The 144,179-nt window shown below is 42.4% G+C and overlaps 1 pseudogene; it reads left to right on the forward strand.

The window, feature by feature from the left end:
- The first annotated feature begins 52,446 nt into the window (after positions 1–52,446).
- On the forward strand, positions 52,447–99,202 carry LOC125156213 (3-hydroxyacyl-CoA dehydrogenase type-2-like; annotated as a pseudogene).
- Positions 99,203–144,179: the final 44,977 nt, after the last annotated feature.

A 144,179-nucleotide genomic window follows, 5' to 3' on the forward strand; every position in this document is an offset into this window, starting at 1 on the left:
ACCTGGCAAGCTAACAGTCTTTTATGCTGATCATATGATCCACAATACTGTGAACACAGCTGATTGACCCAAGAATAGGCATTTGACCCATGAACTATAACGCATGAACATACAGTCGTCTATAGAGGCTTCTGGCTTCTACATTCTCTTGGTACAAAGCACTTGCCCAAAAGGGATAATGACGATTTATTGAACCCATCAGAAAGTCTTTCTAAAGGAAGCCTGGATGTGAAATACATCAAAGAAAGAACAACTGGTCATGAGATCTGAAGCCAAAGTACAGACTAGACAGGAAGCAAAAGGTATTGGGCCACAAAGCTGGAATCTATAAGGGAGGAGAAGATAAATATAAGAGGCTCAGGAGAAGCGAGAAGTACATCTGTAATACCAGGAGCATACACAGAGAGAAAGCATTGCAGTTGAGCCGCCAAAATGCCAGAGTAGGGGCTTGAACCAGGAGCCCCTGAACTCCAGATTTCGTGCTCCTGTCTTCCACACTAGGAGCCACAGATCATTGTGTTTCCTGGACCAGTCAAGTCACAGAAATGAGGGGTAGGGGCCTGCGGAGGCCAGGGTCAAAGTAGAGAGTACGTAGCCCTTCCAAAAGGGGCAGCTGCTAATACACTTTAGACAAATGGTATTATGTGGAAACATGAGCCAAAGATGTCAGGTCTTCTGACTTTTCAAGAGAAGACAGAAATCCAGATATCCTTGGGAATATTCCAGTGCTTCAGTGTTGAAAACTAATTCAAATTGTTAAGGACTGTTCAGACAAACACACACACACACACACACACACACACACACACACAACACATACATACACACACACCCTGTTAGGTTAGATTTAGTCTATAGGCTTCCAATTTGAGAATACTGCCTTATACTGACAATTGTAAAGGATGGGAGATTTTTAGTGCAATGTCCAGACCCTCTTCTCTAAGCAATGGGGACAGGAAAGGAGAAATAAGCACTATCATATCATCCCAATGAGAAAGTATCCCAGAAATTGCCATTTAAAGGCAATTTATAAAAACAGAATTCAGATGGAATCCCTCATTAAATAATCCAAACCATTTTATAAATCCAAAGGAAAAGTAGATGTATGTTTCTGGCCAAGGTAGAGTAATAGGAACCAGATTTACCCTCCCACCTGAAACACCTAAAAAAACCAACATACATATGAAACAGCATTTTTTGAGCCACTGAACATAAGGTGATGAAAGACAGTGATCTGTGAGAGAATGCAAGTTAATGAGGCAGCCCTACAAGTGCCCTAAGCTCAATGCCTGGCGTTTCCAGCCACGGCACAGGGAGTGGAAACCCCATGGAGCCTGGTGGTCTCACTGAATCAAGACAGTGGAAATGTGGGAAAACCAAAAGGGCAGGAGTTTGGCAAACAGAGGACAGGAGGAGAGAGAGACTCATGGACAGAGAGTCCCAGTGATCTGCAGGCTCCCCGAATCTTCAGCTGGGTACTTACTAATCAGCACATGGGTGTGAGGAGAGGAATCATTCCCCAGAGCCGACATGGAGCCAGGAACAATTCTTTGTCCCAAAAGCCGGAGTGGAAAATCTCATATTTCATGGAGTATTGGGTAAAATATTTGGAATAGCTTTGCCTCAGTAATGGCGAAAAACTGCCCTAGATAAAATGGTCTTGTATGTTGCACAACGAAACTCAAAAGCAAAACCCAAAAAGATCACATAATTTGTTACTTTCTGACAAATGTGTACACCTGTGAAAGCATCGCCACAATCAAGATCAGAGCCATGACCATCACCCCCGGAAAGTTCCCACATGCTGTTTCACAAAACCTCTGTCCCCACCCACCTCTGCACTCTCTAAGCCCCCTGCCCCAACCCCCAGGCACACACGGATGTGATTCCTCCTCATTATAGTTTGGTACACACTTCTCCGAACTTTGTAGACACAGACTCAACACTATGTAACCTGCTTCTTTGGCTCAGCATAGTGATTTTGGGATCTACTTATGTTACTGCATATGCCGACTGTTCATTGGTATTCCACTAGAAAGCGAAGGTCAGAGAGAGGCAGAGAGGCTATGCGAGCACGCAGAGGTGTAAGAGCAGTGACTCATTCAAAGCGAATGAACATCTTACTTCCTCAAAGCTGGAAGTGAGAGTGGGTGATGTTCAGAAAGTCAGGAAGCCGTGAGGTCAAAGGGCACAAGACCAGAGCTGCTCTCCAAGGAGCTAGGAGGGAAGAGTGCGGATCAAAAAGCATTTATACATAATTCCAATTCCGTGGTGGGGCTGATCCAGAGACAGGGTGCTTTGTTACTCAGTCTGGGACCCAGCTGCAAGAAAATTCCACCTCCCATCTCTGACTGTTACTTAATAACAACTATAGAGATGAGATAAAAAACGATTCTGAGGTTGCGCAGAGCTGGAGAGCGAAGTGTTTTAGCAGTGAGTATTAGAGGCGTGAGACACATGACAGCTTGCCATGATGCACACTGGCCATTCCTGCTTTAAAGCATCCTCCAGTTAGAGGCCTGAAAAACCCTCCGTACAGTTCCTTGCCATTCCAAATCCATTATTTCCCCTTTTCAAGACAGGATCTTTCTTTGACGGTCTTCTCAATGTCTACCATTTTAGGAGACACATCTCGCTCTACCTAGGAGTAAGGCAATGAGGTGCTCAGGTTTGTCTCTACCAGATGCTTCCTTTGTGCTCTTTCACCTAGTTGTCCTCAGTTCCCTCACCTATTCCATGAAATGATGCACTGAATGTTTCTGCCCTTCCAAAATTCATTCCTTGAAGCCATACCCCCCCCCCCACTGTGATGGTATTTGGAGGTGGGATCCTTGGGAGGGAATTGGGCTTAGATGAGGTCATGAGGGTGGGGCCCTCATAATGGGATGAGTGTCCTCAAAAGAAAAGGAAGACACATCCTAGTGCTCTCTCCTGCTCACTCTCATCTCCCACGTGGCACTGGTTTCTCTCTCTCTCTCTCTCTCTCTCTCTCTCTCTCTCTCTCTCTCTAACCATGTGAGGGAACAGGAAGAATGCAACAATTAGCAACCCAGAAAAGGGAATCATAGGTACCATTTCTGCCAGCACCTTGATCATGGACTTCCCAGGCTTCTGAACTGTGAGAACTAAGTATTCATTGTGGAGGCCCCACCCCACCCCGTGTGTGGTGTTTTGTTACAGCAGTCTGAGCTAAGACACATGGGTATGTTAACCCAGGAGGTCTGAACATGGTAACAAATAAATACAACTATTATTATCCCAGCACGTTTCCCTATAGCAGACTTCCTATAAATCTGAGAACATAATAAAATTTTTTTAATTCAGGAATTCAATGAATTCACATTTCTAAATGACGAGTTATTTTCCATATTCACTTACTCCTCATATGTATGGATTCTGTTCGGTACAAAGTCATTAAGCACTTTGCAAGGAGAAGAAAAAATTGCTTTTGACCTTTGGGGAATGCAATTTAGGGTTTATTGTTTGGAAAGCCCCAGGTAAATAATGATTATATAGCAATAAATTGTGTAATTGCATTTAATCTGTGCCTGGAGGCTAGCAAGCACTACAAATCAGTACCTTCCGAATAGAAGACTCTGGTTCTGGGAGGCAGCAGGAACCAGCTAGTATAAGGACACCTGTCAGTGCAGCAAGCATGGTCTCCAGAATTCGAGATAGTGCGGAGACACTATGGAGGTTTGCTCCAATTTCAATCACTGCCATTCAAGTGATAAGGAAGATAAGGATGAATTATTAGAAGTAGGGAAAACGGGTCCTAGGATAGACGATCTTAGGATTCTGAATGCTGCTGTTTGGCTAAGAGAAGGCTAAGAGCGGGCTTCTCAAATGTGTCCCCATATCCAGCCATCAGAATGGGTTAGAAAAAGCCACAGAGTAAGAGGAATGCAGTTATCATTAGTGGAGGATCTATTCTGACCCAGGGGCAGGTATGAGCCTGAATGAGGGATTGCCCTTTTCTGGGTTGGGGACAGGAATACACAGTGACAAAGATGTGAGCACCAGAGTCAGACTACCCACCTTTTCATCCCAGCCCTGGCACATCCTTCCTCCCAGACCTTGAGATCACCAACTCTGAGTCTGTTTGTAATAGGGGGCCAGGCACATTACCCTCCTATAGGGTTCTGTGAAATTCATGAAACAGTCCAAGAAAGCCCTATGTGGACAATAATAACAATACAACCCCATTTATATCAGAAATGACGTCTTCAACATAAATGTGGTCAGAAAATGGAAACATAATCTCTCCCCTTAACAATAATTTTTATGAAAACCTCCATGAAAATCTTTTCGAACCGACCATATGCTTCCCTGCATACTGAAACAGGGTAAGAAAAAAAAAACATACTTGAAATAACATGAGGCTTTGACCTGGCTCTACTACTCAGTAGCTGGGAAACCCGTCAGCAAGTCACAGGATGTGTGCGCACAGCAATTTGCTGTAATTTTAAAATGCACATGTCACCAAGCTGGTGGACAAAATATATGTGATAAGTGCTGTACAAACTCACTCACCAAAAATGAATTTTTGTTTGGTTTTCTTGAGGTTTCAAGACCATTATTGTGGACACAGATTATTCCGCCATAACATGATGAAAGTTGAGCCCATGGGGGCAAATGGAAAAAAGCACCAGTCACAGAACTGCCATCCTCTTGGGGACCAGATGTCCATTGCAACTAACACAGGGTTCTCCCTAAGCTCATTGCCCAGGAAATGTTTGTTAAAATTTGAAATATTAGATAAATTAATCATGCATTCTAATAATAGTGACTGTAGCCTCTTATAAAGAAAATGATGTGCTAGTAATGAAAAATATAAGTCACACCAAATATGCATAGAGAAATGCCTTAGATCGGGCTACTATAAAAATACCACAAACTGGGTGGGTTAAACAACAGAACCTTATTTGTTACAGCTCTGAAGTCTCAAAGTCTGAGCTCAGGGTGCCGGCATGGTCAGGCTGTAAAGATCGTTCTTCTCCTCTGGTTCACAGAGTGCTGTCTTCTTTTTTGTGTCCTCACATGGTAGAGAGAGAGAAAGGGCTGACTCTCTTCCTTGTCTTATATGAACCCTAATCCCATTATAGGGACGCCACGCATGACCTAATCACCTCACACAAAGGCCCCACCTCCAAAGACATTGGGAGTTAGGATCTCAACATATGAATGGGGGGGAGGGGTGGAGACATGCTCAGTGATAGGAAGAAATGAGTAAGAAAAAAATTACCCAACATCGCACCACCTAGAAATAAGCATTGCCAACACCTGATGGAAATCAATCCAGGCCTCAACCTACTACACATTATTAGAAAGGGATTTTAAAAAAAAGAGATAGATAGCCCATGGATACACAGATACATTGATAGAATGCTTAAAAAAAAACAGGCTCATAAGTGCTATTTTGAATAAAAGTGTTGTTTAATTTCATCTGAATTTAATTAAAAAAAAAAAAAACCTAAGAAACTACAGAAGTAAATTCCTAAACTAAATATTTCTTACCTGAAAGGTTTGTTAATTCATGAGAGATTCCTCTAAAGCTAAAGAAATAAAAGATTACAAAATATACTTTAAGAAGCCCTTTGAAATCCAACATTCAACATTATGCTGTACCACGGTTTCACTGAGGATTAGCACAATTACTTTGTTTCATACCTCCTACCCCCCTTCCTTCCCACATTTTAGTAACTACCTTACTATTTTTAACTCGTCAGAGTTTGGAGAATTTGCATTTTATCCTAAAACCATTATCTGATTTTACTTGTATGTTATAATGCATATACAAACAGCATCTGTTGAGCACCTACTATGTTCCAGGTGCTGTTCAAGGTGCTATGTACATAGTGGTAAACAAAACCGAGTCCCTGCTCTCATGGAGCTCAGCGCAAGAGATAGATAATAAACAACATTGTGTGTCTATCCACATGCACACATAGAGGAAATATGTGGGTTGTGACAAATGTTATGAATGAAAAGAAAGTGGGTGAAGGAGGCGGAGAGGAGAGTGTCAGAGTGGAGCATGATATTTTACACAGAGTGGTCTAGCGATTTTAAGAACTTTCTAGAAAGCAGGAACAGTAAGTGCATAACCAGCTTTTTATAGGGGTTTCTTGGTTCCTGGAATCTTTGGTTTGGTTTGATTTTCAAGAAGAAACTAACCCCTGATGGAGTCTTTTCCAGAAGTACTCAAATGCCTGAGGAAGTCGGCCTCTTGCCTCATTACTTAGAAGACAGACCAGCTGATGATGATTCTTTTCCTCAGAACTTGATCGACCCTGCCCCGCTCACCATCTTCTGGCATTGCCTGCTGCTGTGGTAACATCACCTCAGAGGACAAAAATCCCCTGAAGATAGAAGGATTAGTAAAACTCTCACGCCATCCCAGGTAAAAGGGAGTGTAGGTGGGAACAGGCGATGGCAGTGGGAAGGGGACTACATCTCTATGGCTTTGTCAACCTGCTGGCATTGGACCAGGAGCATGTGGAGTCGGATCCCAACTTTGGAATCTCAGAAACTTAGGTTCCAACCCCATATCTGCCCCCTGCTACCTTGAGATAGTCACTTTCCCTTTCTGAGTCTCACTTTGCTGATCTGTGCAATGGAAATAATAATAGTTACCTTGGCAAGGTCTCTGTAAGGACGAGGGGCGATGTACGTGAAGTCCCTGGGTAAGTGCCAAGTTACAGTCCCTCAGTACATAATAAATAACGAAAGCGACTGTTTCTATTGTGCAAACTTGGCTACCCCACCAAGTTGTGAGAGCCAAATAATGTATACAAACACAATAAGGAGATACACTCATAACATGCACAACCTGTATCTATTATCTACCTATAAGTGCGTGTATATATTAGAAAAATATACATACAAGGTAACATATGCGTACGAAAAGAAAGCCATCAGCATACTTAGATTCCTGACCAAAGCTGCATGAATGCTATATACTGCCTACGGAAGACATATATATTACAGAGACTGTCTCTGCAAATGTCAATTTAACCCAAATTAAAGTTCTATCAAGGAGCTTAAATATTAATTGACTTTTATTTATGAAAAACTGCTTGCAAAGCAGTAACTCCAAAAAAGGTGAGCTCCTTCCTGAAATCTAATGTGCAATAGATGAATTCACACAGCTGGCTGAAGGGAAGGGCCCAACTCAACGGATGAAAATAGCACTTAGCCAACCTGGTGATCCATCAAAATCTGGTCCTACCAGCAACACGGCCATTGCTCTCCTATCAAGGTCATTATGGTTGTTTCGTCCTGGACTGTTTTTTATCTTACCTTCTCTGTATTAATAAACCAAGTATTATTTAGTTTAATACTAAGTATTAACACTAAGTAATATTTAGTTTAGTATTATTAAACTAAATAATACTTGGTTTATTAATACTGGGACCAAGCAGGGCAAATGAATAGAATCTGATACGTTTACATCAAACTGACAAGTCCTTGGTCCCCAATATCTATCTCATCTATTTTCATTTCCTTCGCCTTCTAGCTTTTTGGGCTCCTTTGTTTTTTTTTTTTTTTTAATTGGTGAGAAGATTCTAGGCTCCTCAGAGCACACTTGAGTCTTCAATGATGTCAGAATGGCAAGCTGAGGAAAAAGTACCCTCAATGGAATTAAAATGTTGGTTGAGTGGTTTGTAACCACGTGGGATGCTTGGAAAACTTCAGCTCTACAACATTTACCAGTTTGGTTCACCTTTTAACACACTGATAAAACTGTTCCATCAGGAAAATTCCAGGCTTTCGGAGGACCTGGATCTTCAAGTCCAGGGTGACAAGAGCATACAACTAGAAATCTGATAGGCCGAGTGCGTTATGTGAGATGGGGGAGGGGGAGAGAGACTAATGTCTCCCCAGAGCAGGAGACGTAGGCACACACACACTTTTGAGCTGGAAGAACCACGGGGACCATCTAGACCAAGCTGAGCAGTGGCCCTCGAACTTGAGAATACCCCAGGATCCCTTGAAAGGCTTGTTGAACACAGGCTGCTCGGCCCCACCTCAGAGGTTCTGATTCAGGAAATCTGGGGGAGGGGTATGAGATGCTGCACTTCTAACAAATCCTCAAGGTAACGCCCATACAGCCGGCAGGGGACCACCACGTGAGAACCTCTGCGAGAGGGCAGTGGCTGTCGATCTTTGCTACATAGTAAAATCACCTACAGAGATTTTCAAAGTTCCAATACCCAAGTTACATCTCATGCCAATTAAATCAGAATCCCTGTGGGTAGGACACAGTCAGTGTTCAGTCGTTTTTCAAGGCTTCCCAGATGATTGCAACATGCTGCCAATTTTAACAAACCAATTAATTTATGTTTCAGGTGGAAAACCAAGACTCCCTTGTTGGTTGGCAAGACGAACTCTAGAGCCCGAGTCTTGTCACCCACTGAGGGCTCTTCCTCCCTCCCGACTCACAGAAACAGTGGAAGTACAGAGCGGACTGCGTAAGGCAACGGGTTTTAACGAGAATCCCCTGTGTTACTACACCCGTTAACATGCATCACAATATACACGTATTAGTTCTCAACTGCTGCATAAAAAGTACTCCAAATCTTAGTGGCTAAAAACAACAGTTATTACTTCACACAGTTTTTGTGGGTCAGAAATCATGACCAGGCTGCAGGCATGAATTCTCCTCTGGACGTGCATGTGAGGGGACAGAGGGATCCGGGGAGAAAGAAGGGGGTCAACAATACAAAATGGAAAACCAGGAATAATGTTTATCATCCAAATTTCCTTGGGTATAAAGGAAAAGGTCTGAAAAGCATAAGGAAAGTGCGGGAAGGAGGCACATGAGCTTTACTGAAAACAGAAGAAGCTAACAGATTATCTGATGAACAAGAGGGTAGGGCGCCTGGGTGGCTCAGTCGGCTGAGTGTCCGACTTCGGCTCAGGTCGTGACCTCATGGTCCATGGGTTCGAGCCCCACATTGGGCTCTGTGCTCTCAGTTCAGAGCCTGGAGCCTGCTTCAGATTCTGTGTCTCCCTCTCTCTCTGCCCCTCCCCCACTTACGCTCTGTCTCTATCAAAAAGTGAATAAGCATTAAAAAAAAATTTAGATAAACAAGAGGGTAACTGTGCTCCCCTTATTAAAGAGATCAGGAAAAACATGCAAATATATAATTTCATCCAGATGTCTAGACTGGACATTGAATAAATTGAATAAATATAAATCAAACCTTAAATCTTGAAGAAATCTATATTCCACCTGAAGATTTTATTTTTTATTTATTTTTAGTTTTTTTAATGTTTATTCATTCTTGGGAGAGAGAGAGAGAGAGAGCGTGCGCGCTAGTGGGGGAGGGGCAGAGAGAGAGGGAGACACAGAATCTGAAGCAGGCTCCAGGCCCTGAGCTGTCAGCACAGAGCCCGATGCGAGGCTTGAACTCGTGAACCACAAGATCATGACCTGAGCCAAAGTCGGACGCTTAACGGACTGAGCCACCCAGGCACCCCAACCTGAAGATTCTAAATAATACTCTAAACAGGAACAAAGAGACTATTTTCACACTAGGTCTGTATCAGATTCACAGCTAGAACTCTGGTCTCCTGGTCCTCAGCACAATACATTCCTTCCATAACCCCACCCACATCCCAACAAGACACACTCAGCCCTAGAGTAGGTCACCAGCGTCCCAGCCCGTGGGCTGCATCTGTTTCAACAGTCTCGCGGGAGGACGACCACTTGCAAAGGTGAGACACAAGTTGGTAGGTGAGGGTGTGCTGCGGTGGCCTCTTCCACTCCTATTTCCCCACCCGGGGAAAAGGGAAGTTTGTAACTGACATAAAGAACAGCATCAGAAGGTGCCCAGCTCAATTTCACTTTATTTCTCATCTCAACAAGCACTAACTAAGGGTCAGGTATGTGCCAAGCACAGCACGAGGCACAGAGGATGCAAGTCCAGGTAAGACACACACCGCCGGCTCTCGAGAAGCTCCCGGACCAACAGGCAAGAGAGCTAAGTCAGTCACTACGATACAGCACAGACAGATGCCTTATTGGGAACAGGGATGGGGGTTATTTAAATCATACTGGGGATACAGAAGGCTTCCTAGCAAAAGACGTTCTTGAGATGAATTTAAAAGAATAAAATATATTTGGATAAAAGTATAGCCTTCAATAGAAGTAACTTTATGTGCAAAGGAGTGAAGACTTAACAGAGCATATGTGCTCAAGAATAGAAAAGAAATTCTGTGTGGTTAAACTGATGAATTTTTGGAGGGAAGGGGCAAAGACTAATGGCAAAAAAAAAAAAAAAAAAAAAAAACTATACTAGTTTCTTATTGTTGCTGTAACAAATTGCCACAAATGCAGTGGCTTCAAATGACACAAATTTGTTCTGTGACAGTTCCGGAGGTCAGAAGTCCAAAATGAGTCCTACAGGACTGAAATCATGGTGTGGGCAGAGCCGGTTCCTTCTCGAGTCTCCAGGGGGAAATCTGTTTCTTATCTCTTCCGGCTTCTCAGGCTGCCAGCATGCCTTGGCCACATGATTCCCCTCTGCTCTATCATCACGCTGCCTTCTCTTATGCATGCAAATCTCCCTCTGCCTGTCTTGTTTTTTGTGGGTTTTTAACATTTTTTTTTTATCTTAGAGAAATTGAGAGAGAGTGCAAGTGGGGGAGAGGAGCGAGGGAGAAAGAGAGAGAATCTTAAGCAGGCTCCCTGCTCAGCACGGAGCCCAACATGGGGCTAGATCCCACGACCCTGGGATTATGATCTGAGTCAAAATCAAGAGTCAGATGCTCAGCCAACGGAGCCATCCAGACACTCCTCTAGGGTAGAGGTACCTGTGATGACACTTAGGTCCCACTAGGATAAACCAAGATAATTTCCATCTCAAGATCCTTAACTTTATCACATTCACAAAGTTCATTTTGCCATTTAAGGTAACATCCACAGTCTCCAGGGATTAGAATACAGATACTTGGGGGACATTATTTCACCTAGCACAAGAACACTGTGAACTAAAATGAGGTTTGTTCACCTTAAAATCCACAGAAAGCCATGGTAAGGTTTTAAGCAAGACAGTGATGAAGCGGATTTGGAGAAGCTCACCCTAGCAGCCGCCTTGTGGAAGATGAATCAGAGGGGTGAGAAGAGAGAGAAGCAGCCAAGTTTTCAATAATCTTAGTAAAAAGTGACGAGGACTTAAACTAAGGAGGGTTTTGGAAACAGACAGAAGGGATTGCTGTGACAGATTTCACATCTAAATTAGGAAAACCTGAAGACTGTCAGAATCTGGAGAGTAAAAGGGAAGGAGACAGTGAGAAGATGAGCTGATTTCTGGCTGGGGTGACTGGTTAGTTTCGATGACATCAATCTCTTGTGCATAGGTCAGCAGGTTTGTGGCTAGGAACTGGAACACTGGAGGAGGAAAGGGAGAGGCTGGGAATGAGTTCTCATATGGACCAGTTGGCTTTGAGATGCCTAGAGGATATCTCATGAAGATAACCAGGTTTCCTATAGGGAGTTGATGATGTCATTCTTAATCTTAGCAAGGAGGTCCGTCCAGAGAACTCCATCAGAGTGACATCTGTATATGACTGAGCACCAAACCACATAATAGATTAATATGATCATTCCAAAGGATATACAGGGGAGAATAGGAGCAGGCTGCAAAGAAGCCCTTGGAAACCCCAAGATGGAAAGTCAAAGGATCCCAGAGGATGCTGGGGAGAACAGGCCAATAAGGGCGTGGGAAAACCAAAAGAAAACAGGCTTCAGAAGATGCACGGTGCGAGGAGTTAGTAAATTGCTGATCGGCTGCATTGTGACTTGGACAACATCCTGGAAGGGTTTTTTGGGTAGGTATCAAAATGATTCATGTATAGTGCTAAGTTAGCACACGTTTAGGCCTGTTAAAAACAAAAAGCAGGAGAATACATGTGAGTGTGTGTGTGCACATGCGTGTACTATGTGTAAGCATGCATGTTTGTCTATGCTGCCAAAACCACTCACAAAACTGGTAACAAAACTAGCTGCCTCCAGGAATGGGAAGTAAATGACCAGAGGAAAGGGGGTGAGAAGGAGAATTTGTATTGTCCTCCCTTGTAGCACTTTTAAATTTCTAAGTGAACTTATTACCTATTTGTAAATAAATTAATTCAATTTAATTAAGAATAACATACCTACAGGGCACCTGGGTGGTTCAGTCAGTTAAGTGTCTGACTTCAGCTCAGGTCATGATCTCACGGTCCATGAGTTCGAGCCCCACATCAGGCTCTGTGCTGACAGCTTGGAGTCTGGAGCCTGCTTCAGATTCTGTGACTCCCTCTCTCTCTGGCCCTCCCCCATTCTGTCTGTCTGTCTGTCTCTCTCTCTCTCAAGAATAAACATAAAAATTTTTTTAAAAAGGAAATAACATAGCTATCAGTCTTTCCACATGCTACAGAAATAGAAGGCAGGATAAGAACTGAAAGAATCAATTGTTTAAAGGGGGCGATACTCAGGTCACTGGTGTCCCTAGAAGATTTCAGTGATATTGACTGGTGTCCCTAGAAGATTTCAGTGATATTGTAGGGACAGAAGCCAAATTATTGGTAAGTCCGTAGAAGGACGTTTTTAAAAAATCAAGACCTAGGGGAGCCTGGGTGGTTCAGTCAGTTAAGTGACTGACTCTTGACTTTAGCTCAGGTCATAATCTCACGGTCATGGGATCAAGCCCCGCAGAAGATCAAGGGGCTGGGTTAAGCTCCTGCTTGAGATTCAATCTCTCTCTCTCTCTCTCTCTGCTCCTCCCTCACATGTGCTCTCTAAATAAACAAACAAACATTTGAAAAAATGAATACCTAAATATGGACTGGCTTCTCAAGAAAACTGGCTAACAAGTAAAAGTGAGAACATAATAATTTTTGTTTGATTGCTTGTTTGTTAATATGTTCATGTTTCTATTCTGAAAGGAAAGAGAGGGCATCATAAAATACAAACGAAAAAAGGGATATAAGGCTGGAGTATAAGATTCCTAAGGAAGCAGAACAGCATGAGATCCTAAACACATTTTAACGGGAATACATGGATCAGAGGGAATTTCATCACACCTTCTGAGGTAGGGAAGTGAAGAGAGTACGGATGTACACAAAGATAAGGGTCTTTGGCCTTAATTTTCATCTCAGCAAAAGCGAGCACACAGCCACCTGCTATAAGTGAGAAGGGTGGGGGAAGCTGGAAGTTGAAGCAAAGAAGTAAACCTTTCAAATAGCTCTGAAAGGAATGAAAGAGCATATGAAGCATGGAGAAATGCAGAAAATTGCTGACAGCCCCAAAAGCCAACTGAGACACTGAATTTGTAATGATCACAAATACCCATGGGAGCCCAACTGCTCTATCAGAACTCGGCCCTCTAGATACCGAAATGAGAAACAGAGAGGTCTCACCGGGACAAGGTTGGGTTTTACAAAACAGACAAGGAGCAATTAATGGCTACATATGAAAACATGAGTGAAACGCTAGGCCACAGCAACACAACTGAGCCAAGCGGATACCAAGGGATGTGAAGCAAGAAGCAGGGTGAGGACTGGAAGAAGGCAGAAGAGCCAGGGTGAGGAGGTCTAGATGGCAGAGGGAGGGCAAGGGAGAGTAAAAGAACTACAACAGAGGATGCAGAATGGGATTTGGAGCATAAGATTTATAGAAAGAGCCTTTGATCAGATCGACCACCAAGGGAGAAGGTGGATAAGGGGGAAAGGATCACTGGAGATGAAGTCAAAACATTGCTTGGTGCTTCCTTGATGCTGGGCTCCATGCCTGTTACTGCTGGGTCTCTCCTAGGAGGAAGAGTGGGCCACTACCTGGAAGACTTGATGGGAATTGCTAACTTTAAATGTTTGCCAAAAGTACAGGTAAAGTAAAGTGAAAAATACCATCTAATGGAGCTTCCAATGTCTAGTTTTTTGGTACCCTGATATCTCAGCCCTTCCAACTTGTAAACTTTAGAACAGAGAAACTGTATGCCCTGGGAATGGGCTAAAGATACACTTTACCCTGAGCTGACCCTCCGCAATTATCTATATTTGGTTACTGCTGAAATGAACTGGTGTCACATCAGCACTAAATTAGGAATGTTTTTCATGTTTCTTAATGTCAACGACCTTATAAAATAAGTGTAAACATCTACAGAAGAGGAGAGAACACTAGTAAATAATTTTCCATTAGACCATTGTGCTTGTCAAGGGCTCCCAAGGGTTGTTTATGAAAAGTGGGAGAAGCCCTATGATTTTGGCAGAAAAGAAATGCCTCCACTTTCTCCAACTAGAACTATGAAATCTGTCAGACCTCGGGTAGTCAAGAAATGAGAAAAGTAGTGCTGACTCATTCAACCACTCAAAAATTTTATGACCTGCTTTCTTTGTGCTGTTAAAAAATTGGGTGAGCTTAGGGGTGTCTGGTGGGTCAGTCAGTTAAGCATCCAACTCTTGATTTTGGCTCATGTCATGATCTCATGGTTGGTAAGATCGAGCCCTACATTGGGCTCTGCACTGACAGATAATAAACAAATAAGCACTTGAAAAAACAGTTGGGTGATCTTAGACAAGTTATTTGAATTCACTGAACCCAGGAACCCTCACCTGTTAGGTGGGTCTATGAAACCTGACTTACTTTCACAGAAAATAAAAGGGTAATAAAACTCCAAAATATCATTTCCCCTCGACAAAAGTCTACACCTGTAGTCTAGAAGTCCAAGCTGTCAGACAAAGGTAGACTGTGATAAGATATATATATATATTATATTATATTATTTATATTTTATTTTATATAATTAATTTATATAATTATTTAATTATATAATTATAATTATATAACAATTTATATAACTAATTTCATATAATTATAATATATATTTATATAAATACATAGTATAGACATGTAATATCTATCTAGATAATACAGTCTATTGGTATTGTCATTTTACTACTTTGGATGAAGTGTGAAAATATTTCTTCCCTTTTGTTCCTTGGATATTCTATACCTTAGATATTTACACATGCATTTTATCATTTTATATATATATATATATGTATACATATTTTATATATGAATATATAACTGTTTATGTATGTCTTTTAATATTACAAAAATATACCTGTATATATATATATATATATATATATATATATATATATAAGATACATAGGAATTTTTGAGGGAAATCAAAATATTCATTGACCCAAATAAAAATTAAAATACTACATATCAAAATCTGTGCTATATAGCTAAAGTAGTGCTGGGAGAGAAATGTATAGCACTAAATGCATATATGTATGCAAAGTCTCACATCAGTGATCTCAGCTCCTCCCTCAAGAACCTAAAAAATGAAGAATGTAAACCTGAAGTGAGAGGGAAGGAAATAAAAAACAGAAACCAATTAAACTAAAAACAACAGAGAAAAATTAATCAACAAAGAGCTTGTTCTTTGAAAGATTAATAATGTTGCCAAACCTCTAGCAAAACAGACACAGGTTAAGAGAGAAGACACAAATGACTGATATCAGGAATAAAACAGGGATACTACTACAGACCCTGCAGGCATGAAAACTATAAAAAAGTATTAAGAACATCCCTACACACATAAATCTGATAACTTAGATGAAATAGACCATTTCCTTGAAAAACACAACCACAACAATGTACTCAATGTGAAATACTTGAATAGCCTCGTATTCCTTGTATTAAAGGAAATTAAGTTTGTAATTTAAAAATTCCATAAAAGTAATCTCTAGGCCCAGATGGTGTCACTGGAGAATTCTACCACATATTTAAAAAATTAATAATAATTCTACACAATCTCTTCCAGAAAATAGAAGAGGAAGGAATACTTCCCTTTCATTTTATTAAGCCCTGATATCATAAATAGATTAAAAAAAAAAAAAAAGATACAGTTCCAAACCTTAAATAAGACCACTGGGGTGCCTGAGTGGCTCAGTCAGTTAAGTGTCTGATTCTTGATCTCAGCTCATGTCTTGATTTCAGGGTCATGAGTTCAAGGCCTTCACTGGGCTCTGTGTTAGGCTCCACACTGGGCATTAAGCCTACTTAAAAAAAAACAAACAAACTACAGACCACTAACCTTCGTGAAAGTAAATGCAAAATCCTTAACAAAATACTAACAAATGGAAATCAGCAACATACAGAAAGCATTATACATATTAAGGAGCGGTTTTTTCCAGGGATGCAAGACTAGTTCAATATTTGAAAATCAATATATATAATACCTTTTACTAACAGACTAAAGAAGAAAAATCACATTATCATGTTAATTCACGCAAGCAAAGTATTTGACAGAATTCAACGCTCACTCACAATTTCAAAAAAAAACCACAAACTTACAGCTAACACTATACTTAATAATGAAAGACTGAGTCTTTTCCCTTAAAATTCGGGGGGAAATTGGGACAAGGATGTCCATTCTTACATTCTTATTCAACATGAAACTGGAAGTTTTAGCCAGTGCAACAGGGCAAGAAAAGGGAAAAACAGGCATACATATCAGAAAGGGAAAAAAGAGAGTGATTCCTATTTGAAAGTGACATGAGGAGCCCCTGGGTGGCTCAGTCGGTTAAGCATCCAACTTTGGCTCAGGTCATGATCTCATGGCTCATGGATTCAAGCCTCCCGTCGGGCTCTGTGCTGACAGCTTAGAGCCTGGAGCCTGCTTTGGATTCTGTGTCTCCATCTCTCTCTGCCTCTCTCTCTTTCTCTCTGTCTCTCAAAAATAAATAAATGTTAAAAATTAAAAAAAAAAAAGAAAGAAAGAAAAGAAAGTGACATGATAGTCTACATATCTGTGCTGACAGCTCAGAGCTTGCTTGGGATTCTCTACCTCTCTCCCTCTCTGCTCCTCCCCGACTCACACTCTCCCTCTCAAAATAAATAATCTTTTCTTAATGTTTATTTATTTTTGAGAGAGAGAGACAGACTTAGCATGAGCAGGGGAGGGGGAGACAGACAGGGAGACACAGAAGCCAAAGCAGGCTCCAGCCTCTGAGCTGTCAGCACAGGGCTCCACACAGGGTAGCCCAAAACTATCCAAAATGATCTTGACAAGAAGAATGAAATGGGAGATCTCACTCTTTCTGATGTTAAGGTTTACTGTATAGCCACAGTAATCACAACAGTATAGTACTTACAGAAGGTCAGACACACAGATCAACGTAAAGAACAGAGAACCCTAAAACAGACCCACAAAAATATACCAATGTTGACATCTAGACGCTTGTCTTCAAGTGACCTAGAGGCCACTGGATTCTGTGCTACACCTGTGAGTTGACTGACTGAGCTTCTGAGCCTTCAGAAGAAGAAGAAAGTTGAAGTGGAAAGTCTCAGGGTGCTTCCTGATGGTCTGCCAGAGCCTCAGCTGAAGTCACAGCAGGCTGAAGGCCTGGAGGCGAGGGCACCAACAGCATCTGCCACGTAAGCCTAATTCTGGAGTAGAGGGTTGGCAAGAACACTTGGCCACGGGAACAAGACAACACACAAGCTTTCGTTATTATTTAAAGAATATCCTTTTCCCTACTTATTTTTAGCTTTTTTTTTAATATTTATTTATTTTTGAGAGACAGAGTGAGACAAAGTGAGAGTGGGGGAGGGGCAGAGAGAGAGGGAGACACAGGATTGGAAACAGGCTCCAGGCTCTGAGCTGTCAGCACAGAGCCCGATGTGGGGCTTGAACCCACAGACCGTGAGATCATGACCTGAGCCGAAGTCAGACGCCCAACCGACTGAGCCACCCAGGCACCCCCCCTTATTTTTAGCTTTTGCCAATTGTTTCAGGACTTGAGAACCAAAGGCATGTTGCTGTAGCTCCCCTTCAATACACCTAAACCTAATTCAAGTGCAACCTACAATCCTAACCCGCAACCTCACCTTAAACCTCACACACGCTGTCTCCCTCACTCACTGTAACCTTCTCCTAACCCAAACACAAACCGAAGCTCTAACCCTAACCCCAACCCTTGCATTGACTCTACTGCCTGCTTTTTCTCTCACTACCCTTGCTTCATCGAATGTTGCATTAGATACTGGATATGGTAAATGGCATGTTCTAGACACTCAGCTTTCTGTGATTTTTGTTCCGGCAAGCAGTAAGTAGGCTGAATTCAAATTCCAAACTGTCTTCTCTTACAGGTTACAGAAGCTGGAATCTCTGCTCAGGGCTTTCAACTTCCAGTTCAGCCTTTTCACCAAGCCTGCTAGAGTCTCCTCCCCTCAAACACATGTAGTTCAGCAATCTGCCAAGGATTGGGGAACATTTTATGCACTGACTTTGGGGCTCACTCGCTCTGGGGCTCCCTCCCTTTCCAGGACTTCTTTCTCACCTTTCTGACTCTTCTTCCATCCCTGAACTCTTTCCCCTTTCCTCTGAAGTTTTTGCCTCTGATTACTCTCCAGTGCCATCAAATAATAGTTTGGCATATGCATATTTTTGCATAGTCTATCATTGCTATCTGCGGGGCATTTAGTCCAACCAAGTGACTTCATCATCACCAGCAGCTGGAAGTCCCCAGAATCAAGTTTACCTGATCACAGGGAACTCTCATTGAGCCAAAGTTTTGGGGGAGGGTGCAAAAATACATCATGATAGGTGTCAGAGGAGTCTAAGCAATTGACTGCACCTTCCTGACCCCTGCAGCCCAGGATCATAGCTACCTTTTTCTCTTGATGGTGGACTGCTACTCCACACATTCAACCTTATGTCTTAGTGCAACAGGTAACAGCCAGTTCATGATAAGCAGCTCCTATCTGGTGCATTGGTCAAATGTTTAGTCTCTATCAGGATTCAGTATCAACTGAAGGAGTTTTCTCAAAAGGAGAATAGTTATTAGTAAATATGAGCACAGTGTTGTGTTACTCCAACGCCCTTGGCAGATGTGCCTCTGTGATTCTTCTTTGGGGGGCTTCCAGAGGCTCCACATAGCATCCTATTTGTCAAAAACACCGTGGGTACAATTGGACCTTACTGAGGTACCAATCAGATTAAGCTACTCCTTTCCCGGGGAGAGGTGAGTAAAGGATGGAGAGAATCCAGGGGTGGTATGTTAGTGACACTCCCTATATATGATAGGAAATCATTACAAATGGGAATAGTTATCTCCCTGAGCCCCAACATAAAGCCTGACATAGAGCCGACACCCAATCCGTGCTAGAACACGAGTATATAAATGAATAAACCACTATTATCACTATATCAAATTTGTATTGATCCTTTACAAATATTACATAATAAGTCACATACTCAATTCTCATGCATTTTAGGCAATATAGAATTCTGGCCAACAAAGACCTGTAAAAGTGTCAGCATTCACTGTTACTGGGCATTTGTAAAATGCCAAAGGTGTACTTACTTATTATTCATTCAATATAGGTTGTGTGTCAGGCACCATGTTAAGTGCTAAGAAGGTATATATGAATAAATGAATGAATAACATTGTTCTTGACCTCATGAACCTGACAGTCTAGTAGACAATATGTCATGGCCCATTTGGCCAAAAGTCAAAAGAACTAAGCTCCAAGCCCAGCCTGCCTCTCCACAGGTCTCTCCTTGACCCAGGAGGGCATTTCTTCATCCTGAATATCTCGACTTATTGACCTTGTCGCCATCCCACAATGTAGTCTGGAATCCTGAAGAAAGCAGACAGGTGATGAACACTGCATGATCAAAAGAAATGTATTTTCATATAACTCTCAGAGCCATAAATAATGTGAATGCAAGAACAGCAAGAATCATAGGAGAACAGAGCATGGAAAATATGATTTAGCCACATTATCCACTGGTTCTGAGACACTTTTATTCTGGGACCCCTGATAATAAATGAACAAAAGAAAAGGTTGGTTAGACAATGTCCAGTTTCGAGTTAAATGCAGATAAATCCTGGTACCCTAAGTATGTTGTGCCCCTGTTTATGCTTGGAAAAGAGACAAAGGACAGAAGGAAGCAGAGCAGAGAGAGTGAAACGGATCATGATTCAATTGATGCAGCAGATTTTATCACTTCTTTTTCTCCCCGACTGATTTGTTTTTCCTTAGGTTGCAAGCTTGGCAATTGCTCTTGGGAGGCACAATGAGATCTCCCGGCCAATTCAGCATCCTGGATTTGGCCTCATCTGTGTGTAACAAAGTCTCTGTCTAATGAAGATCATCATGGATCAGTGGATTCACATTATTCATCCGTCCATTCCAAAACATGCCCACTCCCACCTCACACTTAGATGGCTTTGTTGATTTATAGTAACTGGGACATTTCAAAACAAAAGCCGACTGGCATTGTAGTCCCATTTAAAAAATTCTGAATGCTAATTACATATTTAAATACCTAAAAAAAAAAAAAAGCAAATACACACACACATACACACACACACAGACACACACTCAAAAGAAAAAAAAAAGCAAAAGCAAACAGTCTCACACCTGGAAATAATTCAATTTCCCTATCTGTGTAAAACCTTCCAACTTTTCCTTTGTATATTCTTATTTTGTTTTGATTCTTATTTTGCACAGTTATAACATTCTATACATACTTTTGTGCCCTTTCCTTTAACCTATTTTTACAATGGAGAACTTTCCAAATTATTTATAAGTCCTTCCTCATTTTTAAGGACTGCAGAGGTCCACATCAACCGAGTGTTCTGCTGTTTATAGCCATTCATTAAATTCATTAGATATCATTTAAGCTGTGATTTCATCCTTGTTCATAAACTATCCCTCTGCATGTGTTTATGGAAGGATATTACCTATTACCAGGGTAGTTATATGTCGACTACTTGTCTACTGACTCTGCATTATGAGTCTTGAGGGCAGGCACCGTGTCTGTCCACCTCTGTTCCTCCAGAGCCTGACTTATAGTAAGTAAGGAATAAATGCTTGTGGAAAGAATAACCAGCCAGTCAATCATTCAGGTACCCATACAGTATCCTAAAAGAACTGAGTATGATTATAAAAAGGAGTACTCATGTTAAGGTCGTAGAACATAACATGTCAATGCTTACCAAGGACACAAAATTTCTCATGGGGCCTCCTCAGCAGTGAATGAGCTGACCCATAAAAACATCTTATCTCCTTCAGCAATGTGATAATGTCTGTTTCTAAGTAGGTGGCCTATTATAGGAATTGCTTTTCTGAGTACAGCTCAGTCAGATACAGTTGAGGTTCCTATTCTTAGCTCTGACTCAAGTTCCTTTCCAGCAAAGGGGACTCACTAAAATGCTCTCCCTGAGTTTACATGTGGGTTCCGAGAGATCTGTTTCTACACCTGTCTCCCTGCCTCCCTACTTGAATGCCCCACCCTCACTGTGAGCTTTTGGAAGGCAGTTCCCTGCCCAACTTAGTTTCCCCGATATGTAGCACCGTGCCTGGAACAGAACACATGGAGTTCAAATTTGAACTCAACCTATACGATTCCAAACCCTCAGATCTTTCATTCATTCAACAAATATATTTATTGAGATTCTGCTATTATGTGGCTACCTGCTAGGGACACAGGGGTGAACAAGACGGAAGAAGCCATCAGGTGGCAGCCATCACAATGCCTAGGGTATTAACAAAATCTTGGCTTAAGTGAAGATATGGCATCAAGTGGCCCAAAGATAATGCTGGAACAACAATGGAACTTAGACTCCATTGGGCTGGAAAATAATAGAGCCTGACTCCTCAACAAACTGTCTAGAATAAACAGCTTCTTTAAAGGACTTGCCACTTTGGTGGCAGTGAGAACAAAGGTGCCATCCCTTGCCCTTACCTGGAGCTTTTGGAGCTGCAGCATCGACGGACCAGGAATCAATAGTTGTGACTGTGACACACTCTGTGAGACCCTGGCAAGGTGAGGCCTGGCTCTCTGATTAATTGGAGGCCGTCCCCTCAGGTTTGCAGTGTCATCCTTCAGTCTGACGCCCCACGCAAACCACACACATTTGAATAAATGGCTCGAATTCCCTGTGACACAGAGAATCCCCCAGAAACGTGGAAAAGGGTCAATCTGTGTGACCCAGGAAGGGAAAATTCTCTGAGTGAAAGGCCATACTGGCGATGAGGCTGGGTTTAATCAGTCGTGTGGGAAGAAATAGAAATGATTAACGCTGGGCGGGCTCCCGGGCACCAGTTCCTCCTGGGACTACCCCTCCCTCCCCATCTGCTCAGTCCTCCACGTTTGGTGCTTATCCTGTGTTCTCAGTGTCCTTTACAGCTAAGAGCCAATAATATCGGGGGGAAGGGGGGGGGTGCTCTGAAAGTCTCTGTTCCAACCCAGACGTTAGTCCACATGTGTCATATTACTTGACCAAAAACTGATTAAAATGCCAATGTCTTCATTTTCTAGGGCCATAACAAAACACCAGAAACTGGGAGTCTTAAACAGAAATTCACTGTGTCACAAATGAGGCTAGAAGTCTGATATCAAGGTATTAGAGGAGAATTGATTCCTTCTGAGGGCCACGGGGAAGAATCTCTTCCATTCTTCTCTCCCAGCTTCAGGGGCACCTCAGGCATCCCTTAGCCTGTAGACGGCATTAGCCCTGTGTCTCCACATCCTCTTCCCTTTCCGCGTGTCTATCTCCTAATTTTCCCTTTTTATAAGGATGTGGATCATACTGGATTAGAGCCTACCCTCATGATATCATTTTAAGTTGGTCAGCCCTGAAAAGACCCTATTTCAAATGAGGTGAGGTCACATTCTGAGGTATCAACGGTTAGGGCTTCGCCTATCTTTCTGAGGAGACACAACCCGCCACAGCCAACTTCATAGCATTGTTACAAGAATCAAATGTTCTCAAGTGTATAAAATAGCATGTGCCTAGGAGGTGCTCAAAGAAAGCTACTGCCTACCCTTGCTTTTTTGTTTCAGCTTTAATTTTCAGCCTTACCACAAAACTTTTTTTTTTCCTCTCACTATCAGTAAGCTTTCCCCATAATATATTGTTTGTTCAACACTTTCTTCAACCCAGCCTTTGCAAGAATATCAGGGTCTGACTTCCCTGGGAACTTACCAGATGCTCAATAACCACAGTCTGGGGAAAGAGTTTCACTTTTTTATTTAAGTATGCTCTGACTTAGATTTTTTAAGAATATGATTGTCAATGGAATGAATGAGAATATTAAAACATATTGTTAAATAAGAATGAATTTGAAATATATTTAAAATTGAATCTTTGGATTTTGAAATCTAGAACACTCTGGTGTTTATGTGTCCATGTTAAAAGGTAGACACATTCCTCTCATGATTTTGAGGGAATGAAATAATTCACGGAGGAGGTTTGCCACCTAGTAGACACTCAGTAAGAAGGACTTACGTTCATTATGCCTGCTGTTAAATCCCAGGCCTCGCCCTCTACATCTCTGTCAGATGGTTCGGCCTGCACTACAGTGTGAAAGGTCTAAGGCTGAGAGAGCAAAGGTACCACGGGAACCCTGAGGAGGGAGAGACCCCTGTGTCTGGGATCATTTCCGGGGGCTGAATGAAGACCTCATCATCCCAACATGAGGAGGGAGCGAGCTGCAGGTCAGCCTTTGTAATAGCACGGACCAGGTCGGAGAGACTGGGGCAGGCCTGCGCGTTCGGAGACTGCCGGCCAGCTCACCTCTGCTGGAACACAAAGTCCCTGTCCCCAAGTGCGGAAGATCGGTGGGGGAGCTGGTGGGGCCGGTCACGGAAGGCCCGTTGTCGGGTACGAGAAGACATGTATAAGTAGGATTCTAAAGATCTTCAAAGAATCAAAAGTAGGGAGTAGCTTCACTCATGATTCACTCAAACAAGTGAGGTGGGTCTCTACTTGAACTAAGGGTTGCATTAGCTTCTGGGTGATAAAAGATGAAAAATTCAGAGCCCCTATTCTGGACAGGTTAAGAACTACGCTTCTGGGATGGGCTCCCCACTTACTTCAAGTGAAATCTTCCTAATGCTCTAAGCTTCAGGTTTTTCCTTCGTAAAGGAGTGTTTAGCCAATTGCTTAAGTTCTTTCTTGGGAGAGTTTCACAAATTCTGGAGAATAAATGCAAAGCCTGCTTTACACTGGAGGTTTGATTAAACGGTGCTTAAAAGTAAGGGCTGCAAAGTCAGACTTTCATTCAAAGTCAGACTTTCCCACTAATCATTTACCGGTGATTATCTTTCATCAAATTACTTAGTATCCTCATCTATAAAGCAAGACTATCAATACCTACCTCGAGGGGATGGTGTATAAGTATTCAATATGAAAATAATGTGAACTGCCTCGAGCAAAGCCTAGCATATTTAAGCACTCAATACATAAATGGCATAAAATACCAAAATCACCTTCAGAGAGTATTAACTTGTTTTCCTCAAAGGGTACCTTTGGCATATCTGGCTATACATAAAGAAATAGCTTGTAATTATTTATAAATGTCTAATTACTCAACAAACACACTGCAAATATCCCACAGTTGGGAGTTGGGTTTGCTCAATGTATGCTTAAATTAATATTTTAATATAATTTAATGTAAATGGTAATCTAATAAATATTAATCCAAGCCAAACATTAACTAATATATGCAACCTGACTTGCCAGGAAGAAGCGAGGACTTGTGATTGCTTAGTACATATGAAATATTTATGTATCATGTGCTACCTGGAGAATTTAAGCATTCTGTGCTTCTGGGCTGTCCTTTCAACTAAAGATGTGCTAATAACATCATATGCTGAAGGGACTAGGGAGGAGACAGGCAGAATATTCTACCTAGAACCCCTGCCACCTGGTCTCAGATTCCCCTTCAGCCAGTGTGAGACCTGACTTCACATCACATCTGCAACTGCTCCTCGATATCTGTTCCAGTCCCTAGGCTGTCTTGTTACACAAAAGAAAATAGCCAGGCCTTTTTAATAATCTTAACATACCAAGGAAAAGACAAAGACTCTTGTACCTACTGTTAATAAAGTTACTTTACAAGATGATTCCATGCATATCTACTTCTAGAATAGGTTTGCCTACAGCAAAAACTCATTAGCCGATATTTACACCTTTAGGCAAGGCACGACACCAAAAGTATGAAATAGAAATCATCCAATCATTCAGTCAAACTGGTACCGTGCCAGTAACGTGCAAGGCAGTGGAAATGCAGGGCAGGGAAAGTCTTTGCTGATATGCAGAGTGTAAGTATAAATGATACAACTGAAAAACTATAAAGTTCATGTACTGTGAACATGCTGGGTATTAAAACCTAGTCCAGTGGTGGCTGTGGGACCCCAGAGCACCCCCTGGCCACTGCCCCCATATTAGTGTGAGATCCTTCAATGGCTGGACTCTTCCAGTTGGAGGAACACGGGGCTCATGTTGCCTCACCACTGGGCTTTTTATTCAGCTGAATGAAGTGAGAGTTGAATTGCAAGAAAAAGAAAAGGGATTTGTTTGTAGGTTGTAAGGGGAAGGAAAGAGTACTTGCCAGGAAGACACTGGAAAAGAGAAGAGCGACTTCTCAGGTAGGTATTTTTGACAAGATTTTGCTACATGCGGTGATGAAACCCAAAGATTCTGCAGTACAATTTAATGATGTTTCTTTTTGTAGCCATTAGTGCTACTGAGATAGAGTCCTTTCCTTTTTCCGGCACACACGGAGGACTGAACTTCATCCTGACCTCCTCGTGCTTGGCTAAGACTATATATGTTCATTTCCTAGAGGTGCTATAACAAAGTATCACATACTGGGTGCTAAAAACAGCGGAAATGTATTGTCTCACAGTTCTGAAAAACAGAAGTCCAAAAAAAAAAAAAAAAAAAAAATCAAGCTGCCAGCAGGACCATGCTAAAGAAACCTGGAGGGGAGAATCCTTTCTTGCCCTTCCAAGCTTCTGGAAGTCTGAATGACATTGGAATGTCTTTGGAATGCAAGGAATCCTTGGTACTCCTTGGCTTGCAGCTGCAGCACCAGGCTGCCACCACCACATGGCATTCTTCCCTCCTGGGTCTGCCTGCTTTCTCCTCTTGTTATAAGAACACCATTCATAGTGGATTAGGACCCACCTTAAGTGAGTATGACCTCATCCTACTTGATTACATCTACAAAGACCCTATTTCCCAATAAGATCATATTCACAGGCTTCAGGGATTAGGACTTCCATACATCTTTTGGGGGAAGGCAGCCCAACCCTTAACAGCTCCCAAGAATGTTTTTTGCCAATACATGGGAGCAGAAGTAACATTTGTCTTTTCTAGGCTGCAGTACTTAATCAATGGGTGCGAGACCTGGTACGGGACTCTTGATCTCACGGTTTCCTTCCAATTTGCTAGGGGATGTTTACTTCATTAGCCTAGGTTCCTGAGTGAGAACAAGCAAGGAGCTGATCCCTAATAGACATGTCATGTAAGAAATGCACACTTTTATTGTCTTAGCTACTGCAATCTGGAGGTTGCTTGTTACTATGGCATAATTTGTCTGCCCTGACTGATACACTTCTAGGTGTAGGAGACGTGGCTGCAGGAGGAAGTGAAGTGAAACAAAACCTGCCCAAAGGGCTCGGAGACATCCAGGCTAATAAAAGGCACTAAAATCTGAACCGGGGAAATCTAAGCAGCAAAGTCCCTGGAGAAATTTCAAGTCAGACACCTGAGCAGAACGCATAAAAGAGTCCCTTCAGAATAAGGTTTTGCTTCTGTTTTGTTTTATTGTTAATGAAAAGAGCATTCTGTATTGGGTTTATGCAGTAAGCTGGGCTCATCTAATCCTGCCCACAGCACCACAAAGCAAGTGCATTCTTTCGGGCACAACTCTCCCCACTCGTTCCTGATAGACAGCGTCTGTATCCGAGGAATTTATCCAGAGCCGGCCATGTAATTCAAGTGAGGAAGACACTGAAAGACCTGAGAACAGGACAAGAAGGAACACAGTAGAGCACAGAAAAAGGAGAGCAGCCCCAGCAGAGATGGCACAGGTGAGTCTGGGACATCGTCCAGAAGGAACCAGATCTGTGCAGAAGCTTTCCTGTAAAAAAGGTTTTCACACATGGTGGCTAGAGAAGTTTCAAAGGCATTCAGGGAGGAAGTGACAGCAGAGGCAAAAACAAGGTAGTGAGAAAACACAGGGACAACTATTCCATGGTCAAAGAATACCTGGATGCTGTTAGCTATTGCTTTAAAGCTTTTATCAGACACTGGGACACGGAAAGCTCGATCGGCAATGGAGAGACAACTTAGGTTTTGTGACAGTTAAGACACTGGTGGATAGACATGTGGGAGACAGACCAGGATGGGTAGCAGAGTCAGAGCTAATCATGAACACATAAAGGAATTCTGAGAGAGGAGTGACCCTGGAAGGGCAGGACTTCAGAAAGTCCGTGAAGTACAAGAACTGACCAGTATAGTGTGCTCTCAGACTACCCTGTGGTAGGCACTGACTGTGGTAGGCAGCCTCTAAGATGGCCTTCAATGAGCCCCACCTGCTGGAACTTGCGTCTTTGTTCTCCCCCTGGAGAGGCACTGGATTTAAGGACTCACTTCCAACAAACAGAATGCAGCAAAGATGATGTCACTTCTGAGATTAGGTTACAAAAAACAACCGTAACTTCCAATCTGTCTGTCTGTCTTGCTCTTCCCTTCTCCCTCTGCCTCTCCCTCTCAAGCAGGCACCAATGCACCCTTGACATTGTTCTTGGTCTCACTCACTCTCGGATCTCACAGCCCTGGGGGAAACCACCTCCTGTCAGGAGGGCACCCTGGGAAGAGGCCCACATGACAAGAGACGGGGGCCTGCTAACACCCACATGAGTTAGTTTAGAGTGAATTCCCCACTGCCCCAGTCAAGCCTTCAGATGAGACTGTAGCCTGGTCAACAGCAAGGCTGCAACCCACCAGAGATCTTAAACCAGAGACCCCAGCTAAGTTGTACCCAGATTCCTCACCCACAGAAAGGGTGATATAGTTAATGCTTGTTGTTTTAAGCTGCTAAATCTGGGGGTAATTTGTCATGCAACCGTATATAAGTAATATACCTGCTATTCCATATTAGCCAGGCAGCCTTGATCAAATTACTTAACCCTTCTGGGCCTCAGGTTAATCATCCGTAAAATGGCCTTAGTGATAATATCTAACTCATAAGGTTATTGCGAGCCATAAATGAGATAATACATTTAAACTACTAGAACAACATGAGAACACAGTAAGTTCTCAATAACCACCAGCTGTTGTTTTTATTATAATTCTTTTGGCAGTCATTAGCATGTCGTAGATAAAGTCACAACTGAGAGGGGAGCCCACTCAGGTGCTGAAGCTCCATGTGGAAAAAGAAATCTAATTCAGAACACCTCATGCGATACAGGAAATTGGCTGGTTAACAGAACTGAGCTGAGGTCCAGAGGTGGGGGCTTGAGCAAAGTTATCAAGATCTGTGAGTCCTCTTCTCTGCAACTTCCCAGGTTTCCCTGTCTCATCTCTCAGCTTATTCCTTAGGCTGGCCCCCAACATTAGGGCCAAACAGCCACAGCAATATTAGGCCTCAGGCACTTATAACAAATCCAAGAGAAGAGAGAATTTTTCTTCACCCCATCAGTGAATCCAGGATTTCACATGGAGTGGACCGACTTGAGTTATATGACCATGCGTGGCCTATTAATTTGACCATAGGAAAGCCCATCCCTTCCTGAGTTACACACCCTTCCTTCACCCAATCACAGTGTGGAGATGTCAAGGGTATAGCATTAGCCCAAAAGGGATCATTGTTGGAGGTGTAAATGTGGCCAATCTCTACACCACACAGTTACTGCTAATGGAGGAAAGACAGAACAGGGTACTGGGGAGGCAAGGCTAACGTAGACTATAAGAGGCTATTGCTGTAGTGCAGATGAGAGCTCAGAAGACTAACACTTGGGCAGTCAGCAGCAATGGGGACAAAAGAATCAATATGGGTACGTGTGAGAATGGCAAAGTTTATAGAAACACCACAGGATTTGATACCTGATGGGTGGGGTGGATGATGAAGAAGGGGGAATTAAAGAGTTTCAAGACTAGGCCAACAAGAATGACGCTTACAGAACTAACCCTCAGAAGGACACACCGACTGATAACAGATTAAGTGTCTATTAAGAATCTAAGTGCCAGGTCATCACTTCCCATCCCCCTGCTACCCTGATTTCTGTAAATTATTAGATCCTGACAAGCTTTTCCCAATCTCAGAATTTTATGATTCATGTTCCCTCTGTCTTACATGTTTTTTCATGGTTCTGTGAAATGCTGATTCTTTCCCTGATCGTTCTATCTAGAAGAGTATCGCCCCCAAATCATCCATAACAACACCCTATGTGTGAGGAAACAATATCATAAAAGATTGATCTTTATCTGCTCCCCATGTTAAGGGAGAATATTTTTATGTCTTTTCCTTACATGTAGGACACTCCTATAAAATAGCAGGAGTACAAAACTTTTTGAATTAATAAATGAATGAGTAAACTTTATAAATAGGGATCAACAATCAACAAGATAAACCCTGGCCCCTACCTTTATGGAACTTACATTATAGAAGGAAGCAAAATGAACCATAAGGACCAGAAGATGTAAATTTCAAAGCCAGCTCCATAGTGAATTCAGTACCATTCAAAATACTTCCGTGCAGCAAATTCCCACCAACCCTTCCCATGTCAAATAAATAAAAAGGCAAAGTGTAAAAATAGATCTTCTAGTACCTGAAACCACAATCCTGAACAATCCACAGCCTCCTATACTTTCACTTCCTTTGACAGCACTTTCTCTTCAACTTCTGTTTTGTTTCCTTCTGAATTTTGATGCTATTTCGATACCAAGTACTGTCTCCATTTGACAGAGAAGGACAATCCAAGCTGTAGAGGGGAAAGAGGACTTTGCAAAAGATGTGTAATAGCAATGTTCTCATGCTCAATTCTGGATGGAGAACAGATTCCTGTGCATATTGGCAGAAAATATCTTTTATTGTATCTAGTGCTCAGCTTTATCTAAGGCAGGATTTACAAATAGTGGTCTGTGAATGGCTTCCATACGATAATGACATACAGCAAAAAGTGAGGACAAGTCTAGGTGGGAATCAAGGGACCTGCACAGTCCCACGAAAAGTCATCTTCTGAAAGAGGCATGAAGTGTTCACATGTGGCAGAAATGGAAACAGATGTTCAGAGAGGTTAAACCATTGCTCACTTTTATGCAGGTAGTAAGTGCTAGAATCAGATTCCTAATACTAGTCTTTCTGACTCTGAAGTCCACGTTTCTCCGTGAAACCTTGCAGTCGGGGAAGAACATACATGATCATTCACTTCTCCGTTCACAATCAATCTGAAACTGACGTGACAAATTCTACCAACCTCGGGTAATGGAATTATGGGTGCTCGATTCCTCACCAGACAGATCAGCAGGAAGTCACTTCCCTTGGGACTCTCTTCTTCCATGAAATTCTACCAAAATACAAGGCATACATTGTCCAAAAGGGTAGTTCCTTCAAAATTAGTTCTAGAAATGTGCTATACAGGGTAGTGCCCTGTATCTTGCCCTGAAAAATTTGTTAAGAGAGTAGATCTAATGTTGAGTGTTCTTACCACAGCGAAAAAGGGACACAGGAAACTTCTGGAGGTAACAGATAGGATGATGGTTACACATGGGTGCATACACATATGTCTAAACTCAAATTTTACACTTTAAAATATGTGCAGTGCATACCGATTACACTTCAATAAAGCTGTTAAATATAAATTACATCAGAGTAGGCCAGGTACCAAATTCCAACCTGCAGCTACTCGCAAGACCTCTTATCATCATAAGTTGTTAGAATAGAATACTGGTCTCCACAGCAATACTCCCTCACTAGCCGAGTTCCTTACGCAGAGCAGTACTATTCTTCAAAGGAAAATGATCTCACTCCCTCAGGGGCAACACTAGCCAAAGGGATTCCAGGCTGAGACCAGGGTCCAGTTCCATCACCACGTCAGCTGCTCCTCCGGGCACCGCACAGTCTCGAGGTGGCTGAATCTGGAAGAGATTCTGACATCACTCACAGTGTGAGGCATCCAGCCCATCTCCAACGTGATTCAGATCCAGGCCATCCGCTGACCTCCTCCCATCCTTAAGGAGATTTTTAATTTGGTGAGTATCATTGACTTGCCCTGCAACTAGATATTCCAGATCCGCCGGCTTCATTCCAGTAATTCTCTCTTAACTAGAATCTCAGGGAGAAGGGATAGTTTGTTGTCCCTTCACTTTTAAAAAGCCATAGGATCCTCACGCAAGTCTATTCCCCTCCCTCTCCACAGAGATCAACTTTGCACACCATTGATCTAGTCAATGGCACTCTTAATAAAGTTATACATCTCTGCTACACATGATCTCAACACAGTGGTCTTCTCTCACTATATATTTGCATAATTAAGTGGCCCACTCAAATGGGCCTTCACAAGAGAGGTTCCTTCGATTAAGGTTTTAAGATAAACAGATACACACTTTCGACTTTGGCACAGATCAATAAACATTTAAATAATATTTATGGAGCATTTGGTTAGTATCAGACTTCAAATACCATGTCCTGGTCTCTGCCTTTCAGAGCTCAGAAAGTAGGTAAATAACCGTAGACCCTCATTGTAAGAAAACGTAGTAAATGCTACAAAAGAAGAGCACACACAGTGCCACAGGCACCCCAGAAAGAAATGATTTTCCTATGGAGAAGGTGGGGTAGAGGCAATAGACGGGAGAAGCAACGCTTAAACCAAAAGTTGAAGATATTTGATCACACAGAGAAAACAGGACAAGTTATTTGCAAAGGCAGGTCAAGTTCATGTCCAATTTTGATGGTCTCCTGGATGTATCAACGTAGCTAGCCTACAACCCTCAGTTATTTGGTAAAACATTAATCTAGGTGTTGCTGTGGAAGTATTTTGTAGATGTGACTAAGTCCATAAGCAGCTAACTTTCAGGGAGGGAAATCTTCCTAGATAACGTGGGTGGGCTTGACTTAATTGGCTGAATGAAAAGCAGTGCTGAGGCTTCCCTGAGAGGAGGAAAACTGCCACTTATGGACAGAAGCTTCAGTTTGTGTCCAGCATTTCCAGTCTGCCCTTCCTGATGGCCTGCCCTATGGATTTTGTACTAGCCTAGCCAGCGCCTACACTCACATAAGCCAATTCATGGCATTACACCTCTTAGTATTTATTTCCTACTAGTTCTGGCTGAACTTAAACTAATTTAAATTTTGGTACCGGGAAGTGGAGTGTTTCTGGAACAAATACTTACAAGCATGAAAATGGCTTTGGAATTGGGCAATGGGCAGAAGCTGGAACAATTTGGGGGAGCATTACAGAAAAAGCCTCCATTGTCTTGAGCGGAGTGTTACTAGAAATATGGATGTTCGGGGTGCCTGGGTGGCTCAGTCGGTTAAGCGTCCGACTTCAGCTCAGGTCATGATCTCACAGTTCATGGGTTCAAGCCCCGTGTTGAGCTCTGTGTCGAGCCTGGAACCTGCTTTGGATTCTGTGTCTCCCTTTCTCCCTGCCCCACCCCAACTCACACTCTGTCTCTGTCTTTCTCAAGAATAAACATTTAAAAAAAAAAAAAGAAATATGGATGTTAAACCCTGCTACTGAGAACTCAAAAGGAAATGAACAGCATGGTAGAAAAACATAAATTGCTAAAGTACTCAGAAAGCTACCAAGTATACAAGTAAATAAGGCTTTGCAAAGCAGGGCAGAGTTTTGCCCATATCAAATGTCTTAGTCAGTTTGGGCTGCTGTTTTTAAAATACCATAGACTGGGAGGGGGGCCGCGGGGGAGGGAGGGCTTGCAACAGAAATTTATTCTTCACAGTTCTGAAGACTACAAGTCCACGGTGCCAGCCCATTTGGTTCGTGGTGATGGACCTCTTCCTGATTTGCAGGCAGATGCCTTTTTGCTACCTCCTCACTCTGTGAAAAATGAGGTCATCTCCCTTTTGTTTCTTATAAGGGCACTAATCCCATTCATTAGGGCTCTACTCTCATGACCTAATTATCTCCCAAAGCCCCCATCTCCATATACCATCACGTCTGGGGATTAGACTTCAACATATGTATCTTGAAGGAACACAAACATTCAGTCCATAACACCAAGATACTGAGGTGTCCAAAACTGGAGCTCAGTAACTACTTTGAAGGACAGCCCTCGTGAATATCCCAGCTTTCAGTCTGTAATCCCCAGGGGGCTATACCCAGAAGTGGGGGCAAATACAATTTCAGATATAGCCGTATGAATATGGCAACCAAGAATGAAATGAGACCCATTCATGAATGATGATCACTCACTGCTACCCTGGATGCCTATTAGAGAACAGGATAAACCATTCTCTGAGGAAGAGAGCATTTTCAAGAGCCTCTACAACTTTTCACAGACAATGCCAGAACTTCAATATAAAAATAACAAACACAACAAAAACAAGATGAATATAAAAAAATACAGAAATAGGTCCATCAATGACCATTTTTGAATGCTGTATAACAAACCATCACACATCCTGAGCGTCCAAACAACACTCATTTATTATCAAACAGTTTCTAAAAGTCTAGTCCATGAACAGCATCGCTGGGTTCTCCGCTCAGGGGCTCATAAGGTCAAAGACAGTGAGGCCGCATCCTTATCTGGTGCTAAGGATCCTCTTCCAAGCTCAGTCAGATTGCTGGAAGAATTGAAGACTCCACCTCTTAGAAGCCACCCTCAGGTCCTTGCCACGTGACCATCTCACGAATTGGCAGCTTATGTCTTCAAAGCCAGCGAAAGAGTCTCTTTTCAGTGTGCTGTGAAGAAGTCTTATTACAGAAATGACTCTCTTACCCTGTGTGTTATAGAGTGTAACCTACCTAATCAGGGAGTGATATCCCACCAAATTTATAGGCGCCACCCACCCTCGAGATGGAGGGGATTAGAGGGCGCCTGGTGACTTGGTTAAGCATCCAACTTCGGCTCAGGTCATGATCTCACAGTTCATGGGTTCGAGCCCTGCATCAGGCTCTGTGCTGACAGCGTGGAGCCTGGAGCCTGCTTCAGATTCTGTGTCTCCCTCTCTCTCTGTCTCTCTCAAAAACGAACATTAAAAAAAAATTTTTTTTAACTTCTAAAAAGTTCAAATGGAAATATTAAAACTGAAAAATACAATAACTGAACTTACAAACTCAGTAAGTAGGCTTAGGAGCAAGTGAGGTGTAGGATTAGAAGACAGGATTAGCCAAATGGAAGATACATCAACAGAAAATACACTGGCTGAAGCAAGGAGAGTAAAAACGATGGAAAATACATACAGAGTTAAGATAAGATAGATCTATCGATCAATCAACAGGCCATATATCTACATATATTTTATGTATTTCTATGTAAGTGATATATATGAACAAGGTATAAAGTTCTAAAATACACGTAATTGAAGTCCCAGAAGATGAAAGACACAGAAAAATTATTTAAATAGAAAAAAAAATAGGTGACAATTTTCCAGAACAAACAAGGATTAAGCAACACAAGGAGGATACATACAAAGGAAATCACACCTACGAATATCACAAACAACTGAAAACAACACAAACAATAAAAAATTAGAACAGAGGGAAAAAACATGTTAACTTCAACTGAAAAACAATAATACTTAAGGGTGACTTCTCAACACAAACAAGAGACGCCAGAAAACAATGGAAAAATGTCTGTAAAGAAATGGAAAACAAGTAATTGACAGAAATGTAGGACTCTAGACTCAGAGAAAATAATCCTCAAAGTAAAGGTAACATAAAGACATTTCCAAACAAGCAAAAATAGATAATTCATATCCAGCAGATCTGTTTAAAAAGAAAACTTAAGAGAAATGTTCAGGCAGAAAGAAAAAGATCTGAGATGCAAACACAGAAGTGGAGGCAGAACAGGATGAGTAACAAATGGTAAATATGTTGGTAAGACTAAATGAATACAGACTATACAAAAAAAATTAAAATGTTATAGACTTAAAATATATGTAAAATTACAATGAATATAAGCCACCAAAAAAAAAAAAAAAGGCAACAGAGAACAAAATAACTTACAGTGTTCAAAGCACCAGAGTCACTGGGAGATGGTAAAAATATTAATTTATTATCTTGCAATCTTTAGGATAACTACTTGAAATATAACTAAAATTCTAATAAAGAGGGGGAAGCAGAATTGAGAGGAGAAATGGGATTTAGAAATATTGGCATAATCCTGGGGCGCCCAGATGGCTCAGTCAGTTAAGCGAATCTGACTCTTGGTTTCGGCTCAGGTCATGATCTCACGGTTCAGTTGGTGGGTTCGAGCCCTGCATCCAGCCTGTGCTGACAGTGCAGACAGAGCCTGCTTGACACGCTCTTGCTCTCTCTCTCTCTGCCCCTCCCCTGCTCATGCTCTCTCTCAAAATAAATAAACTCTAAAAAAAAAAATTAAACATAAAATGAGTGGATCGAATGGAAAATAAGATTTAAAAGCACAAACACATCAGTAATTGCATTTAATGCTAATGGACTAAATTCTTTAATTGAAAGATCCACGCTGTCTGCCTAGGAAAAAAAAACACCTATATGTTGTTTACGTGTGATATACCTGAAATACAAGGACACAGAAATACTAAAGCTCAAAGGATTTAAAAAGATGAACCATGCAAAAACTCACCAAAGAACCTGGTGTAGGTATATTAATATCAACCGATATAGAATCTAAGTAAGCTAAGGAACGCTACTAGAGGTAAAGAGACGTGTTTTATGATACAAAGCCAATTTGCCAGATGTGTAATAATTCCAAATTTACATGCCTAATAACATAACATCAACTGTATAAACTTCACAGGAAAAGGACAAACAGAAACATAATCATAACGGGAGATGAATGTGCCATATAACACCTCTCCAAGCTCTTCCCTGACTGTAACTTCCCCTGTTTCTCTAGGCAGACGTAACTGCAGGACTCACTGTTTCCCAGCTATACGTACTGGTTTGTAACCTTTCTCGGCTTTTAAATGCCATGACTTCTTCTCCTTGTAAGCCTATCCCTATCCTACAGTTCAAGTATCACCTCCTCCATGAAGCCTTTCCAGAGTCCCCTAAATAAGAATATGTAATTCTTCCCGAACTCAGATATATGTTCAAGGCCCGTGGCATTTTCTACCTTAAATTGTAGTTATTTTTGCACATTTCTTAATGTCTTTTATTAAGGTAGGGTTTCCACAGGCTTCAACTTTGCATGGACTACGCCTGACAGAACAGGCACATGGTCCAAATCTTAACGGGGGCTCAATCGGTATCTGTTAAATAAATGAATGCTACATTTTCCCACTCACCTCTCTCCTAAAAGTGTCAGCCAACTCCAAAATATGGGGGAGAGAGAAAAATTTTAATCTGTTTTTGGAGACAATGAAGCTCATTTCAGACGAGAGTTCCTCAAGCCAGAAGCATTCGGAACTTGTGCAGTTGACTATACCCTTTAAAGGGGGCTCCCTGGAGGCTGTGACAGAATCGCAGACACACAAAACCCTGCCTTGCCAAGCTCATCTTCTCTGGCTAAAGCAGACATTACTGCCTGGAGCTGATGACTTTTACCATCTTACTGTACATCCAAATGTTTAATAATTAGTTATTGGGTTTCTGTTTCTCACACCCTTGATTTTCCACCTTTTCTCTAATAAGATGGCGAGGCCAGGTGACTAGCAAGCAACCTGGCACTTCCAAAAGAGCTGCTTGCCTTTGATGAGATGCGCTAATGTCTCAAATTCTCCGCTTCATCATTTGTAACAGGGAAATAATAACACTGTTTCTTGCGGGAGGTCATTATAAGAATCAGATGAGAAAATACAGGCAAGGCCACCCAGCAACACCTGTAAAGAAAGTTTAGCCCCTTCCCCACCTCTGAGGAGGCCGTTTCCCTTGTTCAGAAAACATGCTGGAGGGAGAGGGGAGATCACAAACTCACACCCACTTCTCCCTGGCAAAGAAGAGAGATGCACCCTGGCTGGCTGGCATTCCCAGAAGCCTGGCAGCCAGTCTGAGGATTCCTTGTGCACTGGATGAAACTGGATTTCCAGTAAACCACTCCACGCCAGGGTATCGCCCAGCCAGAGGGGCTGCCTCCCATCCAAAACTGGGCGGAGTCTGCCATCTAGAGGACACCCACGGACAGGCAGGCCCCAAAGCTCACTTCAGCGCCTAGGAGAGCTGAAGCTTGGTTTCTTCACTGACAAACATTGACTGAGGCTCTGCTGTAAACCACAGGTTGCAACACAGGGTACGACACAGCCCCTGCCCTCAGAGAGCCCACGATCTAGTGGGGAGTTCACATTCTAGAAGGATCTCAGCGTCAAAGTGAGACCTGGTTCCTGGCAGGAGGAAGGGTCCCTTCTAACAACACAGGATGGATTTACTCCCTGGTAAGTCGCACAGCCGGTAAGTATACGGGCTGAGTTGAGCCCTGCACAGATGATTTGGGTTCCAAATTCTGGGCCCTCAACCACAACTGCATTGGGCATCAGAAGGCCCCATCCCTCATTTTACAGCCAAGGAAACCCAGGCCACACAGCTGGAAAGTAGCAGAGCTGAACTGCGAAGCCACTCTTGCAACGTCTGTGCTCCTTCTAGGACACCAAGAGATTGACCTATGCCTAAAGCAGCCAGACACTAGGGCGGTGTAGACAGAGGGCTGTGTATGGAGTTTTCCAGAGTGAACGTTCTTCAAGGGCAGGTATGCAGAAGCCAGTTGTTTTTACATCTTGTTGAGGCCCTCACTTCCAAGGATGGAATAAATGAGGAACCTTGGCCTCTGGCCTAGATTCACATATCTCTTCTCACCCTATAAATCTGGTCCATTTGGAGAAAGCCTCCTTGACTTTCAAGGGCGTTCCTTCAGTTGCCGGGAATGTCTCTACATTTGGAATTGTGCTTATAGTCCAGGAATCCCTTCGCTTATGAAAGGTGGCAATGAGGCTCCATACAAGTCAGGACATTTAAACTGGAAAGGAAATCTCTTTTCCAGAAGCTAGAATGTGCTCCAGGATACTAAATATTTCACCAACATTATATCCTTTTCAGACCCATATTATAGCTCTTCATTGCGTTTGCAGCCAGTTTGGGCTCATCCACATGGCCATTAAATAAACATGCGTTCTGCACCTACTACGAGCCAAGTACTAGGCTAAGCAAAGCACGGAGGGTTCAGTGATGAACACAGCAGCCACAGAAACTGCCCTTACAGAGCTTGCGTGTCATTAGCCGGATCATCAGGTCATGTTTAGGATGGATACATGAAAAGGAAAACGATGGCTTCTCTGAATAAATGCCAAGGACTCATTGACTACAGAATGAAATCGGATTTGTGATAAGCTTTTCTGCTCTCTCCTTACATACCCACGGCTCTCTAAGCACACCTTTCTCGGGCCTCTGCTCAACATCCTGGATGTCATTATTTTTCATTTGTGCTTTGGCTTTTGTTACAGTTTATACTTGTCTGCATCTCCCACAAGACTCTTGGCTTCTTGAGGTCAGCAGAAATTTCTACCAAAAGTAGATGCTGGCTGACATTTTTGAACGAATAAAGAATCAAAATGACTCAATCAGTCCGTCAATTTTCACATTACTGATAAAACCACACCCTTAAAGTTTTTAATTTGAAATGCCTGAGACTACAGACACAGTTACTGATGATCGGCAAAAACTTTAGACTTACACATTTTTCTATACAAGTAGATCACTGCAAGCCACTCACTATTACCCAAGCAATCTGTCAGACATAATGCTGGATATGGACGAGCATTTATATAATGAGCCATAAGATGCTTGAGGATTCTCAGAGAGGATCATGCCTAACACTAGCAGGAATAGAGTAATGAAAATAGGAATAAATGAGGTTCATCTTTGCTGAAGCCAGATTAACCTGAAATCCCACCATAATTACTGGAAAGAGCTACCTCAGTGGGGCCCTCTGTCCCTCGAATGGAGACAGGTGAGAGGAATGTCACAAGACTGTGTCACAAATGAATAGACACTTGCCAGAATACACTCAGTTTCTGTAAACATAAACATAAAATACTGAGAAATAGTTTTTAGTAATCCCCAACTTGGTGTTTGCTGAAGCCATGGCATGTCCTAGTGGCATCATACCCTTCCAACCCTTCACTCACTCTTTAAGACCTGGGTCAGATCACACTTTGACCTGACAGCGCTCCCCGATCTTTAGACAGTCAGCCCCCGAAGTGCATTACATACACCTCTAGTCACAAGTTTTTAATAAGAAACGCCAGTTAGTGCAAGAGAAGCTACAATTTCATGAGCATCGATCCATGCACCCAAAATTGAGCTAGGCCCTCTCTCATAGAATGATCTCATAAACATAAAAATAGGACACAGCAAGCATTATTGACTCCATCTTATACATAAGAAAAATTTTGTTGAGGGAGGCTAGGTCACTTGCCTGGGAGTGCCCAGATAATGCAAAATAGAACTGGGACCTTAATCCAGGTCCCATCCTGCAAAAGCCCACCTTCCTGCCCTTGTGCCAATGTTTCTCAAAATGCTGTGTATGAACTACACATATCATTTGTTTTATCTTTATTTTATTTTTATGTTTTATCTCCCATTAACGGCAAGTAATACTGGCTTTCAAATTATGGTAAGTATGTAAAGTTTCCTATTTAAGGAGATTATTTTTTTGGATCAGAGATTTAAAGAAATCTGTATGTGACAGTACAGCTGGTGTGAGGACAGACACAACACCATAAGCATGGCACACAACTAACATCCGGGGAACTGTTTACTCTCTACATGATTCCCGGCTTCCCCCATTGGTCATTACTTCTTGGTCTCTTTAACTCTGGACTAGAGTCTCTCAACTCTGAGTGCACAATAGAACCACCTAATATTGATGCCTAAGTCCCTTTCTAACCCAATGAAATAAGAGTCTCTGGGAGTGAAGCCTAAACATTTTTTTTTTCAAAGCTTCCCAGATACTTCTAGTGGCAATCGGGGTTAAAAAGCCTAGGCCACACCCAGGGCACAACACACTGCCTGAAATGCAGCAGGAGATCCACAATGATTGTTCAGTGAAGGAATTATGTTGTCCTGGACTCCGCCAAGCCTAGGGCCCCTGAAATGTACTGCTGGGACCATATTTCAGATCATACACTCCAGCACGTTCATTGAGCACATAGTGTGATGCTGGGAAAAAAAAAAAAGGCCTCTGTATGGACAGTCAATCTGTTCTGGAGTGAGACTCTATTATGACCAAACCAACATTAGATAATTCCCAAAATCTCATGCCCATCAGTGTGCTGACTTTGTGTTTCTTTTTACTGAAGGATATGAGGCAATTTAACCCAACTATGAGCAGAAGGCAGCCATGTTATGAATGAACAAGCTGGAGACATGAAAGCTGGTCCCAGAGGAACTACTCCCTCATCATGTACCTTGTGCTCTCGTACCCCCTCAGTGCGTCTACCCATCATCACAGGTGGCGCTGATAATTAACGTCCAACTCTCACATAAGGATCAGTCTGGTGGAATGAAAAGGGATGGATTTTAGGAAGAGACCAACCCCCAATTAAATCACCTATCCATCACCTACTTTCCAAGAACACTTGCTTCTTCATATGAAGATGAAAATGGTAATATTTATCTTGTGGGATCAGGGTCACTACATGGAAACCCCCTCAAGAGTGCCTGGCAGAGAGTAGGTACTCCAGAAAGATGGAAATATAACGTTTCCATGGCTGGAGGAAGGAAGGAATGAGGAGCTACAGAAGGCTATACAAGATTATTATGATTATCAGAGGTATATGTTCCCCCCTGTATAAGCAAACACAGCATTTTCCCCACCCTTGAAGAGAAAAATTAGCTTTTGTGCCTTTCCAAAATAAAGACGGACTCAACAAGAAGATTCTTCATGGCTTAGAAATGCATGTCCCTTTACTGGGTCAACATATAGCTTTAGATAACAAATGACCTTTTACAATAATTCTATCATTATTTTAACATTAGTCGGAAAGGTTATAGATGCTGAAAATTAAAGCAATGTGGTTTTGTTTGCATTTGAAAAACAAAGGCTGAGAAAGAACTATTTTGTAGGGTGAAATCTTGGCTTTAAAATATGCCCTGAAGGACTAACTAAAAATGGCTCCATGGACCCTCATTACACTAAATACTCAAAGTATCTCTAACAGGGAAGCATCCTTTCCAAGTCCTTCAAATAGCCAGAGTTAAACCTCAGGACTATTTCCTCATTATCCACACAAAAAGGAAATTCTCTCTTCTATTTATTGAGCAAATACTTACTGAGATCCTGCTGGGTGCAATGTACCATTTCCGTCAACAATGTTTTAATACTCACCATATGGAAGTAACTATCCCAAGAATCTCCTCCTCTAATCCTCTTAGTTTAACCACGTGCCAATCTATTTATATCAAGATACAACATCATTGTCACCACGACCACCACAAGCATTTACTATCCAAAGTCAGCTAAGTGCTTTATAGGCACTATCTCAAATCCTGATGCTCTCATCAACCATAACAATTACATACTCTTGATACCCAATTTATAGAGGAAGAAGCCAAAACTTAGAAAGAAGAACCCTGATCAAGGTCACATAGCAAGTAAGTGACAGAGGTAGCACTAGAAATCCTGTCTAGTTTTGCCTGAAACCAAAGCCTGCACTCAGGGACCACAGCAGTCAATTCTGGGGTTAAGCCAAACATAGCACACACAGTGGCAGAGCAATGGCCAACCAAGGGTTTATTGACTGATTTTATTTGGACATTTGGCTCATTAATTTGGCCTATTTAGCAGAGACAGATCTTTCCATGAAGGTCCTTCCCTTTTCCCATCTCAAATACCACAATTTATAGGGACTGTCAATGGAAGGTTCCCTAAAGATCATCTAATCTGAGTCCTCATCTCAGCATGAGATCCAGACAGGGGAACTGATTTGCTTAAGGTCACATAGGAAGTCATCAATACAACTGTGACCAGGAGTCTGGACTCCTGATTCCCACTTTAGTACTTTTTCTAAGGCATTTCATTCTATACCAACAATGCTGTTTCTATCCTACACCGGATGCGTAGAGTCAGCTTAGCTGCTCTGGTTATAATAAATAATGTAAAATAAAAATATTAAAAATTTACATGATTGGCCCTGGATGAACTCACGTGGAAAAAAAGAGTGAAAAAGACATTTCTAGGAAACATCTAGAACAAAGGCAGAACCATGAAAGAAATACAGCTTAATGTGTTCAAAAAAGGAAATCCATCTGGTATACATAGCAAGGGAAGTAAAAAGACAGAATAAATTATTCCTTCCCTCAAACTTCTTGTAGGGCTTTGGAAATACAATGGTGACCATGATATGGTCCAATCTTGAGTAAATTTATAACCTAGTTGCTTCAACAAGAAAACAGGGAATTATAGTGGTGTATGATAAGTGCCATGATAGGAGTAAGGCCAAGGTACCGCAGAGGCATAGAGGAGGAGCTCATAATCCATACTTAGGAAGGTTTCTTGGAAGAAGTGGAAGCTAAGCAGGGTCCTGAAGATGAATAAGGCCAGTGGAAGACAGCTCAATAGAACCATTCAAGACAGAAAAATCAAATTAAAGACATAGCAATTAAAGAGAACACGACTTGTCTTGAGTACAGTCCAGAGTTCAATACAGTAAATCCCAAAGAATGAAGAGGTGACTGTAAACAGTAATGCTGAGTGAAAGACACGGACCAGGTTGTTCTGGATGTTATAGATTGCGCCGATTACTTGAGGCATTATCTTCAGGGAGAAACGACTACTGATAATGTTTAAGTAACTGAATAGCATGATAAAACGCATGCTTTGCACAGATCCACAGGACTGCTGGCTGGAGGCTGGAATGGAAAAGGACTAGACGATCAGCAGGGAAGCCACTCAGCTAGCTATGACAATGTTCTAAAAAGTAAATGACAAGGGCATGAACTAGGAGTTTGGAAGAAGCGGACGAAGTCAAGCAATATGAATAAAGTGCAATCAGCATGTCTTGGGAATTGTTAGATATTGAGAGGGAAAAGTCAGGAAGAACTCTCCACTTTCCCACTAGCACCATCGGTGGCATAATGCAGTGCTCGCCAAGATAGTACCTTCTCAGTACACAGTATATGTTCCTGGGAGTGTAAGGGCCTGAAGCTTATAAGAGGTGTCTTTGTTGCCCGGCTTGAATGATCTCTAAAGGAAAATAATGTCTTTGACAATTTCACTGCACATGATATCTGAGCCTAACTGAAGGACTCAACTGAATAGCTAAAAATAGGTAGTTACACTAGTAATTTTAGAGGGGGGTGGGGGTGGGAACAGATCTAGCCAAGTTTGTATTTTGTCACATGATTTGACCTCCAGACCCAAATACAAATCAAGACAGATTCAAATGCTGTTTGATCTTAATCGAGAATGGGAAGAGCAGAGAAAGTGGAAAAGTAAAGCATTAGCAGTATTTCAGCAGGAATCATTAGATACTTGGACACCTTACACAAAACACAATCCTGATGAGTGAATCATGAATTAATAAATCCGGAGAGCAAGGACTTCCCCTGCCACAATGTCAAATCAGTTTAAACTTCATGCAGAACGTGTCTGGCTACAAGAGCTCTGGCTTTTGCCAAACCTCATAGAATGTGTTGGAGCCATTTAACAGACCTCTGCATTCCTATAGGTCTTCCTACCCTAAGCTCTGTCCCCTCTAATGTTGTGTTTCTCTAGGGATGATAGGTCTTGGGGTCTTGGGTTCGATTCAATGTATGCCAGGACTTGGAGACATTTTAAACAAATTAGAATCTATGTGTTGTTTTCAATTAAAGGCTGTGTGAGGCGAACGAATACCAGCTCAGCCACCAAAACTCTGGGTCTGGGGCAGCTTCTTCAGCCTCCTTGACAGGCCGAGTGTATTGCGGTGAGCCTGGCTCCTGTCAAAAGCAATGGGAGAGACAGCAAGGGACACTGGGAAAACTGGGCTTGGCACCAACCTGAGCCACTGAATATTTAAACGCATGGCGTGTGACGTGTGGTTTGAACATCATGGTCTGGGAGGCGATGAGAATTCTGGGTAGGATTTGGGTAATTGTAAGAAATGACTGAAAAGATCAACCTCAAGCCAAAAACGAGTAATGGGAGAAATACTGAGGATCAGGTAGGAGGTAGGAATGAGTAAAGAATACACAAGTCCTGTGTACACTTTTACTCTATTTTTGAAAAATCCCCTGGGGCGCCTGGGTGGCTCAGTCGGTTAAGCGGCCGACTTCGGCTCAGGTCATGATCTCACAGTTTGTGGGTTCGAGCCCCGCGTCGGGCTCTGTGCTGACAGCTCGGAGCCCGGAGCCTGTTTCAGATTCTGTGTCTCCCTCTCTCTGACCCTCCCCTGTTCATGCTCTGTCTCTCCCTGTCTCAAAAATAAATAAAACGTTAAAAAATTTAAAAAAAAAAGAAAAAAGAAAAAAGAAAAATCCCCTCACTAGTGGCTTGCTCACCAAATTCATTCATTCATTCAATGAATATTTACCGAGACTGAACTCTGTGCATGTTTGGAAGTACTATACGGTCTATAAAAGACTTTGATATGAAGAGAAGATTGGGTGAAGACAGTGCACCAAAAACTCTAATACTGGCGAAAAGTCATAAATTTCCTAAAAACATTTATTCTGAAGGTCATTAGTGAGTAAAGATCACAGGGTTGGGAAGGTCTAGTAGATCTGACTTGGGTCTTAGCTCTGCTATTTACATATGTGACCTGAGATGTTATTACAAAGGCTGGCATTCAGTTCCTGGCACACTGTGGATAACCAGTAGTTGATGAACAAATGGAGTAGGAGTCTCCTGTGGGCCACACAATGTGCCGGTGGTACAAGCATTCCCTCATGAGTTGCAAGCACCCTGTGAGGTAGGTACTACTGCTGTCTCTATCTTATAAATTAAAAAAACAAACAAACAAACTGGGGTTAAAAGAGTTTGTAGAACTTGCATAGGGTCACACAGTTAGTGAGTAGGGAGGCTAGAACTAAAACCCAATCTGTCTAATACTAAAAACAGGATGTCAAATCTCTGCCTTAGAAAAAATTATTCCTACGTGGGATATGGGTAGACAAAATAATCCTAGGGGGAATTAATTTTGATGAAATGGAGGAAAATCAAGATGATACTGGTGGGAGAAAGGGAAGCTTTCCGTGTTGGAGTGAAAGAGAAGAGGGGACTTTGGCCAGGGTGTGAGGTGGGACCTGCTCAGGAAGCAGTAAGTATGCCTTGAACCAAACAAAGAATGATGTACAGGCATTAGCAAGTTGGGTCAGAAGGCCCCAGTTACCAGCTGCTGTTGTGTTTGATATCTGCCTACCGAGAGAGAACACAGATAACCATATGAAGGCTAACTGAAGCTACTGGATGAACGTGCTGTCTTTCTGGGATGTATAGCTATAATATGGAAGAAAGTTGGCCAAGGACATTCTAGTAACACGGGGATCAGCAAACTATGACCAGTGGACCAAATCTGGCTTGCTACCTCTTTTTATAAATGAAATTTTATCAAAACATAAGTATGTTCATTCATTTACATATTGTCTATGGCTGCTTTCATACAACAAAGGAAGAATTAAGTAGAAGTGATAGAGCTCCCATGGCCTGAAAAGCCTAAACTACTACCCAACCCTTCACAGAAGAGCTCTGCTAACCCCGGCACTAAGGTTATGTGACACAACAAACATGACTGAGCAAGTATCTGGTAATATGGTAAAGTTGGTAGGTAATTAAGTTTTGCCTGATTCACCATCCAGCCTGCCAGCCTCTACCCAACTGGGCTGATTCACACAAAGTGGCCAGTTGTGAGGACCCTCGAAGGTGGCTTTATGAAGAAGAGAAAGGAAGTCATTACCATTTAGCAGGACTATACGTCAGGACTGAACAAGGAGCTCTCATGCCTGTTCTCACACTGAATCCTCCCCACAGCTCAGGAAACATAGTGTTCCTATTTTATAGAAGTTTCACAGCAAGGAAGCAATATAGGCAGAATGTCTAGATCCTATCATAATATAAGTCCAATTAAGCTCAGGTAAAAGTATTAAAGAATTTCCAGACCCAGATGATACTCTCCCCTCTTCTTCTAATTGAAGGCTAGGACCTTGCAGGGAAAGGAGTATTTGGAAGTATGTACCTGCCATCAAAATGATATTGACAATCGGGCTGTGACGTGTTAGCATGTCAGAATAGTGGGTTCCCTGGAAGGCAAAGTCACCATCTCACGAGTACCAGGGACCACAGCTTCATGGGCAACAAGAAAGACTGATGAAGACTTCCAATCAAAATTCCAAAGGAAGAGAGAAAAATGACACAATACAACTGAAACCTGGATATCATGGAGGGACTAGGGAAAAAGAAACAAAACAAAGGAGGGCGGGGAGTTCAGCAGTGTTGCCCAGAGGAAACAAGAAGGGCAACACTACAAACAATCCTAAAGACTCCAACTGTCCCCACACGAACCAAAATACTGGATGGAAGTGTAAAACTGGATTAAATCCAACAATTTGGTTCAGGTGTGCTACTCTGTGAGCTGTGGGCAGAGAAAAAAACCCCGTGACACAGATGTTTCCGTAGGTAAGAGCCGTGACTCAGAGCCAGTCTTGCACTCGTATCCATCTACTATTCCTAGCTGGGTAATTTGGGCAAGTGACTTAACTTCTCTGAGCTTCAGTTGCCTCAAATGTCAAAAAAAGGTGTCTCATTGAGCCTCTGTGGTGATTAATTTTTCAGAGTCCAAAGTTCTCCGTACCTAATAAAATGCTCAATAAATGTTAGACATATTATACAATTGAGAACATTACAAAGTGTAATGGAAACAGGTCAGGGACAGCTCCTGGGAAGAGGCAGATGTTTTAGCTCTGTCTCCAAGGAGTATACAAGTGTATGAGATGAATGTTCCCCTGGATGGGTAGAGTATAAAAGTGGTGGAAGGGACCAGAGGCAAGGGTGGGAAGGCTGGCTGGTGTCTTTTCCTCCAGTGCTGCCCGGCACCATTCATTCTCCATTCTATCCTAACCACAACCCCAATCCTGCAGCTATCTGCTTCAACCCTTGACGACTGGATTTGGACCCAGGGTGACATTCCAAACTCCTTAGCACACAACATACAATTAATGTGCTCATTCAATGTGCATTTATTTAGCACCTACTGTATGTCACGAACTGTTCTTTTGAGGCATAATACATGGGCCTTAATTATGAGAAATTCACAGACCAGTGGGAAAAAAGATGCATGTCAACACGCTGAGTACAATGTAATCAGAGTATGACGAGTGTGTGCCCACAACACTGTGGTGGGGGAAAGGACTCACCTCCTTTAGCTTGGCGATGTCAGGGAAAGCAGTTGAGATAGGATTGAGGGGACTTTGGGCAACTAAGTAGGAAACCAGGAAAAAAAAATCTAGAGGGCAGGGAACAGTATGCAGAAAAGCACGGAGGCAAAACAAACTGGCATTTCTATGGTATCCTTAAGAATGCAACACTGCTGGGGCACCTGGGTGGCTCAGCTGGTTGAACGTCCAACTCTTGATTTCGGCTCAGGTCATGATCTCACAGTTCATGAGTTCGAGCCCCACGTTGGGCTCTGTGCTGACAGTGGGGAGCCTGCTTGGGATTCCCCGTCTCCCTCTCTCTCTGCCCCTCCCCCACTTGTGCTGTCTCTGTGTCTCTCAAAATAAATACATAAACTTCTGGGGGAAAAAAGAGAGCAATATTGCTGGAGTTCAGAGAGGAGCAAGTGTAGAACTGCAGGAGATGAGGGGAATGAGTAGGCAGATGAGATCAGTGATCATGGGCGTCATGCTAAGGAGCCCGCACCTGACCCCGGGAGCAACAGTGGAAGCGTGGTCAGTGCCACACAAGACAGACTGCACGGGGACCAGAGGAGACGATAAGAAGCCGCTGAGGGCCTCCTGCAATAACCTAGGCTCTACAGGACGAACGAATGAACAAACCGATAGAGGAATGGCCATAGAGATGAGTGGCTCCAGTAACTTCCGCTGGTGTTTCCACTCACATGAGAAAGGGAAGTGGCTTTCATTCCTTTTCAACTGCTGTGCCCTCCCCCACCCCCACATTCATGAATGGTTTCTCTTTTGCACGCATGTGTGTCTCTTCCTCAAATACTGGGATCTCAGCTACAGCCTGCACCTCTTGTATTGTGCTGGTTATATTTAAACACTTCACACTAGTGAGCCAAGTACCCAGACCAATTAAATCAGAATCCCCAGGAGCCCCAGGCAGGGACTAGAAATAAACAGTCAAGGTACAGTCTGAACCAAAATAGCCATCAATTAGAGCTACTCTGAGATTGTTCTGACTGCAGAAGAGGAAAATTAAGGATGCTGAGCCCAGGCAAAGACCTGAAAGGTGGGCACAAAACGGCCAGCCTCTTCAGAGGCTAACACTGCTCCAGATATGTCACAGGAATTCAGAGGCCAATGCTAGTCTCTTTTGACTCCCTGATTACTAGTGTGGATACACCAATTATGTGCATGCCATGGGGACAGTAGATACAAAGAGGGATAAGACACAATCCAAACCCTCGAGAAGCCCCCAGCTCAGAGGAGCGAGGTGGCAGACTGCCTGAACACCCTGAATCGTAAAAACTGCTAAGACATGATGAATGTCTTACCTGCTTCAGTCCTACCAGCAAGGACAGAAAGCCTTGACGTAGGAAGGAATAGTCAAGCAGGATCTAGAAGGCTAAGACTTTCTAAAAATGGAAGAAACAGTTTACATAAAGGCAGAGATGTGAGAGAGTGAGGAAGGCTCACAAAACATGAAAAAGAACTTGGCCAAATCTGAGCACTTGAAGCTGAAAGCCGGTTCCAGGTCCCTTTGTCTCTGCCTCTTGCACTGAGGGCAAAGGCCTCCGGAGGCAGCTTTCTAACCTTGACATCAGAAAGACAAGGAGACAAACACTGTCTTCAGGCAGAAGAGAGCTACAAGTGGGGTCACAGTTAATCAGCATAGCAGAAAACCTATGATCCAGCCATTGTTAAAAAATGAAAGAAATTCGACATGGTCCATCTATAGGGAACTTCCTCAAATGCATGTCTGAGGTTATGAATTTCGTCCATGGCATATAAACTCCAGGGAAAGCTGAATTCCTTTCCCAAGCCTGCCAGTTACCTAGCCATGTGACCCCAGGCAAGAAACTCCCTGAGCCTCAGTTTCCCGATCCATAAAAGGGGACGAGTATGTGTGTGATAACTCCCACTCTACGGTGTCATTGCAAGAAGTGGCTGGGACTATGTGAGGTGACCTGGCACAGAGCCTGACACCCTGCAGACAACGAGCAAATGTCAGCTCCCTTACACCCCACCCCAACCCCTTGAGTCCTGGATTGAGTTCAACGCACACAGCTCACATACGCAATACGGTCCTGGTTAAAACACCTATCCCCTTCACTTAGCCCACTAGGTCTACCAAAAGACGGCAAGAGGAGGGCAACGACAGCATTTAGTCTGAGCCAAATACTTTGCTTCTATTTCCTCATTTAATTTTCACAACAACCCAGTGGGGTAGTTGGAGGCTATGCACCCCCAGTCTTACAGTTGAGAAATTCTGAGGCTCAGAGAGCTGAGGTGAGATCCCAGGCCACCCGGCCACTTAACCGGCAGAGCCAACGACGGACTCCAGATCTAACCAGGGTTGTGTCCACTCAGACGCCCCAAAGACGGCCATCCGGAAACAACCCCGCGGCAACCTCAGGTGTCTTTGCTCGGCAAACCATGCCCGGATGGAGTAGGACAGCTTTCACACGCCCAAGAGCAGACTCGCCGCTGACCCTGCCATCAGATGATCGGTCCATACAGCTCGCTCTGTTCAAGGCGGTACTTCTGGCAAGTTGTGGTCAACGATAAATTACAAGAATAATTCTCATAATGTGGAAACAATGTAGGAGAAAGTTCCCGGGACACTAACTGGTAGGCTTTCTTAATTCTTTAATAGGAAAAAAGGAAAATGGATTCAATGAGTGGGATTTGGAACGATTAAAAGTGAGCAAAATGTCCTCTGTTTCTCAGTTTCGGCCTTTTTTTTTTTTTTTTTTTTTTTTTGCCACTCTGGGGAGGTTTTGTGCCTTTTTTTAAACTTCCAGATTTCATACTTTCTGTTCAGTTTTTGCAACTTCCCAAGAGCATGGTTTAAAAAAAAATAGAAAAAAATAGAACCTCAGCCCTTCTGTATCACTTTCAAGAAGGTACCTCTTGCAGAAAAAATTCAGGACATAAAAAGCCCTCACAGGCTTGCTTCAGCTCTTCAAGATCATTCTTTTTTTTTTCTTTTTTCTTTTTTTTTTTTTTTTCTGGTAGTGAGTAGTCAGTCTTCGGATGATCGGTGTTGCATATCTTTGGGAAAAATTCATGCCAGGCTAGTCACATCATAACGGCTGCTATCATCAGCTTGCAATGGTTTCCAATTACTCCCCAGCAAAGAAACCACACAGACACAAGCACACAGGTCTTCTCTAATTTTGACATTGGAAATATCTATTTGAAAAATTTTTAGAATTAAAAAAGAACACAAATAATCACAAAACAGCACCGTATCACCAAAAATCTAAAATAGAATCCAGACCATGCAGCATGCACTGCTCATGACCGCCCTCCTCTCCACCTCTCAGCACACACAGAAATAAACTCCGGGTGTCTGCATGCACACTGTTCACAGTGGTCTATCTGCTGGAAACATCTGGCAGCTTTGGCCACTCAATGTAAACCTCCCAAGCAGGACTAGAGTGTAACCATTTAACTGAAAAAAAAAAAAAAAGGAGGAGGAGGAGGAGGAGGAGGAGGAGAAGAAAATGTGCGCTCTCCCAGCTTTGTCACTGACTAGTTGAGAAACCTTATAAATCCACCAGACTATTTCTTTAGTTTTCATTTCAAACCCTGTCTAACATGCATTATTACATATTGTCCTATCTTCTAGAGCAAAGGAGGCTAAATATTATCTTTTCTGGAAAATGCAAAGTCCCCGTCCTATTCAATTCAACAAACATTTCTGAGGGCTGACTGAGCACGAGGCACTAGGTTACAGAAGCAAAGACATCACCCTTTATTGCACAGTTCTGTGGCACTAAGGTGGTACTTCCTAACCAATGTGCTGAGGCACACCAGACAGCTGTGCCGAGAGTTTAATCCCCTTGATACGTGGCAAGGCTGGACAGGGTTGAGCTGGCTACAAGCCAAGGACGGTCAGCCCTGCAGTGAGCAATCTTCTCTCTTTATCCCAGTGTGAACAGACGTCATCTTTTCTGTGAAAAAGGTAAGGCAGAATGTGACTAAGACTACTGATATCCCTGGGGTTATTCGCTCCAACCCTTCTGAAATCATAAATCTACTTTTCATAGTTTTCTTCTTCTGTTTCCTTCCAGCTAATGGCTACATCTTGTGGTCTTAAGTGTGCCTCCCTTCTTGGTGCCTGTTTCTAGTCTTCTTTTAGCCAAAAAAGCAAAACAAAACAAACAAAAACAAAAAAACAAAGCAATTATGCAAAAAAAAGTCACATTATATTAAACAGACACTTCCCAAGTACCTACGATGTGTTAGGGACTTCGGACTCTTACAGAGAAAACGCAGCACAGACACATTTCACCTTTCAATGGGGTCACAACCTAAAATTTTAAATAAAATTAGTGTCACTGGGCCATAGGTGAATAACTAGCCCCGATCTGAGAGCTAATTGTTTCAGACTGCTACAAAATACCTCATGGGTTTTATAACAAAGCCCAATGAGGAGACTCAAAATTTGAGCTGAGGGGGTAAGCTTCATTTATGCACACATTAGCAGGCCATGGGAGTAGAGAGCACGTAAACTCTGAAACAAATGAATATTCATTCAGTCTTGGCTCCATCTATTACTGGCTGAAGATCTGATATTTCAAGTTGCTTAATCTCTCTGTCTCAAGTTTCTGTCTTAGACAATGTGAAAATAACACCTATATTCAAGGTTATTATAACACGTAGAGCTGATACATACAGCTTGGTCCTAACTCCAAGTTAGTATTTGATAGATGGTAGTTTCTCTTTTTAAGTTCTACACCCTGTATTTGGAAATTGACCTGGTGACAAGTGCATTTCTACCAAGAACGATTCCTTATATCTGAAACACTCTCAAAACTGCATGACTCAAAACTGTACTACGTTGCTTACTGCCTCAGTATAGTGAACACACATGTATCATCTTTTGTTACTCAAGCTTAATTTTTTTAAAGTTTACTTATTTACTTTGAGAGAGGGAAAGAGAGCATGCAAGCTTGGGGAGGGGCAGAGAAAGGGAGAGAGAATCCCAACCAGGCTCCACACTGCCAGCGCGGAGCCCAATGCAGGGCTCAAACGCACAAACTGTGAGATCATGACCTGAGCCGAGATATAGACTCGGACATTTAACTGACTAAGCCACCCAGGCACCCCTGTTACACAAGCTTTAAAATCATTGTTTTGCATGCTTTGTGCATAAGAGGTCTTCAAAGTTTGCTAAGGGCATAAAGACATGATTGAACACAGTTTATTTTTTTTTAATGTTTATTTATTTTTAAGAGACAGAGAGAATGAGTGGGGGAGAGACAGGGAGAGAATCAAGCACTGTCAGCACAGAGCTTGATGCAGGGCTCCAACTCACAAACCGTGAGATCACGACCTGAGCAGAAGTCGGATGCTTAACCGACTGAGCTACCCAGGTGCCCCTTGAACACAGTTTTTGACAGAGGTAGGAGAGCTTATGCTAAGTCAGCCCTGGCCAGCTTCCCTTCTGATCACTTCCTTCAGATAACCCTGTTGGCTTATGAATGGCCTCTGGTTCCCAAAAATGGAACCAATCATGTGACAGTGTGATACAGGGAAAGAAATTAAAAAAAAAAAAAACATGCTTCCAATCCTGCATGTGACATTAAACAATGTCTCATAGAACTCTGATTTCTTTTTTTCATCTATAGGGATAATAATAAAGTTACCATGAGAAGCCAGTGAGGAAAGATCTATAACATACATGTAACTGATTAATTCAATTAGTGTCAGTTTCCTGATCCATGCTTTTTATTTGTGATAATCTTAAGCCAATAATTTCACCTCTCTGAACCTAAGTGTCCCCGCCAATATAGTAGGGATAATAACATCTGTCTACCTAGAGGATTTGGTAAGGAGGGAACAAGAGAGTGTTTGGGGAGTATCTAGCATAGGGTCTGTAGCATGGGATATACTTAAATATCGCTACTTTCCCTTCACCCTACAGAATTATTTTCATAAATTCTGCTTCACTGGAAATTCTGATCACTGAGGGGTGTGTGTGTGTGTGTGTGAGAGAGAGAGAGAGAGAGAATTTCATTTGCCAAAAAGCCACTATATATTTAAAAACCATAAGAAAAGCCCATTGTAATCTAAATGCCCACTAGAACTACTTCCCATGTCAGAAGGTTTGTAGCCCACATGGCCATGCTCATTTGGAGGGGCTGGATATCCAGGCTGGAGCTCGGACTCTGCAGAATGCTAAGCTCTCGGAGTCACCCAGTGGGAAAGAGACTACGCGACCCTGAGTCATGCGGGAGATGTGCACATTCTGACCAGCAGAAATAGCAGCATCAGATAATGCCCAAAGGCTTTCGGTACAATGGAGTTCATTATCATTCATGTGAATGAAGTGGGAAAGGTACTGTCATCTCTTCCTGCGGTTTACTTAGTTTCCATTGACAAAAACATAAGAACACTTTTGTTCGCTAACACACTGCCCTTTGCCAGCCAGCAAGGGCCCAGCCGTGTGAAGTTGCACTTCATGTTTCAATGGAGCAAATCTCCCCCAATGAGAGAAAAGGTTACTTCCCCCATCATGCTCCCCTGACCACTACCTCTGCCAGATCCTGTCATGTGCTAGAGGGAGAAGACAAAGCAAAAACAGGGCAGCCAGCAGAAAAACCACTTCTCACTCTTGCCCAGCTTCTAAATCCAGAATGTGAAACCAGAGGCCAGTGGTGCTATCTGGCTCCGTGGTCAAGCTCCTACCCCTGGGTATGATTCATGGACAGAGTTGGTGTGGGTGTCTTGCACATGGTTACAAAGCATCACGTTGGAGGTGGCAGTGATGTCTCAGGAGCATGATCTCAAAGCCTATTCTGCAAGCACTCTTTCTTCAGACAAAAGGAACAATAAAATTATAGCTTTCCTTACAATGCCATTCTGAGTTTACTCTCTGACACCTCCATTGAATGTGAACCTCCATTTTAAACAACCTCCTCCACAAAAGCAAACTGAGGTCCACTGAGGTCAGTGATCTACCTGAAGTCACCCAGTCAATAAGGGCCAGAGCCAGAATGACAAGCAAGAGGAGGAAGCCACATATCTAGAAACATAGACATAAAGATGGCTGCGGCATGTTGGAGCATGAAGGGCCTGGTTGCTCTAATAACCAGAGGAGCCTCTGGTCTAGGTCTGGCCACAGCGGAGAGACTGACAGGACAAGGGACCACTGCTGTGCTTCTGGACCTGCCCAACGCTAATGGGGATGCCCAAGCCAAGAAGTTAGGGAAGAGCTGTGCCTTTGCCCCAGCTGACGTGACCTCGGAGAAGGACGTGAGAGCAGCTCTGACTGTAGCAAAAGAAAAGTTTGGCCATGTGGATGCGGCAGTCAAATGTGTAGGCATTGCGGTGGCCATCAAGACATACAACCTAAAGAACAATCAGGTCCACACCCTGGAGGACTCCCAGTGAGTTCTCAGTGGGAATCTCATGGGCACCTTCAATGTGATGCACCTGAGGTCTGGTGAGATGGGCCTGGATGAACCAGACCAGGGAGGCCAACACGGTGTCATCATCAACACTGCCGGCATGGTTGCCTTTGAGGGCCAGGCTGAACGAGCTGCTTCCTCTGCTTCCACAGGGGGCATAGTGGGCATGATGCTGCTCACTGCTCAGTGTCCAGCTCCCATGGGCATCCGAGTGGTGACCACTGCTCCCGGCCTACTTGGCACTCTGCTGCCGACCAGCCTCCCAGAAAAACTATGCAACTTCTTGGCCAGCCAAGCGCCCCTCCCCAGCAGACTGGGTGGTCTCGCCGAGTATGCTCATCTGGTATAAGCTGTCCTGGAGAACCCATTCATCAGTGGAGAGGTCATCCCGCTGGGTGGGGCCATCTGCATGCAGCCTCGAGGGGAGAGGGCAGAGAAAACACGTGCTCTTCTGCCCCTCCTTCCCCTGTTCTGCAGGTTGGGAGGAAGCACAGTAGCCATTTGGTAACTCTGCCCAGCAGTCACCCCCTGTGCCTAATAAAGTCTCTATTTCTCACCAAAAAAAAAATTAAAACGAAAACAACAACAACAACAAGAAACACTGATGAACTGAAATGCATAAGGAGTATCGAGCCCAAAGGCTGGCTTAGAGTAGCCATCCAAAAATTATTTCCTTTGCTCCTACAAAAAAGGTAAACATTCTGGGTGATTGGTGGCTCTCCCATATGCGGACCCCCCTTATCAGCAGGAATCATTATCCCCACAGAAGATTATGACGACCACCACAATAGTGCTTGACACTATTTAATGGCCACTGTCTGAACAGATATCATTCTCAAAGCTTTAAATACAATCCCAACTGACCAAAGAAGGGAACTATCACAAAAAGGAACATCTCTCCAGAAAACACAATGAATGCGTTCTCCCAGGCCGGGGCCAAATCCCATGTGTTAAGTAAGGGTCGTAAGGGTTGTAAGAGTCAGATGACCACACAATTAATCACCCAAAGCACGACACACTTCAGAAAGAAAGGACATGCTATGGATAATTACTCGGGGATAATGTGCAGACACCAGGGCTTACTGTCCTGAACAAACTAGAACATTCAATCACCCCAGTTTAGCAACTCAAGTTCCAAGGCCTAAGAAGCCAATTCACTATTTTTCAGGGAGTAACCATGGGTGAAGAGAAAGACAGATATCTTTGGTAGGATACTTTGTGATTTGGGGCCTTTGAATAGAGGCTCATGGCACACGTGCTAAAGGGGATAATGGAACTGAAACTTCCAAGCCTACAGAGACACCTTTCCCCTGGATCACTTCCACTGTGGCTGGTAAGTCTCCTCCACCTTGGGATCTTTGAACAGGCCATCTCCCATTCCTAAAATGCTCTCTGCACCACTCACAAAACTTTTCATCTGGTTAATTTCTAATACCACTCAATCATCAGCTTAACGCCTTACTATTTTTCAGAGAATGGTTTACCTGACCACCTCTACACAAAATCTAAACGGAATCTGTCAATGTACCTGTTACTTTCTCTTTCATAGCCCTTAAAAAATTCCCTGTTAATATGTTTCTTTGAATGACTTTTTAAATGTTATCTTCCTGTAGAATATGTCTCATGAAAGAAGTAAAGCAGAGACTATATATCTCTTCTGCTCATTGTTGTAGTCCTAGGTGCATGATGCAGTGTCTGTTAGACAGTATTGTTAATTGAACAAATTAATCCATTGATAAAGAAAGAAGGTGAATTAGATAAACACCCATGTTCCACTTAATCCTCACAGAAGCTTTGGGAAATACATATAATTTCCAAATTACAGATAGGAAAACCGAGACTCTTCAAATTATTCAGCCTGTTTAAGGCAATCCAGCGACCAGATTATCTGAGTCAACTCTCCAGACACTCATTTTTACCCATGTGAAAATTCCTAGAATACTGAATTAGTAATAAGAAAGTAGCTTGTGACAGAGTTAGCCATAACAATGAATGGTATCTGTAGTTCCGAATGTTTTGTCCTAACTAAAGAATTCATTCTGCCCCTACCACGATGAAACCCATGTCCCTGGAGCCTGTGGAATGTCTCTGCCAACTCTCTTCTGGGTTCCTCTCTCCTAGATGGGATTACATGAACCTTGCTAATTTCTGAGGACTTTGTTCCTTTTCCCTGGGGTACGTGCAGACTCTGTCCTTCTATTGTCATGCCAGCAGAAAAGATAAATTAGTTAAATTGCCTAAGATCATGCAACCACTAAGCAGCAAAGCTGGTTTAAGCTTAGGTCTGCCTGACTCCCAGGCTCTTAACCCCATGTTAGAATACTAAAGTCACAGCTTTTCATAATTATGTTCCAGTCCTGACCACAAGGTCTGGTCATTTTCAATTACACTTCAGTGATTCCCAAGTTACCTCAATGCTGAAGTCTCCCCTTTACCTAAAAAGTTTTCCTTCTACATACAAAGAAAGATCATCCAGAAAAAAATGTCCCTTGGAATTATTCCCCACATCATGTTCATCAAAAGAAATTTGGACCCAGAGACCTCACTGTGAGGCTATCAGTCCCTTTTTCGTTGGTTGCTCTCATTCATTATAACATGAGGGTAGCGTCCACCCAAAAAGGAGGCCTTTCTCTGACCCCATGTCCCAATCTTAGGGGCATGTAACCCCACAGACATAAATAGCAATCTTTAAGAAGAGACCTTTATTTCATTGAAAGCCCAGGAAAAGAATGCCTATTTCCTGCTTCCTATCATACAGGCCTCTGGGCACTTTGACTGAATTTCCTCTTGCTTCCTTTGTACAAGCTTACTTTCCACTGGTTAGTTCCCAGATGTACTCCTTGGTGGGAGGTGGGCGTAGAAGGTTACCACCTGCTCCTGGGGCTGCCAGGCCAGAAGAGCCTTCCCAGTGGGTGTGTCTCAGAGGAAGGAAGGGCAGATGTGTGACCTGAAATGAACTGTGTTTGGGGCAAAAGCCTCAGGTGTCTCTGGCACCTGCCACTTGCATGTTAGTACCTATTAGCTGCTGTTCCCCGATGAACAGATGCCACGGGAAAACTTTGTAAATTGCTCAATATTAGTAGATCAGTTACCTTAGAAGATGTCTTGTAACTTACCTTTGCTGGTTCAAGGGGGCCAAGACCCTGAGATACTACAGAAGTTTAAAATATTACATGAGCTAAATATAAACGTGTGTGTGTGTGTGTGTGTGTGTATACACGTTTCCAAAAGCTAAATGTGTTTTTATTTCTCCCTGATGCATTTTTATTTTGCAAATGTTTTTCCAATGGTTATGTGTTACTTTCATGATTATACTGGTTTACAATTAATCAAAATAATATTATTTTTTTATTCATGGTAAGACTTGATAAGCTAATTAAAATGTCAAGTTCAATAATAATTTGAGGAGGTAAATGAGAATGGAACGCTGGTAGAAGAAGACACATAAATTCATTCCCTAACACAAATCACATGATGACACTTCACATCATTTTACACAACTACTGTGCAAAACCACAATAGTTTCTCATGGAGCTTAGAATTCTAAATGCTCATCACAGCCCAACGTGATCTGGCCCTCCCAGCATCTTTGATCATACCTTCTGCCACTCACCTCCTTACTCACTGCAATTGGATTCTTGAACATGACAGCCTGTCCCTGTCTAAGGACATTTACACAAGCTGTTCCTTTTGCCTGGAACTCTGCCCTCCTGCCTGCACATGACATCTCCTTGAATGGATACACAAGTCTCAGTTCAAATGCCACTTCTTCAGCAAGACCTTTCCTGATTACCCACTCCAAATTAGCAGCCTCGCATGCTCCCCACAGTCACCAACTGGAACAACGCCTATCTCGTTCTCTTGATGATATTTATTACCATCTGAAATTACCATGCTCACTTATGTGTTCCAAACTGCTATACATTTTAATATCAGAGATGATCATGGCTCTCCTATACATATAAAATGAACATGTATCAGAGATCCTCTTTAACTCAAAAACTCATGAGGTAACCGGTGAAATGTTACAACCAGTGCAACAGAGAAGTCCGAGTGCCACACATGGATATTCATCTAAAGAATGTTAAAATCAATTTATAAAGTGACGTCAAACTGGCAAAAATGTTCCACATTGACAGGTGATAATCGAATGCATTCCATCAGACACAGTTTGCATATTTATGGACGAAAATTCACTGCCTTACTAACAGTTTTCTACAACTTCTCTCTCTACACAGCTGTAAAATGGCCTTTCGTTGAAGAGACACAAAGACTCCTCCCCCACCTACAGTATCAAATAATCTCCAGAGACTCCACATTCACTGACAGGATATTCAGTGACCTCTTTTACTCGTTTCGAAGTCATCCACAGTTTTTCCCTATGTTATCTATTACTACCTGAAATTATTTTGTTCCTTTGTTTGTTCCTTTTTCTAATCTCCTTGCCCTGGAATCTAAGTTTCGTGAGCACAGAAACTGCCTGCCTTATTCATCAAGTTTTCCCCAGAGCCCAGAACTATAGCTGATTTATACTGTGTGTTCAGAGATATTTGTTTAATAAATAGGTGACCAATAACTACTTGAAAAACAAGAGTCACACTCACAAGTTTGAAAAATGCAAATTAAAATAAGATAATCACTTCTTCCCTTTCGTATTTGCAAGGGACAGTAAAAGGCCCCATCAAGTTCTGCCGAGCCTATGAAAAGAAGGCATCATGGACCGTCAGAAGCCAGTACCAGCACCAATCCTTCTACGATATGAACTGCATTTCCTAGAATCTCCTTACTAGGCAGTTCGGAGTTAGAGTTTGCCGAAGGGAAGAACTCATGGGGAATGTGGAAGGCAGAAGTGAAGCAGAAGCCAGGGACCCTAGTGGCCAGAGGCAGTGACGTTTTACACCCGCCCATAAGTTCCCGCTCTGCAATCATGGTGGCAATCATGGTGACCTGTGGTGTAGACTCTCCGACATCTCCATGGGCTCTGACTTCTCTACCCAGCCTGGGATGATGTGGTTAGTGATGGATTTTCCCAACTTCCAGCACAGCCCTCCAGACCCTCAACTTCTCCACCCTTCCCACACTCATGCAGGCCTAATTCCTATATTAAACTCTATTCCCTAAAAAACTCGTAGGGAGTGGTTTCATTTTCCTGGCCAAACCCAGACTAATACAGGAGGGATTTCACGCACAGCTTGTCTCTTTCATTCAGCAAAGCACGTATGCCTTACGTGGTTAGCGGTCTTGGAGAACAATTCAGTAATAGGCAAAAAGTTCACAACCTTTGACCCAGTTACTTCACTCCTAAGAATTAATCTATTCTGAGGAAGTAATCATTAAACGAGATAAAGATCTAGGCGTATATAATAGGTTGTTAGTGGGAGCAAATTAATACCTTTTTCCCAAATAAGTGAAAACCAAAAAGTCCAACGGGGAAGTAGTTTAAAACTTAAGGTGTATTCATAAAGTATTTTGTACCTTATACGAGTCATGGTTTTTCTTTAATTGCTTTACGATACAGTAAAATTACCACAACTAAAGTTAAATGAAAATACAATCTATCAAATAATGTATGAAGTATCTCAATTTGCTAAAATAAAAATAAAGTGAATACCACACTCTGGGGCACGTTATCTTTGTGACTTGGGGCAGATAGGTTAACTTTTTGAATTCCAGTTTCCATATCTGTCAAGTGGAGATCGTAACACTTGCCGTGACTTTCCTAAAGAGTCAGATAATACAGGTTTTTTATCTGAAGCACCAGACCAACGTAAGGGGCCATACATACTTGCACCCTCACTGCACAGCAGGAGGAGCACAGCATAGTGGTTAGCACCAAGCCAGCTGGGAGCTGGGAGCCAGCTGCCAGGGTTCAAATCCTGGCTTTGCCACTTAGTAACAGTGTCATATTAAGAAAGTCACTTTGGGGGCGCCTGGGTGGCTCCGTTGGTTAAGCATTCAACTCTTGGTTTCGGCTCAGGTCATGATCTCACGGTTGGTGGGCTCAAGCCCCGCATTAGACTCTGTGCTGACAGCACGGAGCCTACTTGGGATTCTTTCTCCCTCTCTCTCTGTCCCTCCCTTGCTCGCTCACTCTCTCTCTCTCTCAAAAATAAACATTAAAAAAATTTTTTAAAAAGAAAAGAAAGTCACTTTGTCTCTTCACCTCAGTATTTCCATCTGAAAAATAGACTTAAAACTAGTATTTTTTCATATTGTTATTATGAAAACTAAATTAGATAGTTTAGGCAAAATTTAGGACAACACTTAGGACATGGCAGAAGTTAAACAGATGGTATATCTTCCTCTAGGATTGATTAACTTTTCCAGCATCACCTAGTTAACACTGATACTGTAGAAATGAGCATATAAATCGCAGTATTAACACCTGCACTTTACATACCCTGTCTCCCCAGATATTCACAACAACACTATGAAGTAGGCATTGTCACCCCAATCCTACAATCAGGGCATCTGGAGCTCACTGAAGTTGTGACTTGTCCAAGGGCACACAGCTGGAGAATATAAAAGTAAGAGCTTCATCCCACTACAGGCTAACTCCAGCCTCCTAGGACTCTTCCCTTTGGGCCATAAATCATAGCAACTTTTAATTTCAGGTTTCTGGTAACATTGTGATTCACTGCATTATTCTTAATGTCCCATATTGTGGGACCTTTTTTCCCTTCGACATCAAGAATTAGTTCTTGGGGCACCTGGGTGGCTTAGTTAGATAAGCACCAACTCTTGATTTCAGCTCACATCATGATTTCGCGGTTCGTGAGTTCGAGCTCCACGTCGGGCTCTGCGCTGCCAGTGCAGGGCCTGCTTGGTATTTTCTCTCTCTCCCTCTCTCTCTCTCACCTTCCCTTGCCCATGCTCTCTCTCTCAAAGTAAATAAATAAACTTAAAAAAAAGAATCAGTTCTTAAGCATTATCACTGTCCCACAGTACCTAATACAGTGCCTGGCTAGCACTAGGCTCTGATACATCAGTGTCAAATGAATGAAGAAATGCATGTATGCCAAGTCACTGGGGGAAAGACAATAATTTTCTCCTACCTATTAAGGCTTTTTTTTTTAAATAGTAAGAATAAATGCTGAGATAACTAGCCATGCAAATAGTAACCACTCAGCTCCCAGCAAACTACTGTAATCTCCCTGACTAGTCCCCCATCACTTCAGTCAATAGTGCAACCCTATGGCACATTAAGCTCAGAATTTGATCCCAAAGAAACATAATCAGTAGGCACATAGGCAATGGTTCTGATTAAATACAGCCTGCTGGAATTAAAACACCATAGGCTGTTTGCAAAACTCCGTGGCTTTAATTAGATGAACCCCATTTTAATAGCAAAGATACAACAATGTGTTCTTCAGGCCCGGTGGAATGACAAACGTAATTAGTCTAGGATACAGTGCAGCTGATCTGCATCCAGTTGTGGAAATTACAAGATGATCAATTAAAGCTGCCCAACCTAATTCCTCAAAGTCTCATTGGGTGGACTGAGGTAGGCACTTCCTGTGTCAGCCTTCAGGGAGCAATTGATCTCGCCAACATTCCCACAGGAAGGGAACCAACATTTGTTAGCCACTGATTATGCGCTGGGCTCTGAACTTTGGCATTTGCATAGACCATCTCTGTCAATCCTCCCAGTGACCACGATTTTACAAATGTGCAAACTGAGGCTCAGAGAGGTCACGTAAATTATTCTGACATGTATCTGGTATGTGGCAGAGCATGGATTCAAACCTGGAGTTGCCTGGTTTCAAAGATGTTGGTGTTGGCTGGGCCAGGTAAGAGGTAGGCCTGCCTGAGTTCAAATCCTGGCTCCTGTACATAGCAAGGGAGAGCCTTGGCAAGCTTCCTAAATTTCTCCATCTTCAGGAGTCTCATCTGTCAAGTGGATATCACAGCAGTACTGTTTCATAAAACAGACATGGAAAGTAAATCAGACTGCATGAAGAACAAAGAGTTGTTATTAGCTGTTGACTATAATTTCATGGAATGTTGCTAGCATGCACCTCTGAGGGGTCACAGAAATGAGCAAGTAGAGTCCAGAGAGTTCCACATGTTTGGATGAGGTCACAGTAAGTGGCAGAGCTAGGACTCAACTTGGCACAGGACCCCTTAAACACTCAGTCAAGTGCTACAGATTTTCACTATACCTCTGTTGATCCTCAGAACAAATCAACCAGACAGGGAGCACAGAAGCCCGACATAAGGAGACTGACTGAGCTCAGACCAGTGAGGTGACCAGACCATGGTAGTCATATGTTGGAATGAAGAGGAAGGCTTCACCTCCTCCCACCCCACAATGTCTGTAGCACTGGTGCTGTGAAGGCTGAGTGCATGCTTAGGATGATCGAGGTCCAAATGCCAACCCTGCAGCTTATCAACGGTGGGACCCAGTTCTCCCACCTACAGGACAGACATGGTAGGGGTCCCCAGCACATATATCATTGTTGTAAGTGTTAAATAAGCTATCGTTGGGGAGATGCTTACGACTGCACTTGGTACTATTTTGCCTTGCTGTGGCCAAGTTCCATGATCTCTGCATGGGAATACAACAGTTCTTACCTTCTGGAATGCTTGTGAATATGAAATGAGTTGATCCATGTAACATGCTTAGCATGGTGTCAAGATATGATGGAAACACTAGGTAAACACTGCTTGCTTTTGTCATGTAGTAGCAGCGATGATGGTGTGGTGATAATAAGCCATCAAGGTATACATCTCCCATAGAGATAATCCTCCCTACATTGCTACCAGACCTTCACACCATAACCTGAGTGGTAATTTTGTTGGTCTTGGCTTCTTTCCCAAAAAATTGACTTGCTCACTCCTGGGGAGAATAAAGTGATCATTCTACCCATTCACACCAATATGGGGAGAGTCCATCTTGCTAAGGGGACAGAAAGACAAGTTCACCCATTTAGTTTTTACCTCCTTGAGCTGTTGTAAGGATGAAATTGGACAAGACATGGAAAGATCATACCTGGAGGCACCAGAACTTCCCGTACTTCACAAACAGAACTAGTGTTTTAGACTATCACAGCAGGTGATCCTAGGTCTTCCAGCTCTAACACGCTTCAAATGCAAGACTGTCTGCATATTTGTTTATATGCTGTCTTAGGATGGTGTTAAAGACAATTCTTAGACAGCATCACCCCCTAATGAACCCATACCAATTTAAGGCATTACAAGTCCAAAATCTTAACCCAAGAAACTGGTGCTCAAATGACCTACCCCAGTTAACTCAAAAATAATGTAGTTATTTTCAACTCTATCCAGCTGTGTTCTAGGCATCATGGAGAAAAGCAAAAGATTCAGAAAATGTGGTGCCTCCTGGTGCCGCTTCAAGAACTAACCCCTGCATATCTCTTTGGCAGGAACACACACCTCTCATCCTGCTCCTCTGTGCTCCAGCCACATTGACCTTCTTTTTGTTACCTGCAACAACCACTCTCCTGACCTCAGAATCCACAAACTTTACTTCCTCTTTCTGAATAGTTCTCTTGCCCCGTCCCTCTGCCCACTCAGGACTTCTCCATCTTAACATCAGCCATCTTTCAGGTCTCCCACAAATGTCACAGAAAAGTGTTCCCCCAAACCATGACAAGGGCACGTCCTTCTGTTAGATGCCTCTACCTCAGCCTTCATTTCTTCTCATAGGGCTTATCAAAACCACAATGACACCACTGACCAGGTCACTGGGTGTAGTGTGGACCGTACCCTTCCTGAGGGCAAACTCAACCTAAGAAGGCACTGCAACACTCATTAAAAGTGTGTTCATTTATTTCAATGATCACAACAGAGTGTGAGGTATTTTGGTGTTTGAGTTTAGTTTTGTTTCTATTTTCTTTTTCAGAAAAGGAATAGTGGCAGATTAAATTCCTTAAAACAATCTGGTATTAAAAAGCACGGATCGATACTACCCAAAGAAATCTACATATTCAATGAAATCCCTATCAAAATAACATCAGCATTCTTCACAGAGCTAAAACAACCCTAAAATTTGTATGGAACCAGAAGAGACCCTGAATAGCCAAAGCAATCCTGAAAAAGAAAACCAAAGCTGGAGGCATCACCATTCCAGACTTCAAGCTGTATTACAGAGCTATAATCATCAAGACAGTATGATACTGGCACAAAAAGAGACACATAGATCAATGGAAAGAATAGAAAACACAGAAATGGACCCACAAACATATGGCCAACTAAGCTTTGACAAAGCAGGAAAGAATAACCAATGGAAAAAAGACAGTCTCTTCAGCAAATGATGTTGGGAAAACAGGACGGTGACATGCAGGAGAATGAACCTGGACCACTTTCTGACACCAGACACAAAAATAAACTCAAAATCGATGAAAGGCCTAAATGTAAGACAGGAAGCCATCAAAACTCTAGAGGAGAAAACAGGCAACAGCCTCTTTGACCTCGACCTCAGCAACTTCTTACTTGCCATGTCTCCAGAGGCAAGGGAAACAAAAGCAAAAATGAACTATTGGGACCTCAGCAAGATAAAAAGATTCTGCACAGCAAAGGAAACAATCAGCAAAACTAAAAGGCAACTGACGGTATGGGAAAAGATACTTGCAAATGACATATCGAATAAAGGGTTAGTATCCAAAATCTATAAAGAACTTACCAAACTCAACACCCCAATAAAACAAACAATCCAGTGAAGAAATAAGCAAAAGACATGAATAGGCACTCTTCCAAAGAAGACACCCAGATGGGGGGCGCCTGGGTGGCTCAGTCGGTTAAGCATCCGACTTCAGCTCAGGTCATGATCTCACAGTCTGTGAGTTCGAGCCCCGCGTCAGGCTCTGTGCTGACAGCTCAGAGCCTGGAGCCCGTTTCGGATTCTGTGTCTTCCTTTCTCTCCGACCCTCCCCCGCTCGTGCTCTGTCTCTCTCTGTCTCAAAAATAAATAAATGTTAAAAAAATTAAAAAAAAAAAAAGAAGACATCCAGATGGCTAACAGACACATGAAAAGATGTTCAACATCACTCATCATCAGAGAAAGACAAATCAAAACCACAACGAAACACCACCTCATACCTGTCAAAATGGCTAAAATTAACAACTCAGGCAACAACAGATGTTGTCGAGGATGTGGGGACAGGGGATCTCTTTTGCACCACTGGTGGGAATGCAAACTGGTACAGCCACTCTGGAAAACAGTACGGAGGTTCCTCGAAAAATTTAAAATAGAACTACCCAAGCAATTGCACTACTGGTTATTTATCCAAAGGATACAGGAGTTCTGATTCGAAGGGGCACATGTACCCCAATGTTTATAGCAGCACTACTGACAATATCCAAAGTATGGAAAGAGCCCAAATGCCCATCAAGTCATGAATGGATAAAGAAGATGTGGTATATGTATGTGTGTATACACATACACACACATATTTTGTATGCTATTATGTATTATATGCCGAATTCATACAATAACGTAAACTAAAGAAAAGAAAATGTTATTAAGAATCATAAGGAAGAGAAAATACATTTGCAGTACTGTGCCCTATTTATTTTTTTTAAAAAATCCATGTATAAGTGGACCCACACACTTCAAATCCATGTTGCTCATGGGGCCACTGTACTATGTGGTCACACACACACACACACAAAAAATGAGGACACTCTCTACATAGTAATATGGAGAGTTCACCAGGGTATATTGCTGAGTGAAATTTGGAAAGTAAAGAACAGCTATAATATGCTACCTTTTGTCTATGGAAGAAAAAAGTAAGAATCTCTATGTTTCATACATTTACAAAACAACAATAACAACAAAACAGAGGAATTATAAATCAGAAATTGACAAAAGCAGTCACCTTACAGGAAACACATTAGGGGATGTGTGGAGGGGAAAGAGACAGATGAAAACCTTCTTGTATATACCTTTCTAGGCCGTTATGCCCTTTGAATAATGTCAGTTCATTACCTATTAAAAATAAAGCTAATTCTTAAAAGCACTTCTAAAACTGAAAATAAACCGAGAAAAATAAATCTAACCATATATCAATTTAGTAACATAACCACACAGAAAAACGATTATTTTTCCCCCCAAGATGCTCTGACCACAGTACTTTGACTGAACATCTATGGTGGGATATGCTCCATGGACAAAAAGAACTACAAAGAACATTAACCAAACCTACCTTACGTTATTAACAAAATTCGTGTTGTTATTTTGAAACTATTTTCTTGTACTGCACAATAAAGCAAATGAGGAATTATATTAATGATGGTCTAGGAAAACATAAGATTCAATTACAGGATAAAACATCAACTGTAGAAGTAATGCTGGAATTAAGTGACAATGGTTAAATGAATGAATGGTTTTAATGACTGTGGATTATCTACCTTAGCCCATTGAAATTGCCTACCCACAACATCACCTGTCACCAAACTCACCCCCCATGCTCAGATTATGCTCCGTAAAATCAGAGTTTCTTGGAGAACTGGCTGCTTTCAGGACTGGATCAGGGAAGGTACGAGGTGAGCCTGGAACACGCTGTCATGTTCAAAGGCAAAGAAGCTTCCAAATAGTAATTGGGTATGTCCAAAGGACACAAGCACCAGCAGGAAGGAGCTCATGCTGCCCCGGGTTGTGAACAGCGGAGCACCAAAAGAAGCAGTGATTATAAAGGATTGAAACACACTGGACCTACCAAAACCATGTGTCCATAATGATTCCCCAGAGAAAGCCAGGAATACAAATTCATTTGCCACGATTTGAGGTGGTCATTAAAGCACACCTTCCTTTGGAAATTGCTGAAAAGAGCTAATTAAGTATTCATTCTGCCTTGTCAGTAAAAACTGTCTCTCAGGGCAAACAGATCCACTTGTGACAGAAAGATCTGTTTCAAACAATAAGTACAAAAGGAATGTTAGCATTATAAAGTCAACCCTTCACCACTCCTAATAGATTCTCAGGCACAGAAGCTGCTATGTTAGCCCAGAAAGGTAGGTAATTAAGTTCAGTCGAAGGACGAAAAGAGAAAGCTTCCAGGGAGTCTGTGTGGGATGAGGCTTGAATGTGAGCCAATAACGAGAACTCAGAAGGACTTGTCACAGGGAGGGATATGCTGCAAGCCTGGAAAAGCTTACAGACCTGCACTGATACTGGAGGGGACTGTTACCCATTAAAGAGATCCAGAGTCAGCACCGAAAAAAAAAAAAAAATGAAACCTGCAGACAGTCAAAATTATCCTTAGAAAATCCCTTTGGAAGGAGTTTCGTTGTGGCCTCTCAGGAAAGCCCACCACCGCCAGTTTCCGCACAGAGCTGGGACCACATCGCAATTTGAGAAACATGAGGTAGTTAGCAACTGAGAGGGACAGCATGCTCTGAGAGGCACGTGGGACCTGAAGCCTACTGAGGGGAAAACAAGAGTCCTGTCTCCCTTCTTTGGCTTTCGGGGGGACATATGGCACATCTGGCAGACTGGCTCCCCATTACTGACGTGGTTTGTTTATACTATTCGTCATTATCCCCACATCCTCTCATTGTAAGCAAGACACCCACATCCTCGGCCTTAGCCTCTGAGTAATCATGGTGCAAAGGTATAAAAGGTGAGGGGCCAGAGATGAGACTAGAGAAGCAGACAGAAGTCACCTTTGGAAGTGAGTAGGTTGCTAAACCAAGCAGTTTAGACTATTGGGGAAGAAGAAAGCTACTGGAGAGTTTCAAGAGGAGTACGGCCGGAGATGTGAGCTTTGAAAAGATGACTCTGGCTTCCTCGTGAAGAAGGGCACGGAAGCCATCAGGGGATTTGGGTGGGGCTGAGGATATAGACAAGTAAAGAGGTTGTTGTCACCGTTGTGTTGAAATCTGACTTCTTTCTCAGGTCTTCCTTAGTAGAGGCCGGGCATCACATGCACCGGACCTGAGTGCAAAGTTTTCGATCTGAAGGGAAAAACAGATGCCAGCTTTAGAAGCCCAGTGCACAAAGACCAGGCTATTTAGGGATCTAGATTCTTTAGCCACAGAAAGCTAGTGGGTGAGAAGTGGCCGGTTCCCACTGAACTCCCCTGGGCAAATGAAGGGAACCAAGAGGTGTCTCTTCCTAATAACTGACCATAGCAGTAGAAATTGTAGATGGGACCAGGAAGTGGGCCCTTCACTTCAACCCACCTAGAATACATTCAAAATAGCCACCGCTTACAAAAACAAACCTCAGAATTCTAAAACAGTCTACTTAGCACATACCGACATGTTAACCAAACTTCACTGAGAATCTACCCTGTCAGGGACCGCACCATGGGTCAGATTTACAAAAATTAGAAATTAACCCCCTGGGAAGTAAAGGCCTAATCAACGAAACACACAAGCGAACAAGAAATTCAAAACAGGGTGACGGGTGCAAGCAGAGCCAAGCCACATGTGATGGAGGGAAACAGGCTTCCTCCTTACTCTAGTCAAAATACCACTAGCCTGAAGTATGAAAAAGAAAAGAATTCTGGTGGATTTCATTTCCATCTTGCCTCTGCATCAACCAAATGTATTTTTAGTTTCCGACCTTATTGTGAAAAATATTCTTAAAGTGAACAAGACCACCATGATGGTTAGCAGCCACAGTAAAATGAATGAAATTGACAACTCAGCGATACAGTAGTCCCCTCCTACCTGCGGGGAATAAGTTCCAAGACCTCCAGCAGATGCCTGAAACCAGGGACAGTGCCCAATCCTATATGGGCTACATTTTTTTCTACACATACATACATGTGATAAAGTTCAATTTACAAATTAGGCACAATAAGAGATTAACACCAAAAACTAATAATAAAGTAGAAAAATTATAACAATATGCTATAGTAAAAGTCATGTGAATGTGGTCTCTCTCTCAAAGTATCTTACTGAACTGTACTCACCCTTCCTATTGTGATGATATGAGATGATACAATGCTTCCATGATGACATGGAGTGAGGTCAATGACGTAGGCATTATCACATAGCATTAGGCTACTGTTTACCTTTTGACGATATGTCAGAAGGATGATTTGCCTCCTGAAGGTGGCTGAAGGTGGCTGCTTGTGGGTACCTGAAATCGCAGCTGGGCGGGCGGGGGGGGGGGGGGTGGTTACTGTAGATATCACATAAGTAAAAGAATTTTTTTTAAGGATTTGAGAGCTACAGGTAGACATGTCTACTTTACTCCTCTGCTCCTGAATGCTAAAATAAACAGTGATGATTGATAGATACGTAGGTGATAAAGACGTGGCTAGATAGAATAGACAATAAATTTCCCTTCTATGTCTCTCATATGGTCTTTGCCACATGGTTATCTGCTTTTTTCAAAACTCTTAATCAAAGGAAAATAAATCTCAGTTAATTTGAAAGTTCTGGTGATCTAGTAGCACACAATGGTGTACAAAAATACACTTTACATCCAAATGCCCATCAGTTTGTGAACGCATTTACAAAATGCAGTATTATCCACATATGTGCCTGAATACCACTTGGCAACTAAAAGTAGCAGGCTATGATATGCACAATAACATGGATGAGTCTCAAAAATATTAAGCAAAATTTAAGAAGCTAAATGCAAAAAAACCCTATATATATCATTTACATGAAATGTCTAGAATGACTAACATGTTTAATCTGTAAGACATGTCTATAAAAGGCAAATCTATACAGACAGAAGTCAGATCATGGATGCTTATGGGTGGGAGTGAGCAGCAATTCACTGTAAACAGGCACAAGAAAACTTCTGGAATGAGGGAAGTGTTTCAAAATGGATTGTGGTGATGATGGTTGCCTAACTTTATAAACTTACTAAAATAAATTGGATACTTATAATGGGTGAATTTTATGTTGTGTAAACTATAGTCTAATAAAGCTATTAAAACACACACACACACACACACACACACACACACCATGTATTTTTAATCCCAGGTAAATACGAAGTACTTGAAGATAATGCCATGTAACTACCTTATACTGAGCATCTCCTCAAGAGCCAGGTACTTCTATCTCTGTTCCAGAAACCTACCTTAAGACAGGTAATGAGATCAGCCCAGGGACTCACACCACACCCAAGCTGTGGGAAGTTAGGAATGGAAGCCAACTGAACCCACCTCTAAATCCTGTACACAATTTGTTTCATTATTCCCCCAAAATAGAAACAAGTAGCCGTCCCAGATTCACACGGTGTTGTCAGAGTAAGAAATGAGATTCCCCCTGTATCAACTTCCTTCCTCTTCCCCGGCCATGGCCAGGCTCTGCTCCCCTGATCTCCTGGCCACTGCCTTGGGATCTGCTCTAAGTCCACCGTGGGCATGTCATTCCTGTGCTCAGAAATGGTGCTCTGATGCTGACACGTCGGCGTGAGCCTTTCGCAGCCCAGCTCTGGCACCAGTGATGCTCCTGGGCTTGCTCACTGCTCCCCCGCCAGTCCTGCACTGCTTTGCTCTCAATTTCTCACCACGCTTGGAAGATGATGGCCATCTTCGCCGTCTTCTCATCTCTCTGCCTTTTGCCCATGCAGCTCCTCTCACCTGAAGTACTTGACCTCTCCTTGCCCCTGCCAGGCATTAGCAAACTCCTGCTCTTCTTCTAAAATCATGAACAGGGGCACCTGGCTCAAGTCATGATCTCACAGTTCATGAGTTCTAGGCCCGCATTGGACTCTGTGCTGACAGCGCAGAGCCTGCTTCAGATCCTCTGCCTCCCTGTCTGCCCCTCCCCCATGCGCACTCTCTTTCTCAAAAATAAATAAACATTTTTCAAAAATAAAAATAAAATAAAATCATGACCAATTACCATATTCTTAGGAGAGTCCTTCCACTGCTTCTGTGAGCACAGTTAGTTATTTCAGACAGCTTGTGCGTACTTTGATCATTTTCTTCAGTCTCTTAAGCAGCATTTAAAAACATTTACCCATTATCAGCCTAGTGTATTTGTTATATTTTCTTTATAACTGCAGCATGCATCATTGAAGAGCTTACTTGGAGTCAACTCCCCATTCCATCATTTAGTAGCTCTGTGACTTTGGACAGATTATGTAAACTCTTGATACATCAATTTTCCCAACAGTAAAATGAAACCAATGAAAGAATATACTTCACGGGTATTTATAAGAATTAAATATACTCATAATCATTAAGGAGAAAACATATCTTCTGCTCCATAGTAAGTGCTTAATAAATATTAGCTCATAATATTAATTTTTACTATTATAGTAAGGGCTCAATAAATGTGACTTGAATAAATAGGAGAGAGAAGGAGGGAGGGAGGGAGCGAGGGAGAGGTGAAGGGAGGGAGGGAGGGAGGGAAAGAGAAAGCAGAGTTCCCCTTCATAGCATGGAGAATAGCACAAGTTTTACATGCAGCAGCCCTGAATCTTTGCCCTGCTGCTTCTACACTGGGCAACCTTGAACAAGTTATCTGGCCTCCACGTGTTTCAAGGTGAATAAGGATTCTACTGGATAACACGTGTAAAGTACCTAGCACGCAAGACCGAGCCCATAGTAAGTAATGGAAACAAAGTTTTATGGAAAAGAAAAATCTTCTGCTTAACTCCTGTAGGCAAAGGCCACCTGCATGTACACACTATAGGATGCTATCTGAAAGCCCAGGACTGAGGGGTTGTTGTGAAACATTATGACTTAGTCTCACCCCCACCTCCATCCTGTCCCAAAGCACATGGGTATTATAGAAAAGTTTCTTCCAACATGGTCACCTTCAATGAATCTTCATTTGTTTTTCGCCCACTTCCTCGTGAGAATAATATTAAGAGCACAAAGAAAATAGTTCAGTGAAAACAAAAAACTAGCCAAAAAGCAATGAAGAAATTCTCAACAAAATATCAGCAAACCATACAGACACACAGAAAAAGAATTAAACACCTGGACCAAGTGGGATTTGTCAAAGGAAAACAAGGCTGTGCTAGCTCTTTTTGCAGAAATCAGAAAACCCAAACAATACTGAAAACTAAGAACAAAGCTGAAGGACTTACACTTCCCAACTTGAAAATTTACTATAAAGCTACTCTAATCAAGACAGTGAGGTACCAACCTAAGGACAGACATATAAATCAATGAAACTAAGGGCCCCAAAATAAACCTTACATTTATGGTCAACTGTTTTTACAAAGTGGTCAAGAAAATTAAACAGGAAAGAAAATGTTTTCAACAATTGTTGCTGGGACAATTGACTATTTACCTGCAAAAAAGATGAATTTGGACACCTACACGCCATACACCAATACTCACTTAAAGTTGATCAAAGACCAAAATGGAAGAGCTAAAACTCTTCTTCTTCTAAAGCTCTTAGAAGAAAACACAAGAGAAAAATCTTCATGACTGTGGGGTAGGCAATGATTTCTTAGACACGACACAAAAGCACAAGCAACAAAAGAGAAAACTGCAAAATCAGACTTAACATTGAAAACTTCTTTGACCCAAAAGACACCATCAATAAAGTGAGAAGACTTCCCCAGAAGGGGAGCAAATATTTGCAAATCATATATCTGATGAGGCACTTGTACCTGGAGACTATAAAGAACTCTTACACCTCAATAATAAATAGACAAACAACCCAATTGAAAAATGGGCCGAGGATTGAATCGGCATTTCTCCAAAGGTGGTACAGGAACAACCAACAAGCACATAAGAGGATGCTCAACATCATTATTCACTAAGAAATGCAAATCAAAACAATAACATAGTACTTCACACCCAGTAGGATGGCTAGAAACTAGAAGTCAGATAAAACAAGAGTTGGCAAGGACGCGGAAAGATGAGAACCCTCATACATTGCTGGTGACATGTAAAATGTTACAGCCACAATGATCAACAATTAACAGTTTCTTAAAAAGTTAAATATAAACTTACCATATGACCCAGCAATTCCAATCCTAGGTATCTGCCCAAGAGGAATGAAAGCAAGTTGTCTACAAGAAAAATTTTTAAAGAAGGAAAAATGAGTGTTCATGAATGTTCATAGCAGCATTACTTGTAATAGCCAAGAAGGGAAAAAAAAACCTCCAAATGTCACTGCACACTTTTTATATGGATTTGTTAATCCAGCTAATTTGAATGTCAGTTTCTCTTGCATTTTACATTTGTCTCTGAACTTTCAAAACAATCAACATTTTGTATTCTGAAAATGAGACTTTAATTTTATCAACTTTGCTATTTTTGCAGCCTTACGCCCCAGTCCCTCCCCTCCCCAAGCCCTGCTTCTGCTATAGTCCTTAAGCAAAACTCATCCACCCTTCCTAGGAAACAGAGCAAACCGTCCTAGATCTGGTTTAAAATATTTGCTTCACAGTTTTCAGGGAATGACGCCAGTTGAGCTTTTCGGCAAAATTATTTTCACTTAACAGGTTTACAGGGAATTGATGCTTTGGTGAATTGCCTTTTGGCAAATGGATTTTCAGCAAATTGACTGAGAGCCAGTGAACAACTCAGTTCTCCTCCTGTACATTCTACCTCCTCCTAGCTATGTTTCTTCTTCACAGAAATGAGTCCACTGATGGTCACAAGCTTTCACTGTTTGAACCTCTCAAGAGCTTCCAGGCTTTGAGACCTAAAGCTTGTCAATTCAGATTTATTGCCAGGAGCGTGGATGATAACAAGGGCGAAAGATGCAAACCAGGTAGCATTCACTATTTGTCCCCTTCCCTTTTTATCTTCATTGGCCATGAAATCCTTTCTTCAAAAGTATAACGTGGACTAATATATAAAGGAGATAGAAGGAGATAAGCTCTTTCTGAGGTGGGAGCCATTAAGCTCACCACCACCCCCACAACCTCTCCGATGTGAACATCTGTTCCCCTAGTAGCCTGAGTTCCTTGGAAGGTGACCTGGCACTCTACATATCACAACTTAAAAATCCCTACTTTCCAGCTGCAGCAACATTTTTCTAGACATGTCTTCGGGGGCAAGGGTAATAAAAGCAAAAATAAACTATTGGGACTACATCAAAATAAAAAGCTTCTGAACAGCAAGGAGACAACAAAACTAAAAGGCAACCTACAGAATGGAAGAAAAGATCTGCAAATGGCATATCTATCTGATAAAGGGTTAGTATCCAAAATATATAAAGAACTTATACAACTCAACACCCAAAAAACAAATAATCTAATTAAAAAATGGGCAGCAGACATGAACAGACATTTCTCCAAAGACATACAGGTGACCAACAGACACACGAAAAGATGTTCATTATCACTTGCCATCAGGGAAATGCAAATCGAAACCACAGAGATATCACTTCACATCTCACATCTGTCAAAATCGAAAACACAAGAAATAACTGCTGGCGAGGATGTGGAGAAAAAGGAACCTTCTTGGACCACCGGTAGGAATGCAAACTGGTGCAGCCACTCTGGAAAACAGTATGGAGGTTCCTCAAAAAGTTAAAAATAGGAACTACTGGGTATTTACCTAAAGAATACAAGAACACTAATTCAAAGGGATACATGCACCTTTATGTTTCCTGCAGCATTATTTACAACAGCCAAAATATGGAAGCAACCCAGGTATCCATTGAGAGACGAATGGATAAAGAAGATGTGGTCTATATAAACAATGGGATATTATTCAGCCATAAAAAAGAATGAAATCTTTCCATTTGCAATGACCTGGATGGAGCTAGAGAGTATAACACTAAGTGAAATAAGTCAGTCAGGGAAAGACAAATACCACATGATTTCACTCATATGTGGAATTTAAGAAACACAACAATCGAACAAAGGAAAAAACAAGAGAGAGAGAGACAAACCAAGAAACAGACTCTCGATTATACAAAACAGATGGTTACCAGAGGTGAGGTTGGTGGGGAGGGGGAGGACATGTGATGGGGATTAAGGAGTACACTTGTGGCAATGAGAACTGGGTGATATATGGAATTGCTGAACCTGTATTGTACACCTGAAACTCACATAACACTGTAGTTAAGTATGCTGGAATTTGAAATTTAAAAAAAATTTAGGGGTGCCAGGTGGCTCAGTTGGTTAAGGGTTTGACTCCTGATTTTGGCTCAGGTCATGATCTCACGGTTTGTGAGATTAAGCCCCATATCTGGCTCCACGCTGACAGTATGGAGCCTGCTTGAGATTCTCTCCCTCTCTCTCTGCCCCTCCCCAATTCGTTCATTCGTTCTCTCTCTCTCTCTCTCTCTCTCTCTCTCTCTCTCTCTCTCAAAAATAAAAAACTTTAAAAAATACAAATAAAAAAAAATTTTAAGTCACTAATTTCATCCAGTCACATCTTTTCACAGATGAGAAAACTGAAACTCAGAGAGTCCCAGTGACCTTAGTCAAATTCAAAGGGAGGAATACAAAACCAGTGAATATTAACTCCTCCCAAAAGGTGATAACTACAGCCATTTCTCACTATTTGGTATAGAAATCCATGGTACCCAAATGACTTCCCAAATTGACAATGGAAACAACATGGATATCTACTCCATCACATCAAATTCCAGCTCTATTTCTTCCTATCTGTGTAAATTTGGGCTGTCTCTTAACCTATCTGAGCCTCAGCTTTTTCATCTGTAACGAATGGACAAAAATGTCTAAGTTAGCAGATTTCTGTGGCAATTAAACAAGCTAATATATATAAGCGCTTAGACACCTGCATGATAGTAGATACACAAAATGTTATTTCCTTTCCTTCCTCCTCGCCTCCTACCTTTCTTTCTACTGTACACAGGACCTGAGGATTTGCATATTGTGTCTATCTTTCAAATGTAATCCTCCCCCAAAATTCACTAGCACTCAAAATAATCTGTGACCACAAGTCCAAATAAAGTTCACATTGATCAGTCATTTAAAACCCACAAAGTAAATAAATGCTACAGGGAGTAGCAAATAAAGCTGAAAATAGTTAAAAGCCATATAAATTTGCATCAGAAATATCACTTCCCTTTGACACCTCTCAAACATCTATCACCTCATTTTGGTGCTTTTCACGGTCTTTTCTCCAAAATTCTACTGGAAGCTTCCTGTGTGCATATAGGAGATAGGAACCAATAGCTTTTCTGGAGGTTCCCAGACTTCACAGCTCTCCATCATGCAGTCTCTCAGGGGAAATAATGCCCAGTCCCACCTGCTGAGCACCTTACACAGTTCCCAAGTTAAGGTATTCCTAGAAAGCTAAATAATATACCAGTGGCAAAATGACTTCCACATGAAATTCTCAGGGCTTACCTGGAACTCCTGTTAGGGCTTCAGCTGGAGGGAAGAGAGAGAAGAAGTAGGAAGAGAAACGTACGGATTAGAACTACTAGGAAACGTGAGAGAAAAGGGCAGGCTCTAATATCTAGTCTGCCCTCTATTTCTGACGGGTGAGAGGCGAGCTGTCCCACATGGGCAAGAGAATGACCTTCATCGTGGTCACCTTCCCAGCTGCCTTTTCTTGAAAGCCTTTTATGGAACAGGTGCCAGGCTAGCAGCTTTATCTACAGTGTCCGTTTGAAATTTAGACCCCCATCTAATACTTCTTAACTCTTATTTTTTAAGGAAGGAGAAAATTTTAAACTTTGACCAAAAATGACAATTTCGTCTCCATAATAAGATATGAAAGATCTCCACAGGCTCACCGATTCCCCTTCAGTATCCTTGAAATGCCCCTACTTAAAAGTCATCAAAGTTCACTGCTGCTTTTATTTATTTTTTTTTACTGCTTATTTATTTTTGAAGTGGGGACACAGGAGGAGACAAAGGATCTGAAGCAGGCTCGGCACTATCAGCACAGAGCCCAATGTGGGGCTCGAACTCAGGAACTTTGAGACCGTGACCTGAGCCAAAGTTGGACGTTCAACCAACTGAGCCATGCAGGCGCCCCTCACCCCTGCTTTTATACTAATAAACCAAACACCTTACATCAGCCAAGACGTCCAGCATGATTTCATTCCTGCTTACCTGTCCTGCCTCTTATTTTCTGCCAGCCCCTACTGTCATATCATATACTCAACACAAAAACATAATTGTGTGTTATCACCTGTCCCTGTTACCCTTCCTCCTCACCTTTGTGTACTCTTTTCTGTCTCTCTCCCTCTGCTGGTCTCCCTTTCACTCTATCAGAAACACTCCCCTGGGTCTCCCTCTCCCTTCCTTCGACTTAGATAACTCGTTCTCAGATTTTCAGGCCCGTACTTGGAAAGCCTTCCCAACCATCCCAGGACTACATCAGATGACTCCCTAATAAGACTACCTCCTTGTCATGCATCACAGATTCTGTCGGAGACTATCACGGTTGGAAACCTTATTCCAACCTTCTCAGGGTATTGACTGGGAAACAGAGCCCGTCAGAAACCACCACCGAAAAGTCAAACTTAGGACATGAGTTCTACCCCCTTTCTCAATGGCTTGGTGAAAACAGGCCCCCCAGGTGATTATAACAATCTGCTGCCCAGTCACCCAGGTCCTCCATGCAGTTCTGTCCTGAAGAACTTTTGGGCCTGACTTTTCTGTCCCTATCTGCCTGCCTCTCTCTCTCTCTCTCGCTCTCTCTCTCTCTCTCTCCTCTACTCCATAACACCACTTCATTTATTGCACAGGAATGTTGCTGATGAAATATTTTTCACCAAGTCATGCATAATTGGTTTAATGTCTCATCTCCCTAGAGCATTTGCATTTTAATAGGGGACAATATTTTATTAGCATTAATGTTAATTATTAAGTAAAATAGCATTCATTTTTATAGCACGTTAGAGTTTACAAGACACATTTACATAGAGTATCAAATCTATAGTCACAGAGGTGAAGAAAGGAATGTGCTTTCATTAAAAGAAAAAAATTACTTTGAATTACAATTTCTTCCTGTGTGATGACTCTTCTCTGTACCTGGAGAGAGAGGGTATTTAAATTGAGATATTATACACAAGTAACAAGCGATGCTAAACCCTACACTGTTTGTATAATTAAGAAAGACTGTGAAGTATTCCTACATTTTAATAGAAAATTTTTATTTTGCTATAAATTATGCTCATCGTAACAAATTTAAGGAGTGAATTGTTTCCCCAAAAGGTAACTCCTGATAAGAACATGTTCTTAAGGGAATGATGTTCTGAAAAAACATCAGTTATCACTAAACAAGGCAGAGTTCCGTTCACAACTATACTAGAAACACAAAGCTAGAAGGTTAGGACATATGTCCAGCTTCCAATTTTGTTCGTCTCTTTGCCCTCTCTTACATTTGGAAATCCGTTAGAGAAGAAAACATGGTAGGCTTTTCTGGTTGGATCTTAGTTCTCTGGATTCAGTCATTGAAGGAGGGATGTGACAAGAGGGGATTTTGCAAAACTTAATCAAATGGTTATTGCCAGACTGCAATGAGTCAAGAGACTAGAAATGGAAATATTGGCCAAAACTCTAAATAAAATATAATTAGGGTCCAATACAGGATTGCAGCAGTGGAGAGGGAAAGAAAGTGAATGCATGGACATAACATGAATGCATCTCCAGTATTGACTGAAGTGCCATCATCCTGCCATGATGCCACAATCTTAAACTCATTAACTTTGACAAGCAACTCAAAAAGAATGAAAAGCCACATTCAACATGGTGATGTAATCAGAGCCTCTATTTTTTTTTTCATGTAAAATGTCTAACGTTTGTTTAATAATTGGTAAGAATAAGAAACTGGACTCAGAATTACTTAAAAAAATTACTTAGTAAATATTACTAAGAATAAGAAACTGACAATAGAAACAAATATACAAGTGACCCACTTATTAGATTTAAAACTGTGTTACTGTTTTCAAGAACATAGATGACAGGATATAGAACATTGTCAGATAAATGGAATCTTTAAGAAAGAATCAAATGGGAATTCTGAAGTAAAAAATAAAATAACTGAAATTAGAAATGCAATAAATAGACACAACGGATTGCATATAGCTATAAAAGGATGAGTGAACTAAAAGAGATACCAGCAGAAATGATCCAGATTGAAGCACAGAGGGATCAAAAAAAAAAAAAGTCAAAAATACAAAAAAAAAAAAAAAAGAGTATGAGAAACAAATGGACAATAGTGAAAAAGTAAGGCATATATGTAATTGAAATTCCACAAAAGGAGGAAAAAACATGCTGACAAATATGTAACTTTCAAACGCATGTGGGACATTTACCAAACTGACCATATAGACCTACATAAAGCAAGCTTCCAAGCATCCACACAATTCACAAGACGGACATTATTTGAAATGGGTTTTATGATGGCACCAGAAATAAACTAAAAATACCTAATAAAATACCTAATAGGCAACAAGAACATTCACAAATGTTTGAAAATTGGATAATAAACTGCTAAACAATACATTCAACGATAAATCAGAAGGAATATTAGAAAATATGTTAACGGAATGATATTGAAAATTTGACACTTAAAACTTGTGGCATTCACATATATGAAAAACTTACAGCTAACATCAACATTAATGGGGAAAAACCAACCAAGGCTTTTCCCCTAAGGTTGGGAACAAGACAAGGATGTCCACTCTCACCATTTTTATTCAACATAGTGCTGGAAGTCCTAGCCACAGCAATCAGAAAACAAAAAGAAACATAAGGCATCCAAATTAGCAAGGAAGAAGTAAAATTTCACTATTGCAGATGATATGACATTATATGTAGAAAACCCAGAAGACTCCACCAAAAAAACTGCTAGAACTGATAAACAAATTCAGTAGAGTCACAGGATACAAGATCAAAGTACAGAAATCTGTTACATTTCTATTACACCAATAATGAAGCAGCAGAAAGAGAAATTAAGAAAACAATCCTATTTACAATTGCATCAAAAGTAATGAGTAAGATACATAGGAATAAACCTAACCAAAGAGGTAAAAGACCTGTACTCTGAAAACTATAAAACACTGGTGAAAGAGAATGAAGACAACACAAAGATATGAAAAGATATTTTATCCTCATGGGTTGGAAAAACAAATAGTGTTAAAATGTCTATACTACCCAAAGCAATCTACAGATTTAATCAGTCCCTACCAAAATACCAACAGCATTTTTCACTGAACTAGAACAAAAGATCTTAAAATTTGTATGGAACCACAAAAGAACCCAAATAGCCAAAATTTTGAAAAAGAAAAGTTGAAGGTATCATAATTCTGGACTTCAAGTTATATTTAATCAAACAGTATGGTACTAGCACGAATCAGACACATAGATCAACAGAACAGAATAGAAAGCCCAGAAATAAACCCACAATTATAGAGTCAATTACTCTTTGACAAAGCAAGAAAGACTATCCAATGAGAAAAAGACAGTCTCTACAACAAATGGTGTTAGGAAAACTGGACCACTTTCTTTTGCCATTCACAAAAATAAATTCAAAACAGATTAAAGACCTAAATATGATATCTGAAACCATAAAAATCCTAGAATAGAACACAGGCAATAATTTCTATGTCTCTGACATACACTATAGCAGTATTTTTCTAGATATGTCTCCTGAGACAAGAGTAATAAAAGCAAAAGTAAGCTATTGGGACTATATTAAAATAAAAAGGTTCTGCACAGCAAGGGAAACAGTTGATAAAATTAAAAGGCAACCTACAGAATGGGAGAAGATATTTGCAAATCACATTATCACATAAAGGGTTAGTATCCAATATATATAAAGAACTCATATCACTCAACACCCAAAAAACAAATAATCCAATTTAAAAATGGGCAGAATACATGAACAGACATTTCTCCAAAGAAGACATACAGATGGCCAATAGACACATGAAAAGATGTTCAACGATAGTTACCATCAGGGAAATGCAAAACAAAACCACAATGAGATAACACCTCACATCTGCCAGAATAGCTTAAATCAGAAACACAAGAAACAAAAGGTGTTAGTGAGGCTGTGAGGAAAAAGGAATCCTCGTGCACTGTTGGCAGGAATGAAAACTGGTAAAGCCACTCTGGAAAACAGTATGGAAGTTCCTCAAAAAGTTAAAATAAACTACCCTACAAATTCAGCAATTACACTACTGGGTATTTACCCGAAGAATACAAAAACCCTCATTCAAAGGGATATGTGCACTCCTATATTTCCTGCAGCATTATTTACAACAGCCAAATTATGGAAGCAGTCCAAGTGTCCATTGAGAGATGAATGGATAAAGATGTGGTCTATATAAACAATGGAATATTATTCAGCCATAAAAAATGAGATCTTGCATTTGCAATGACACAGATGGAGCTACAGAGTATAATGCTGAGCAAAATAAGTCAGTAAGAGAAATACAAATACCATACGATTTCACTCATATGTGGAATTCAACAAACAAAATAAATAAGCAAAGAGGGGGTGGAGAGAGACACAAATCAAGAAACAGACTCTTAATTATAGAGAACAAACAGATGGTTACCAGAGGTGAGGTGGGTGGGAGGATGGGTTAAATACGTGATGAGGACTAAGGAGTACACTTGTTGTGATCAGCACTGGGTGATGTATGCTGAATCACCATATAGTACACCTGAAACTAATATAACATGTTGTATTAACTATACTGGCATTAAAAGAAAAAAACTTTTTTAAAAAAACTTGTGGCATGTAACTAAAACATATATTAGAAAAGAAGAAAAGTTGAAACATCTATTTACCTCAAGAAGTTTAAATCTTAAAAAGAACAAATTAATCCAAATAAAGCAGGAGGAAGAAAATAATTAAGATAATAGAAGAAACTAATGAAATAAATATAAACTTGGAATACAGAAATCAATGAATTCAAAAGTTGATTCTTTGAAAAGACTAATAAGGTGAAGAATCCATAGCAAGAGAGAGACAAAGCAAATAACCAGTATAAGGAAAGAAAATATAGACATTACTTTGTGTCTAATGATATTAAAATGCAATACAATATAAATAAAATAGGATACAATAACTTTGTGTTAATAAATTTATCAATTTAACCAAAATGATCTAATTTTAAATAATATAAATTACTAAAACAGACACATGATGAACATGTGAAGAATACTTTATGTATTAAATAAACTGAACTTGGAACTTAAAATCTTTCCACAAAAAAAGAAAAAAAAACACAAAAAAACAAAGCAGAAAAATATATAGACCCTAATAATAATTTCTGAATTCTCTTTTGGATACATAAGGAAGAAATAACACCAGCATTAGAAAAACTCTTCCAGGAAAAAAAAAAAATGAGAAAACAAATCCCAATTGATTTCTATAAGGCCAGCATAATTTGTTAGGTTTTGGGTTTTTTTTACCTTATTTATTTTGAGTGAGAGAACAACCGCATAAGTGGGAGAGGGGTAGAGAGAGAGAGAGAATCCTAAGCAGGCTCTGAGCCAGATGCAGGGCTTGAACTCACAAACCGTGAGATCATGACCTGAGCCGAAATCAAGAGTTGGACACTTAACCAACTGAGCTACCTACGGGGAGCACCTAAGGCCAGCATAATTTGATCTTCAAATCTAAAAGAACAATGGAGCACCTGGGTGGGTCAGTCAGTTAAGCATCTGACTCTTGATTTCAGCCCGGGTCATGATCCCAGGGTTGTGGGACTGACACCCATGTTGGGCTCCGTGCTGAGCATGGAGCTTGCTTGAGATTCTCTTTCTCTCTGCCTCTCCCTCTGCCCCTCTTCCCTCCCTCCCTCTCCCTCCCTCTCTTCTCTCTCTCTGCCCCTCTTCCTAGCTCGTGCTCTCTCTACATGCACGCACTCTCTCTCAATAAAACTAAATAAAATAAAATAAAATAAACAGGAAGTGAAAAACGTCAGGAAGAGCCAAGACAATCTTGAGGAAAACAGTCAGAGGACTAACATAAGCAAGTATCAAGATGTACTATGGCGCTCTGGGTCATTAAAGCATTGGAAATACACGCAAACAGACAAATGAAACAAAAACCAGCATGCAGATACAGAGCCATACATGAAGTCATTCATTCCTAACAAAGGTGACACTGCAGTTAAGTGAAGAAAGCATGATCTTTTTAATAAACAGTGTCATGATAATCTCGGCTCCCTATTTTATAATAGACATAAGAATCTCAGATGGGTTATAGATCTAGACTGTAAAGATAAACAAGTAGAGCTTCTACAAAATACCCTAGAAGAAAACAAAAAATACCCTAGAAGAATATCTTGATATCTTGAGTAAACAGAAATTTCTTAAACAGGACAAACATATGAACAACTGACCGTATAGAAAAAGTTTGACAAATCAAGATTTCAAATGTTTTCATTAAAAGAAACCACTGAGGGGCGCCTGGGTGGCGCAGTCGGTTAAGCGTCCAACTTCAGCCAGGTCACGATCTCGCGGTCCGGGAGTTCGAGCCCCGCGTCGGGCTCTGGGCTGATGGCTCAGAGACTGGAGCCTGTTTCTGATTCTGTGTCTCCCTCTCTCTCTGCCCCTCCCCCGTTCATGCTCTGTCTCTCTCTGTCCCAAAAATAAATAAACATTAAAAAAAATTTTTTTTTAATAAAAAAATAAAAAAAAGAAACCACTGAAAGTACAAGGAAGATATCTGAAATTCAGACGCCTGACAAAGGATTCACTCTGGATTATATAAAGAACTCTCTCAATCAGTAAGTAAAAGGCAGGAAATGGGGGGGGGGGGCAGAGAGAGAATAAAATATTATGCAGGTACTTCACAAAAAAAGGGTATCTAAGTGGCTAATAAACATATGAAAATAATCAGTCATCAGGACAATGTAAAGGAATGTGAGGTGGCAGTATTACATGCCCACTAGAATGCCTAAAATAAAAATACCACCAATACTACATAGCATCAGTGAGGATGAGGAACCATCAGAACATTCCTGCCCTACTGGCAGGACTACAACACTAGAAAACCATTAAGTGGTATCTCCTAAGGTGAACACACAGGTACCCTCTTATGCGGCATTTTCACCCCTAGGTATATGCCAAACAAGAATAAGCATGTGGGGCGTCTGAGTGGCTCAGTTAAGCGTGTGACTCTGGATTTGGGCTCAGGTCATGATCTCAGGGTTCGTGGGTTCAAGCCCCCTTGGGCTCTCTGCTGACAGAGCAAAGCCTGCTTGGGATCCTGTCTCTCCCTGCCCATCCCCTGTTTGTACTCTCTCTATCTCTCTCTCAAGATAAATAAATAAACTTTTAAAAAATAACAAAAAAAAATGAGTTTGTAAATGCCCTAAAGGAAATGAACAAAAATGTTGTACCATGACTATTCACTGTAAAAATTAGAAACTTCAGGTCTTCAACAGTAGAATAAATAAATCTTTGTATATTCATATAATAAATTAATATACAGTAAGGAGGATGAACTAAGTATTGCTACACACAACACATGGTTAATTCTCATAAAGATAATGTTGAGAAAAAGAAGCCAGACTCAAAAGAGCATATGTTGTAGAATTCTACTGTGAAGTTGAAAACAGCGCATTAGAAGTCAAGGTAGTGGTTCCCTTGAGAGAAGTAGTGATGGAAAAGAACAGGAGGGGTCCTCTGGAGACTTGGTCACATGCTGTTTCCTGATTTAGGTACTAGGTACTGGGGAGTGTTTATCATCGAAAATTCATCAAGCTGTACTTTAATGACTCATGCACCTTCCTGATGTTGTTTTATAAAAGGTTTGTTCAATAAAAGATTTACTTAACAACAAATTGTGTGGCATTCCAAAATCTTGCCTAATCTACGCTCTAGTCTCTAGGGTTATTTACCCCAACTTTTGGGTTCCTGGACAAAAATTCCATTATGTGTGTGTTTGGGGGATACAATTCTCAGGACACTGGCTGGATGTCGTACCATTTAGTTCAATTCTGACACTACCCACCGCTGGATAACATCAGATTCCAAAGGTTAAGGGTTCAGTCCTGTAAGACTGGCCCCCCCACCCTCGCTTCAGATGCCAGTCACAAGCCCAGGTTATCACCTGTACTTGACCAACTGGCTGTAAATCAGAGGTTCCCAGGACCTCTTCCTTGGGCTCGACTGATTTGCTAGAGCAGCTTAGAGAACTGAGAGAAACATTTGACTTACTAGATCACCAGTTTGTTTATAAAAGGATGTAACTCAGAAACAGCCAGATGGAAGAGGTGGACAGGGCAAGGTGTAGGAAAAGGGTGTGGAACCTCCATGCCCTCTCCAGGTGCTCCACTCTCTCTGGACTTCCACAAGCTCACCAGCCCAGGAGCTCTCCAAAACCCCTCCTTGGGGGTTTCTTACAGAAGCTTCATTACACAGGCATGATTTTTAAGTCATTGGCCTTTGGTGATTTATTCTACCTCTAACCCCTCCCCTTACTGAAATCAGGGGTGGGGCTCAAAGTTCCAACCCTCTTTTCCTGATTGGATCCCGCTGGTTCACCCCCATCCTGAAGCACTTTCCAAAAGTCACCTAATTAACATAAACTAAACCCAGTTGTGATGGAAAGGGGCATGTTACGAATAACACAACACCCATTTCACTTTTATGGTTCTTTTTTCTTTTCATTTTTTAATGTTTATTTATGAGAGACAGACAGAGCACCCGTTGGGGAGGAGCAGAGAGAGAGGGAGACACAGAATCCGAAGCAGGCTCCAGGCTCTGAGCTGTCCGCACAGAGCCCCACTCGGCTGGAACTCACAAACCTGGAGATCATGACCTGAGCCAAAGTTGGACGCTTAACGGACTGAGCCACCCAGGCACCCCTCACATCTACAGTTCTGATGCATTTCAGGAACTGAGGACAAGAGACCAACTATTGTAACAAAAGATGTCCCCATTGCTCTTATTGCTCAGGAAAAGTCCAAGAGTTTGGAGAACTGTGGATGGAGACCAAACATATACAGGAAATATATCTCAATTCATTTTTAAATACTGCTTGTCTGAGATACTGCCTCTGACTAAATGCCTGGCATAGTCTTGTGCTATTGAACAAGAGAAGGTTGCTTTCTTTTTCCTTGTTTTTTTTAAAAATTCTTAAGTAATCTCCACACCCGAAGTGGGGCTCGAACTCACAACCCCAAGATCAAGAGTTGCACACTGTACCAACTGAGTCAGCCAGACACCCCGTCTTTTGTTTTTCTTAAAGAATAGAAATGTATTGGGGTGCCCGGGTGGCTCAATTGGTCGGTTAAGTGTCTGACTTCGGCTCAGGTCATGATCTCATGATTTGTGAGTTCGAGCCTCACTTCAGGCTCTCTGCTGTCAGTGCAGAGCCTGCTTCAGATCCTCTGTCCCCCATCTCTGCTCCCTCCCCTGCTCACACTCTCTCGTTCTCTCTCTAAAATAAATATAAACATTTTTATAAAATGTTTTTAAAAAGAAGAGAAACGGGTTTGGCGCCTGGGTGGCTCAATTAAGTGCCCAACTTTAGCTCAGGTCATGATCTCACTGTTCGTGGGTTTGAGCACTGTGTGGGGCTCTGTGCTGACAGCTCAGAGCCTGGAGCCTGCTTCAGATTCTGTGTCTCCCTCTCTCTCTCTGCCCTACCCCCACTCGTGCTTGGTCTCTCTCTGTCTCTCAAAAATAAATACTTAAAAAAATCAAAAAAAGTCAATCAAAACGAACACCCCAAATGTCACGTATATTTCAAATATTGTAACATGGAGAAAAAGACTTTTAAAAAAAAAAAAAACTCTAAGACTTACAAGAATTGCAACTAATAATAAAAATATTAGGAAATTAACAGCAATGCACAGACAATTCCTGAGGTTTTTTTCCTGAATTACATGCCAGGGACATAAAGATCTGGCTCTCCAAATTAAACTCCAGATCTAGCTGAAAATTTCAAAAGAAGAGAACACAGTAACATCACAAAACCATCTCCTCTGCTCGCTAACTGGCGAATCCTCAATTACAAACTGCTCAGTTCCTGTGCACGTTAGCCAACCTGCAAGCATATGACAGCATTCGCTCTTGTCCACACCTAAGCCACAACAAGAGCACCAAACTTTCCATTCATCTGAAATCCTCCCCAGCCTCCACCCCAGTGGGCAGCCCTAAACACAGCTGTTTGATATCCTAAGCAGATGTGGAACACAGGAACCTCAGTGGGGCAGGATTCCAAGTGTCTGTCTGCCTTCAGATCCTCAGGCCCCAAACTATCTACTTGCAACAGAACCTAGTCTGGAAACAGTTCTCTCTTCTGGTGGGGGTTGCCGAGAATAGAGGAAGAGAACTGGGAAAGAAGGGAGAGTTAGGGGATGGGAAACCAACAAAATGTGGTGTTCGTTTTCAGGAAGCTGCTAGGCTGGATCTTTCAGAGCAGCCCATATTTTTCAAGATGCATTTTCTTTGAGGTACCCCACTCCGGATACCCCAGTGCCCTCCTCTCCGCCCAGGCCCTTGCATCACCACCAGTCAGGGGAAGAGGCCATGGCATAGAAGTGGTCACAGTCCTCTTGGATAAGCTTTACCGTAATCTTCATAAACCTCAATGCTCAAGGTGCAGAGGGAGATTGGAGGAAACTGTTTTTCCGTTGGTTTCTCTCTGACTTCTGTGGCTAATCATTCCTAGAACAGGAAGCTGGAGAAATTTAGGTGGGAGACACTCTTCCGACCAGTCAGGTTTCCTCACCCTCCTAGGGTACAACTGATTAGGAAAAGCTTCAGGGTTACATAACCTCCTTCCCCCAGGGTGGTTTCTCATCAAAAGGTGAATGAGTTGCCCACCCCTGAGAAGGAGGGCGGGAATCTCTCAGTTGTATTTTAGTATTGTTGCTGGCTGCACTGCAACACCCCAATGGACCAGTAGGGCAGGAAAATTGAATCCATTCATTTACTCAAGAAGTATTTATTGAGTGCCTACCATTCCAGGTTCTTGGGATATATATCAGGAAACAAAAGGAAGACGCCTAGTGGAGGCAGACAGAATGAGCAACAGTAAATAAATAAATTGTATAGTGTGTGAGAAGGTGATAAGTGAAACCAATAAAAGCAGAGCAAGGACAAAGCAACGGGAGAAGGGGAAGGGCGAGGGGGTGCTGCAATTGTAAACAAGGTACAGGGTACAGGCCTTGAAGAGATGACACCTGAGCCAAATCTTGAATAAGATAAGGGTGTCAGTTATGTGACTACCTGGAGGAAAAGCAAGGGTCTAAGGTTAGGTGTGTTCCCAGTGTGTATAGAAGACAACAAAAGTGGTCAAGGTGGGAGGAGTGGAGTGAGCCAGGGGGAGAAGAATGAGAGGTAATGTGGCAGAGATAGAGGACCAGGGCAGGTAGGTCTTTGCAGGTCGCTGTAAGGCTCCGGGCTTTCATAATCAATAAAACGGTAGCCACTGCTGCTCTGACCAGAGAAGTGGCAGAATCAGACCATCCACCATCGTGCTCACTCTGGAGTGAGAATAAACACAGGAAGGTCCTCTGTCTGCATTGGAGATCTCTACAAGCTTCTGAGCGAAGTCAGATTGACCTGCAGACCCATCCCATCCTCACTGGCATGGTGGAGGGAAGGTGGAGGGAAGGTGGAGGGAAGGTGGAGGGAAGGTGGAAAGAAGGTGGAGGGAAGGTGGAAAGAAGGTGGAGGGAAGGTGGAGGGAAGGTGGAGGGAAGGTGGAGGGAAGGTGGAGGGAAGGTGGAGGGAAGGTGGAGGGAAGGTGGAGGGAAGGTGGAGGGAAGGTGGAGGGAAGGTGGAGGGCGGAGATGCCAATAGCCTATAAGCCAACAACATGGTTCAAATCCTTCAACTGACCCATTGAGATTTGAGAAAACAATTTTGAGTTTATTTTCCTGTAAAAGGCATGGCCTTACTCTGAGTCATTCCTCTCTCCCTTTCTCAAATTTCTTGTGACCAAAGAGACAGATTCCAAGGACCACTAACTGAGCACAGTCTATACCCTCAGAACACAGCAAGATAAATGGTTACTCTGGACCCTGGTGCCATCAAAAACTGCTCCACCTCTCTGCACCGGCCACTTATAATGCTTTATAGAATGCAATCTGTTTTAAAGAAATAATGACATAGTGGGCACACTATTATTTCAGTGAAATGGTAGGTTAGGGGAGTCTTTTAAGCCTATCAGGTCATGTTCAGCAGGGTCACCAGCCTCTTTTATAGAAGAAAGTATTGCTTGTTGCTCTGAAGGCATGAAACCAGGGGGGAGAAAAGACACTTGGAAATAATGACACTCTCACCCCAAAGTTCCAACAAACAATAGCAAGAAGGTGAAGTCAGAGGTAGTGCAAGCAATCAGCCTAATGAGAATCAGTGACCACTGTTTTATGGATCAAGAAAGTCATTTAGACATTGGCCAGTCCTGATATTACCCTGTGGCCTACAGGTTAAATCCAACTAGCACGTATGTTTTGCTTAAACTATTATGGCTTTCTTTTTCTAATTTCTTACATAGTTGCAAGATTCAGCACAAAGAAATTTGTATTTCTTGCTTCTCTTTATTTTTTTTTAAGGTTAACTCAATTTTTTTATAGCTGCAGTTTATTTACTTATTTTTTTTAATATGAAATTTATTGTCAAATTGGTCTCCATACAACACCCAGTGCTCATCCCAACAGGTGCCCTCCTCAATACCCATCACCCACCCCCCATCAACCCTCAGTTTGTTCTCAGTTTTTAAGAGTCTCTTATGGTTTGGCTCCCTCTCTCTCTAACTTTTTTTTTTCTTCCCCTCCCCCACGGTCTTCTGTTAAGTTTCTCGTTTGGGGCACCTGGGTGGCTCAATCGGTTAAGCAACCGACTTTGGCTCAGGTCATGATCTCACAGTTTGTGAGCTCGAGCCCCACATCGGGCGGGTTCTGTGCTGACAGCTCAGAGCCTGGAGCCTACTTCAGATTCTGTGTCTCCCCCTCTCTCTACCCCTCCCCTGCTCATGCTCTGTGTCTCTCTGTCTCTCAATAATAAATAAATGTTAAAGAAAACAAATTTTTTTAAACAAACATGAAGGTTTTCATAAACGTTTACTTTTGAGGGACAAAGGGTGCAAGTGAACAAGAAAGGGGCAGAGAAAGAGGGGGACAGGTATCCGAAGCAGGCTCTGAGCAGACAGCAACAAGCCTGATGCAGGGCTAGAACTCACAAACCATGAGATCATGACCTGAGTTGAAGCCAAATGCTCAACGGACTGAGCCACACAGGTGCCTCAAAACATGAATATTTTTAAATGGTCAATGGCATTGTAATAGTATTGTATGGTGAGAGGTAGTAACTACATTTGTGGTGAGCATATCATAAGGTATAAATTGTCAAATCACTATGTTGCACACATAAAACTAATGTAACACTGTGTCAAATAGTTTTTTTTAATTCCCCTTTAAGATCAATAAAAATAAATGTTCACAATTCTATAGAATATATATATATATACACATATATATACATATACAGACTCAGCATTGCCAGATATTCATATGTATATAACATATATACATATGTATACAATATATTATATACATATGAATATATACATGTGAATACATGAATATATGTATATAAATATATACATGTGAATACATGAATATATGTATATGAATATATACATATGAATATATGTATATGAATATACATACCATATATTATATAATATATTATATACATATGAATATATGGCAATGCCGAGTCTGTATCCCAGCATGACTGGACCTTAATAGTGGCTCTCTGCATGAATCAGGTTAACGGTCCCCAGTTCACCCCAGCCCCTTCCACTTCCTGTTACTTACTTTGACACATTTCACTCATTAAAGCTCCAAGGTTGTCAAGCCCTCAACTGATCTAATTCCTCTAGAAGAAGGGAGACAGTAGAGTCCTCAGTCATAAACAAATGCCATGTGCTAAAAATAAAAACCTCACAGGAATTACGTTTACATGGGCCACTCCTTCCTCCTAATGCAATCTGGTGGCCCAGCTTCCACACTCCTCTGGGGGTCAGGTTCTTGGTTCTAATTCCAAAGTTTTTTAAATTTGGACCTGATTCTATCTCAATTGGTACCCTACACTGAGCTGCATTTGTGGGGAAGGGCCTGAGCAAGGAAATAGGATTAGGGGCCCCAGGTGTAACCTCTTGTCTTGCCTGGTTAGTGGCCCTTAGGCAATGGATTGGAGTCAAGGTGATGAGTCTGCCTGCTGCTCTCTCTCTCTCTCCGGGATTGTGGCCTGGCCTGACCTGCAGCCAATGGTGAACTTTATTAGGAAAACCCATCTTTGGGACCCGGCGGCTTGTCTCTCTTTGCTCTTTCCTTTTGATTCATGCCTCCATCCCCCTCCTCTGTGCTTGCAGAGGCCCAGGTTGCTCCATCTCTGGCCCATTTTCATACTCGATAGCAAAGATCTAGAATTCAGTGCACAGTAACTTGCTGCCTTTGGGCAGGGAACTCGGGCATTAGGCTTTGCAGCAACAGGGGAGGAAAATCGCTCCATGAATCACAAGCAGGTGGAGGAGGGGTTTGAGCAAACAGAATGCTCATTCCTTCATTTATTCACCCAGCCATGTAACAAGTCAGTACTACTGGGCTGGGTGTCTAGAAGATCTAAATATGAGTTACATACCTGCCCTGCCCTCAGGAAGCTCACCAAGCCCTGACCTTACAGTGTAACACATGTATGACTTAAGAACCCCTCTGAAGCCTCAGTTTCCTCATTTATAATAGAAAGACCCCATTAACTTCTACACTGGCCAACTGTGAAGAACAAATGAGACCAGCGGATGCTAACTCTCCTTACAAACTCCAAAGCCCCACTTCAGCCCCTGATTACCATCTTGTATTACTTGGGCTCAGGATGTGAACCATTGGAGAGCAGTCTTTTGGGCAAATAAATACAGAAGGGAAATCTCTTCCTTACAGTAGAAAGGTAACAAATGTAGAAAGAATGATGGAAATATAAAGCCACCATTTAGCTATCATCATAGTAATAATCAGGCAAGATTCATCAACAAGTGATAAAACTAGCAGCTTAAGGTGTGAAGAGTAGCAGAATGTTTACATAATAAAGTGTCTTCTCAAAAGGCAGTTATTAATTACAAAAGAAAAAAACCCAGTAACTTTAAAGACCAGAAACCTAGTAGACATCACCTTAATCTGAGGCAACATCAACCATAATAGGAGAAACTGACTTCCCATGCCTCCTGATACAATGTACGGAAAAGGACATACCACTTCTATGACATTCCAGCTGAAAATGCAGAACCTGAATCTCATCGTGAGGGGACATTAGAGAAGCCCAGATTGAGGAGGATTCTACAAAACATCTGACCTATATTCTTCTAAACCGTCACTGTCATAAAAGAGTGTGACTGAGGAGTTGTTCCACCTTAAAGGACACTGGACAGACACAAACCAATTCAAAGCAGAACCAGTATTTTCTTTTGCTATTTAGCAGCTCATTGAGATAATCAGTCAATCTGAAGAAGATCATTAGATTAGGTAATAGTTCTGTATTAATGTTAATTTTCTAGTTTTGATGATTTTACTATGGTTATATGAAAGAATGTCTTTGAGGAAATATACACAGAGGTATTTAGGGATAAAAGGCATCATGTCTGTAACTTATTCTCAAATAATTCAGAAAAACAATTATATATATAATTACATATAATTATATATAAACACATATATGACATGTCTATGTGTACACACACACACACACACACACACACACACAAACACACACACAAGGGGGGGGGGGCGATTAACCAAAGTTGGTAAATTATTAACGCTTGGGATCCCTTGAATTCCTTGTACTCTTCCACAGAAAGGTCTGGCTGCATTTTCTGGAAACCCCAGATGCCAAATATGTTTTGCCCATTTTTCATCCCTATCTTCAGGGCTTCTGATATTCATGACAATATGGGAGATGATGCTAAATGGGCCCAATCCCTCGGTGATGGTTTTCCCATAACTACCCACCCACACGACACAGTGGCATTGTTAGGACTAGCTATCACTGCTGAGCCAGCTGGGGTCTTAAAACTTTATCTCCTGGAACCCATAGTCCAACTACATCTCTTCCATTCCTGATGGAAGGCAGAAGGATATCTCTTCTGCAATGCATCATGCCAGCACCCATAGATCATGCAGAAATCAGGCGACAATTTGGTCCCTGGTGCTGTTTGCACCATCTGATGGCTGTTTGTTGTGCTGGACTCTTCATATACCACTTGGTATACCACTTGGGCCCGGTGGTCAGCTCCTATCCATCCTGGAAAAGCCACTTATAAAATCAGCCCAGGCCTGGACCCTCTGCATTCTGGAGAGTTATGAAATGGCCAGCCCCAAAGAATGGGCACATTATAACCCACCACTCCCACGGTGACTCAAGGATTAAACAGGACTTCTTCCACCTGGTTAAGACAATCCAGAGAAAGTGCAAGAGTGCCCCCTTCTGCCCAGAGCTGGAATCTTTCTCCTTGGCTCTTCACATATTTGCATCTCAAGAGTACGTAAAATCAAGCCTTCCAGATAAAAACGTGATTCCAGAGTACACATTTTTAAACACTGTGCTCCAGCTGTTCCTCACACCATCACTTATTATCTACAATATTTCACCTTTATTATTTCATTTCATCCCTGCAACGACCACAAGAGCCAGGCAGAGCAATGACATCACATCCCCTGTCAAATGACTTGAAACAGATAGTGGTCACTTGTCCAGTATTAGGAAGACTCTCCTCCATGTCTCCATATTTAAACCTCAGCCACTACAAAGAATGCCTTCTAAATTCTCTGCACCCCTGACAATACAGGAGAGATTCTGTGATTGCGCACCATCCTTAATGAAGCAGGCTAGGGAAAAGTGGTGAACCACCATACAGAACTATCGAAACGACTTACATCATTTTAAGTCAAAAATACAAACTGAACTTTCATGTTGGTATGTGACCCACCAAGAGCGATCTTCTTGGTTTTCTAGTGAAGCCACTGCTCTCTCTCCCTTCCCTCAATGACAACTGCCATAATGGAAACGACTGTCACATCTGAAAATTGACTAGACGTGGGCCACACAGAGCATGGGTCCAGAACATATACATACTGACATGCCCAGACATATAGATAAAGGTCTAGAAGGATGTGCACCAAAACGTCAGTAACAGTTTCTTCTGAGAAAGTTCAGGGGGTGGGAAAGACAGCCCAAACGGGACTTCAGCCTTATCTGTCATGTTTCACATTACCACATAAGAATGTATTTAAGTGTTAGATATGCAAGTGAACATTAATTTTTTCTTAAAATTCAAAACATTTCTATATGGACACCTCAAACATCAACTGGGGCATAGAGACAGCTTTTATTTTTCCCAGACCAACCACGGCAACTGTAAACTGTAAATCCAAATGGGGCCCTTCACAGTTCAATCAGTTGGTAGGATTTTAGGAAGATAGACCCAAATATCAGTCAATGTTGGAACAGAAAAGGACACTGAAGTCCCTTTCAGTCCAAAGATATAATTAAGTGTGCTAAGTGTGTATTAGTACACTGTTCAGTGTTAAGGCTTGGTTCAAAGTGGGTGGGACTTGTCTACCTTTCACTGCCACCCAATATGCTCCATCATGCACAAATTCCCCACTCCCAGTTATGCGCAGTAAAATGAGTCAGCTCCCAATTGAGGCATAGTCTCATGTCCTCTGGTCAAGATTTCTAACCTGGGGGAGAGGATGGGGTGAGACTCTATTGTAGAAGCACATTAATAAATGTGTCGTTCCTCCCCGAGAGATGTTTGAGTTGGCAGGAAGAATAGATTTCATGGCTGACTAGGGCAAGCAAACTGGGTCCTCAGTGAGTGTCCGTTGCTTTCTCCATCTTCAGGATAGACACAGATCTAGGCAGATGCAGTGATCCAGCTGTCTGGGATTACCTACACAGCTGAACAGGGTTAGAAACGTTGTTCTTTTATTAGAAAGTCAAGAAGTTATGGTTTTGTGAGAGGAACTGCAGAGATAAACAGAAAAACTTGAAGGACCAAACTAGGGCATGCCGGGAGCTGGCGCTCTGTGGTAGGGAGAAGGTGGCTGCCTACAGACCTTCCCCCTCAAATCCGGACACTGTTTGGTATCAGATTGCACTTGTCACTCATGGAAGGAGGTTTGCATAGACTCGGTGTTGTACAATGACTGTGCTCATCTTGAAAAATAAACTTAATTTTTTTGAGGTAGTGGTTGTGTTCTTGAAAGTTTAAAATAAACGTTCCCAAGAAGATCTGTTCATAGCTGCTAATGGTACCAGAATAAAGAAATGTTTTCCTGAATACCTCTGAGGGAGTAATTAACTAATTATTTGGGCTAAAAACTGAGAAGAAATGAAAAAAATACTACACTTGGGAACTCAAGGCCAATGTGCCACCCTCAGCTCTGCTAATCACTAGTTGTGTGATCTTGAACAACATAGTAAAACTCTGATCCACAGTTGTCCTCTGTAAAATGGATATAACGCTAACATGCAATTGGTCATGAGGTTGTCATACAAAACCAGAAAATAGTGTTCATTAGCCCCAGTTGACAGATGAGCGCCTGGAGCCTGAAAGGGTTAAATGGATTCCCCAAGGACACACTGCTAGGGAGTGGCAGAGTCCAGTTCCAAATGCAGGTACACATGGCCGCAATGTCTCAGTTCCTTCCACACTGCCTACGCCTACTGCTGCATGGGGTTTAATATTGATTATTTAAACGCCATCCATCACTAGCCCCACCCAGAATAAAGTCTATCACATAAGAGGTGCTCATTACACATATTTGTTGAATGAACCAATCCATAAATCAACAAATGAGGTAATTGTTGATTCACTTGCAACTAATATTAAACAGTTACTTGCATAACACATGGAATATGATTGCTTCATGTTCATAAAGTCAAAAATACAGTTCTCCCCATTCGACATGGGTGTTTCAAATATGAATGTATGCATGGAAGTTTGCATCTATAACAAATGCAAAAGGGAGAGGATAATATGAGAATAAGATTAAGACAAAAGCAATCATCGATATGTTAGCAAACCCCTCAGGACAAGAAGGATGCCAGGCACCTGTCTTTGGAAACCCTGGAAGGTCCCTGGGTATTATCCCCTCTCCACACCTCATCTGACAGCTCGTACTCTGAATTGCAGAGAGAATTGTCTAGCTCCTTTCTCCATCAGCCCTTGGGGCTCAGAAAAAGGTCAGGTATGAAACTGGATCCATTCCCTGCATTTCCAAGGTTCTGGCTTAAAGTGAAACATGGCAGAGCTTTGTGATCAAATAACCAATGTGATCAGATAACCTTTCATTATACAATAAAGGCCACCAGAGCCTGCCTCCACCTTCCACCCTAGAGGAAGGGGATCTGTGGAAGGCTAAACTTCTAAGGCCGGCTCAGAAATGCAGCTCTGGCCTCCAAGACAACATCCAACCGCCTTTCTCATTTGCATTTTACATTTTTGAGATCTTCATCCTCCTATATCCTCTAGGCTATAGTTTCCAGGCTCAACTGGAAAGTTTAGTGAAATCATTGGTAGTTAGGAGCCACAGGTCTGGTTCTTACTCTACCACTTCCCAGCTGTGTTTGGGCAAGTTCTTTGACCCCTCTAAGCCTTGACTTCCTCATCTGTAAAATGGGGGTGATACCCAGAAGCTTTAATGAATAGCACCTGAGAAGTGCAGAATGTTCATCAACATTGGAGCTGAGATATAGTGAAAAGTGTTAGTTTTGATCATGTAAAAGGAAGAGGGGTTTCATAGACAACATATGGCTTGAAACTATTCTCCTCATTCAAGACCCAAGTTTACTAGCCTTGTCTCCTTGGGAAGCTTCCCGTGAGTCCCTTAAGGCCTAGAGGGACAGGCGTCCCCTTGCTCTCCGGCACTCTCTGCAATTCATCTACCATCTATGATCCCCCAGCCAGACTGTGGGCCACGGAGTCTCATGAATGCTTCTGTGACCACCAGTCAGCACAGATCATTCAATGAAAACTGATTACGGAGGTCGCTGACTTGAAACTGTAATAACCAACATAAGATGGCCATTTAGTCACTAAACATGGCACTAAATTGTAGTGCAAGGGAAGATTCTTATGATGCTTTCTGAAAATGATGACCTTGAGACTCAGACAGAGGGGGGATTCTCTTGAGAACAGACAGCTGGGGTCTTCTGTCCCAAGACTAGTGATGCTTCCAGCCCCAAACATCTTCTCCCAGAAAAGGGTGCCCACTTAAATTTGAGTTTTGAATAAGCAACATACAATTCTTTAGAATAAGTATGTTGCATGCAGTATGCATAGAGTAAAAAAAAACTATTTGTTATTTACCTGAAATTCAAATCTGAGTGGCCTATATTTTTTTCCCCTGAATTTGGCAGCTCTATCCCAAAACCCCAACATGGACCTACCTCATCAGCCTGTAGTCGCCTGGCTGATGTGAGTCAGATGGTACTTTTTACAAAAGTGGGAGGCACAGGAATGGAAGAACAGTTTAGCACTAGGTGGAGAGTCCTGGAGTCCCTGAGTCACAGGAGACTTACTCCAGGCCTCTGGGATCAAGGCATTCTGAAAAGTATAATAAATAGCAGCACAGGGCAGAGGGAAAGAATGAAACTTCGTAGTTAAGCCAGAATCCCATAGAGACACTGCCACAGCCCATCTTGAGACTCCATAAAGTTGCAATAATCATATAACAAACTCACACAGTCATTTGCAATGATTATGTGAGATAATGTGTTGAGTGCTAAGGCCTGGCACTTAGCAAACTCCCCAAAGTAGCTTCAGTGATTATTCTTACTTTGGAGGGAATGAGAAGCAGCATCTATGGCACACACTGCATACTAGAATGAGGTCTGTATATGTATTATCTCCTAAAAACCTCGTAACAATGATCCAGGGTGCTTACTATTATTAACTGCAATGGACTAGGGTTCAGAGAAGTTGACATCTGCCCAAGGCCACACAGATACTAAGTGGTGGAGACAAGATTTGAAGCCAGGACTGCTTATGTCTCAGTCCGCTTGAAGTCTCTCTTCCTCCACTGCACCAAGCTGCTTGGAAGTATCCTTTGGGGGTCTTGGCTTTTTGATACTCTGTTCAGTGCTGGCACCCACTAGGAGACTTCAAGCTATTTCTGAATGGCTTCAAATCATTCCTTTCTGGAACAGCCCTTCTGATCCCTGCCTGTGGGAGGGTATGTGGGAGCAGAAGGATTATCCCAGGCTGCCTCTCAGGGAGCAAGTGCTGGACACTCCAACCTGAAATGGGGTGTCCAGACAGGGCCCTTCTTCTCCACCAGAGCCCCCTAAGTGACCAGCCCTGGAAGCAAGGCTCACTTCTGGCTGTAACCTCCCAATGCACGCGCTTGGGCCCACTCTTTGCTCCATCTCTCTTGGAGCCTGGCGGGGGCGTGGAGACACATGAGGTGGACAAGTCCGACTGGAGCCCCCCCCCAAGGGTCACCCCCCCAGCCCCAATTCAGTTGAAGATTGCAGGAAGTGGTTTGTCCGTTTAGAAGTCATCTCAACTCTGTGGCCCTTCTGAGAAATGAGTTTGCAGTTCTCTAAAGATAGATTGCGCAAAACAGGAGGGGGCAGCCCCCAAGGACCCTCCAACAGCAATTCTCCTGAGGGCTTCCAGAGAGCTCTTCGAGTGCCTCACACCCCCCACCCGCCCGTCTAGCAGCTGCTAGCGCTGGGTGGACCAAATCAACGCTCCATGCTGTGCTGTGTACTCTTGTGCAAGGTTCAGGTTTCGTATCCCCAGTGAACAAATTTCGCTCTGAGGAGGGGAGGGGAGCTGAGGACGGTGGGGGGCGGGATTTTCAGCTGTTCGTGTCATTTATTTTCCATGGGATCTTAACTGTAATTTCAAACTGCATCTGGGTTTTCTGAAACTATGTGATTTGACGTGAGGTTCACAGAGAGTTTAGGCCTCGCTCCAGACTTTAGCTTTCATGCCTAGGTGAACAGGTGGCAGGATCTAGGAGCAAAAGTGATGTGAAGAAGGGGGTACCGCAGTCCCCTGACAGAGGTGCAAGTCAATAAGCAAATAAGCAATTGGCTTGGGCACTGGTAGAAGCTAAGGACATTGAGGTGATTCCACTCAAAAACTGCAATTTCCTAGCAATGCAACAGGGCTGGCTTTTGGTGAAACAAATCTGCACCATGTTTTTTTACTTTAGACAATGAGTTTTTGAGCAACTGGTTTTGGAGAAAGAAAACAACTCACCCAAGAAGGACTAACAACAGGCTTGAGGCTTATACATGCCATCAACCCATATCCCCAATTACGACCCTGATCAGAATTACTCCTTCACTTAAGCAGGCCTCAGTGCTTATTTCAGCTTGTTTCTTGATCTTTTCTCCTAAGTGTTGGGACAACAGAGGTGACCAAGACACAATGAACTTAGGGTCTAGTGAGAAATTTAAAAAAAAAATGTAGACCAAAAAAAAAAAAAAAAAAAAAGACCGTGTGATTTCATATAACAGAATGAGTATTGCAAAGCATAGGTTGGCAGAGAAGGGAGCGAGCATCTCTCTGGAGGGATAGGGAAGCTGAGCAGCTGAGTGTGGAGAACATCAAGGAAGCCTTCCTGGAGGAGATGGCAGCTGGGCTAAGTCTTAAAAGGTGAATTCACCAGGCAAAGTAGGCAAGGCCAATTCTGGCATCAACACAAAATATGTGCAAAGGCATGCAGACATAAAACTGCCTGGAGCAATGAGGGTTGGTAATTGTCCAGGGAGAAAGGCTATCGGGCACAGTGGGCTCAACAGCCCTTAGGACATCGAACCATGGGAGACAGGGAACAAGCGTCTGTTCTGAGCTCCACCCAGGCGGAGTGGGCTTTGGGCCAACCCGGAACCCTATGAAAGCAGGCACAGTGGGGCTTGGAATCCCATAGTCAGAACCCTCTGGCTAGACAAGACCTAACCATCATCACTCCCTTCCCCCCCACCCCACCACCACTGATGCCCAGTTCATCAGTGACTTGCTTTCACAAGATCTCTGATCTCTGCATGTCTGTCCCCAAGCCTGACCCTGGATTTCCATTTGGAGCCTAGCAACAAGCTGTGAAGCCAAGCTGCCAGTCCTACCTGGGCGCTGCCCACATCCCTAGGACAAGCCCTTCGGGGGCTTCTCCTGTTCTCACACTCCCACCAGCTCTATCAGCTTCTGTCCCCCACCCAGGACTCTGTTCACTCTCACACATTCCCACTGTTTCCCCAGCACCTTATTTCCCGCTAACCTCAATCTTTCCACTGAATGCTCAATCTTCCTCCTCACCTCAACTTAAACCTGACCCAGAAGTACTACAGGGCTCTGCCTCCCTGACTCCCCACTCAGAATCAGGAGTCACCAGGAACCACTGTCTTCCCACCAGCCCATTATTGCAAACTGGCAAAACCCCGAACCTGAGTTCAACTCACACTTGCCTTCTTTGCTCCTCTGCTGGGGCGGCTGAGCATAGCCAGAGAAAATCACCAAGCTGGAAAGCAACGCCACACCCTCATCACTCACCTTCAGAGGTGTCCCCATCCACACCTGAAACCTTGGAGAATCAAGGTCACTAGTCAATTCTTTTTCTTCCACTAGTTCAGCTGCCCTGCCATTGACTTCCAACACCTTTCCTTCCAGCTTCCCTATCCAGCCCCCACCATCCTAGCACAGAACCGACTTCTTATGCAACCAAGATGAGGGCATTAGATACGCAGGACTAAATTCCTGCCCAGCCTTCCCCTAAGTTAAGTGTTCCTCCATCTTCTCCCCCTCCAGTATCAGAGGTATTCATTTCCTATTGCTGCTGTGACAGACTATCACAAACTTGTTTATTCTCTTACGAACAAATAAAAAAATCTTACTCTCTTATCATTCTAGAGGCCAGAAGTCCAAAATGAGTGTTATAGGGCTAAAATCAAGATGTCAACAGAGCTATTTCCTTCTGGAAGATCCAGGGGAGAATTGACGGCTTGACTCTTCTGGCTTCTGGTGGCTGCCAGCATTCGTTGGTTTATGACCACAACGCCCAATCCCTGCTAATGTGGTCACATGGCCTTCTCTTCTATAATCAAATCTCCCTCTGCCCCCTTCTTAAAAGGATACTTGTGCTTACATGCAAGGCCCATCCAGAATATCCAGGATGATCTCTTTATTTTAAGATCCCCTTAATTGAGGGGCGCCTGGGTGGCTTGGTCGGTTAAGCGTCCGACTTCGGCTCAGGTCATGATCTCGCGGTCCGTGAGTTCGAGCCCCGCATCGAGCTCTGTCTGTGCTGCCAGCTCAGAGCCTGGAGCCTGTTTCAGATTCTGTGTCTCCCTCTCTCTCTGCCCCTCCCCTGTTCATGCTCTGCCTCTCTCTGTCTCAAAAATAAATAAACGTTAAGATCCCCTTAATTGAATCACATCTGCAGGGCACCTGGGTGGCTCAATTAAGCTCTTGACTTCAGCTCAGCTCATGATCTCACGGTTCGTGGATTCGAACCCCACATTAGGCTCTGCACTGGTGGTGCGGAGCCTGATTGGGATATTCTCTCTCTCTCTCTCTCTCTCTCTCTCTCTCTCTCTCTCCATCTCTGCCCTGCCCCCACTCATGTGCTTGCGTACTCTCTCTCTAAATAAACTTTTTTTTAAAAAAACACAAAAATAAATAATAATCACATGTGCAAAGTCCCTTTTGCCACAGAAGTTAACATCAGTAGGTTCTGGGACTAGGACTGAACATCTTTGGGGGCCATTATTCCGCCCAGCACAGGAAATAAGTGTGGCCCCTCTTCTTCGTGGCCACCCCTCCACCTGCCCCCATCAAGGTTGTCCTCTTCTTTCAGGGCCTCTACCTTTGGCCTTCTAGGTCTTCCATTCCCTGTGGGATCTCTCCCAGAAGCCTATAAACAGGATCAAGTGGCTTCCATATAAAAATATAAACACTCTGGATCTATCATTTCCCTCCAACCGCTACCCTATTTCTACTCTACTTTTCTTCTAGAAAGCTCTGGAAAGAGTATTCTTCACGTGCCATCTCTACAGGCTGTGACAATCTCCCTTGCCTCCCTTCACTCCGCTGGAAGCGCTCCTCCCCAGGCAGCCGGTGAGCACAATCTTGACAAAACGATGAACACTGTGCAGTCCGGTCCTTACCGGACTCTCTGCTGACTAGTCTGCTCACTTGAAACTCGCCTTCCCTTGCTTTCGTCCTCCTCCTACCTTGCTAGTCATTCCTTTTTATTATGACTCATGGGCTCCTTCTCCTCTTGCCACGTCCGAGCCCTGGAATTAAGTCCCTGGAACACTTTCCTTGTCTGGGTTGGTACTGTGCTCCCGCTCTATAACCTATTCTCATCATTTGAGCAGCCACGTCTGTGCTGAAGGCCCCTAAATGTGCCCTGCCAGCAAGAACATCCTGCCTATGTTCGAGGCTCCACGGTCCATCTGACACCTCCAGCTCGATACACCACAGGCTTCTAAACTTGTCCATCCTCCTGCGTTTCAGTCTCAGCCAAAGTCAGCACCACCCACCCAAATATCACCTACTTGCTTCCTTTCGGCCACCAAATCTCAATGATTTCACCTCTCGGTTTGTTCTCCGTGTCTACTGACCTACTGACCTAGTTTAGGGCGTGCCACAAAAGCCCCATCCCTGGTCTTACCCACCCCCGCCAGCCGAGGCCCCATCCTCCCCCCACCCCACCCCACCCCCACCCCCACCCCCAGCCCTTCAGGAGTCCCTATGTGATCTCTCCACTGAAAGCACTTCAGGGCCGGTTCAAGGTGGCCTGTAAGAGGATCCCGGACTCCCTCCTCCCAGGGTCACACTGAATCTGCATGTGGGACAATTCCCCCTGCAAACAACCTAAAAACGGAGCGACTCCCAAACACCCAGCAAAGGACAGAAGACCCACCCCTAAGCCGGGGGGTGGGGGAGAGGCAGGGCCACAGCCTCACCACGAATCCCATCCTGGGCGCCACGGCTCGCACTCAGGAAGGAATTCAAATACTGGAGCTTCGCCCTAAGGAGTGAAGGGTTTGGATCCCACATCGAGCACTTCAACTCGTAAGACCTGCACCTGAGACACGAGGCCGCAGTACCTCCAGCTCTGAAAACCAACGGGGCTCCACAAGGGGAGCCCCATAAGGCGGCGGCGGTCTGAGAAAGAGCTTCTGAAGGACAGACTCACCCGCCTCGGGGGCTCAGTGCAGAGGCGCCGGTAGGGAGGCTCCGAGATGTGAAGGGATGTGGCTCACTCGCTCATCCTCGGTCTCCGCTGGAGGGGCAGGCATCCCATTTAGCCGGCACGGGGGCCTGCGGGCTGGTGGCCCCTCTTCCCGCTGTCCCAGGGGCGAGGCTCCTGAGCGCCAGTCCCTCTAGGAAGGGGGCTTTCACTCCTTTCACCCGCAGCCACACCGCGGCTTTCGGCAGCTGCCGCCCCAGGGGCGCCGGGAACTGTTATTGCTGAACTCTAAGAGTTCTTCATTTACTCTAGAGACAAGTTCCTTACCAAACCGTTAACCTTAAAAATAAAACTGCCAGTTATTCTCCCAGCAAAACATGGGTTTATTCGAGAATTAGCAGAGAATCGGGGCGCAGAACGAGCTTCTACTAAACGAAGTCTGCCGAATATAGGCGAGAAACACTCTTTTCAGAGAGGACAGGAGGGAGGGACTGTTGTAAACAAGAAGTCTATTGGAAGAAACTGGGAGCTCGAGTATGATGGCTTCTCATTGGCTGAGTTGTGACTGTCTCTCATTGGCCAGGCTGTTGCCGAGGGTCGTGGAAAGTCTTCCTGCTTGCTGGGATAGTAAAGCAGTTTCAAGGAGCAAGGTCCAGCTCTTCCTATTGGGTGTGCAATTGATGAGGAGTGGTAGGGCGCGAGAGCTGCCCTGCTGGCCTCCACTCTAAAGATTTCCTTTTATTAATTTTCACAAAATGTATTATTTAAAAATTTTGCCCTTTGGGGTGCCTGAATGGCTCAGTCAGTTAAGCGTCCAACCTTAGCTCAGGTCATGATCTGATGGTTTGTGGGTTCCAGCCCTGCTGCGGGCTCTGTGCTGACAGCTCAGAGCCTGGAGCCTGCTTGGGATTCTGTCTCCCTGCCTCTCTTTTCATGTACTTGTTGGCCATTTGTATAGATTCTTCAGAGAAATGTCTATTCAAGTCCTTTGCTTGTTTTTTTTTAACAGAGTTGTTTATCTTGGTTTTTGAGTGGTGGGTTGTGTTTTTTTGATCACTTATTCAATCTCTGTTGTAAATCTATTAAAACTATTTCTTTTTAGGTCAGTTTCAATAGTTTCTGTATTTTTAAGAATGTATCCATTTCATGCAAGTTTTCTAATTTTCTGGCATGCAATAGTTTTTATTTCTGTAAAGTCAGAAGTAATATCCCCTTTCATTTAGGATTCTAGTAATTTAAGTCTTCACTCTTCTCGTTCAATCTAACTAAAGATTTGTCAGTTGTGTTAATATTTCCAAAAAACTGCTTTTGGTTTCACTGATAATCTCTATTTCTTCTATCCTCTATTTGATTTATACCCTAATCTTTATTATTTTCTTCCTTCTGCATGCTTTAGTTTTAGTTTCTTTTTTTCCCCAATGTCTTAACATGGAAAGTTAGATTGATTTAAGTCTTTCTCCTTTTTAGTATAGGCATTTTTTAGCTATAAATTTCCCTCTAAGCACTGCTTTAGCTGCATCCCATGAATTTTGTATGTTGTGTTCTTGTTTTAGTTCAAAGTACTTTCTAACTTCCCTTTTGATTTCCTCTTTAACTCTTGTTTTTAGAAGTCTGTTGTTTATTTTCATATATTTGTGAGTTTCTCAAATTAATTGATTTCTAATTTCATTCCACTGTAGTTGAAGAACTTAGTTTGTATTATTTCTGTCCCCTTAAATTTATTGAGAATTTCTTCATGGTGGTCTATCCTCTATATTCTGCTGTCGTTGCATACAGTGTTCTATAGATGTCTGTTAAGTCTACTTGCTTTATGGTATTGTTCATTTCTTATATTTCCCTGTTGATCTTCTGTCTACATGTTTCATTATAAAGTGGGGTGTAAAGTCTCCAATTATTATTTTTGAGTTATTTATTTCTTCATTTCTGTTGATTATGTTTCATGTGTTTTGATGTTCTCTTTTAAATATATATATATTTATAATTGTTGTGTCTTTCCATTGAATCAATCTTTATTATAAAATACCTCTCCACATCTCCACTAACATTTTTCTTTTTAAAGTCTATTTTGTCTGATGGACACTCGACCTTTCTTGCTATCACTGTGTATGAAATACATCTTTTCCATCCTTTACTTTCACTCTATTTGTACCTTTGAATCTCAAGCATGTCTCTTGTATACAGCATATTAGTTGGAGTCTTTTTATCTAGTCTGACACCCCTGCCCTCTGATTGGATTGTTTATTCACATTTTATGATATTAATATAATTAGAATTCCATCTGACATTTTACAGTTTCCTCTGTGTCTCATGTCCTCTTTCTCTAGTCCTCCTTACTGTTTCCTTTTTCATTAAATGAATATTTTCTAATGTAGCATTGTCATTTCTTTAATGATGTTTTTCACTGTTTTTGAAAAATAAAATTTAGTGGTTATTCTAGAGATTGCTATATACATCTTAATTTATCAAAAACAAAAGCTTCAGTTTACTTATTTGCATTATAAGCAAAGAAACCCCTGTAATATGGATCTAATACTTTGTTTTGTGGCAGAACGTGTAATCAGTATATAAAGTGAAAATACTATAAAAAGTATAATGAAGATGTCCCTTAGGAATGCTGAGACTTCAGTAAACCTAAGTCAACCCCCCCTCCACCCCCAATATATAAATATATTTGAATACGGTCTTCCTAATGATATCCCCAAATTCTCATCCTCTTGCCCCCCATCAACCTCCCTTCCCTCTTCTACACCTGTCATATCAGTTATGCTCTCTGTCAATTGCCAAGAAAAAAAATCCAATGGAGCCACACATCTGGTAATTTGAGAAACCACACTGAAGACTCTGGGTGTCAGGGCAGAGAAACATCACTTCCCACCTCATGGGACTCTGCAACATTGTCGAGTCTATATCTCACCATGCTCTCTTCTAAAGCCTATAAGCCCACAACATGGCCCTCTCTGCCTTGCACAACCCCCTGGAAAGTACACCCATCACCTCAGTCCTGCTGCTTCTCTCCTGGATTATTGGGATTCAACATTTCCTCCACCAGATCACATCCATGATACCGCATTTCCACAACTGACAAAAAAGGAAAAGGAAGACCATAAGATTGTCCTAAGAGTACAGATGTAAAAGCATAAATCCCAACAGACTTCAAAGCATGTTGGGAAAGAAAAGGACACACATGTACACACACAGAGGATCATATATATCTTTTATTCTTTTGCAGTAATGTGGCTGTAAGGAATGGTGTAACATACCCAAAAGTGCCAGGAGACTGTATAAGATCATCTGTGGTACAGGTGCTTGGGATGTAATCAGATCTTCTGTCTTTAGGTAGCATTTAACCACCAATCATTACATTCTCATGTGAGTCATTCACTACACAATTGTGGGTCTACGTGTTATACTCTTGTGTTATAAGAAATCTTCAGCAAACTTTCAACCAGTGTTGTATAAAGCACCTTCATTTAAGAGTACCAAAAGATTTGTAAAACATACAGTTCTTGTTTTCACAATATTTTGTGCTTAAAAGGATTTGACTAATTTGCCACAATAAAAATACAGAAATATTCTTAATAGTGCTGCTGCTGTCACTATCCATTTGGCAATATCATTCCTAATCACTGCTGCTGATAACCTGAATCATCAGCACCCTATACCCAACTAGGAGCCTTTCACATCTCGCTTACACTTCACAGACCCCAAGCACTCTGCCGTGAAAAGTTATACACATGATTTCAGTTCATCTCTCTTAACCTCTCTTAATAGCCCAACTTTAAAAAGATTGGCAATATTGTTTATATTTTATAAACTGGAGAAACAGGGGCTGATGGCAGGCAAGAAGTTGTCCAAAGTCATGCAGATCTGGTTCAAGCCAAGTCCACCTGGCACAAAGATGATGTTCTTGCCACTACATCAAAGAAAAAATAAAAGTAAAAATTTTCAAAATGTGATTAGCAATGTGATAAACATCATCCTGTGGAAACCCAGGACATATTCAATTGTATGCTCAGCCTCCCCTAGTTTTGCAAGGGGACAATCAATCTACTTTAACTTGACCACAAAAATAGAAAAATCAACATTTCCTAATATCTGTGTTAGGGGCTGATGATAAGTGATTGTGCAACTAATAATACATAGATTTCATGTCCAATGTCTCAACTTATAGTTTGATTCAAATGAAAGACGATTCAGAAACATTTTGAAAAATATACATTAATGAGCTCTAATGTTTGCATGAAGAATCAAAAAAGTCTCTTAAGAACCTAGTTTGGGGGTGCCTGGGTGGCTCAGTCGATTAAGCGTCCGACTTCAGCTCAGGTCATGATCTCACGGTTCGTGGATTTGAGCCCCACATCAGGCTGTGTGCTGATAGCCCAGAGCCTGGAGCCTGCTTCAAATTCTCTCTCTCTCTCTCTCTCTCTCTCTGCCCCTTCCCCACTTGCTCTCTCTCTCTCTCTCTGAAAAATAAACATTAGAAAAAAAATTTTTTGAAAGAACCTAGTTTGGAACCAAGTAAGTGCTTTGTGCTTTCCTGCTACATTTCATGTATTTCCTTTTTCGGGAGTATCATTGGCAGTTCCAAAAAACAAGCCATTTGGCTTGAAAAAAGCCAATAAAGAAAAATCTCCAGAAATCAAAATCCCTGACATGGGTACATGACTCTATAGTTTACAAAGTCCTGTCAGGCCTTATCTTCATCTGTCACCCCCAACTCTCTATAAGGTGAAATGTGCAGGAATTAATGATCTCTGATGTATCTTCATTGAGTCAACAACATTAATTGTGAGCCTGTTGTTGTGTACCAGGTTCTTTGTTAAAGAACTAATCACACACAACCCCTACCCACATGGAGCTCGTAGTCTAGTCATTGCACGGATATTTTCACAAGTCAATATACAAATTAGAGCCTGCATGTTGTGAAACAGCTAGCGAGCATTGAAACCAAGACTCAAATCCCCAGGCTTCTGTCTTCAAGATTTCCAATTGTGCCTACAGGGTCATTTAACTTAGAGCCTCTATTTCCTCATCTGTACAATGGAAGATGATGGTATCTACCATATCTGATTATGGTGAGGATTAAAAGAGAGGACACATATAAACATTCGGCACAGAGTAAGTGCTCAAGAAATGTTTGTTCTCTCCTTCTGCTCCTGCCCCCTTCTTTCAAGATTCAACTTTGGTGAGAAGGCCTGTGTACCCTAGCCCTCACCTATCAGAGAACCTTCTCTCTGAACTTCAATCAATCTTGCTATCTATGCCACTCCCATAAGAATTTTAAAATAAGTTATTTTGATTGTTTACTTTTTTCTGATTATAATAGCCATATACTCTCATTATAGAAAAACATGTGATAATAATGATAAGGCAAAAAAAAAGGAAGGAATGAAGACAAAAATAAAGCAACTGCCTTAAACCCTGAGATTAACCACTCTAGGTATATGTATTTTATGCATTTACTTCCAGATCCTTCTCTAAGCATATTTTCATTAAAATCTTTATAACCATTTTATAATATGCTTTTCCACTGGATACTATACCATAAATAATTTTGTATTAAAATAAATACATTTTGCATTATTTATTTCATTCCATGCATAGCTGTGGGCTATTCCATTGCATTCCATTCTATTCCATAGATACATTTTCTTAATCGGTCTTGTACATTTGCACATTTATGTTGTTTACAACCAGTGTTGCCATGAATAGCCATCCTTATCACTTTTTTTTTTTGCACATCCTTAATATTTCCTTAGTACCCACTCATCCCTCCTAACACATCCCTCCTAAGCCTTGTCCTGATCACAATTTCCATTAACTTTGGGTCCATCTGTGTCTTATACTGCTTAAATTCTTCCTCAATGCCTAGAATGGGTCCTTGAAAATAGAAACTTCTCATTAAGCTTAGCCTGAAGAAACTGTCTATTCCACTTTCTTTGAAGTTTGTGGGTCAAGAGCTGTGCTGTTCCGTATCATAGCCACCAGTCATGTGCATAACTATTTAATTTTTTTCATTAAAATTAAATAAAAAATTAAAATTTTAGTCACTCAGTCACACTTGTGACATTTCAAACACGGAATAGCCACATATCGTTGGTGCTGCCATATTGGACAGTCGCAGCTACAACACGTTTCCATGATCATAGAAAGTTCTATTGGGTAGCCCTGGTCTAGAGACATAATGACTATGAATTTGCTTTTAAAAAAAAAAAAAAACATAGATTAAAGCAGTCACTCTCGCTCCCTCATCCAATTCTCTTCAAGACAGGACCCAAATGACTCAAAAACACAGACCCAAACCTCTGTTATCTCTGTTTACGGCTTTTGGTGGGACCCCCACCCCACCCTCAGGAGAAAGGCCAGCGTCTTCCTCACACTCTCATCAGCTGAATCCTGCTCCCCCCCTCCTTCTTCTCCTCCACCCACACTAAACAGTAGACATTTTCCTGCACCATCTCACACTTCCGTGCTGAAGCAAGTCATGATCACTGCCTTGGAAGACCCTTCCTTTCTTTCTGTGGTTGGCTAAATTCCATCTGTCCTTCAAGACTTGGTTTAAGCCCAGGCTTCCTCTGCCAAGCGTTTCTGGACACTTCAAGGCTCTGCCGGGCATCCTTCCGTTGGGCTCCATAGCACCCAAGACATATTTACAGGGGCACCTGGGTGGCTCCGTCAGTTGAGCATCAGACATCAGCACAGGTCATGATCTCAGGGACTCGTGAGTTTGAGCCCCACATCAGGCTCACTGCTGTCAGTGCAGAGCCCGCTTTGGATCCTGTGTCCCCCTCTCTCTCTGCTCCTTCCCACTCACACGTGCTGTCTCTCTCAAAAATAAATAAAAATAAAAATAAAACAAGACATATTTACATTAAACAACAAAAGCTTAAGCCAGAGGACAGAGGACAGAGGACAGGACTTCCAGGCTCCAGTCAGAACTGCGTTCACATGGTCATACATTGTTGTAAAATTGGCAAAAATAATAAGATATTTTAACTGGAACCAGTTGGGAAACTCCTCCCATTATACTTTCTTTTATGGAAATAGAATTACTGAGGCTGCTAGAATTTCAGAATAGCTTTGGGAAGGGTAAATTGGGAATGTGTCCTTTAATCTGTGAAATAGAGAGAGATTTTCTATCATTAAATAAGTCAGAAATGAAAGACTCTTTATATGAATATATATAAAGTTGCTTCTTTGTCATCTTTATATATTAAACAATGGAGAGAAAGCTCAAATAAAAAATAAATATGGAATAAAAGCAATATAAAGAGTAATAAAATCAATAGAAATTATCCTGACCTCAAGAAGTAAATTACCAAGAAAAAAAAAAAATCAGACCATACCAAAAGTAGTAATTCTCTAAGAGAAACAATTTTAAATACAATTTTAAATAGAGTAATGAATAGGCTCTCAGATAATTTGATAGCCCAAATAATGAAAGGGAGTGAATCTTATGAACCCGTTGTAAAAATATTTAAGTTTCTTATTAATTTAACTGGCATTGACAAAGACAACAAAAAGCCATAGTATGTAACTAGACAAGACATGGGGGACAAATCTTTTCATAATGCTGTTAAGGAAAAAAGAGTGTGATAAACAGAATAATGGCTCCCCTCCTCCAAACGATATCTAATTTCCTGGAACTTACAAATATGTTACCTTGTAGGGCAAAAGGGTCTTTGCAGATGTGATTAAGGGCACAGACCTTGAGATGAAGAGATTATCCTGAATTATCTGGGTGGCCCCAAAATTCTATAGAATATTTTGGGCTTTAAAGATAATGAAAGGGGGCTAGACCTCACAACTAAGTAATGGGAGTGTCCTCTAGAAGCAGGAAAAGGCAAGGAAATAGATTTTCCCCTAGACCCTCCTGAAATGAACACAGCCCTGCTGATGCCATGATTTTCCTGCAATAATATCTGTATTGGACTTCTGACCTAAAGAATGGCAAGATAATAAATTTGTGTGGTTTTAAGCCACATTTGTGTGGTTTTAAGTTTTAAGTTGATGGTAATTTGTTACAGCGGCACTAGAAAACTAATAAACACAGGCTTGAAGATAAGCCAGTGTATAAGAAGTGTCCTGAAATCTGATTGCTCATGTACAAAGAAAAGAGGAAGATTTTCCAAAATTTGATAAGAACCCCAGAAATTCACGAGACATTATTTATTAATAGTGGACTATGAAGTTGTAACTTTTCTAAGCTACCAGCAGCTGCACGAATTTTTAGTGCAACCATGTTAGAAGACTGAATTATCTTTCCAATTTCATTACAGAAAATATCACAAAACCATTGCCATATAGAAGTAATAAAAAATAAGTATCCAAAAATTGGGGAAAATATTAAAGATGGATTAGGCATTTAATTAATAAAAATGTAGCTGCTGTCTTCCTTCTCAGATATTTGTGGAATGTCTCTATGTCACAGTTTGGGTTTTCCAGTTGCAAATCCTAAGGCAGGGAAAGTGCAAAGTAGTTCATTTGGGAGAAGACACCACCAAGGACCAGGACCTGCCCTGCTTTATAGGCCTGTGACCCACGTGATCACACAGGGCTTATGTTCTGAAGGGTCTTGCACTAGGTTTAACTACTGTCGCCATCTCGAAACTTATAACAATTTTTCAACAAGGGGCCCTGCAATTTCAATTTGCGCTGGACCTCACAAGTTATGTAGCTGGCCCTCACCAGGAGGTACCCACAGCAGAATGGGGGACTGGGAGAGAAGGGAAGCAAGCGGATAACACATGTGTTATTGGATGGGTTGCTGCCCTGGGTAAGTGAGGCTCAATCCCTCCAGGCACCTGTGGGAGTTTGTGTGGAAAATATCTTGGAGTTATCCCACCCAACAAAGTGTTTATCCTCCAGCAGGGTATTCGTCCTCCCCCATCTAAGGGCAGCTGGCCCCTGGAGGCACTAACTCCCCTATGCTTTGTCCCCACTACCCCAAACATGGGCCTTGGGAGGAGGGTTGCAAGTGCTTACAGTAGGAACCTGAGGCATTTCTGGAATAGCAAGCATGGAGAAAATATGGCCCAGTCCCTGACATTGGACACTACAACTGAACAATTGTAATTTGTTGTAATATTGCTTCTTATGCTAAATGAATATTTGGTTCCATAAGTAATTCTGTTTTTCTTTTTTAACAAAAGCCCCAAATACGTATAAGCCTTAGGCCCCTCAAAACCAAATCCACTCCTACATGGCACCATACACTTTCCTTTGTGATAGCAATTATTGGTCCAGTTATAATTATTTACTTTTCAATCTACTTTAATGGACCAGAATTATTCCTCTAGAGGTCCTCAACTCCAAAGAGATCATGTTTGCAGCCATCATTTCCTCCTTTAATAATTCAATATAAAACAATATTAAGCAAAATCAATAGCTTCTGGTAGGACCTCAGGGTATAGATTTGAAGGTTGCACACTGAACAGTTCTAGGGGCCACCATTTATATCACAGCCTCCTAAAGGCACCTCCTAGAGTTGGGCTGTGCAGCTCTGTGACATCTGATGTGGCCATCAGAGTCTGCTTTTTGTCTGACATGAAATGCTCAACTATTTCGTTTCTGTTCCAAATAAACCCATCTCTCCTGCGCTGAGTTCCCATAGATTTTCCTTTGATACAAGAGCACTTACTGTACTATAAGATTTAATCAGTGACTTTCCTAGCTAGACAGAGATTCTGGGAGCTATTGGAGTATTGACTCTTTATCTTTAAATCCCTGATGCTGTGTTGTGTTGTCTAATTGCCCATGTTATCCTACGCATCACTGCATGATTCCTGGGCCATAGTGAGACTTCAGTACATATTATTTGAAAAACATATGTGAATGAGTAAAGGAATGGATGGACAAATGAATCCTCATGAATGCTGCATGTCTCTACCATTTTACTCTAGTTATTCTCTGTACCCTAGATGAATATTCCTTGGAGGTAGGGAAACTTCTGGTTCTCGATTAATAGAACCTCATTCAGTGCCTGCCACATTAGAAGATGTTTAAGAAAAGCTTGTTGAGAAAGAGGGAAAAAACAACCAACACCACAGAGATACAAAGAATTATAACAGAACATTATGAAAAACTATATGCCACCAAATTAGACAACCCAGAAGAAATGGATAAATTCCTGGAAACATATCACCTACCAAAACTGAAGCAGGAAAAAAAAAACAAACAGAAAATTTGAACAGACCAATTACCAGCAATGAAATTGAATCAGTAATCAAAAAACTCCCAACAAACAAAAGTCCAGGACCAGATGGCTTCACAGGTGAATTCTACAAAACATTAAAAGACTTAATACCTATTCCTCTCAAAGTATTCCAAAGAATAGAAGATGGAAAGCTTCCAAATTCATTCTATGAGGCCACCATTATCCTGATACCAAAACTAGATAAAGGCACTACAAGAAAAGAGAACCACAGGTCAATATTCCTGATGAACATAGATGCAAAAATCCTCCACAAGATAATAGCAAACCAAATCCAGCAATAAATTTTAAAAATCACTCACCATAATCAAGTGGGATTTATTCCTGGGATGCAAAGGTGGTTCGATATTCATAAACCAACGAATTTGACACCTCACTTCAATAGGAGAAAGGAAAAAGGCATACGATCACTTCAATAGATGTAGAAGAGCATTTGATAAAATACAACAACCATTCATGGTAAAAGCCCTCAGCAAAGTAGGACTAAAGAGAACACACCTGAACCTAATAAATACCTTATAAGAACAACCCACAGCGAACATCATACTTGATGGCAAAAAACCATGAGCTTTTCCCCTTAAGTTGGGAACAAAACAAAGATGTCCACTCTTACCACTTTTATTCAACATAATATTGGAAGTCCTAACCACAACAATCAGACAACAAAAAGAAATAAAAGGCATCTAAATCTACAAGGAAGAAGTAAAATTTTCACTATTTGCAGATGACAAGATACACTATATACACAACCCTAAGGGTTCCACCAAAAAAACTACTAGAACTGATAGATGAGTTCAGTAAGGTCACGAGATACAAAATCACCATATGGAAATCTGTTGCATTTCTATACACTAATAATGAAGTAGCAGAATGAGAAATTTAAAACCAATCCCACTTAAAATTGTACCAAAAATAATAAAATATGTAGGAATTAACTGAACCAAGGAGGTGAAAGACCTGTACTCTGCAAGCTATAAAATTTGATGAAAGAAACTGAAGATGACACAAACAAATGGCAAGACATTCCATGGTAAGAAAAATAAGTATTGTTAAAATATCCATATTATTGGGGCTCCTGGGTGCCTCAATCCATTAAGCATCCAACTTCGGCTCAGGTCATGATCTTGTGATTTGTGGGTTCAAGCCCGCGTTGGGCTCTGTGCCGACAGCTCAGAGCCTGGAACCTGCTTCAGATTCTGTGTCTCCCTCCCTCTCTGTCCCTCCCTGACTCATACTCTGTCTCTCTCTCTCAAAATAAATAAACATTTAAAAATTTTTTAATAAAAATAAAAAATATCCATATTATCTAAAGCAATCCACAAATTTAATGCAATCTCTATCACAATACCAATGGCATTTTCACAGAACTAAAACAAATAATCTTAAATCTTCCTGGAACCAAATAAGATGCCAAATAACCACAGCAATCTTGAAGAAGTACAAAACTGGAGGTATCACAATCCCAGATATCAAAATAATACTACAAAGCTGTAGTCTCAAAACAGTATGGTACTAGCACAAAAATAGACACATAAATCAATAGAACAGAATAGATAGCCCAGAAATAAACCCACAATTATATGTGGTCAGTTAATTTTCTACAAAGGAGACAAGAATATGCAATGGGAAAGACAGTCTCTTCAACAAAAAGTGTTGGGGAAACTGGACAGCTACATGCAAAAGAATGAAACTGGACCACTTTTGCACACCATACACAAAAATAAACTCAAAATGGATGAAGGACCTAAATATAAGACCTGAAACCATAAAAATTCTAGAAGAGAGCACAGGCAGTAATCTCTCTGACATTGGCTGTAGCAACATTTTTCTAGATACATCTCCTGAGGCAAGGAAAACAAAAGCAAATATAAACTACTGGGACTACATCAAAATAAAAAGCTTCTGCACAGAAAACAACAACAACAACAACAACAACAACAACAAAACGAAACGGCAACCTACCAAGTGGGAGAAGATATTTGCAGATGACACACCTGATAAAAGATTAGTATCCAAAATATATAAAGAAATTATACAACTCAACACCATAAAGCAAATAATTAGATTAAAAGTGGGCAGAAGAAATGAGCAGACATTTCTCCAAAGAAGACATCCAGATGGCTAACAGACACATGAAAAGATGCTCAATATCACTCATCATCAGGAAAATGCATATCAAAATTACAATAAGATTTCACCTCACACCAATTAGAATGGCTAAATTCAAACACACAGGAAACAAGTGGTGACAAGGACGTAGAGAAAAAGGAACCCTCTTGCACTGTTGGTGAGAATGTAAACTGGTGCAGCTACTGTGGCAAACAGTGTGGAGGTTCCTCAAAAATTAAAAATAAACTTATCATATGATCCTGTAATTCCACAAATGAATATTTACCCAAAGAATACGAAAACACTAATTCAAAAAGATATATGCACCCCTATGTTTCTTGCAGCATTATTTACAATAGCAAAGGTACGGAAGTAGCCCAAGTGCCATCGATAGATGAGCAGACAAAGAAGATGTGGTATATATAACTCGGCCATGAAAAAGAATGAAATCTTGCCATTTGTAATGACTTGGGTGGAACGTGAAAGTATAATACTAAGGGAAAGAAGGCTGTCAGGGAAAGATAAATACCATATGATTTCCCTCACATGCTCAATTTAAGAAACAAAAAAACAAAGGGGAAAAAGAGAGAGACAAACCAAGAAATAGACTCTTAACTACAGAGAACAAACTGGTGGTTACCAGAGGGGAGGAGGGTGGGGAAGTGGATGCAATAGGTTAAAGGGATTAAGAGTGCACTTCTCATGAGGAGCACTAAGTAATACACGGGACTGTTGAATCACTATATCGTACACCTGAAAGTCCTAGAACCCTGTACGCTAACTACACTAGAGTTAAAATTAAAAAGAGAAAGAGAAGCTATTTAAAAAAGACTTTCTGAAGGAAATTAGGAAAGCTTCTTAAAAACAAAAAAGAAAAAAGAAAAGCTTGCTGGAGAAATCAATAAAAGAAAACAAACAACCCAATAAATTGTAGTTATTCCTGTTTTATGGATGGGGAATGAGCTTTTTGGAGAGAAGTAACTGGTATTTGCCAGCACTATTATTCAAACTCAGACTGGTTTGACCTCAAAATGCATGTTCTTTCCATTACTCCAACCTTCCCACCATTACAGTAGGAGTCCTCTTAACTGCGCATTCCTCTTTTTTTTTCTTTTACGTTTATTTATTCTTGAGAGCGAGACAGAGCGGGAGCTAGAAGGAGCAGAGAGAGAGGGAGACACAAAATCCAAAGCAAGCTCCAGGCTCCGAGCTGTCAACACAGATCAGCACAGAGCCAGACGTGGTGCTCAAATGCACGAACTGTGAGATCGTGACCTGAGCCAAAGTCGGACACTTAACCGACTGAACCACCCAGGCGCCCCTTGACTGCACTTTCTTAGTTCAGATTAACTGGCTTCCCCTTGGCTTGTGCACACAGAGTGGCTGATGGCCAAACCCAAGAGCTACAGCTAGGAGGCTACCTGCTATTATATCACACACTTCTGAACCCATTTGTTGAGGTACAGGCTCATCAGGAGTCATTAGTATATTTTTCTCAAACCAGTTCATGTCATTACCTCCCCTGGGAAATAGGCATAATTATATTAGTGGCCTTCCAGGCTGATTGCAATGATTAATTAGTGGATTCAGGTCAAGCACTGAACAGTACCTGGCAAGCATGAGCCCTCCAAGGCAGCTAATAATATGTATGCCATTTAGTGAAACAATCTATAATCTTGTGCAGTCAGAGTATTTTAAAAAATTACTGTTTCTATGAAAACTAAATTGAATTTTTTGGAAAAAAAAAGAATAAAGGTGGTTGGTATTAAGAATTCTTTGTTGAAATTAAGTATGGACAAAACAACCATAAAATACGAGGCGGGGGGGGGGGGACTTCAGAAGTCTGAAATCAAACTGCTTCAAAAATATCTCTAAACTCCTGATCCACTTTAAAGAAACTGGAACTCGGGGCGCCTGGGTGGCGCAGTCGGTTAAGCGTCCGACTTCAGCCAGGTCACGATCTCGCGGTCCGTGAGTTCGAGCCCCGCGTCGGGCTCTGGGCTGATGGCTCAGAGCCTGGAGCCTGTTTCCGATTCTGTGTCTCCCTCTCTCTCTGACCCTCCCCGGTGCATGCTCTGTCTCTCTCTGTCCCAAAAATAAATAAAACGTTGAAAAAAAAAATTTAAAAAAAAAAAAAAAAAAAAAAAGAAACTGGAACTCAAAATATGGTTGACGTATAATGGGCGTGGTTTGGGCTTTTTTTTTTTCTGCAAGAAAGATGAAAACCAACACACAAATGCCTTGCAGCAAAAGACAGACAAATGCACATGCAGGCGTAAGTTTTAAGTAAAAACAAACCAAAAAATTAATGATACGTGTATTTTTTAAATCATTCCCTTTTAAAATCTTTGATTAATTAGGGGCGCCTGGGTGGCGCAGTCGGTTAAGCTTCCGACTTCAGCCAGGTCACGATCTCGCGGTCCGTGAGTTCGAGCCCCGCGTCGGGCTCTGGGCTGATGGCTCAGAGCTTGGAGCCTGTTTCCGATTCTGTGTCTCCCTCTCTCTCTGACCCTCCCCGGTGCATGCTCTGTCTCTCTCTGTCCCAAAAATAAATAAAACGTTGAAAAAAAAAATTTAAAAAAAAAAAAAAAAAAAAAAAAAAAGAAACTGGAACTCAAAATATGGTTGACGTATAATGGGCGTGGTTTGGGCTTTTTTTTTTTCTGCAAGAAAGATGAAAACCAACACACAAATGCCTTGCAGCAAAAGACAGACAAATGCACATGCAGGCGTAAGTTTTAAGTAAAAACAAACCAAAAAATTAATGATACGTGTATTTTTTAAATCATTCCCTTTTAAAATCTTTGATTAATTAGGGGCGCCTGGGTGGCGCAGTCGGTTAAGCTTCCGACTTCAGCCAGGTCACGATCTCGTGGTCCGTGAGTTCGAGCCCCGCGTCGGGCTCTGGGCTGATGGCTCGGAGCCTGGAGCCTGGTTCCGATTCTGTGTCTCCCTCTCTCTCTGCCCCTCCCCCGTTCATGCTCTGTCTCTCTCTGTCCCAAAAATAAATAAAACGTTGAAAAAAAAAAATTAAAAAAAAAAAAATCTTTGATTAACTGATCACATGCAGGTTCTGTTCATGTTAAAGACAGGACTTCCAATATGGATGCTCAGACTTTTGAGTGAATGAATGGTGATGCAGAAACAAGCAAAATGGTTGCTTAATCAGCTGGTTCTCCTAATAAACAACCTATTTTACAGGCACGCTGCTAAGCAAGGATAAACATGTTTACTCTTCCGTTCCTAGTCTGCGGGCTTGTTAGACCTTATAAGCAAACAATGTGGGGAACAGCTTCTTCTGGTTTTCTCTTCCTTTTCAAGTTCCTAAAGCTCTTCTTTTCTCTGCCATCATTTTCCCATTTTCTTCACCTGCTCGGGTGGATGAAAGAACCTTAGTGAAATAAAAAGCTCAATGAGGTGAAAATACATCCCATAAAAACTCCCATTAAGGAGTTTACTGGCGGGGCTTGTACTTCCCTCACTTAGATGGCCATATTTTATCCCTCCCAAGGAAACCGGACACTCTTAATCCAAAAAGAATGCAATGAGAATCAAAGCGCAAGAGGCAGGGTCAGGTTGCAATCCTTTTGTTTGCCAAAGAGGGCTGAGGGGAAAGGGATGGGAAGAAATTTACAACTAGCTATTCCAGAGCCTTCTGAGCACAAAAGTTAAATCACTCTAACTTCTGCCTGACTTACTCGACCTCGACCTGATGAACAAAGCCAGATTCTGTGTGAAGGGGGAAATCTGGGCAACACTGAAAATGAAGGAGCTGAAGTATAAATAATAAATTTAGTATTCAGCTTTACAAATTACACGTAAGTTTGTTGCATTACTGGATTTTGTCTTAAAGAACGAAAAGGAACGTGGGACTTGGAAGTGCACAGAATCGGGTTCGAATCCTGACTAAGCCATTTGGTGTCCCTGTGACCCTGAGGCGGGTTATTCCGCCTCTTGGAGACTCAATTTCCTCATCTGTTAAATGAAGACCGTAATATCTGTTTGGAAAATTTATGCTGAGGATTATATAGAATGCTAAATATAAAAGTGACTAGCACAGTGCCAGGCTCAAAATAAGTTCTGTTTATTGATTTAAAATAAGAGCTTTATTTCAGCCTGGATCCAAAACTCCACCACGCATATCCTGGGAGTATTAGGTCTGAGGGCGTCGGCTCTCCATAAACTGGGAAACAGGACAGAGCCACCCGATCTCCTTGCTTCCTGGGAAGGGAGCCTTCTCACTGCCTCTGAGTGCACAGCCATTTCATTTCTACCAGCCCCTCTTGGCAGCTGAGTCGGCCTCAGTCTGTGAGGGCTGAGGTCCTGTTTATGGGTCTACCTCCAATGAGGCAGACCTACCTCTGTGAGGGCTGGCTCCACCTCTAATTCTCTCTGCAGAGAGCTAGCAGCTTGCTGCTTCTCACCTGGTTGACGATGGTGCACACACAGCATGCCTTCATCAAATGCTTATTGAAAAGCAATGGGACTGAGCTATTTTAAATACCATCACCTCTGCACAAACTCCATCCAAACCAACACCGACAGCCAGCATGGAAGGAGCAATGGTGGGGACAGGAGTATCATTCCCCAGGAATTTCTTGAGAAGAATCCATTAGTTCCTCCCCCTGTGTGATTCCCATCAGCCCCTCCCCCAATACCTTGATATGGACGGTTGTAGGGTAGCAGGCACATCACATTTAAGATAAACCCCCTGGTTCCTTAGCCCCCTCTTCACTAATCTGGAGTTAAGTAGCTTGTTTCTCCAAAGAAGAAACTCGGAGGATGTCTCTGTTGCACAGCATGAGATTTAAGACGCCAAGATCACAGTCGACTTGAGGTGCCCATGGACCTGCCAGGGGAGGGTAGGACAAGGTTACTCCCTCCAGGCAGGGGCAAAGGGACAATATAAACAAAGGCAAGGAAGATGACAGGGCATAGAGAGAGGTGGGTGGCTACAGGCTCCGGGGACAGGGGCAGAGTCTGGATGAGAGCAGGGACGGCCATCGAAGAGGCTGGCCTCCATTTTGTAACCGCAAAGTCAACAGCAAGGGCAACGGTAGTGCAGCAAAGCCAAGAAGGGAGCCAGCGCCGAAATGGAGGGGGCACTCCGCCCACCTTCTCCACCACCAGGGACAAAGGGCCAGTTTGAATCTGTGCCTCCTGACTTTAACAACCAAAGATTTCATTTGGCAGTCACTGTTCATACAACACAAACTCTCTTTCCTCTGAAATAAATTCTTTCTTTAAGAGGAAAAATAAGAAAGCCTCCATCATCAGAGCCCGTGGTTCCAGACAATGGCAAGAGGGTGGCTGCCAGCGCTCAGTGAAGGGGGCCTGTGTGCCTCGGCGGCCGCCCTCCTTATCTTTTATCTCCTGCCTGCGCCGGAGCTCTTGTTTTTCCTGGGTGTTTTGATGACTTCTCTCCTTCAGCTGCTTTGACAGAATCTGCCGGCTGCCGGCGGATGCAAAACAACCGTCTTCTTGTGCCTGGGCCGCTCTGTCTTCACTCCAGGCCACAGGGGAGAAAACGTGTCTTTGTGGCTTCCCTTCAATAGCTGTCTGAATCCAAACCCCTCGTGGGCTCTGGCAGGAGGAGCCCGCGAGACTGTGAATAGATGGTGTTGTTTGCTCCTCTTTGCAAAGCTGGCCTCTGGACATCCAGAAATGCATCCACAGCCCAGGCCTGGCGGTTTGGGGACAGATTCATGGGCGAGCTGGCAGGTGCCCCAGCCCATGGACAATTATTATCACTGGTGTGTGTGCAGCTCATTCAAGCCCATCTACAAAATGCTTTCAGAGCTGCTGGCTCACTCGCTTACCATTGACAGTGGACCTACTCTGTGCCTGGCACGGCCCTCGCCAATTGTAATCTCCCGGAGCCCCAAGGTTATGCTCCACCGGGGGTATTGTTCTAGTCTCTTTGTTTTACAACTGAGGAAACCAAGTCTCAAAAAAGTAAGGTGACGTGCATACGGCCACACGGTTAAAATGTTATAGAGATCTACACCAATAGTTCCAGAAATGCTCAGGACCTCCTAAAAGACATCTTATTCTCTAAGTGACAGAGAAGGAACATGACACCCACCAGCCTATATGTCGTGTGCTGTACCCCCCTCTCCCCACAGGTAAAGGAAAGGAGGAAATAATCATTCCCTTTCCCTCACTTCATACCCCTCCTTCTCACACTCAACATCCAAAGGCCCTTTCACATTAAAAAAAACAAAAAACAAAAAAAAACGGAGTTTGTTCCCAGGCTGATCCTGGCCTTCTTCACTAGAACAGTCTGAACCCAAGCATCTCCAATGTCTTCATCTTGGCCTTGGCGGGACAATGTAAGGGACCCTAGGAAAATCCCCAAACTCGGGTAGCAAGGCTGACCTAGAACTATTAGCCAAAGGGACATTTAGCAAGCCACCTCTCTGTGCCTCATTTTCCCTCTGGTAGAATGGAGATGCTGATAATACCTCACAGGACGTTGGGAGGATAAAATGAGAACAAACAAAACAACTGGCTTTGGACGGCACACCAGTAACACCAGTTACGTTAGAGGAGCAGCAGCTGCACAAATACTGGTAGAAGGGACAGTGAGGAGGGGAACACGGGTGATCTTACTCCTGCCCTGGTGGCCGGAAGCAGGAATCCTTTACTCGATCGACTGTACAACAGACATTCCGTGTGTGTTACCAGGAACAACGCATTATTCCAGAAACCCTCGCAGCTTCCACATCTGCAAAATGACTGGAGGTGTCGGCAGGGAGATAAGACATCTACCAGTTACTGCCAATATGCCAGATTGAGCCCATAGATTTTGTTTTATTTGGCACATAGCTTTAAAAAAAAAAGTGAGGCAGCATTTTAAAATTGGAAGTTCTAACAATAATGAGGCTATATTTATACAAGCAGCAATCAAGTAGGCTTGGATAGAGACTTCCTTCTTATACAGGGCAAGCAGTCTCCAGTTCACCACAGTCTCCACCACCCTCTATCACCTCATGAACACTGCAGCTCAGTGTCAGTTCCGGTTGTTATTGTCATTAGATTGTCATTGTCCTGATAATGAACATTCCGTCCATGTGTTTAGGGTAACGCTAGCTGCTATAATTAACAAAGCCCAAAATGTGCGTGATTTAATGCAATAAGCATTTATTTCATGGTCTTGTGACAGTCGCTGGTGCTGGTTTTCCTCCAGATGGTGATTTAGGGACCCAAGCTCCTTCCTTCCATCTTATGGTTCCGCCATCGCTTAGGGCTTTGATGTTTGGTCTTCAGTCAGAGAATGGGAAAAAGGAGAGTAGAAAACCCCTATCTGCTTACTAAAAGCCCCAGCCCGGAGGGGACCTTTGTCACATCCTCACATACCTCATTAGTGTGCTCTTATTGGTAAGAACTAGCCACATGACCCCACTAGATGCCAGGTAGTCAGGGAAATGTACATTTCAACCGGATAGCCACCTCTGACAATAACTCGAGAGTACAAAAGGGGAGCACTCAGTTGTGTCTCTGCCACACCAAAGCTCCAGGAAAAACATGGGCAAATAAAATATAGATGGAGAGCTTTGTGATTTTTCTTACACTCACCTATTGCACTCATTTACATTCTGGGTTGTTGGTTTTTTTTTTTTTAATTCTAGAGAACTCTCCATAATTTCTCATAATTTTTAAAATTTTATTTAAATCCAAGTTAGTTAACATATAGTGTAATGATGGTTTCAGAAGTAGAATTTAGTGATTCATTCCCGACATATAACACCCCACGTGCATCCCAACAAGTGCCCATCAGCCATTTAGCCTATCGCCCCACAGACCTCCCCTCCAGCAACCCTCAGTTTGTTCTCTGTATTTAAGAGTCTTTTATGGTTTGCCTCCCTCTTTGTTTTTATCTTCTTTTTCCTTCCCTTCCCCTATGGTCTCCTGTGGTATTTCTTAAATTCCACATATGAGTGAAATCATACGATATTTCTCCTTCTCTGACTTATTTTGCTTAGCATATTACATTCCAGTACCATCCATGTTGTTGCAAATGGCAAGATTTCATTCTTTTTGATGGCTGAGTAATATTCCATTGTATATAATATATGCCACATCTACTTTATTCATTCCTTGGTTGATGGATGTTTGGGCTCTTTCCATAACTTGGCTATTGTGGATAGAGCTGCTCTAAACACTGGGGCGCATGTGTCCCTTCAAATCAGCATTTTTGTATCCTTTGGATAAATACTTAGTGGTGCAATTGCTGGGTCATAGGGTAGCTCTATTTCTAATTTTTTGAAAAGCTTCTGTACTGGTTTCCAGAGCGGCTGCACCAATACTCATCTACATTCTATCCCACGTGGGCACTGTAGTTTCTAATGTCTGGGCTGCAGGTCCTGGAGCAGAGCAGATTCTGATTCCACAGGGTGAGCCTGAGACTCGGCATTTATAATAAGGTCCCAGGTGATGCCATGAGGCTGATCTGTGAAACATGCTTTCAGTAGCAAGACTATAGAATTCTAGCCTTCCTAGACCACCTGCCTCTCCTCCCAAACTTCAAGCCCCATCCTGTCTATGCTCCTGTAGGCTCATTCGACTACCTCTGTCCCACTTCAAGGCAATTAGGTGTATTAATCTGAAATGACATTTATTAGTCTGTTTCCCCAGTGGAGAATGAGCTCCTTGGGAGCAAAGACTGTATTATTCAGGTTCAATACATGTTTGCTGAAAAAACACATGAACATTTACTGCGAACCTAGCTATAGTCTATGCATACAGTGCTATATATTCCAAGATACATGGCCAATGCAGTGAACAAACTCCTAAGTATTTGTCGTGTGCCCACCATGGTGACACAAGAGCTGGGAGCCACAAACATGGCGGAAACATTCTGAGCTGAACAGGTTTTCTGCCTGGTTTGGATAATGAGGCAGAGAATGGGACTCAGACCAAACAAAAAGTCGGGGGGAATAATCAAGTGCCGTCTTACATGCTCCCCATGCAGAGAATCTGGAGAAGGAAGAATGGGAGAACTAACTGTTCTTTCTATGCAGAATCAGCCACATATTCTCACTGGTGCCAACCAGACTCCTCTCATGTTACAGGCTGTGTTGTGTCCCCGTAAAATTTGTATGTTGAAGTCATAACTCCCAGGACCTCAGAATGTGGAGGCAGGGTCTTTCAAGAGCTAATTAAGTTATAATGAGGTGATTAGGGCAGGACCCAATCCAATATAACTGGTGTCCTTATAAGACCAGAGCAGGACACAGACACACAGAGAGGGGAAACCAAGTGAGGACAGAAGGAGAAGAAAGCCAACTACAAGCCAAGGAGAGAGGCCTCAGATGAAAGCAACCCTGCAACACCTTGATCTTGGACTCGCACCTTCAATACCGTGAAGAAATAAATCCCTGTTGTGTCAGCAATATGGTCTGTGGTGCTTTGTTACAGCAGCTGGAGCAGACTAATACACCTTGTCCATTAACTTCCTGGCCAGTCAGGATCCTTACCTTGCAGAGCAGGTGAGAGAGGTGGCAGGCAGATGTTGGTTAAATACCTCTGTTGTGACCGTGTTAGGCAACTCACCTCATCTTTAATCCTCAACACAACCATGTAGAATAAACAGCCATATTCTTTCCATTCTGCAGATGGAGGAAAGTGAGGTTTGGAGAGATGAAGAACTTCCCCCGCATCACAGTCAGAGAGAGTAGCCAAGGAAGCCAGGTTTATACCTGCCTCCATTTACCATAAAGCCCTAGACTCCCGAGGGCCCACACGGCCTCTCGCACAGTCAGCCCACAGACCTGTGGAGAAAAACAAAAGGCAAACTACGTACAGGTGCCAGAGAAAATACTTTCAACCGCTGTCTATCCGAACAGCAGTGCAGTTACTAAAACAAACATGATGCTATTCCAGAACAAAAAGGATGTAAGAAAATAGTGGGGCTCCAGCCTCGATACCCACATTTCTAACCTTTTAACACTAAACAGCCTCCGACAATAGTGAATTTTACTCATGCTCCGACTCTTTCCACTCAAGTTGGCTTTGTGAGTTGTTGGTTTTATCAAAATTGAGTGAGAGTGTGTTCAATACAATGTTGGATTCATTGGGGGAGAAAAAAGCAAAAGAAAAACCTCAGTCCTTCAATGCCAGGAGCTTACAAAGACATATAAACCGTGAGGACTTCCAAGGACTTACTCAGAAGCCGTTCTGCAAATGCATTTCTTGAACAAAGGGCCAATGTTCCTTTCAGGGAAGAACGCGGTACTGGTTTCCGGCATTTTTCTTTAAGTCATTTAGGACCATGCCAACAAACAAACATATACTTCTCCTGGGAGAAAGAATCTCATTCAACGCAGCTTACAAGAGTTCGATTATCGGGGAGGGGGTGCTTCATGGCACGTGCCTCGCCAGCCGGGCCCCAAACGTACAGATCTGCTTACAGGGCTTTATTGATGGTGGCCACAGACAGATAGGAGCCTGTGGAGAGAACTGACACCCCATGGACGTGCATTGATCGGCATCATCCTAACCAACGCTCGGCTCTGCCAGAAAGAGCTGAAAAGTCCACCTTCTTCCTTGAAAAATTTGTTTCCTAAACATGTAAAAATATAGAAATAATACACCCGTGTCTATCAGGGTTGAGAATCCCTTCACCGTGACAATTCAAGGGTTTTGGAGGACCTGAGATAATAGAAAATTGAATGGCATTAAGTGATGATTGACCCTTCAGCCAGATACCTATTTCAGCTTTTAATGAACTGGAAATATTACAGGGCGGGCTCTGAAAACACACAAGCATTGGATTAAGACAGGCCATACGCAGCTCGGCTGCATACTAGCCATATGACCTTCAGTAAGTACCTAACCTCTCTAAGCTTCAGTATTTTTACCTCTAAAGCAAGGATAATAATGCTCCATCCCAGGACCTATGGGCGGATGAAACCAGATTGCACAGGAGTGTTCAGACAATGCCTAGCATAAGGATAAACCCTTGAAATATGTTACCAGTTCTTCCTTTATTCCAAGGAACTGGTTTCACAAATACAGCATGTTTCAGGGCTCCTGGGTGGCTCAGCTTGGTTGAGCATCCAACTCTAGATTTCAGCTCAGGTCATGATCCCAGGGTGGGGGGATCAAGACCCACATCAGGCTCTGTGCTGACAGCATGGAGCCTGCTTGGATTCTCTCTCTCTCTCTCTCTCTCTCTCTCTCTCTCTCTCTCTCTTTCCCTCCCTCCCTCTCCCCCACTCACACACTCTCCCTCTCTAAAATAAAGATAATAATAAAAATTTTTTAAGTATAGATACAACATGTTTTAAAGTACAACCAATATTTAAGCACTACCTCTAACAGTACTGCTGAGTAAGGGATAGGTTGTCCCACTCCAGCAGTTAGCAAGGGATGGATTTTCTCCTCACCCACATCTTGGCCTCTAAATTCATCCATTTATTCAAGTGTACTTATTGAGGACCCACTCGGTACCATACCAGCGTGCTGGAGCAGGGAAGGCCTCAGAGACGACTAAGAGAGTATCTGGGGGCTCCATGCAAAAGTGGGTGACAGATGTGTAGAAAACAACCCATACAACAGGCAGAAGAAAGCAGGGTTGTAATAGAGGAATAAGCACTACACAAAGAGAAGTCTGGCTGATCCCCTCAGTAGCACCCCATCCCCCAACACACATAGAATATACCATCACGGACCGGAAGTTTCACAGAAATTAGGACTTTGTTTTCTACGTTTTGCATGCTAGCCCTGAGCACACTTGGCTGGTGCTCACGGAGGTATCCAAAAAAAACCAGACTGTGTACTAAGTGAGTTGATAGCTATCTTAATCTGTTGTGACTAGAAGACAGTAGGTGTGGGTGCCCCTGTCTTCTGGAACAGAGTGCAAGAGTAGGGCACATCGGTGGCCACACGCAGATGCAGGGGGCCATCAAACACCTTCATGAGCGGGAGGGGTGGTGCTCAAGACACAGGCCTAGGCGGCAGGTCCAGGTGTGGGGTCACCTACGTGGAGACAGGAACTGAAGTCAAGGGAGGCAGACATCCAGAAAGGAAAGGAACTGCTGAGAACCGGCACAGAAGAGAGCACAGGAGGCGCCTGCTCCATCACCGCTGAACCGAGGTGTAGATGAGGAGGGAAAGGCTGATCAACCACCATTCAGGAAACACCAGTGCAAAAGGCAGCCCTGGAGGAGACACACGTTCCCTGGGCTCCCAGCCCTGGTGGAAAACGTTATCTTCATACGACCACACACTCCGACGGACCCTTCTCACACCCTAGCCCTCCCTTAGCTATTTGTGTGGACGCTGTGGTTTTCCTTTCTGACCCTTCTTATTGACATTTTGGAGGAAAAGGGGAAGAAAGCCAGGATGTCACAGAAGGACTGGGGTTGGCAGAGGGTGAGGGCCTTGACCGTAGGTGGTCTCTGGGGAGGCAACATGAGGCCATAGGAAGACCATAGACTTTTCAGCCTCCTGCTTCCTAGTGATATCAGCTGTTCTGTGACTCTTCAGTGCCCTCTGTTTCTGTATCTATCAAATGAACACACACATACATTTCAGTGTTCTCTAGACAATGCAATAAATCACTAATATGGAAACCTCTCACATCATGTCCGCTATGTAACAGGTACCCAGTAAATGGGAGCTTCCTTTCCTTTGGGCAAGCTTTGGAACTGCTCTGGGCCTTCACTCTTCCAGAAGGCATAGAGAATTAAAGAAAGTGCTACTCACATGGTTATTATTAGGACCCACTGGGTGGTATATAACGAATTTCTTCTGCCTCTCCTGGCTCTCCTGTTGGAACACCCAGATATAAACAAAAGAGTCTAGATTCTACTACTTACACGTCTGTGAGAGATTTCTTAAAAAGAAGTGCATGTGTGATGGAAGGATGGGAAGATGATGGGATGGAGAGAGGGGTCTGACTTAATTTCTACAGATACAGAGTCTTCCAAATTCAAGCTGCTTCAACCTCTGAGTGGTCTCCTGAAAAGCAGAGGTCACAGAAACCATCCTGGGGGTCTGAGGACTATGAAAAGACCTTCTCCTTACTTTGTATACCCAAAAAACTGGCCATTCTTCATCAAGTCTTGTTTAGAAATGGTTGTGCTGTCTGAGAAAATTGGGTTCAACTTGCCATGCAGAATTTTGTTAATGGAGTTGCATAAACATAGCTCTTTATTAATCTAAATTACTGGCCTTCAGGGTGAGTTTATTTTATTTGCACACATGATCTTCAGTCCCTGGGAACGCTGAAGGACAAGCATGTTCCAGTGAGAACAAGCCTTTTGTGAACCACTTAGAAATGGACCCTCGGGAGGTGCTACATAAACAAAATGTAATGAATTGTTCCCCCTGTCAAAAACGAACAATTCATAATGTGCCCCTGAATGGAACCAACTGGTCCTCTTGTCAAACACTCTGTACTTTGATGTCTATTTCATTGGTTAGAAAAAAGAAGAAGAAAATAACAGTCCTTTTTAATGATATTTTTTTTTCAGAGTAAAAAAGAGACAGAATAAACTCTCTGCTACCAAGCCACCAGCACCCTTCCTGGCCATCTGCGGAGGGGGCACTTTGGATATCTGAATTAGAGTTCTCTAACTAAAAAAGACTAGGATAATACAGTTAAAATATTCCTCACCAGTGCTGCAAACAAACTATTTATAACAGCAACAATATTCCTACAGTGGCCAGTGGGTGCAGTGAAAACAACAATAGTAATTACTAACATTTGTATCTCTCTATGTTTCATATAGCATTACATGATATGATCTATACAACAACCACACAGGGTCGGTGCTATTATTCTCCAAATTTTATGAGTGAGAAAACAGAGGCAGAAAGAGATTAGGTGACTTATCCAAAATCACAAAGATAAACATATCATGGAACCAAGTATTCAAACCAAGGAACTCTGGGCCTCAGGATCATTCTTGAGCCACTCTAAGCCAAAGAATACTAGACTAGGAATGACAAAATATCCTTTACATAAAGATTCTGCTATTAACTCCCCACACGACCTGAGGCAAGTTACAGAGAGACCTCAATTTTCCTACCTCTACAGCAAAAGGTTTCCGTGGGATGATTTGGGCATCAGTTGGGGTTCTCTGGTTGCGGGCAATCGAAACCCACTTTGGCTAAGTGAAGTTAAAGGAGGAGGAAGAAAAACAAGGAAGAATTCATTGGCAAGATATTTAATCAATGCACAGAATGGACAGAAGGCTAGAGGCTGGAGAGCCAGGCTTGGAAATAGAGCATGCATCAGGACAGAAATCAGCCTGGCATTTAGGATCTGCTTGAAAAGACTACTAAGCTATCTCATAGAGGTGCCACCTCAGAAGTAAATGAGCCCCCCAAATTTTTTCCATTCTGTCATCCTTTAAGATTTAAAATTCCACTGGAAAGTACATTGGCCTTGCTTGAGTCAAGTAACTACCCCTTGCCAGGGGAGGGGCGGGCACTTGATATAAAATCCCACCAATACTGCACCCACCAATGGGATTGGATTTCCAAAGAGAATCCGAGTCTTGTTAAGAAGGTACAGATTTCTTTATAAATCCACTGCTATATCAAGGGTCACTCTCAGATGAATGTTAGATTAAATAAGATGTATATAAAATTTGAACTGGGTCTGGGGCACGTGGGTGGCTCAGTCGGTTGAGCATATGACTCTTGATTTCAGCTCAGGTCACGATCTCACAGTTCTTGGGATTGAGCTCCTGTTGGACTCTGCACTGATAGTGCAGAGACTGCTTGGGATTCTCCCTCTGCCCCTTCTCTTTCTCTTCTCTCTCTCTCTCTCTCTCTCTCTCTCTCTCTCTCTCTCTCTCTCCCTCAAAATAAACTTTAAAAAAATGTTTGAATTGGGCCAAATACATAGTCAAAGTGTCATAAATGTTGGAAGTCGTCATAGGAAGATGGTGACAGCTACTTCCCTGTTGCTTTTTCCACTGCTGTTGTCATTCTTAACCTAGAAACTTCTACCAGGACTAGGTCAGGGGCTTTATGTCACCACGTCACTGATAGTCTGTCACTGCCACTTCCAGTTCAGTGGGGTGATCCTTGCTTCTCAGAGACACTGAGCACAGTAAGTTAAGCCCTTTGATGTGATTTCTCCTGCTAGGAATAGCATGGAGAACTAACTAGAAGGTAAACCATTAGGGTGGTTTTTGCAATATTTCAGATAAGAGATGAAATATGTCTAAACTGAGTCGAAGAAAACAGGAATGAAGAAGACAAAGCACACTCAACAGACACTTTAGAGATTGAATTGCCAGCACTCGAAGACATGGCAAATGACAGAGAAACATCAAGGATGACCCTGAAGTTGCTGGTACAGATGATTGGGTGGATAGAAAAACCATTGATGGTAGAAATACAAGAGCAGTTGGCAGCTTACAAGAAAAGACCATTAACACAGTTTTAGACATGTTGAATTTGAAGTTTCTGTGCACATTTCCAGAAGAGACATCTATAAATCAGCTAAATACAAACATCTAAATCCTGGCACAGAGTTTGAGAATGGTATTTGGAATCAATCTACAGCAGCGTTAGTTTAAGCCATAGGTTTGCTTAACCAAGGAAGAGTTTGTGTTGAGAATGGGATGGATGGGGGGTTGTGAGGGGGGGGAACCAGGAACTGGAGGTAGGTCCCTGAGGTACAGGGAAGTAGGCAAGAAGTCCATTGGGAGGTGAAAAGGAAGAATCAGGAAGGAAGGAAGAAAACAAGGGGAGGAGTCATCGATGTCCAAGATTTAGAGACAGTCTTAGCAGTAATATGCAAATCTCAGAACACAATAGTACAAGGAGAAAAATCCAGGTAGAAGTCTGCTTTTGCAGGGGCCCTTGTGAAAGGGCAAAGCACTACACAATCCACTACATAATCAATCACACGGCCGATGGAAAGACTGACCATAACAAGATGAGGCTGGAGAGAAGGTAAGGACAGACCGTCAGAGTCTTATGGGCCATGATGAGTCTGGACTTGAAACGTAAGGCAGAAGAAAGACATCAGGAGTTTCAAGCAAGCAGATGATATGATCAGGGGCACCTGGGTCGCTCAGTGGGTTAAGCATCCAACTTTGGCTCAGGTCATGATCTTGCAGTTTGAGTTCGAGCCCCGCATCCATCTCCACATTGATAGTAGGGAGCCTGCTTGGGATTCTCTCTCCCTCCCTCTCTCTCTCTCTGCCCACCCCCACTTTTTCTCTCTCTCAAAATAAATAAACAAAAAAAAGATGATATGGAATGAGCTTAGAACAAGCTGCAGGGTAGAGATTCCTAGAAGGTCAAGAGTGGATGCGGTGAGGGGCACCTGGGTGGCTCAGTCGGTTAAGCGTCTGACTTCGGCTCAGGTCATGATCTTGCAGTTCATGGATTTGAGCCCGGCGTCGGGCTCTGTGCTGCCGACTCAGAGCCTAGAGCCTGCTTCGGATTCTGTCTCCCTCCCTCTCTACCTCTCCCCCACTTGTGTTCTGTCTCTTTCTCAAAAATAAGCATTAAAAAATAATTTTTTAAAAAAGAGTGCATGCAATGAAACCAGTAAGGAAACTCCTGCATAAATGTTGAAGTGATAAAAGCAGGTGGTGGTCCAAAGCATGAGCTCTAGGGTCCAACTGCCTAGATTTGATTCTTAGCTATGTCACTTCCAAGTGGTGAGGAAAATATTGAACTTCTTGGTACCTCAGTTTCCACATCTGAAGATAGGTTCACAAATGCCTCCTACTTCCAACGATGTTCTCAGGAGCAATTAAGTGCAATAATTGGCATATAGTACCCAAAACAGTGTTTGGTACCTAGTAAGGACTCCAAACGATCCCTCACCATTGTAGCCATGCAGTGAGAAATACCAGCCATCAGAACTATGGAAGAGAAAATGGGGAAATGCGGATGAATTTAGGAGACTTTTTTGGTAGCAAGAACCACAGAACCATCAGCTAACTTCATGGGATTTGCCTTATTTGTAGGAAAGTAGTAGAAAATGAAATGGTAACTGGTAAAAGCATAGTATTCTGTAAACAGGGTAGTTTTTAAGAAATTGTTACAAATTCACATTTTGTAAAATGAACATGGAAGTCAAGCCAGATAAATAAACACACAATGTAAAAGTCTACATTTCTTGGAAAGGCTGTGAGAAGCCAACTGTAACCTTATCGGCAAATAGGCCCATTATGTGTGAAGCATTACCAATTGTTATGCTTGGCTTTTTGGAGAGATTTCCCACAACAACTGCTAAAGATACCAGTGATGAAGCAGAAAAGCTTGCAATGGTAAGAGCAATATCTCATTCTTCCCTTGACACTGAAGTCCAAGAATCTGGGATATTTTATTAGGGAGGATTAAAAAATATATGTGAAGGCAGAAAGCACATAGCACACTCCCTAGCTCATAGAAGCTGCTGAATAAATACTGTTTTCTTTCAACACATTTGATGATAATAATTACTTCCTTGTTGGTCGACTAACATTACAAACCACTCAGGGACACACTAGGACACTGTGTGAGAGCTTCCTTAGCTACATATGTTCAGAATATGTCACTTTGCTTAAGAAGACAACAGCCCATCATTTGCCATATTCATTTTCATGGCAACATACTTTTTAAAAAAAATTTTTTTAATGTTTATTTATCTTTGAGAGAAAGACAGAGCATGAGCAGGAGAGAGGCAGAGACAGAAGACACAGAATCCAAAGCAGGCTCCAGGCTCTGAGCTGTCAGCACAGAGCCCGACACGGGGCTCGAACTCACGAACCACGAGATCATGACCTGAGCCGAAGCTGGACGCTTAAACAACTGAGCCACCCAGGCACTCCTGCAACGTATTTGATTAATGATAAAAATTATATTGGCTGCATATTTGTTAGAACTTAAATATATATAGATATAGATATAGATATAGATACATAGAGAGAGAGATATATAGGTATATATCTATATATATAGTCATTTACATCACAAGACAAATGGCAGCATTAAAACATGGTAAAAGTCCCTTCCTAAAGCTTTCTTACCCCCCAGGACCTTGTGACCCATTATTAAACAGTCACTAGGCCGTTTGGGTCAAAAGGAAAAAAGAAATAGCACAGAAGAAATGGAGAGGAAATAAAGTACAACCAAGCTGTCCATACCCCAAATGCTGTGCTACGTGCTCTCTCATACATCTAACGTGAAATTCTCCACTATCTGTGCGGTAGGAATTGTGCTCCTGTTTGACAGGAAAACGATCTATGGTTCATGGAGATTGAGAATCAAGGTAACAGGGGAGCCTGGGTGGCTCAGTCGGTTAAACGTCCGACTTCGGCTCAAGTCATGATCTCACAGTTGTGAGTTCAAGTCCCGCATCGGGCTCTGTGCTGATAGCTCAAAGCCTGGAGCCTGCTTCACTCATATTCTGTGCCTCCCTCTCTCTCTGCCCTATCCTGGCTCATGCTCTCTCTCTCTCTCTCTCTCAAAAATAAATAAACATTTAAGAAAAAAAAGAATCAAGGTAACAGAGCCAGTGAATCGCAAATCAGGGGTCCAAATTTAGACCAGTCTGACGCCAAATCACTCTCCCTTCCCACTGCCTGGGTGTGACTCTTACGGCCCATAAAGCATGTGGGAAACATTTTTTTCCTTAAGAGAAAGGAAGCAAAGAGCTTACTTTTAGACATCTAAATTCAATTAAAGAAAGATATAGGTCTCACTTTCCTAGCAACCGTAGAACCCAAAACTCCTTGTTGTAAGAAGTCTATGCCACAGCGAAAGTGAGACACTATCTAGAAAGCATCAGTGTTCTTCTGGTCATCAACCATATGTTTGTTAAGGCAACCCCAGGTATACATGACACTGGTTCTGGGGCTAGTTTTGTGGAGTCCTAGGAGTAGAGTACAAGATGACCCCAACAAGTAAAAGAAATACAGGTGTCACAAAAAGGGTGGGGGGGGGGTGCCTGGGTGGCTCAGTCAGTTAAGGGTCCGACTTCTGGTTTTGGCTCAGGTCATTATCTCACAGTTTGTGAGATCGAGCCCCGTATTGGGCTCTGTGCTGACAGCATGGAGCCTGCTTGGGATTCTCTCTCTCTCTCTCTCTCTCTCTCTCTCTTTCCCTCCCCCACTCACACTCACTGTCTCTCTCTCTCTCAAAAATAAATAAATAAATATTTTTTAAAAATAGAGTGAAGAATAGTGACAAGTTGAAGACATTTAGACCAGGAAAGTAGGTAGGAAATAGAAATTGACTAGCAACGCGCACACACACACACACACACACACACACACACAACACAGTGGTTTGGAGTTTAGGGAAGTGGCTATTTTTAAATACTTTTTTATAATTTTACCAAAAAAAAAAACCTTTATGACTGTTAATTGTTTATATGCCTGTCTCTCTTACTTCCTTTTAAACTCTGAGTTTAGCATGCTATTTGTCCTTGGATCTTAGGATCTTGCAGAGTGATTGGTACATGGCAGATATTTAATCTATGTTTTCCAATGGGATGGATGGATAGATAAAAGAATGAAGAATAAAACAGAATGAATGAATGCAAGTGGTTGCATTTATGAATGCATTTGCATTAATAATATTTCTGAATTGTTCTTTAAAGTTCTTTAAAGTTAAGATGGTTATCAAAATCATAACACCATTCCTGCCCAGTTAAAAAGAATCAGGTCTAGATTTGAGAGCCGCAGCCTTGCAGACGGTGGTAGTGAATGGGTTTCATAGGGTCAGAAATTTGGTGGAGGGGGGTCCTCAAATACAAAGGAAGGTAGAGGTCAAAGTATTATTTTAACACTTTGCTGATATTCAAAAGTCCAGAAGACCAAGCATAAATCTTATAATGGACTTTGGTTGGCTACCTCTTTGCCACCTACCACCCTCTTTGCTAATGGTCTGACTTCCACCTGCTCCCTTGGTACAGAGGTCATAAGTCAGGCCATGCCACTCAGCCCTGTCCATGCTTAGCCAGAAAGTTGATTCAGGGCATTTCTAAAACTTTAGCCAATTCAGAATGAATCTCAAGACTTTACACCGAGAAATCTCAGGGAAAGAAGTTTTCACATTTGCTGGATAAGGCAAGAAGATATGGAGCTGTTGGTATGCATCTTGGGAACAAAGAAAGAAACAGAGTTAGTGTGAAATCCGGAAGAAAGATGGAAAAAAATCAAGTCTTCAGTGAGAGCATTATCTGAAGTTGAAGCTTTGTCTTTGAACTTTTCAGCTTGTTGTTTTCCTGCTATTTATAATGTAATGCTTCCAAACCAATGGCATCATCATTTATCAAATAAAATCACATCCGAAGCAGTTAAGTGTGAGAGTGGTCCTGAGGGATCTCCTCGACTCCAGCTAATGATCACACTTGCCTTTATGGGTCTGTGGACGTATGGCCCACAACAGTATTCAACAACTTAAACAATCATGAAGGTCAAGTGGAAGTAAAGACGTAGGTGTGAGTAACCATAAGGACTCTCTGTGTTCACTTGTTTCTTCTTGCGCATCTTTGGAGAATCCAGCTGGATCACACACAGGCACCCCTACAATCAGACTTTAGGGATCACTGGAGACACTAATTAACCTCTCATCAAGCTATATCTCTAGATGACTCCCTTACTCCTCAGCTCTTTCCTCATAATGACCCTATTGCTAAAGAATGCAACTGGGTATCCCTCTCCCTAATTGCAGCCGCACCAAAAGAAAGTATGACAAAATGGACTGAAAATGTGGAATTTAGGAATTGGGGAAATGAGAAGAGCTCTTAAGTGGCTATCATTCAAAAAAAAAGGAAAGACAGAAAGAAAAAAAGAAAGAAAATCCCAGAGTGTATCAGGGGCTGGGGGGGGGGGGTGGGAAGAGGAGTTTGAGGAACAGCTGTCCACTGGACACCTGATACAGGGCAATGTAATCAGAATGGATTTGCAAAAAGCTCAGCTGGTTTACAACAAGGGATGGAACCTTCCAAGCCCGCATCACCCAAGTTCAGGAATATGTTGCTTTCTGGATGGGAACTCAGGGCTCCGGCCACAGCCACTTCATTCAGTGAGTTTTGACATGGATCTCATTATTCAGGGAGCTTCTCTGGTGAGCCAGAGCAGGCAGCCCATCCCCCAAAGTAGATGCCAAGCTCCTTGCTAGCCCATACCATGTAATCAAGCAAGGAAAGTATAGGGTGATGCAATGAATTCCAACAGGATGGGGCAGGAACCAGAAAGGAAAACACACAAAAACCCCCAAATCTTTTCTAAGTCGGTACAGCAACTGGAGGATTTAAAATGAAATTCCAATCCACGGGACGATGGCCAAGCCAGGAGACACCATAATTACAGGAGATAAGACTTGGAATAGGATAAATTAGAAACATTGCCCCAAAGTTACAGATTCAAGAGGAAATAAAGATGACACACACAGTGAAATTTTCATGATCAGAAGAGTACAGCAGGATTAAAGAAGGTATATTTGTAAGGAGCTATATTCACATAAATTTAAATTTATAGAACTACGTAAGTATGAATGCATATTCAGGACCTCTCCTTAAGTCAGCATACATTCAACTGTGTGCCAGGCACTGAGTTAGACCCTGGAAATAGAACAGGGTTTCTCGACCTCAGCACCACTGACATTTAGGACTGGACAATTCTTTCCTGGGGAGAGAGGATGCGGTGGGGAGACCATCCTGTGCATTGTAGGATTTTCAGTAACATCTCTCTGTCCACTGAGTGCATGCAGCAACCCCCTCACTCCAGTTGAGACAAGCAAAACTGTCTACGGGAATGGTTAAATGTCTCCCCTGAATGAGGGAACACAAAATCCTTGGTGGCTGGAAACCACTGGAATAGAACAGTAATTAACACAGAATCATCACACAGTTTGATGCACGTGCTCCAGGGTTAAACTAGAATCCTGACTCTGCAAGCCATTGGCTGTGTAACACTGGGAAAGTCATTTAATATATTTCTGACTTCAGGATCCTCATCCACAAAATGGAAACAACTCTGTGGAATTGCTATGAGGATTAATGAGGAGATCTACATAAAATATTTGACACAGTACCTGGCCCAGATTAGGAATGGCAATCTTTTTCCAAGGAGCTCACAGTGCAATGCAAAGCAATTAGAGGAAGTATACAATTAATTTTCATAGATTTCTCTTGAGTCACAGTCAATATTTCTCCCATATTGCCAAAATCCCATTCCACCTCCAATTCACTTATATGACTCCCTCCACCATCATAAATTAGACTAGAGACGTCACACCAAGCCTTCTCTTCCACCCTTCTCCAAGCACCCTCCATCTTGCTGCCAAAGTTTATTTCCTGAAGATCAAGTCTGAAAACCATGTCATTTTCCTTACTTCATTGGCTCCACATGGCTCTGCCTGGCATTCCAAGTCTTCTGTGATTTGGATTCACCATGGGTTTTCCAGCCCACCTGTTCCTCAAGAATTTGTGCAGCTCCAATCTCCTTCAGAATGTTTTTCCAGATACTCCCAGGTAGAGTTTCTCTCTTCCTTTGCCACATATTCCCTTGTGCTTTCATGCATCTATAAATTAGCTTCATAACAATCTGCTATTCAAGGGTTCTTTATGCTGCTCTGTCTCCTACATTAGTGAGAGGGCTACTGAGAATCAAGACCAATCTTTCCATCATTTCTGTATCCTCAGTGCCCTCAACTCTGTATTTTCCTCAGTAGAGTTATTTCACACTACACATAAAAGAAAATAAACAACACAAGGAAAAATGAAATTCAGACAAGAACTGGCCAGAATTGATACCATTTGGCCAGCCAGTGACTGTGGCCGAGTTGATCAGAATCTCTTGAACAAGACCCCCCAAAAAAATCAGTATTTTTTTAAAATTCTCCAAGTGATTTCAAATGCAGAAAACTGGGACTATATGACTGTAGGGAATATATGAGAATAGTTTCCCCATATGCGATGGCCAGGTTTCATTTTGGGGGCCAAGTCCAATTAATCAATTGTGGCTGCTTGGAGCATTGCCTTGAGAGGAGTTTTGAGGCTCCCCAGACACTCAGCAGAAGAGAGTATGGTGATTGATTAGCAATGTCTGCAAGAGCAAGAAATCAGGGAGCTGCAACAATCAAGCTGCTAAATGACCTTTCTGAAATTGATGCATTAGGAGGAGGAGTGGATGAGCCTAATATATACACCTATACATATACATATACATACACAATACATATACATATGTAAACATACACATGGACATATTTGTTATATACAATAATACCACTTTTAGCCATATGCTAAAAACTGTATTAAACACTGGAGGTACTATTGTACAACACTGATGTGTGTTCTGCCTCATATTGTGGACATTCTAGGGAAAGGCAGATACGTATAAAATAATCACACAAACAGGGGAGGCTGGGTGGCTCAGCTGGCTAAGCATCCAACTCTTGATTTCAGTTCAAGGCATGATCTCGAGGTCTATGAGACTGAGCCCACGCGGGGCTCTGTGCTGACAGCACGGAGCCTGTGTAGAATTCTCTTTCTTTCTCTCTGCCCCTCCCCATCTTGGGTGCTTGCCCGTGCATGCTCTCTCTCTTTCAAAATAAATAAATAAGCATTTTTAAAAAATAATCACACAAATAGATAACGTAGAAGTAAAAAAGGGGGCACCTGGTTGGCTCAGTCGTTTGAGCATCAGACTCTGATTTCGGCTCAAGTCATGATCCCAGGGTTATGAGCATGGAGCCTGCTTAAGATTCTGTCTCTCCCTCTGCCCCTCTCCCCACTTGTGCTCTTGCACTCTCTCTCTCTCTCTCTCTCGCTCTCTCTCAAGTTAAAAACAAATGAGAAAAAAAAAGTGAGAAAGAAAACTAAGGGATGCTCTACAAATCACCAAAAGAGGATATTGAACTAGTTTGAAGGGCCAGAGAAGCCATCCCAAGAAGGTGGCATTTGATGCGAGATCTGAGTGATGAGAAGAATTAGCAAGGAAGAGAGAGGAAGAGTGTTTCGGGCTACAGCCCAAACATAACAGGAGGACTAGACCCCAGGCTCCCATACATAGAGCTGTGTGGTCTTGGCGAGTTACTTCAACTCCAACTCCGCTCAGACCACCTGTATGTGGGGGGACTAGTAAATCACGGTACGGAGGACGGCTTCAAGGCTGCAGCCAGCTCCTGCATGTGACATATGTTAGTGCTGAATGTGGAACCACAAAGCAGGGAGGAGCTGTTCTCCTATAAAAAGCGTGAACACTCCGGAGCCAGAGAGACTTGCGATCAGGTTTTGGCTCTAGCATTTACTAGCTGTGTGGCTTGGTCAAATAATTTCACCTCTGAGCCTCAGTTTCCACATCTGTAAACTTAAAGTAGTAATTAATTGGGTTGAAAAGACCACAGTGGTTAGGAAGAGCCTGGGCTCTGGAGTCAGACTGCCCACAATCAAATGCGGGCACCATTACTTCCGAGCTGTGTGGACTGAGCAAACTAACCTCCCTGTGCCTCAGTTTCTTTTCTTCATCTGTAAAAACTAGGATAATAATTGGGTCATTTATGATGATTAAATGAGACAAGGTAAGTGAAAGGCTTTAACACAGAGCCTCTCACATCGGGTGTCCTTGGCAAAACTGACTCTCTCAGTAACTTCTGACTGGGTAGAATTTTCTTTTTTCTTTTTGTACATATTTTTTAAATGTTTATTTTTGAGAGAGAGAGAGAAACAGAGAGACAGAGAGCAGGGGAGGGGCAGAGAGAGAGACACACACACACACACAGAATCCAAAGCAGGTTCCAGACTCTGAGCTGTCAGCACAGAGTCCAACACAGGGCTAGAACCCACGAGCTAGGAGATCATGATGTGAGCCAAAGTTGGATGCTTAACTGACAGAGTCACCCACGCACCCCTGAATTTTCTGTGCATTATGATTCAGTCAGAATATTATCTACTCATAAGGAGTTAATTCTGATTATTGCCACACGAAAGTTACTAAGGGCCTTGAGTTTCCAGAATTTTCAAGCCAAGAGACCTGCAGCGCAGCTGGTCAGGTGCTGACAGGGATGATGCTGTGGGGAAACCCAGCTCCCTGGTCCCGGATGCACCACTGCAGGCTTTGACTTTCACATTCCACAGAGGCAGGTGCCCACACAGTACACACTACATGTTCCCCAGTGGCCAGCGTGAGGTCAGAGAAGCCCTGGAATCATGCCATCATTTATAAGAAACAGCATGAGGAAAAAAACTATAGGAGGTAGAGCTTGAGTTTTCCCAAGTCTATAAGATCTCAGCACAGCTCAGAGCAGCAAGAAAGGCAAGACACCCAGAGTATTTCCACCCAGAAAGAGCTGTGCCCTTTGGCACTCAATAAATATGTACTTACTGAATGCCTGAAGAAATGGAGACGATGAAGGAACAGAAATAGAACGATACCGTGTTGGCCCTTTACATAGATTCTCCCACTGGACTCTCACAGCAGTACCCCAGATAAGTGACTATTAGCCCCTTCAGCAGATGAGAAAATGAAGTTTCACCAATTAACTGGCAGAACTATCTGACTTCAAGGCTTTGCTTTTGAAAACCAAGATCAGCCTTTCTCACCACAAGCTTCATGGATATTCGTAGATGTTAGTCAATAAAGGGATAGATACAGAGTCAAATCTCAGTGTTATAAATGAGCACTTAAATAACCTTCGACACGTTTCTCTCCTGCAGTCCTTCTCAGAGCCTTTAATATCAAAGCAGACACTACAAACAGGGGTGTGGCATACCATATGACCTAAGAGCCCATTCTGCACACACTATCTTGCAGGACTAGTATTCCATGACACATATATTGGGGAATCCCATACTATGCTCTACTACCTTTCTAGCTGATAAGTAAATAAAAGTATGAAAGAAGGAATCAAGGAAAAAATTGAATGATGTCTGACAATAAACCCCAGGTATCAGATATGGAATAAAAGCACAACTGATATATTAGTTTGCTCGGGAAAACAATGCTGGGGACTGGAAGGTTTAAACAACAGAAATAACTTTTCTCACAGTTCCGGAAACCTGAAGTCCAATGTCAAGGTGTCAGCAGGGTTGATTCCTTCCAGGGCTCTCCTTTTGGCTTGCAAACGGCCATCTTCTTGTGCATCCTCACATGGCCTTTTCTGTGTGGGTATCTTTGGTGTCTCTTCACTTTCTTATGAAGACATCAGTTATCCTGGATTAGGGCCCCCATGCTTATGATCTCACTTAACCTTGGTGACCTCTGTGAAGGCCCTTTCTGCAAACAGAGTCACACTGGGGGGTTAGGGCTTCAACACGTGAGCATGAAGGACTGAGTCCATGAACCCACAAGCCCACGAACTGAGCTCGTTCTCTCAGTCAGAAGGGGTCGGTGGGGAGATACCTGGCATCAGTCCGTAATCAAAGGCCAGGCAGCAAGAGCAACCTTAGCACAGAAGTAACAGTGGAGGCTCCATCTGGCAGGAAGGGACGTGCACCAGAGGGTAGGTGCACGCCAGGAGTGCACTGTCCACATGCACGCCAGGAGAAGGCGGTAAGATACGTGGAGGGAGGGAGGCACGCCAGGAGTGCACTGTCCACATGCACGCCAGGAGAAGGCGGTAAGATACATGGAGGGAGGGAGAAGGGACTGCATTCTAATTGGATTTGTGGCAATTCTAGGGAAATGTTTGCTTGAAAGAACAGTAGGGAGGAAACAATAGAGGCAGTGATGTTTTCGGCCCCAGGTCCCTTCTCTACAAGTAGCATTCTTTAAAAGACATTAAAGCAAGTGTCCTGGGCAAACAGACAAGAGAAAGTAGTAGAAGGGCAGCAATTTTTGCGACCTTTCAGTGTCCCCCGGCCTTACTCCCAGCCCCTCGCCAGGGATGTTAAATAGGGTTATGCTCCTGCGAAGAAAGGGTCTCAGGAAATGGGGAGTTTTGAGGGGTCAAAAGCAAAGTCTTAGGAAGGGATTGGGAAAGTAGACCAATTACTGAGACGTTGTCCTTTATCAGTGATGCTGCTTTTGGCTGCAAGTACTAGGGGGAAAAAAATCCAAGTGACTCAAGCGCTAAGGGAATGCTTGGATGGGGCGTGTTAACAGGGTTGCTTAATTCCACAGGTCCTTCGTGAAGGATTCAGCTTACTCCAACCTTCCAGGCTGCCATGCTCAGCGAGTTCTCGGGCTCACACCCCTTCTGGCCCCCCAAACAGTGGCTGCAGTTCCAGTCACCATAGGTGAGCACATCCACATCCAGAAGCAACAGCACAGTACCCAAAGTTCCCTTCTGAAACTGAGGAAAACCTTTTCCACAAGGCCCTACCCCATCATCCACTCATGTCTCATTACCCAAAATGAGCCATAAGCCCATGCCAAAACCAATCACCATGAGGTGGATTGGTCCCACGACAACTGGCTTAGATCTGTGAGGAGTCACTCAGCTGGTGCCGAGACCAGCCTTCCCTGATGGCCATAGATGATCGATGCCTGAGGAAAATGAGTTCTGCCAGTAAGGAAGAGACACAGTCATGGCCACTGGGTAATGGCAGCCAACAATGTCTGCTAAAGACTGGAGCAAAGCTGAACCTCAGTGATAGAAACAGGGGGACAAAGCACGAACCAAAACTTTAGGAATTGGGAGCAAAGAAAAACCTCCATTATGGTGGCGAAATTAGGGGGTATCAGTTCACGAAGGATTATACGAGGGGAATGTGTAGACCACCATGCACAGACATACCTGCCCTGCGCTGAATGACAGAGGAGTGGCAGAAGGGGTTCCGGGCTCCTTGCACGAGAGGAAATTCAGTCAGCCGCCAGCTGAGTTACCATCTAAAAGAACAGGTAAACCCTACTGCACTCCCCTCACCCCCAAAGCAGCAAGCATCAGGTTGACTGACTCCATGCTTGAGGATTCTTGAGGTGAGTTCCAAGAATGCCTCACATCTCAGAGTAATGCCCAGTGGCCACCATAGCTCCTTCCTAGGCTAATGACACTTGGCAAGTTACCTTTGAGCCTGAATTTCCTCATCTGAAAAATACAAGTGATAAAAATACGTCTGTCTTCAAAGCTTCACAAGATTCACCGGAGATTATGCAAGGGGTAGGCATGTCAATTTTATTAATGGCAATATTAAATATATGTTAATTAATGGTTATATTAATAGCCATTCATACTCTAGAAAAGTCTCTCATGACCTCCGACTGAGCAAGGTATCAGATTCATCACACAAAATAGAAGACACCCCCCACTACCACCAAATCCAAC

Source organism: Prionailurus viverrinus, chromosome F2, assembly GCF_022837055.1.
Source record: "Prionailurus viverrinus isolate Anna chromosome F2, UM_Priviv_1.0, whole genome shotgun sequence".
NCBI classification, from domain to species: domain Eukaryota; kingdom Metazoa; phylum Chordata; class Mammalia; order Carnivora; family Felidae; genus Prionailurus; species Prionailurus viverrinus.